The 122,827-nt window shown below is 55.7% G+C and overlaps 3 protein-coding genes across 6 annotated transcripts; 1 reads left to right on the top strand and 2 right to left on the bottom strand.

Annotated features, from left to right (window-relative positions):
- The first annotated feature begins 7,465 nt into the window (after positions 1–7,465).
- MDFI (MyoD family inhibitor) lies at positions 7,466–21,148 on the top strand. Of its 2 annotated transcripts, XM_069488525.1 has the most exons (5): positions 7,466–7,651; positions 7,755–7,841; positions 14,719–14,892; positions 18,278–18,502; positions 20,892–21,148. In XM_069488525.1, the coding sequence occupies exons 2-5, from the start codon at positions 7,766–7,768 to the stop codon at positions 21,146–21,148; spliced, it is 732 nt and encodes a 243-aa protein (XP_069344626.1). In that variant the 5' UTR covers positions 7,466–7,651; positions 7,755–7,765. The 2 variants fall into 2 exon arrangements, with proteins under 2 accessions (XP_069344626.1, XP_069344628.1); XM_069488527.1 differs by lacking the exon at positions 14,719–14,892.
- A 26,726-nt stretch (positions 21,149–47,874) lies between these two features.
- TFEB (transcription factor EB) lies at positions 47,875–98,885 on the bottom strand. Of its 2 annotated transcripts, XM_069489135.1 has the most exons (9): positions 98,628–98,885; positions 55,798–56,026; positions 55,467–55,721; positions 54,357–54,437; positions 52,282–52,402; positions 52,135–52,191; positions 51,131–51,206; positions 50,391–50,538; positions 47,875–49,027 (listed from the first exon to the last, which is right to left on the bottom strand). In XM_069489135.1, exons 2-9 carry the CDS (start codon positions 56,002–56,004, stop codon positions 48,548–48,550), a joined length of 1,425 nt encoding a protein of 474 aa, XP_069345236.1. In that variant the 5' UTR covers positions 56,005–56,026; positions 98,628–98,885; the 3' UTR covers positions 47,875–48,547. The 2 variants fall into 2 exon arrangements, with proteins under 2 accessions (XP_069345236.1, XP_069345237.1); XM_069489136.1 differs by lacking the exon at positions 55,467–55,721.
- A 1,544-nt stretch (positions 98,886–100,429) lies between these two features.
- On the bottom strand, positions 100,430–108,006 carry PGC (progastricsin). Of its 2 annotated transcripts, XM_069488332.1 has the most exons (10): positions 107,948–108,006; positions 106,460–106,613; positions 106,071–106,188; positions 105,004–105,122; positions 104,327–104,526; positions 103,321–103,336; positions 103,053–103,159; positions 102,329–102,476; positions 101,431–101,529; positions 100,430–100,690 (listed from the first exon to the last, which is right to left on the bottom strand). In XM_069488332.1, exons 1-10 carry the CDS (start codon positions 108,004–108,006, stop codon positions 100,538–100,540), a joined length of 1,173 nt encoding a protein of 390 aa, XP_069344433.1. In that variant the 3' UTR covers positions 100,430–100,537. The 2 variants fall into 2 exon arrangements, with proteins under 2 accessions (XP_069344433.1, XP_069344434.1); XM_069488333.1 differs by lacking the exons at positions 103,321–103,336; positions 107,948–108,006 and adding an exon at positions 107,046–107,221 and having other exon boundaries at positions 103,053–103,175.
- Positions 108,007–122,827: the final 14,821 nt, after the last annotated feature.

Raw genomic sequence — 122,827 nt, forward strand, 5'->3', positions numbered from 1 at the left:
TAAAGGGGTGAATTATATGGTAAGTGAATTATATTTCAATAAAACTATTAAAAATAGTTTGTATATGAAGAGGTAAAAGACCCAAAATAACCAACACATTATTGAAAGAGATGAACAGAGTTGGAGAACGGACAGACACTACCCAATTTCAAGACTTACTGTAAAGCTACAGTAATCAAGGCAGTGTGGTATCAGCCAAAATAATACACAGATCAATGGAACAGAGTAGACAGCCCAGAAATAGAGCCACATAAATACAGTCAACTGATCTTTGACAAAAAAGCAAAGGCAATACAATGGAGCAAAGATAGTCTTTTCAACAAATGGTGCTAGAACAACTGGACATCCACATGCATAAAAATGAAACTAGACACAGATCTTACAAATGACACAAAAATTAACTCAAAATGGATCACAGACCTAAATGTAAAATACAAAACTATAAAACTCCCAGAAGATAGCACAGGGGAAAATCTAGAGTTTGGCAATGACTTTTTAGATACACCACCACCAAAGGCGTGGTCCATAAAAGAAATAATTGATAAACTGGATTTCATTAAAGTTAAAAACTTCTGCTCTGTAAAAGACACTGTAAAGAGAAAGAGAAGACTAAGCCACAGACTGGAAGAAAATATTCGCAAAAGACATATCTGATAAAGCACTGCTATCTATTTAATAAAATATACAAAGATCTCTTAAAATTCAACTATAAAAAAATGAACCACCTGATTTTAAAATGGTCAAAATACCTGAACAGATGCCTCACCAAAGAAGATATATAGATGGTAAATAAGCATATGTAAAGATGCTCAACATCATATGTCATTAGAAAAATACAAATTAAAACAATGAGACATACCTATTAAAATTCAGAACACTGACAATACCAAATTCTGGCAAGGATGTGGAGCAACAGGAACTCTCATTTATTGCTGGTGAGAATGCAAAATGGTACAGCCACTTTGGAGGATAGATTGGTGGTTTCTTACAAAACTAAGCATAGTTTACCATATGATCGAGCACTTGTACTGGATTGAAAATGTATGCCCACAGAAAAATCTGCACACAAATGGTGATAGCAGCTTTACCATAATTGCCAAAACTTAGAAACAATCAAAACGTCCTTCAATAGCTGAATGGGTAAATAAACTATGGTACATCCAGACAATGGGATATTATGCAGGGCTAAAAAGAAATGAGCTATCAAGCCATGAAAGACATGGAGGAACCTTAAGTGGATACTACTAAGTGAAAGAGTAGTCTGAAAAGGCTATATGCTGTATAATTCCAACTATATGACATTCTGGAAAAGGCAAAATTATGGAGACAGTAAAAAGATCAGTCATTGTCAGGGATTAGGAAGAGGGAAGAATAAAGAAGAAGACCACAGAGGATTTTTAGGGCAGTGTAACCACTCTGCATGACACTAAAATGGTGGATACATGTCATTATACATTTGTCCAAACCCATAGAATGTACAACACCAAGAGTGAACCCTAATGTAAGCTATGGACTTCGGGTGATAATGACATATCCATGTAGGTTCACTGATAGTAACAAATGTACTGCTCTGGCTGGGGACGTTGACAGCGGGGAAGGCTGTGACAGGGAGGGGAGCGGGGGGGTGTGAGGGAACTCTCTGTACTTTCCACTCCATTTTGCTGTGAATGTAAAATTGCTCTAAAGAACAAAATCTATTGAAAAACAAAAGTCAAATAAATGCTGGCACAGTCCAGAAATTTTAACAACCTAATTTGTAACTGTTATAAAGTTGAATTGCTAAAAACAAATAATAAAGTGTGGAGGCCATTGCATGAGGGTATTCTCCATGATTAACACCTCAAGAGTTAATGGACTGAGCCCAATATGGGAGTGCAGGAGCAGGGACGACCTCAGCCACCGGGAAGACGGTGCTGGAGGGGAGTGTGTGGAGGGCAGGGAGGGGGTGAGGGACTGAGGAGCTTAAAGCAAGTTGCTTAACCTCTCTGTGCTTCAGTTTCCTCATCTGTGAAATGGGGGGGGTGTTGATATTTAATATTAATTGATATTAATATTGAGACTATTAAATTGGTTAATTCTTGTAAAGTGCTGGGAACTGTGCCTGCTGCATGCTGGGTTAGGATTTGTAAACAGAACTCAGTACAACAGAAATGCTGCCCTCTGAGCGCTGCCCTCACTGGCTGCTGGTGAGCACTGGGGAGGGAAGCAGCGGGCAAGAGAGTGCACAGCTGCTGAGAGCCAACGACGCGGCCTCCTTTACACCAGAGAACAGAAGGCTCTGCGAGTTCAAGGGATTTGCCCAAAACCACATAAGGGGGTAGAAGTGACTGAGCCAGGGTACAAATTTCATCTCTGTGACACCACACCAAGCCCCACTCTGTACCCTGCCAAGTTCCTGGTATCCCAGTACCAATGAGGCAGAGGAGGGGAGCAGAGGGCCATGTCTCTGTCCCCAGCATCTTCATCCTCCAGTGTGGGCAGGGGGCACATCAAAGGTGTCACAGTCCTCTCCATGTGCTAAAGGCCATGCCTGGGATTAGCATGAGCACTGCATGTGGCTTGAGAAAACACAGTACAAGTCCTAGCTCTACCCAATACCAGTGGGCAAGTCACTTCACCTCACCTCACTGTGCCTCAGTTTCCTCATCTGTACAATGGGGATAATAACTATCCTAACTGTTGTAGGCATTAAAGGAAATGACAAATCTAGAAGTACCTAGCAAGGGCCTGGCGTATAGCACATGTCCAACTCATGACTGCTGAAGATGACACAGCACCATTATCCCCCATCACCACGGGTAGAAGGGCCAGCTAGAATCAGGCCTGGGGCCTAAAGGGCCCTTCACCCCATCACATGCCCTTTTCTTCAGGAAGAGGGAGGGTTAGAGCACCATTCCCTGCTCAGTGCCCATCTGGGAGGGGCTGGGGAGAAAGTGCTGGGGGTTCGCAATCCTTACCCAGCAGCTTGCCCCCGCCCACATAAATACACCTCTTTTACATACCCTTCTGGGAGAATCCTGTCCTCCCAGGCACGGCGCCCTGTCCCCATTCTCCAGGACACTGAGACCACAGCTGTGGTCCAGCTGCAGAACCCAGCCCAGCCACCGGGCTGGCCCTCTGCCAGAGACAGGAAGTGGGGGGAGGGCTGTGCTGCTGAATACGGAACAGGGGTGGGCTTTGGGGACTGGAGCTGGGCCTGGCCTTGTGAGCACATTGTGTAAAGCTGGGACCTAGTAAGGTTTTGCCACTAACTCACTACATGACTTGCATTACTCCCCTTTCCTCTCTGGCCTCTGCTTTCCCACCTGTGGAACTATGTATTGAGCCCTCCGTGTCAGACACAATTCTAGGGACACACTAGTACTGCAGTCCCCAACCCCCTGGGCCACAGACTGGTACCTGTGGTAGTCTGTTAGGAACTGGGCCGCACAGCAGCAGGTGAGTGGGGGGGGCACAGCCGCTCCCCATCCTGTGCATCACCACCTTAGTTCCGCCTCCTGTCAGATCAGCAGTGGCATTAGATTCTCATAGGAGCATGAACCCCACTGTAAACTGCGCATGCGAGGGATCTAGGTTGCGCTCCTCATGAGAATCTAATACCTGATGATCTGAAGTGGAGCCGAGGCGGTGATGCTAGTGCTGGGGAGTGGCCATAAAAATAGATTATCATTAGCAGAGAGGTTTGACCATAATACGTCAATTGCTTGCAGACTTCTATCAAAACCCTATCAGTGAGTGGCAAGTGACAATGTATTAATAATAATAGAAATAAAGTGCACAATAAATGTAATGCACTTGAATCATCCTCCCCGCCTGCACCCCTGTCTGTGGAAAAAATGTCTTCCATGAAACCTGTCCCTGGTGCCAAATAGGCTGGGGATGGCTGCAAACAAGGCTGCAAACAAGCAAACAAGGCAAAGTCCTTGCCCTCGGGGAGCTTCGCCTGACCAATACATAATAGGTCAAGTGGTGAGAAAGTCTGTGAAGAACAATAAAGTGGTGTGAGGGGGCAGAGAGTGAGGGGTCTGGGATGGCTTCTCTTAGAAGGTGACATGAGCAGAGAAAATGAAGAAAGAAACCATATGGATATCTAGGGGAAGCATATTCTGGGCAGAGGGAAGAGCAAGTGCAAAGGCCCTGGGGCAAGAACATACCTGGCAAATTTTAAAAAATGAGGAAGCAGCATGGCTGGCAGGGAATAAGTGAGGGGAGACGAAGACCAAGGCAGGGAGCTCCCAGCTTATGGAGGCTAACGGCCATTGTAAGGACTTTGCATTTTACTCTGATCAGTGGGCCACAGGAAAGCCAGGCCTGGTGTGGGTGCAGAGCCCACCTGGTGCTGCGTGTGTGTGTTTGTGTTCATCAGCATTGAGGGGGAGCTATCTGACCTCTGCCTACTTACCCTGGTGTCCTGGACATGTCCTTCAGGAAGAGACAGCAACAGGGCAGGGATTAGAGCGAGACGTGTGAAGCCTGGAGTGAGACACTTGGCGCACATATAAAACTTAAGGGCACATCAAAAAATTTAGTAATTAAGGTAAAATAATATTTTCCTGCAACATGTTTAAAAATCAAAATTAATGCCAAAAATTCCACGAGGAACAAAATGCCAGCATTTTAAATAAAGACAGGATCTGACCCTGAACTTGCATGATCCTCTCTCACTGACTTCACCCTAATCTCAGCCCTGTTTCCAATAAAACTTTATTTACAAAACTAGGCAGCTGGCCCACAGAGCTGTAGTTTGCCCATTTGGTTTTTTAAAATACTGCCTGGAAGCATTACTTATATTGGCACTACCTAAATTTTTCACCCTAGGCCATTGCCTCACTTACCTCACCCTAACCCTGGCCGTGGATAACAATGAAGCCTTTGGGTTACACGTTGAGGGCCCCAGTGCTCACCTCTCTTGAGGCTCAGAGAGGCAAAGGGACTTCTCCAAAGACACACGGGGGGTGATGGGGCTGGAATCTGAACTCTAGTCCCTTGCCAAGGCCCATTGCCTGGCTGTCACACTCTATCATGCTCCATCCCAGAATGCTGATTTTAATGAGTATTGATTTTTTAAAACTTCTTATTCAAGTATAATAGTCATACAGAAAAGTGCATGCACCATAATTGTTCAGCTTGCTACATCCTTACAATTGAGCACACTTGTGTAACCAGCAAATTTAAAGCACATTTTACCTTTCCCACAAAGCAGACATTAGTACTGGTCCAGCTGCAGAGGGTCTTCAAGATCAAGCAGACTTGGAACAGTAAGGCTCCAGCATTGGTCTGATCCAGAGCTTAGGGGCCCTAGATTGAGACTAAGAAACTAGGGGAGTGAGATCGGTGGACATTAACTACCAATCTGAGCCTTGCGCCAAGCTTAAGTCTGCTTACAATACTGAAAAGGTTTCAAAATAACAGCTTCAATAAAAGGTAATTCTGCTTTCTTTAACAGGACATGGCAACTCCCAGTCAAAGCCAGCACAAACTGGTTGCAGCCAAGATAAAGCCCAAATGTGACCACTCATAGACCTTTTCCCTCATTTTAATACTAACGATCGCATCCAAGGGTGGAGATTTAACATGCTAATGAGACACGCGATGCATGGAGACGCATTATGGCCAGATGGGCAGCTGCCAACAAAACTCCGCCTCTCCATGCTATGATTCCAATGTTGGTGCTAAACTTTCTCTCTCTCTCCCCTTTAAAAGTTTCCCAGCCCTCTCAGCCAGTCTGATTGCTTCTTAACCAGCACTGTCTCCCTTATGTCCGAACATGAGCCCCATTAAAGCCTCGCCTGTGACTCTCATTTGACCTCGGGCTAATTTCTATTGCACAGAGAGTCCAAGGGCCTGCGCGGGTAGCAGGAGGGGTGTAGCACTGAAGTCGAGGAAGAGGGCCCTATGCGGGAGAGGGCAGAGACGGTGAGGGCCGCCCGCGGAGGCGGGTGAGGCCCAGCCCGCCCGCCCAGGTAAGCCGGATAGAATGCAGCAGCCGCCAAGCCCAGGCGCGGGCGCGTCCCGGTGACTCAACCGGTGCCAGGAAGGGGGAGTTCCTTCTGCTCTCCAGAGCTCCCAGACAGCAGGCTGATCCAGGCCGGCTCCTGGGGCGCCAGGCCCCCACAGCTAGCAGCCCTGCCCTGGGGTGGGACCCCCTACTCCCGGCCTGGCCCGCCTCCCGCCGGGCTTCAGCCACTGGGGCCCATTGCGGGGACGAGGGAGGCCGCGGGTAGCGAGAGCTGTGTCGGCGCCGTGGGGGCCCCCTGGTTCCTGGCCCCGACGGCGCCCCGAGGACCTGCGAGCGCCGTAAGTAGCGACTGCGGGGTCTGGGGGGTTGGGGGGCGGAGAAGAAGCCCTGAGCCCCTTGCCCGGCCCCCTGCGTCGTAGCTCACCCCTTCCAGTGCCAGCTGACGCGGGACTCGGAGAGGTGGCCTGGCGACGCCGCTGCCTCCCTCACTGCTCACTGGCCCTCGTGGTGAGGAGCCCAGACGCGGCTCCTGGGCGGCCCGAGTCAATGACAGCGACTCTTGTCACCCCAGCTGACGGCCCCACCTGAGGACCATCCCACCGGCACACCCAGCCTCACCTGGCGGGCATCAGGCTCCATGCTCTTTCCCATTCTCGGGGACCGGGTCCCGAGGTCAAGCTGAGCGTCCCTGAACCCGCTCAGACCGCCTGGCAGCGGCTCCTTCCTACAACCACCGTTCAGAATTCCAGATGTGCCCCCCCTACACACACACCGGCTGGTCCCGCTGGGAGAGGCCTCCCCCTCCCCTTTCTCCAGCACCCTCATTTTAGAAGGCCTCAGAGCCTGAACAAGGGCTGAATTCAGAGAATCTCTCTTTGCCTCCAAAGTCGGTTTTCTGACACGAATTCCCACGCAGGGGCAGGGGGACTAGGGATGCTCAGATCTGCTATAGGACAGGGAAGGCCGGATAGTCACTAACCGGATTTCCCAGAGGGACAATGTCTGGCGGCATGGGCCGAAGGCGGAGACCGAGGGGGGTGGGCAAAGGGTGCCTGAGGAACTTGATCCCTTCCATCTTTGGGGCAACGACATTGGAGGGGGGCGCAATGATTTAAACAGTTGGCCGGAGGTAGTTGTGGTTTCTCCCGTTCTGTCTCCTGATTTTCCGCAAACTTTTGCAGAGTTTAGGGCAGGCGAAGGAAAACACGCAGCCCCTCGTGCAGCCCGCGGGGCTCTGGGCCTCGGGGGCGGAGATGTGGGGAGACTGAGGCCCCACTCTGGGAGCGCAGAGGAAGCGCGCCGAGCCGGCTTCCTGTGGGGGCTCGGGCCTCAGGCGCCCCGCGGACAGACGTGTCCGGCCAAGGCAGGGCCGAGCCCGGCGCGGAGGAGGGGACCGGGACGGGGGCGACTGGGAAGGCGAGGAGGGGCGGGGAGAGGGTGGGCCAGGGGAGAGGGGAGGGGAGAGGCGAGCGGGGGAGGAGCGAGGGGGCTGGAGGGAGAGAAGGAAGAAGGAAGGGGGCGAGCGGCGGGAGCTGGCGCCGAAATGGGAGAAAAGAGCGAGTGAGAGGGCGGGCCCGCCGGGCGAGCACCGAGGAGCCGAGTGGCCCCTCGGCGGGGGCGCCCGCGGCAGGCGCATGGCGGGCCCCGCGCGGTGACCGGGCTGGGCGACAGAGTAGCGCGCGGCTTGCACAAGTAAGTGGACGGGGGAGGCGCGCGTCCGCGGCTGGATCGCCCCCTGCCCGCTCGCGGCCCCTGAGGAAGGTCGGCCCCGCCCGCTGAGCCCTGTTTTCCGCAGGTCCCGGGCCGATGTACCAGGTGAGCAGCCAGCGTCCCCCTCGCTGCGACGCGCCCCATGGAGCCCCCAGCGCAGCCCCGGGCCCAGGTAGGACCCGGAATGGAGAGCAAGGCTGGACCTGAGCGCGGTGGGCGGCTGCGGGCGCCAGTTACTAGTTCTCCCCACTCCTGCCTCAGACTCGGGGAGACGGCTCCAGAGAGCTTGGTGGGGGTGGGGACGAGAAGTCTGGGTATCGGGGACCTGGTCCAAGCGGAGTAGAGGGCTGGGGCGAGGGGGGCAGGGCCCGGAACAGAAGCTGCGGCTGCGCCAAGTTGGCTCCGACCTCCCCCAACCCCAACACCAGACACACACGCACACACACACTCACACACTGCAGTGTCTGTCTGTCCGTCTGGGATTTGCGTCCCAGCCGTTTCTGCCCAGTGTGTAAATATTTATGGGGGCCTTGAAGGGGGAGTTGTCTCGGTCTTTCTCTTTTTACCTTCCCCCAGCTCAACCAGAGCTCAGAGCTTCCCGAAAACTTTTGTCTGCCACAAGCGGCTGCGGGACCGGCCCCTCCCCTCTTTCTTGCTGTCTCCTCTCCCTCGCCTTCCTTTCCTCACTGCCGCACAGCCCCTGCCGCTCTACCCTGCAGGCTGCGCCTCTTTCTCTCTCCTCGCCCCAACCCAAGTGTGGACCAAGGGACAGTTTGCGACTCCTAAGGGGGTCTGGGGTAGGGGCCCTGCTGGCTGTGGCTCTCAGCGCCTTCCCCTCACTGTACAGAGGCCTCAGCTGAGGCGCACAATGAAAGTCCTGGTCAGGGAGAAGCCAGGAACATCTGGGATGTGTTTGGGGGCAGGGCATGGGGTGCGGGAGTGTAGGCCCAGAGCTCCTGACTTGAATCCTTCCTCTAGGTTATTGTAATTCTTTGCCTTCCTCCTGCCAGCCCCCTTCTCCCCTCTTTGGTTCTCCAAACACTGAAGGTGTGCTCCTGGACCTCTGACGCTCACTCCCTGCATGGCCTTGGACGAGTTCCTTCCCCTGTCTGGCCTCAGTCTCCACACCCACCAAGCGCTGTCTGCCTGTTTGGAGGGGCCCATCTCAGCCCCGTCTGTTTGGTGTGGATGCCCGGCTGTGGAGCTGGGGGGTCTCCTAAACCAGAATGAGAACAAGTAGGAGATATCTGGCCAGTGGCCAGCACATAGATGAGACCAATATGTCTGCAGCCCATCTTGGCCAACCCTCAGATTTCCTCCTCTTTCTGTGGGGCCCCTGCAGCAGGGACTTCTGGGGAATAAATTCCTCCAAGAACTGGGCTACTCCAGGCTGGAGGCTCCGAAGGGTCTTTCTCTGTGTCTGGGAACCTTCCTCTCTCTCCCCTCCCCTTTTCCTCAGCCTCCCGCTCTGTCCCATCCTCCCGCCTTCCCCTTATCATTTTTCTCTGCTCTCTCCTCCACTACCTCCTTCCAAGATCCCTCCCTTGTTTGACCCATTCTCAGCCCCAGAAGCAAGAGGAGGGGGCTAAGTGTGCTCAGAGCAGGGCCCAGGCCAGGGTGGGCACCTGGGAGGTTTAAGATCTGGGCTGTAACTTGAGGCCCCTCAGCGCCCCAGCAAGCCCCCTCCCCAGCCTGGGCTGGCCCAGACAATGTGGCTTTCATAACTTAAGGCCTTGCTTTGCCACCGCTTTGGGAGAATGAGCTTGCTGCCCAGGAAGCCCAAACCGCAGAAGACCCAGCCAAAACCCCACAGACGCCTGAATCCGAGACCAGAATCCCCCACGCTCTGCTCCCTGAGCGCTGACAGAACAGCAAGGCCACAGCGCTGCCCCCAGGGGCCCTTCTGGCAGGACAGCCAGGGAGCAAGTCGGCCCCCTCCCTCAGCCGCCGCAGATGCAGACAGGGCACAAGGGGACTCAGGACAAATCTGGTTGGGGCAGGTGGCCAAGCCCCCACACCCTTGGCTCCCCCAGTGGCCTCCTCCCCACCACCCTGAGAGCCCCAGGAGCCTGGCTTCCTAACCCACAAGCAGATTTCTGCCCAGCACTGGGGCGTCACATTCCTGCTCATGGTTCTAAATTGAATTTCCTGGGGAATTAGAGTCTTCAGACCTAAAATAAAACCAACTCAGCCCAGTCTAACTGACCAGCTCAGGCCCTCTCCAGTTCTCAGTTTGGTGGCCCGGGACTGTGACCAGTGGATTCACATTAGCCATGGGTTCATCAAGGGAATCCACATTCTCTGTCCTTTTTGGAGTTCAGGGCCAGAGGCCACCCCTAGTCCTCAGCCCTCTCTCTCTCTCCTTCCCTGACTGGCATTCCAAACCCCAGAGCTCAGTACTCACCGACAGACATTGCCCGGGTGCCCATGGGGACTGCAGACATGAATACTGACACCATCCCATGGGGGCGAGTTGGGGAGGGCTATAATCTGGTTGAGGAGCCAGGACTTCACTACCAGTTATAATTAACAAGAGGTGACACTAAATTCTCAGCAACTGGGCCACTTGGAGGAGGGACTGTTGGCTCAGGGGTCAGAGAAGCTTTCTGGAGGAAGAGGTGAAGCTTGAGGTGTGTCAGGAAGGATGGGTTGGATTTGGAGAGTGGGAGAAGGGAGGGGTAGGACATTCTGGTCAAGAGGAACAGTGTGAGCATGGGTGGGGTGGCCAGAAGGCCCAGTGATGGCCCGGGGCCATGGAGAGGCCAGTCTGTCTGAAACACTGGATCCTTGTACATTGAAGATTGAAGGTGAGGACTGAGGCCTTGAATGCCAGACAAAGGAGAGATTGAAGTGTGGGGTTCCGGCCACCACTCTCCAACCAGATGAGGTCGTGGCCCTCTCTCTCCAGAGATGGTCACAGCTCCAAGGGGGAAACGCAGATCCACTGTCCACAAAGACAGTGACAAGGGCTGGGCTTGAGAGACCAGGCTTTGGAGCTCTGGAACATGAGCTTCTCTCCACACCAGCCAGGGACCTTGTGGCTGGAACCCCCATGGGCACTGTCCAGGCTTGAACCTATCCACCCCCCAGCTTGGTGGACAGCAGGCAGAGGGAGCCCACAGAGTCGCTGCTGACACTGGGAGTCTCTCAGCTTCCCTCTTGGGCTTATGGATTGACACATGGCTCTTCCACTCCCTTCTGTGGCCAGGTGTCTTCCCAGAACTCCAGGCATGGACCTGAACCTTGTCCCATGCTAGGAATGAGAATGTGTCGAAACAAAGCGGCTGTTTCCTTTCTGCATTTCTTCCCTGTGGATTGGGACCCTTGAGAGGAGAGGTGCAGGTCTGGGGGCTTCTGCTCAGAGATGCCACCAGCATGTATGGCACCCCTGTGCAAATTAGGAAAAGATGCCCTGTGGGCAGATGGAGCACGTGTGCGGCTGGGTGGGCAGATGGCACCTACTAGGAGGACAAGGCTCCAACCAGGGACTTCAGCCCCACCCACGCACGCCCTCAGCAGGACATGCCTTTATGCAGGACGTCAATTGCAGTCCACACTGTGGGCCTCCTCAGCCTTCGCTGGCCACCCCTTCCCTGCAGCCCACTCCACACCTCCACCCTCCAGGAGTTCCTTCTCTGGCATCTCTTGGTCACAGAAAGGAAAACTGGGCTCTTTGAGCCTCCTGCTGTGTGAGCTCTTGGGCCGCGCCTCTGGCCTGCCCTCTCTGCTCCGTCTGCTCCACTCCAGAGCTGCTTCTTGGTCAGCGTCCTGGTATCTGGGCCCCTGGGGCAATGTCTCCTGCGCAGACAGGGTCTTCCTGCCACTGCTTCTTCCTTCTTATTCTCCTTCCCTGTCTCTGGGCACTTGGTGCAGCCCTCTCGTCTGCCCTCAGTGCTGGTCTGCTGGGTCCCCTTTGTGCCCCTCCCAGCTCCAGGAGGTCTCTGTTCCTCTGTGTATCTCCGGTTCAAGATTTGGTTTTCTTTCCTTCCTAGTTTTCCCTCCAAAGTCTGATGCCTGGCAGGCTTCCGGCAGGACGAGCTTCCTATGGTCTGGGCTCTGTAATTTCCTGTCCCCACCAGGTTGAAGGTCGCCAGCCCTGTAGGTGACTGTTAGGAGAGACTGCCCGGGAAGTGGAGACACTGGGTGAGGAGGACAGAGGTGGGGACTCTAGTCTTGTTAAACCCTCTTTCTCACCTTCCTCTCTAACCCTGAGGGCCAAGAGAGCAGAAATCCTGGCTCTCTCTACTGCAGGTCTGACAGTGTCACCCCTGTGCATCCTGCTGACCTCAGGAGGAAGCCTGGGAAGTGACCACAAGGCCTGCCATGCCCCGGCTATCCTTCTAGGCTTCCCAGCCTCAACACCACCAAATGGCACGTGGTTCCCCTCATCCACGCTGCAGCTGCTCACTCTGGGAGCCGGTTCCTGCTGCTTTTCTCAAAATTCCCCTTCTTGGCTGATGCCTGTTCAAGGATCCATGTGGGCGTGGCCTCCAGGAAGCCTCCTAGTGGCACACAGATAACGCGTCTGGGCTGGGAGCCCGTCTTCTGTGCTTCCACAATTCCTACAGATGCCCCTCCTGTAACTTCTGCCCCTCCATGTATGTGACAGTCACCACCCCACCCCAGCCCTACAGGGAACTCCTCAGGCTGTGACCTGGTCTTTCTCTTTCTGGTACACCCAATGCGTTGTAGGTGCTTAATCAATGTGAAATCAAACAGCGCAGAAAGGGAAGGAAGGAAGAAAGGGAGGGAGAGAGGGAGGAGCAGGTGGGTGCGTGGGTGGGAGTGCGCATGAATAAGCCCCTGGATGCCAGGGCGCTGCTGAGCATTTTATTTACTCCCTAAAGCCCTGAGAGGTGAGCATTAGGTGACCCGAATTCTGGTAACTTGCCCAAGCAGGTAACTGGTACAAACCAGGGCTTGGATATTCCGGCTCCTCTCTCGGGCCTTTTTCATTACACCACATGGGAGATTCAAGGCCCCCAGTCAGGGCCTGGGGCCACGGCAGGATGCCCCTGGGGGCCAGGGTCTGGAGCGGGGCAGGGTCCTCCCTTCCTGGAAATTAGGACCCAAGCCCCGAGCCTCCATCTTCCTGCCAGCTTAGCCTCAGCCACGAGGAGCCACGTCTGAGCTGGTGTGGGCCGGGCTCAGGGCCAGGAGAGGCCCCATCTAGCAGGCTGCACTGTTCCTCCTTGGTGTCATCCCCACTTGCCTGCTCCCCCATCCCCGTCCTGCGACCGTTCAAAAGCCTTTTGACTTCGTGAAGGAGGCTCTGGACAGGCCCAAAGAGCAGATGGGGCTGGAGAGAAGCACCCCCTCCCTCCCTGGAGCTGTGGGCGCCATGAAGGGCTCCCAGCAAGCAGCTCCGCTGCCCTCCAGGCGTCCCTGGAGCCCCAGCCCCTCCCTCTCCTGCCCCAGCTCCTGTCTGCAGGCAGGGCCTGTGGTTGGCCCTGGGCAGGTGTGAGCATGCCCACTTGGGCCTGCCAGCCTCTGTGCTACCCACATGGGGCCTCCGGGGCCTCCATCCTCCTGGCCAGGGGGGCCAGGGGCTCTGAAGAACAAGGGTTCCTCAGCGGTCTCAGTGTCAGAGGCCACAGAGGGATGCTCTGGGCCGTGGAGGAAGCCAGGCCACCGGATCTTCCTCTCAGTGTGCGTCCAGCTCCTGCCCCCAGACCTGCAGGCCAAACTTGAACTGATCCCTCTAATTACCTCCCTCCTCTGCTCTCACCTCTCTCTGTCATCTGGAGACAGTTCAGAGAGGGACGCCATGTGCAAGCCCTCTCTGCTCTCTGCGATGGATTCCGTTTTGGGCTCCCTGTCTGTGTGTCTCTCAGTCTCCTTGTGGCGTGTGCACATGGGTGTTCATCTTGTGCTCTCTGGGCTTCACTGCTGCGTTTCTTCATCTTCCTCTGTCCCCTCTGGGTCCCTGCCCCTCTCCATGCCCTTTTGACCTCTGCGTCTCTCCAAGTCTCTTGCTTCTGCGTCTGCCCTGCTCCTTCTCTTTCTCCCAGCATGATACATGGGAGGGGGCAGGTGGGGAGCCACCCTCTTGAGACCCCTGTCGTTCCGGCTGCACAGCTGGGGGTCTGATGAGAGGTTCAGGCTGCACCCTACGCCCTGTCATTGCCCAGGGCTGCAGCCTGGGCCCCGCCTGTGACTCCTGGCTTTACCCTCAGGCCTTCCCACACCCCGTGGCTGGGGCTTTGGGAGCTCAGACCCCTTTATGCCCCCACCCCCTTCTCCTGTGCCCAGGGGCCCTGGCCCTGCCGCCTCAGGGACTGTGGGTTTCAAGGTGGCTCCATTTCTGCCTTCCGCCGCCCCTGCACAGAGCCACTGTAATTACATGTGGCTGCGGTTCGCCTCTTCCCCAGCGCTCCTGGCTGTCTCCTTGCCTCTTCCTGCCTATAGCCCCTCCCTGCTCCTCACCCCCAGGTTCCTCGGGCTCCTTCTCTGCCATCCTCCCTTCTCTGACCCAGTTCCTCCCTGTCTGTGCCCCCACATGCTCCGCATGGCACCCCCTTCTCCCTCTTTCTCTCCACCGCTGACTTTCGTGCTGTTGCTGGCCTTGCTCCTGTCCCGGCTGTCGGTCACTGGGTTTCTGCGGCTCTCTCCTTCCGTGCCAGTCTCCCACGGTCCAGTACTCTCTCTCCCTCCACTTCCACCTTTTGCTGCCCCTCTGGTTCTTTCTCTCCTTGTCACCCTCACTGCCTGTCCCCATCTCTCCTTCACTGGCCCGCTGCCTGTTCTCTCCTGCACTGTTCCTGCCTCCTCTCCCATTGCCTTTATACTGCCGTCTCAGGCCCTGCCCCGACACACATGCACACGCGCACACACACACACGCACACGCACACGCACACGCCCCACCCCTTGCTCGCTCACAGAGTGTGGTTTGGGAGCTTTCTATTTTGGAGTCTGGGACTGTTGTCAGCTAGGGTAAGGGCTGGGAGACTGGTGCACAGAGACCAAGACTGAGGGCGCACTCGGCATGCTGGGCTGGGAAACAGGAGGCCCCGGGAAAACATACCTCAGTCATCTGCTTTTTCCCTAGCCCAGACCCTATCCCTCCTGCCTGGGCTGGAGGTAGTAACAGGACCTGCAGAGGCAGCACCAGAAGAGGGCTCCCTGGAGGAGGCGGCACCCCCCATGCCCCAAGGCAATGGCTCTGGGGCCCCCCAGGCCCTGGACAGCACTGACCTCGATGTCCCCACAGAAGCTGTGACATGTGAGTCCTAGGGAGCTGGGGGCTTGGGGTGGCAACGTGTAGGGGTTGCACTAGGGAATCCAACCCCAAGAGGTTGGCAGAAATGCAGTGGGTGTCCATAGGTGCATCCACTTGGCCAGGCCCTTGACAGTGGCCGCATGGGCAGAGGAAGATGTAGGGCACGTCACTGTGCTTTCTGTCGAGGGAGAAGACCTCCACTACGAAATGGTGAGGACGCAGGGGAGTGTGGGCAGGCTCCAGGCAGGTGGCTCAGGGCAGAGTGTGTGAGGCTACGTGGAAGGAGGCAGCCTGGCCTTGGGAGGAGAGCTGGGGGCCGGGCGGGACAGGGACAGGGAGCTGGAGCCCCGCGCAGCCCCGTCCTCCGGAGATCAAGGGCAAGAGGAAGGAGAGAAGCCCCCCCGCTGGTCTGGGGAGAAAGGAGCAAAACTCAGCTCCATCCCCCAGCCTGGCCCGAGGTCTCCAAGGAGGTCCTGGGAGCAAATTCTCCACCCTCCCCTCAAGAGCAGGGGAAGTGGCACTGAGATTGTTTTATAATAACTGAAGAAGATCCGCCAAATCTATAGACACAGTTTTACTTTCCACCTTTCTCCACCTGAACAAGCTCACGTGCTCTCCAAATCGGTCTGCAGTAAGGCAGCAGGATAGCTACTGCCCAGCCCATTTTACAGATGAGGAAACTGAGGCCCAGAGAACGGCTCACCCTGTCACAAGCAGGGCAACTCGGGTCTCCTGGCCCAGTGCTGTCTCCTGTGCCTGCCTGCCCAGCTGGCATGGCTGAGCAGGAGCCGCCTTCAGCCGGGGCATCTGGGGCTAAGCTGGACTCCCTGGAAGTCAGGGTTACTAAGTCTGCTAGCACACTGCCCTCGGCCTCCTCCAGACACACCCACCAGCAGAATTGAGAGAAAGAGGTCAGTGCTGTGGCCATGGAGAAGGGGGCCTGGATGGGAGTGGGACAGACACTCTGTGTCTATGGGCTCTGAGTGTTTGCTCTGTGACTCAGCCCCCAGCCTGCCCCCAGGGCCACCCCCACGGCCATGGCCACAGGCAAGCTCTGTGTCTGCCCACACCTCCCAGGGCCCTCAGCTCACCACACACTCCCGCCCTCTGGTCACTGTGCCCATGTTTAGGCAGCAGGGCAAGGGGCACCGAAGCTGGCCATGGACTTGGCCCAGTCACCGTCTGTGGGGGACCAGGAGATGGGGGCAAGATGATTCAGGCCAGGCCACTTCCCGTGGCCTTACCCCTGTTTACCCGGATGCAGGCACCAGCCACGCCTCTTGCCAAAGGCTCCCAGCATGGAGGCTCTCCAGGGCCCTGTCTCCCACCCTCCCCGGACTCCCCACCTTGTCCTGGGCTCCTTTCTCCCAATCTCCATGCCGCTCCTCCACTTCCTAGCTATGGGGCCTTGGGCAAGTTTTACCCTCTCTGGGCCTGAGTTTTCTCATCTGTGAAAGAGGGCCAGTAATGGATCTATTGTGATGCTTAGAGAAGTTACTGCATGTAAAGCTCTTAGCACTGTGCCTGGCCCCTAAGAACTGCTGAGAACACAAGCAGCTGTTACAGGAGTGGTGACCGTTGTGACAGTGCAGCTTACCCCCAGTCCCTGTCTCCCAGGCCTGCCCTGTGCCTGCCCCTCTGAGCCCCGGCCCCTAGTCTCCAGGCTGGTCTCATCTCTGATGCTTACTAGCTGTGCGACCGTGGGCAACTTACTGTACCTCTCTGGGACTCAGTTTCCTCATCAGTAAAAGAGCAATAGAGATACGGAGGGGACTTGCTGAGACAGTAATTAGCAAGCGCTTAGAGCAGTGGCTGGCAGGCAGTAAGTGCTCCATCGGTGTTGCATCTTGTGACTGCTACCACTGCTAGGAGCCCCAGCCCCTCATTCAAAGGAAGTACTGAGGCCACCCTCCCCTCTCCTAACCCCCTAGGGCCCCCCAGACACCTCCCTCCTACACAGTCCAAATACACAGGCCAGGCCTGGGTGGAGTTGGGGACCCAGACCCACTCCTGAGGGACTGCAATGCCCAGCACTTACAGAGGGTCCTCAGGCCCGGGGAGCCAACAGGAGTCAGGGGCCTGAGCAGACGAGGGGTCCCAGAGCTCTCAGTGACCCCTTCTCAGTCCCCCCCGCCACACACACACACACACACCTGCCCTCCTCTCTTGAGAACAGAACCGAGCCACCCAGTTCTCATCCAGACTGAGCATCCCTGAGTGAGGTGTGGGAAGGAACTGGGCTTAGGGGGTCTCCAGGGTCAGCTTCCCTGCCCCCCACTGATAAAGCTGAATTTGGTCCCTCAGCCTGGGATGAGGACCCAGGGGTCCTGGCTTCGGGGGCTCCCCGCTGGCTCCCTCTTGCCTTCTCTCCCTTTTCACCCAGACCCCAGAGCCCCTCCCCAGACTCTGCCAGCTGTTCACAGAGGCAGGACGGGCGGGAGGTGTGCAGGCTGAGGCTCGAGTAGACGTGCTCAGGAGGCAGGAGCAGGAGACAGAGGGGCTGCCATGAGGAGCCCCTGGGTTCCAGGCCAGGCGTCCATCTCCGAACAGATGTTTCCAATAAATCACCCAGCACACCCAGGGCAAAAACAGCTGGGGGCTTGGCAGAGGCCGAGGTGAAGGTTAACTGCTTCATTGCTGTCCTCTCCAACCCCAGGCAAACTGTCCCTGTCCCCCCAGCACCACCACTACTACCGCTACCACCACTCTTGTCAAAATCCCAGGATGCCAAGAGCAGCAGAGTAGATTTCATGTGGGGTAAGGAGGGGTCCAGGGCTCTGAGCCCTTCCCCTTGCCTTGCATTTCTTTTTTTTTTTTTTTTTTTTTTTTTTTTTGAGACAGAGTCTCGCTCTGTTGCCCGGGCTAGAGTGAGTGCCGTGGCGTCAGCCTAGCTCACAGCAACCTCAAACTCCTGGGCTCAAGCAATCCTCCTGTCTCAGCCTCCCGAGTAGCTGGGACTACAGGCATGTGCCACCATGCCCGGCTAATTTTTTCTATATATATATTTAGCTGTCTATATAATTTCTTTCTATTTTTAGTAGAGATGGGGTCTCGATCTTGCTCAGGCTGGTCTCGAACTCCTGAGCTCAAACGATCCGCCCACCTCGGCCTCCCAGAGTGCTAGGATTACAGGCGTGAGCCACCGCGCCCGGCCTTGCCTTGCATTTCTGTCTTTTCTGGAATGAACATTAGACTAACTCAATTTCATGGTATGGCTTTAGACTAGTTGTTTCTGCTATTTGGGCCTCAGTTTCCCCCTCTGCAGAATACAGGTGCGGCTGGGTGCCCTGTGGTGTATCCACGAATGAAGCCGGCAGGAATAGAGCAGGGCTCTGTGGGCTGGCCGGCCCCCACCTTTCCCCATCGCCCTTTCTCTTCGTCTCTCCAGGCCAGCCTCAGGGGAACCCCTTGGGCTGCACCCCACTACTGCCAAATGGTTCTGGCCACCCCTCGGAGCTGGGCAGCACCAGGCAGGCGGGGAATGGTGCACTGGGTGGCTCCAAGGCGCACCGGAAATTGCAGACGCACCCGTCTCTCGCCAGCCAGGGCAGCAAGAAGAGCAAGGGCAGCAGCAAATCCTCCGCCTCCCAGATCCCCCTCCAGGCGCAGGAAGGTAAGCGCCCATCCCACCTCTCCCTGGGAGAGCCTCCAAAGCCAGGGTCCTCAACACATGACCCACGCCCAGCACCTGCATCTCGCCAGATTGCTGGTCAGAAGTGCAGAATTTCAGCCTCCTTCCAGGCCTCCTAGGCCTGGATCTATGGGGTGGGGCTTAGCAAGCCCTCCAGGGAGCCTGATGTACCGTCAGATCTGCAAACCTTGCAAAGTGCACCTGCTGGGTAAAGTGAGGCATGCCTGTGTTCTCAAGGCCAATCCTCATCCCTGCTGTCCCAGAGTTGCTGTAACAGGGAATGGAGCCACTGGGCTGACCCAGCTTAAGCCATTCCATTTCTGGAAACAGAAATTTTCCTTGAGGAGTGACACAAAGATCCTCGGCAGGGCCTGGGCAGCCAGCTCCCCTCGCCACCAGGCACGAGTTCAACACGGTTACAGCTGCCTGCAGCTCAGTGGCTGCCTGACCTTCACCCCAGAATTTCTGGCTGATTCTTGTCCATGTTGGGGGACCCTGGCCTGGTCATCTGCAGGATGAATTTACACATTTGCACATAAAGTATTCAGGAACCTTCCCACCCCATAGAGGAGATTCTGCCCAACAATCTTGCCTGTGAAGGAGGCATCCATTCATTTAGAATGTCATAGGCACAGGGAAGCTGTGTGCTGGGTGCCTGGCTCGTGCCCTCAGAAAGCTCTCACGAGAGAGACACACAGGTAAGCGCCATAGGATGTGATAAGTGCGGTGACAGAGGCACGCACAGACGACTATGTGAACACGGGGGCCACCCACACCACCCAGAAAGCTGAGGGAGCAGGGCCAAGGAGAGAAGTCTGGGAGGCTGCAGAGGGGTGTCTGAGCAAGCCTTAGAGGAGGAGGACGCAGCCAGGGGAGAGGAGCAGAGGCAGAAACAGCTGGTGCAGCTGGATGATGGCGTGCAAGGTGAGGAACAGGCCTTCCTCAACCAGCCGGTGGGCGGGCCTAGACTTTATCTGGAGGGTGATGGGAAGCCACCGAAGGGTTTTAAACAACGCAGTGACCTCATCAGATTTGCATTTTTAGAGAGCTACCCTATCTGGTTTGGAGACAGATTGCAAGACCCTGTACAGGCCCCTGACCCCTCCACACAGGAATGCAGGAGGACAGGGTCAGGCCCTCCACAGCTGAGTGACACTCCCAGGGGCCCACCTGGTCAGGGGAACTGGACACTCTGCCCCGCGGCCTGGCCCTGGGAGAGGATTCAGAGCATGGGCCCTGGAGCCAGCCTGCCTGGATTCCATTCCCAGCTCCTACCAGCCGGGCGCCCAAGGGCCGGGCAGGGTCATGCATTCATTCATTAACATTAACTCACTAGCACCTCCATGTGCCAGGCATTGTTCTAGGGACTTGTAGGGAACAAAACAAAGATGCCTGCCCTGGTGGAGCTGACATTTCAATGGGAGGAGATGACAATAGACGTGAGGAAGTTGTGTAGCACAGTGGAAGGTGAAGAGTCCTTGAGTCCTCAGGGGACGACAAAGGTGGCCAGGCAGGGCTGGAGCTGGGGAGGCGGGGGGTGAGGGAAGCAGGTCACAGCCTAGCACTGTCACTGTCGGGGTAGGGGGGTGGAAGGCTTCAGTGAGAGGGCCTTTGGGCACAGGAGAGGGGCAGGGAGGCAGCCGTGAGTATCTTCTGCGGCGAGATTGTCCCGAGCAGAGGGAGGAGGCCATGGGGGCTGGGGGGAGTGATGGGGGCAGTAGTGGGAGAAGGAGACCCAAGGGGGCAGGGACCAGATCACACCAGGCCATAGGGCCACTGTAAGGGCTTCAACTTTTACTCTGAGTGAGGTGGGAGCCATTGGAGGGTTCTAAACTGGGGAGGGGAAGGATCCAACAGATGTTTCTTAAGGCTCCCCCTGGCCGCTGTGCAGGAGTATCTGATGGGAGCGGTGGGCAGGGCAGCGGGGGAGACCAGAGGGGCGGCTGCTGCAGCCCGGATTCTGGGTGTAGACTGAACTTCTCTGTGCCTCAGTCTCTTCATCTGTAGAGTGGGGCTAGTAATAGCCCCTGCCTCATAGAGTTGGAGGTTTAAATGAATTTAATCCATGCACAGCACTTAGAACAGTGCCTGGAACATGCCCTCACTCTGTGTGTTTGTTAAATAAATAAACTACAGGTGGTTAAGAGCAGGGACTGACGATCCCAACTGCCTGCGCTAGAGCCCCCCTCTGGTGTGCTTAACTCTGTGCCTCCGGGTCACCCCCCGAAAATGGGGCTGTGGGGACGGTGCATGAGCTTAATGCATGCTGAGCACGGAGCACAGGCGGCACGCAGTGAGCACGCAGTCACCCTGCCGTTACCGCTGTTGCCGGGCCATACACGCACGCACACGCACACGCTCTCCCCCGCAGACTGCTGCGTCCACTGCATCCTGTCCTGCCTGTTCTGCGAGTTCCTGACGCTGTGCAACATCGTGCTGGACTGCGCCACGTGCGGCTCCTGCAGCTCCGAGGACTCGTGCCTCTGCTGCTGCTGCTGCGGCTCCGGCGAGTGCGCCGACTGCGACCTGCCCTGCGACCTGGACTGCGGCATCCTGGACGCCTGCTGCGAGTCCGCCGACTGCCTGGAGATCTGCATGGAGTGCTGCGGGCTCTGCTTCTCCTCCTGACGCCCAGCCCGGGCTGTCACACAAGGCTGTCACACAAGGCTTGACACACCTTTCCCCCTGGTCCTCTCCCGCCCACCCCGTGCCATCAGAACCCCAGCCCTGGGGACAAAGGGGCGCATGGAGGGGCCGTCTCAGCCATGGGAGGGGGGCCCATGGCAGGGAAGCCTGTCCTCTTCACCGAGGACCTGGGGGCCGTTGGGGACCAGCGCCAGGGCTGGGGAACACTGTGAAAGTTAGGGGAGGGGCAGGAGGGTGGGGAGGGCAGGGCCAGCAGGGCTGTGCGCTCTCTACCTCTCCCTGCCCTGGTGCCCGCCCGCCTGTCCCCTGCGACCCCAGGCTCCGAGGACAGCAAAATGTGAAAAGAGACACCCCACCCCGCCCCCAGCCAGCCCTCCCTGTCTCCTTTCCTGGGCTCTTGTGGGGACCTACGCCTTGCAGTGACCTGAGAGGGCAGGGCTGGGCACAGGCCTGGGGTGGGGCGGGAGAGGGGACATATGGAAAAGACTGGAAGGGAAGAGGGAGGGAATGGAAGGAGGGTCTGTTCTATTTGTTGCTGTAAATAAAGATATTTGTCCATCTCAGATATCCTCAGGACTCGTGACTCATTTCCACAACTCTCCAAAGCAAACAGTCCCTACAACCCCCTGCAAAGCACCCAAGTGGACAAGGCGTCCGTGCCCCTGGGGTCCCTTCCTCTTCTGCTCATCTCACCCCAGAGAGCTGCCCTGCCCTTCCCATCCCCTCCCTGGCTCATGTTCCCCCCTAAGGAAGGAAGGAAGAGAGGCACCGACTCCCACCGTGATTTCCCTCTTCCCGCCAAAGGGAAAGGGAAACCCAGAGAGGGAAGAGTTAACCGTTGGTATAGAATTAATTAACAACAGATGTGTTCGGGTTTTGATTAATTAATCTGCTGACTCCAGTTTCTCGAGCTCCTGCCCGTGAAGTCACTCCAGGGCCTGGGGCGATGTCCATGTCAGTGGCAGAGGGGTGTCCAGTGAGGGGGTCACCCCAGGCCTGGCACAGCCCAAGCTTGCACCTGGCTTCACTGGGAGGTGAGCTGTGGCCCGAGTGGGGCTCACACACCCAGCCTCAGTCGTGCCCCAAACTGCCAGGGGTCCTGCAAAGGAAGGAAACCGTGCCAGGACTGCAGGGGCCCTAGAGCGTCTGCCCGGCACCCTTGGTGTGCAGAGGGAGGGGCAGGTCTGAGGAAGACAGAGCCGCACTGGGGGAGCGCAGACCCTGATGTGGGGGTCCCAGCTGGGCGAGCACCCCCTACACGCATCTGGACCTGGAGGAAGCCAGAAGACGTCCAGGGGCCGTGAGAGGCCGCCCCATGATCAGGGAGACTTGGATTGCCCTAGAAGACTTGGCTGAAGAAGGCTTTGAAAAGCAGGACCGGCCGGGCGCAGTGGCTCACGCCTGTAATCCTAGCACTCTGGGAGGCCGAGGTAGGCGGATCGTTTGAGCTCAGGAGTTCGAGACCAGCCTGAGCAAGAGCGAGACCCCATCTCTACTAAAAATAGAAAGAAATTATATGGACAGCTAAAAATATATATAGAAAAAATTAGCCAGGCATGGTGGCGCATGCCTGTAGTCCCAGCTACTCGGGAGGCTGAGGCAGGAGGATTGCTTGAGCCCAGGAGTCTGAGGTTGCTGTGAGCTAGGCTGACGCCACGGCACTCTAGCCTGGGCAACAGAGTGAGACTCTGTCTCAAAAAAAAAAAAAAAAAAGAAAGAAAAAAGAAAAGAAAAGCAAAGCAAAGCAAAGCAGGACCACAAGGGATATTAGTGGGCGCTGCTTCCAGAACAAGGAATTCTGGAAGGAAGAAGGGGGGACTGGGGAAAAGGGCCAAATGAAATCCAAACTCTCTTAAGGAATGTCATGGGAGGGGCCTTGGGAGTGGGTTTTAGCTGTAGCAGCAGGAGGAGGTTATGACAGGCAGTGAGAGGGACTGCCACCCTTCCTTCGCCACCTGCAGGTACGCAGGCCTCGTTTGGCCAACTTCGGGGTTGTCTGAGCTCTGGGAGCGCACAAGAAACTCCGGACACAGAGAGGAAGGGACCTGCCCAGAGTCACACAGTCAAGCCAGGAGAGAAACCCCTAGGCCCCCTGGTATTCATGTATTTATGTGTTTGTGTTGGTTTGTTTAGAATTTTTTGTTCAGTTATCGCATGCCCCAGGTACAAAGGTTCAAGTCTAACCTGTGCACACTCAAGCATTTACACCTACATGTTTTGTCTTGTTACCATAACGTGAGGATCCTGTACACACTGTCCCGCACCCTGTTTCTGTCACTTGGCCGCACGTCTCAGGGAGCTTCCTCAGCAGCACTTGGAGAGCCGCCTGGACTGTCACTGGGTGGCTGAGCCACATTCCAGTGACCCAGCTCTGCTCGTAGCCCTTTCCCAAGCTCTCTGTTAGAATCCAGGCTGCGTGAACATAGCCTTTTGCATGAATGAGCTGTACCGGTAGAATGTTCCCGAACGTGGGGTTGCTGGGCTAACACTAACGGCACTGCCCAGGCACCCTGTGAGAGGGTACCAGCCTCCACTCACGTGGCCTGGGGCATCCGTGGCTCCCACGGGAAGAGACAACAGTGGGGGCATGTCCCATTCAGCCCCTGAGGCTGGGGTCCGAGGGACGTTAGGGAGGCCAAGAGGATCAGGGGGTGGGGGGCTCCTGACCTACTGATATCTGGTCCAGGTGGGCAGGAAGGCCCCCTCCCGGCCCTCCCTGCTCAGCAGGGCTGTGGCAGGAAGAGGCGCCTCTGCAATCCAAACAGCGATTTCCTGCTGCAGGCTCTGGGGCTGTTTTCTTTAGGACAGTGGCTGAAACCCGAGAGGCTGAGCTGGGTGGGGGTAGGACAGGGGAATAATTTAGCCAGCCCCCAACACACACACACTCCAAGCGCACACCCACTTCACTCCTACACACACACACACACACACACACACACTATCTCCATACAGTCACATGCTCACGTACATTCCACACGGTCACATGGACACCACCCCACACCGCTCACACATATGCACACAGACGTACACACACACGTATTTCACATTTCAGAGCCTGCAGCCGCCACCACCCCCAGCCAGCCTGGGGCTGGGCTGCAGGGACCCATGTCCATTCCCCTTCAGCCCATGCCTGCCCTGCCTTCCTCGTCCCTGTCTCTTTGCCCAGGTGGCCCTCATCCTCTCGGGGAAGCAGATGGCATTCATCTAGAGGCCACCCACCCACTCGCCCCTGCCCAGATACCCCTGCCAGGGCAAGCCCTAGTTCTGGACCCTTCCCCTCTCCCCATGGTGGTTCACCATTGGCTCCAATCTCTGCTTTCCAACTGGCTGGTCTGAGCCAGGTGACAGTGGTAGGCCTGGCTGTGCTGTGGGCCCCGGAGAAGAGGCCCTTTGCTCTCTGGCCCTTGGTTTGCTTGTGTGTCCAGTGGAGCAGCAGGGACACTCTGGAATCCAGTGCTTGCCACACCTTCCAGGGACTGCCTCTCTGGTTTTCTTTCGTCTTTGGAGCAGCAGACTGGCCCACCCAGGAGACTTCCTGAGGGGCTGCCCTCCTCCCCTGGGTTGTCTAAACAGGCCAGCACTGCCACACTTGGAGAGAAAGTCGTGAGGCCAGGTTAAGCTATCCTTGGCCAGGACCGCCCATGACCACTCAGTGACCGTGTGCACCAAACCCAGGAGAGGTTGCCCCATGACATGGTTGAGCCAGGGGCTGGACTGGGAGGGGCAGCGTGATCAGCCCACCCTCTGCCTCTATGGTTGCCATCAGCGTCTCCCTGTATTTGGAACATTTAACCGGCATTCCCCGTTCTGTACCCAGAGCTGGGCAAACTGAGCTTCAAGCCCCACCCCCCTGCCTGGCTCCAGAGCTGCTAGGGCGGGACAGCTTTAAGCAGCCCTGATGCCGCACCGAGCAGGTCCACCCCGGCTCGAAGCCAGTCACGCCCAGGGGAGATGACCCAGGAGTGGGGGCCTGGGGGCTGGTCCCCGAGCCTCTCAGGACAGCTGCTGCACACTGCCTGTCCCTGAGCAGTGGGCAGCGGGACTCCACAACGGCTTGGAAAGCAGTAGCTCGGTCGCCCTCGGGACTGGCCCTGGGAGAAGCAGGGACAGGAGCCTCAGGCCACAAGTGGGGGCAGCAGGGGGAATGGAGAGCCCAGACCTGGCCCCTTGTCATCTCCCTGCTGATGCTCCCGTCTGCGTTCTGTCTTTCCCAGGATGGAGAGGACACACGGTGTGGGGTGGCACCGGCAGCCACAGCCCTCCTGTCAGCCCAGCCGTCCCCTCACCATCCACATCCTCCAGAGAAAAGCCCCTCCCAGCCTTTCCTTGCCCCTCACCTGGCTGGTGTCGCTACCTTTCCCCAGCCCTGTAGCCGCCTCTCTACCGCGATTCCTGCCATCTCTAGGCCTGCTTCTTTCTGGGCACCGGCCTCATTCCCTCCTACCGCAGACAGATGGGGGCAGGGAGATGTGCCACACGCTGTGGCCACCTGTCTCAGTTTTACTACCTCAGGGGCCACACAGTAGAGGCCAGGGAAGGTCTCGGGCTGGCCTGGCCGTGTGAGGCTACAGCTTCCTCCCTGGGCCAATCACCGCGCCAGGGGACGGAGGGCTGTGATTGGCCAGGCCACAGCCGCCTCTGTGGCCAGGGAGGGTGGGTCACTCTGCTGCCCCTGCAGAACCATGTAGAGTTGGGGGAGGGAAGCTCCCCAAAGAGGCAGGGGCGCTATAGCAAAAAGGGGGTGGGGAAGGCTAGCAGATCAAAGCGAGAGAAGTCACTGTGGGTCAGACCACCGTGGCGGGGTACAGAACAGGTGCCTGCGTAGGGGGACCCGGCTGGAAACCTGGCATTGTCAGATGCGGTTCAGTTCGGCATTTGCTGAGAAGTCAAGAGCCACCTTTGACTACCTGGAGCCGGGGGAGGGGAGTGAGGCTGTCTCAGGCCCCAGCGGTAGAGGGAAGAGCAAGAGGCAGACGTCACAGGGAAAGAGGGAGCGCTCTGACAGTGAGAAGCGCCCGGGTGGAAGGGACTGCCACAGCGCGGGGAGGGCCCGCCCTTTTCCAAGGACTGTTCTGGGGGAGGGGGACGTAGATGGGGTCCCTGCTCAGGTACTGGCTGGGTGGCAGGGAGCACAGATGGTGGAGGGCTCTTACAGGTGGCTCCCACAGTTCCTCTGATTCAGGCCTTCCGTGGCTCAGCTTCTCTGACAGTGGCATCTGACAAGAGAGGAACACAGGACTGGGGTGACGGGGGAGACGGAGTGAGATGAAGAAAGGAGACAGAGACAGTGAGGAAGGCAGGACGGTGCTGACAGAGTAAGGAGCCGGGGGACAGACAGACGAAGCAGGTGGCTGCAGGCACGCATCCCTCCCAAGGTCGCCCGAGTGGGCTGCGGGGGCAGTGGGGCCCCTCGGCCCGAGTCCCTCCCAGGAATGGAGCCTCCACAGAGCTGGGCAGCTCAGCATTAATTAGGGACCTGGCTAATGGCTCGGAAGATTGGCCAGTTCCAGGGACGCTGATGAATAGAGACCTTGGTGAGATTTATTCCTAATTATCTCATTTGTCTCCCCCCATTACTCTTTATGGCCGGGATTTATGGGACCATTAGGGGGCCCAGCCAGGCCAGAAAGAGTGTGAGCCCTGAGATGCTTCATAATAATAACAATAACAGCGCTCGCCCTGGCCCAGACTGACGGCGATTCGCCTTCCTGCCCTCCCAGTCCCCTGTCCTTGGGACCTCAGGTACCTGCTGCCCCCAGAGACCAAGTACCCAGGACCCCTGGTCCTCAGCCACCTGTAGATTTCAAGCCTGTGGCCCCCTCTGCCTCCTACCCCACCTCCTTGCCTTTCTCTGGTGCCACCAGCTGGGAGTTCAAGGTAGCAGTGGAAGGACCTGATTTCAAAAGTAATACCTCCAGGACAAGGCCTGCATCAATGTGTTAGGCAGCAAGCAACAGAAAACCCAAATAAATGTGGTTTAGTCCACAAGGACATATAAGAACATTTATTGTCTCCTTAACTAGAAGTGCAGAAGCAGGTGAACCCCAAGCCGAGTAGGAAACTCAAAGACGCTGTCAAAGATCCTGGCTTCTCTCCCGCCCTGGCATGCCCAGAGTGGTCCACGACTCCCCTCCCGGCCGCACGATGGCTACTGCAGGACGGCTACTGCAGCGCCAGCATTGTGTCCCTGCACACAGCATCCCATGGGGACAAAAAGGGCAGGTGGGAAAGGGGGACTTCTCCTCCCTCACCTTTTACCAGACGAGGGAGAGAACCGTTTCCAGAAGCCCCTAGCAGGCTCCTACTCGCACCTTTGCCCAGACACGGTCATATTCTGCCTTACGTTGAGCTCCTCCGGGAGCAGGTTCCAGACAAGAACTCAAGTGCAAGCAGGAGGGTTCAGAAAACATCAGTAGGGGTGCGGGGAGTGAGACTGACAGGAAAGAGAGGCACTCAAGGGTGTGTTATCAAACTGGTCACCCACGAGGGCCACTGGAGCCCCATCCCACAGGACGTGGGCCTCCCAAGGGGCCAAGGTATCTCTACACCAGACCCACAGTCACAGGCCAGGACTGTCCCCAGGGAGTGGGGTCTCTGGCACTTCTAGCCTGCTTGGACTGCTGCAGAAGGCCCTCGGGGGCAGGAGGAGGCTAGAGTGCCCCCCACTGGGAAGGACTGAAGGGATAGGCGGCAAGGACGGTCTGCCCTGTCACCTGCCAAGGGGAACAGTGATTGACAGCCAGGCCAACAGGATGCAATGCTGGGCGGGGAGCCAGCCACATGTCCGCCACAGAGTCTTTCCCCATCTTCCCTCCAGGGGACCCTTTTGGACTCTGCCACCACGGGCCGGCCACAGGGGGGGAGCAATTGCTACTTTAGTGAGGAAAACGTAGGGACAAATTCCACAAGAGAAGACAAGTTTCAGCCCCAGCCCTGTTAGAGTCACCTTAGCACGGGGCAGTCACCTCAGCCTCCTCTACCCGCCTAGCTCAAGAGGGAAGCAAGGGATGGATGCTTCCAGATTCTTCCACGGTCACCCTCCCTGACTCCACCTGCAGCTCTCCCACTGACTCCAGCCCTGGGAGTCAGTGCCCTGCTTTCCCTGCTCCTACCCACTCGAAGGTGGAGACGCCTGGGGCCCAGCTGTCACCCTTTTGCTTTAGGTAACTGCCTACCTCATGAGGGTGTCGAGCACCTGGCACCCACGCACACCACCACTGGGAGCGTAACTTACTGCATCTGCTTCAGCAAAATCTAATACAATAGACATACGCATACCTATGACCCAGCAATTCCCTGCTAGGTGTATGCAAAACAGGTTGTTCACGCATGAACCAAAAGGCACGATGAGAACGGTCACAGCAAAACTGTTCATAAGAGCCCCCAAATGGAAAACCCAACTGTCCCGTAATGATAGAATAGATAAACAAGCATAGTACACTCTCATCATGGGATCTACACAGCAGCGAGGATGAATGACCTAGGACTACCTGCAGCAACGTGGATGAATCTCACAATGTGGCGTGGAGTGACAGAAGCCAGACACAAGAGCAAGCACCCTGTACTGTTCTTTCCACGTCAGGTGCAAGGACTCACAAAACCAGTCCTCGGTGTTATCATAGAAGGCAATATCACTGCCACTCGGTGCTGCCTGGGCTGGGGTGGGGCTGGGAGGGGGTGTGCAGGACTTCCGGGAAGTTGGAAAACTTCTGTTTCTTAATCTGGGTGCTGGTTGGATGAATGTGTTATGTGTGTGAAAATTTATCGAGCTGTAAAGTTATGATGTATGTAATTTTACATGTAAGTGCACTTCAAGAAAAAGTTATATATATATATATATTTATATTTATCCCTGATACGCCCTGACTGCTGCATGAGAGTGGGAAGGAAGCAAAAGTGTTGTCCGGTCCTGTCCCCTTGTTTTACATAAGAAGAAACTGAGGCCCAGAGTGGACAGTGACTTAGCCAAGATCACAGGTCCGGTGAGTGCCCTGGCTGGGTGAGAACCCAGCTCTCCCAGTGCCTGGCTTATCTTGTCTTCTTGTACATCACACCTGTGTGGCAACCTGTGATCTGAAGAGGGCATGGGATTTTGATGTCTCCAAAGACTAACCTCATCTCTGAATTCTTCCCTGGGATCACACAGAGCCTCGTGACACAAGGCAGATACGCTATATGCACCCTGAGGTCTCATGGGCAGTGCCACTGGGAAGTGAGATGCACATGGCGGCAGGGATAGTGCAGAAGAGAAGGGTCTTGCCTGGAAGAAGAAGAGGGAGCTCATATTTAGTGAATAAAGACTGTATTCCTTCTCTATTGCTGTGTAATAAATAAAGCCAAACCTAACAGCTTAAAACAATGAGCATTTATCCCTTCACACAGTTTCTGTGGGTCAGGAATTTGGACACAGCTGGGTGTGGTTCAAGGCTGGGTCTGGTTCAAGGTCTCTCACGAGAATGCCCTGAAGACGTCAGCCAGCACTGTGGTCATCTGCCACTATGACGGGACTGTAGTATCTTCTTCCAAGGTGGCTCACTCACACGGCCGGCAAGTCTGTGCTGGCTGTTAGCTGCAGGTCTCGGTCCTCGACGCATGCACCTCACCAGGGGGTGTTGTAGTGGCCTTACTACATTGCAGCTGACTTCCCCCAGAATGAGTGACCCAAGAGAGCCAGGCAGGAGCCACAATGTCCGCTGTGACCTAGTCTCATAGTCCCAACCATTATTTCTGCAATAGCCTCTTGGGTACCCCACTCAGCCCTATTCAGTGTGGAAGGCACAACAGGGTGTGGACACCTGGAGACAGGAAGCCAGACCATCAAAGGCCACTCAGAAAGCTGGCCACCATATTTATTATGAACCAGGCTCCATGGCCTATGTCATCGCCACTCATTTGTTGTTACAAACTCGTATCAAGTCCCCATAACGCTCCAGGTGCACTCAAGTGCTCAGCACCCTGTGTGGTAGGGATCAATATTCCCAGTTTTCAGATGAGGAAATCGACCTGGAGAAGTTAACTAACTTTCTCTAGACGACATCTCCAGTGAGGTCGGGTGCCGAGCCGGGACCCCAGGTCCTCTGGCTTTGACGCTTGAGCGTATTTCACTTCGTCACACGGTTTCCTTGTAAAAAGCAGAATGTGCCCTGCGCTGGGAGTCACAGGTCCTGGGTTCTGGCTTAGGCTCCCCTGACTTGCTGTGACATCCTGGACAGTCCCTTCCTCTGACAGACTACCTTGACAGCCTGCCCCATCCATTAGCCCCGTGTCTGCTCTGGTCTCGTTCTGTCACCTGCGTCGTGGAGGTGGCGGTGCAGAGCTGCAACAGGGCTCTGCTCCTTGAGGTCTCACAGCCCAGGCTCCTTCCAGCTCACTCCTCTGCTGTGGGCCTTGTTCTCCCGCTCCGCGGTGGTGGCAGCCACATTCCAGGCAGCGACTGGAGCAAACGGCTCATGCCACATGTCTCTTTAAGAAGATTCCTGAAAGCCCCTGTGTAAAACTTCTGCTAACTTCCCAAGGCCCAGAACTTAGTCACACGGTCACATTCAGCTGCACAGGAGGTTGGGAAATGTAATCTTTATGCTGAGTGGCCATAAGCCCAGCTAACATTTCTATTATAACGGAAGAAATGGAAAATAGGTATTAGGGGACAGCCAGCTGTCTCAACTACCCTACCCAGCAGCCATTCGCCTCTTTTTGTTGTTGTTGTTCAACAGACCCCAATTAATTAATAGTTTACTCTCCTCCACGCAGCTGTGAGCTTTGAGGAGAGCAACTCCGGGGATGAATCATGACTTCTCTAAGCCAGTCCTGGTGGTCTCCTTCCCCTTGGTGGTGACTGTTTTAGGAACAGGCATGTGACGCTGTCCTGCAGGGTTAGTCTGCAGAGGCTTCTAGGACATAAGACAGGAACAGGAACGTGCCCATTTCTGCCCAGCCTGGCTGTTGTCTGCATGTGACCTGGACAGAACCGGCCACCTTGGGCCTATGAGGGGAGCCATTGTAGGAGGTCAAGACAATCCCTCAAGGATTCCAGAGCCAAAAGAAAAAAATATCTACTCCTTATGACATCTTTACCACCGGAATAGCCAACCCTGGAACCTCTGAACTTCTGTTATGTGATAATTCTTAAGCCACTTCAATTGGGTTTTCATGATTTGTAGCTAAGCACATACTGACTGACGTGCTCCCCCTCTCTTGGCATTAGTGTCTCTGCGAGAGGAGTGGAAGGCCTGCCCCAAAGTCTCCCTTTCCTGGCGAGGAACCCAGAGAGCTCCATGTCTGCCATGTTAGTGACAGAAATCCTGTGCAAACCAACTTAAGCAAAAAAGGAATTTATTGGCTCTCATAGCTGGAAGGAACACTCTGGTATTTGTAAAATTAAAGCAAGAGCTTCAGGAATCAGGGTGGGAGCTGGGGACCCAATGCCACCAGGATTCTCTCTCTTTCTCCTTCCTTCTGTCTCAACTCTGAGACTACTTGCTGGCCTCAGTGTCCCCCACTGAAGACAAATCTTCTCGACCTTGGTGAATGGGGAAAAAAACAAGGTGCCCAGAAACCAGAGGTACTGGCAAACCCAGTGAGGAGAAGGATCCTTTGCATAGCTGATCAATCCAGGACAGGGCGCTGGAGGCTCTCTTGGAGCACATGCCTGTCCTGGGATGAATCACTGCTGCCAGGACATCGGACACCTTGATTGGTCGAGCCTGGGTCATCAGTTTAGCCCTGTTGGAGAAGGAGCTGTGGTCATTGAGAGCTTCATCAGAGCCACGTGGAGGGGAGGAAGGGCAGCCCACCACAGTGCAGGGAGTACTGTCTCAGAAGCTGCGGGGAAACACTGCTGGGAAGGCAAAACAAAAGCAGATGCTTAAGGCACACCTCATTCCCCCCAAAACAGAGGCCCCAAGTGATTCTTTCCACTAAAAGTTGCCATGCATCTTGCCAGTATATTGGGTGAAACCAACCCTGCTACCCATTGAAAACCTCCAGGGGCCACCACGCACATGGATTCAATGTGAATGGCGCCCCTTGAAGTTGGACAATGTGGCATCCCTGAACTTGACCATGTCCCGAGCTTGGACCAGGGACAGGTGACTGAGCCATAAAGGAAGCAGGCTGCCTCTCGGAGGCGTTGTCCTAAAACTCTAGCCAAAGGGCACACCCCGTTTGGGATGGTAGCTGTGTCAGTCAAGGCCAGTTAGGGCAATTCAGAGTATTCCAATTTATGTGTGTGTGCTGGGAGGAGGGTGTTAACACAGGGAATGGTTACGTCGGGGATGGAAGAACCGAGAAGCCAATGGGGCGGTGAGGCACCCCAGAGATCAGCAACACTGGGAGGGGACAGAGGGAACACAGGAGGAGGTGTGTTACCAGAGCCCAGAAGCCAGAACCATGTGGAAGGTTCTGGACACACAGCAAGGACTGCATGGCAGAAGCTGCAACTGTGGCGGGCTGCCTGGGGGAGCTGGAGCCACAGAAGAGACACAGCTGCTTCTGGAGAGGCCACCCAAGGCAGAGAGAGGGAGACAAACACCCCGGCTCTCCCTTCCCTGTAGCCTATGAACTCCCTCCAGTGGCTCCCACCAGCCGAACTCAGATGGACGCCAGCTAATACACGGGCCCAAGAAATGCAGGCTGCAAGGGCCATCGTCCCTGTGATTCAGAGCAGAGGAAGGGCAAGGAATGTCTCTGAGGACAAATTGGCAAATGACAGACACAATGGCCAATTGGTCTTCTATGGACTACATGTTTTTGTAGCCCCAAATTTGTATGTTGAAACCCTAACCCACAATTGGGTTAGGTATTAGACGTGGCACTTTGGGGAGGTAATTAGGTCACAAGAGTGGAGCCCCTATGATGAGATTAGCGTCCTTATAAGAAAAGGTTCGTGCCAGTAATCCCAGAACTTTGAAAGGCCAAGATTTAGGGTCTCTTGAGGCCAGGAGTTCAAGACCAGTCTGGGCAACATAGTGAGGCTGGCCCATCTCTACAAAATAATTAAAAAATTAGCCGAGTATGGTAGCGCATGCCTGTAGTCCTAGTTACTCAGGAGGCTGAAGCAGAAGGTCACTTGAACCCATGCCACTGCACTCCAGCCTGGGTGACAGAGTGAGACCTTGTCTCTATTTTAAAAAAAAGAAAAGGAAAGGAAAAAAGCTAGTTCTCTCTGTTTCTACCACATGAGGCTACATTGAGAGATGACCGTATGCAACCCAGAAGAGGGCCCTCACCAGACACAGAATCTGCTAGCACCTTGATCTTGGGCTTCCCAGCCCCCAGCAGTGTGAGAAATAAATTTCTGTTGTTTGTAAGCTGCCCAGTCTACGGTACTTGTTATGGCAGCCTGAATGGACTAAGGCATGGCCCCGTCAGATCCTCTGCCTTGGGGAAGAGCGAAGACCCCAGAGCCATTTTCATGCAGCCTGCTGACAATCCCAGTTCTGGATGCTTGAAGCCCCGAGTGACTACTTCTCTGCATCTGCATATTTGAAAGGTCCTCAACACACAGGTGAGGCTCAGCCTCCTGCTAACTCTTTAATTATGGGCGTCTGCGCTGCTGCTCCCTCCAGATCCCGCCTAGGCCAAGGGGTTGCGGCCAAAGGCGGAGCATCCAGCCTCATGGATGGGAAGGAGAAAGCTCAGAGGCCTGCAGAGAAGGGGACAAGCCAGGGGGACCCCGCGCAGGGTCAGGTAGGCTTCTGCCTTCTCTCTCTGGCTCCCTCTCTCTCCATGTGACATGCCTGCTCCCCTTCACCTTCCGCCATGAGTAGAAGGTTCCTGAAGCCCTCCCCAGAGGCACATGCTGGTGCCATGCTTCTTGCACACCCTGCAGAATCATGAGCCAAATAAACCTCTTTTCTTTACAAAGTACCCAGCATTGGGTGTTTCTTTATAGCAGCACAAAATGGGCTAAGACAGATGGATACATACATCAAACTTTATCAGACTGTACACTTTAAAGATGTGCAATAAATGTCAGTTATACCTTAAGAAAGCCATTTTAACCAGTGGAGAAGGAATGATTTCACAGAGGAAAACTGAGGCAGAGCAACTTGGTGGTAAGTTACAATATGGGGTAGCGCTGAGCACATGGTGTCCTGCCCTGGCTCCCCGCTTACCAGTCGTGTTGGACGTTATAAATAACACTGTGATGGACATCCTCGAACGTAAAACCTTCGAGCACATCTCGGATGACTTCTTTAGGGTAAATTCCTACATTTTACTTAACCTCTTAGTATCTCAGTTTTCTCATCTGCAAAATGGAGATAACAATGATGTCCATATCACCGGGTTGCGGAATTAAATAAGTGTGTGTGTGTGTGTGTGTGTGCACACATGCGCGTGTGCGTGACCTAGAATCGTTTCCCAACACATAGTAATTCTTTGTTACCAGAAGCTGGATGGCTGCTAGGGAGGCAAAACCGCAGATGTCCCCATATCCGTGTGGCATTGGCCACCGATCTCCAGCTAGATTATCGGCTCCGGTAGCTGCGAGACCAGGAAGGGGGCAGCGCGGTGGGAGAATGAGGAGGAGCAGGCGAGAGCGCTGGGAAGGCCGTCTGAGTGCAGAGGCGAAAGATCGCTCAGAGCACCTGGCTTGTTTTCTGGTCAATGCCCCTGGAACAGAGAAAAATCTAAATATTGTGATAACATATTTCCTCCCCAAATTTCATGCTGATAGAATTACTGGCCAGTAATTACCTAGTAAATTAGATAATCTACCAGGACCCCAATTAAGTACCCGAGGATTTAATTGGTCCCTAATTAGAAAAAGTTGCCAAACGGGAACAATTATCTCTGCTCTCCATTTCATTTCCTCCCCCCTCAAGCCAAATCGCCCTGCGTCCCCTCCCCCATTGGACCTCCCGCCATCCCTGCTGACAGCAGGAGGGGAAGGAGGCAGAGGCTCAGTCAGGTACCGCCACTGGTGCCCACCCACGGGGGTGACCCTGGGGTCCTCTCCTCTGCATTCCCAGGAGCCCCGGGCACTCACCACGTTGTTCTCTAAGGGCAAGGTGTCTTCTCGCTCATCTCCGTCTCTGGGTCTAGGCCAGGATCTGGCACCCAGACAGTGCTCAGACGTGATTGCTGAACTGCAAGGGCGACTCTGGGCCCCAGTGACAGTGCCTCCACCCATGTGCAGAGCAGGAGCTTACTGCATGACACTTGCTCACCACACCCTGTCGCAGCCCAGAAACGCCAACCTCCCTGCACTCAGCCAGAGGAGGACAGCAGGAGGCACAATCTCTACCAGCCTCCTGCATTCTGTGTTGCTCTGGACTTGGAGATATCACTTTGTTGTTGCTGCTGTTTTTGTTTTGAAACAAGGTCTCACTCTGTATCCCAGGTAGAGTGAAGCGGTGTCGTCATAGCTCACTGCAACCCCCAACTCCTGGGCTCGAGTGATCCTCTTGCCTCAGCCTCCCGAGTAGCTGAGATTACAGGCATGCGCCACCATGCCTGGCTAATTTTTCTATGTTTTGTAGAGATGGAGTCCTGCTCTTGCTCAGGCTGGTCTCAAACTCCTGATCTCAAGCAATCCTCCCTCCTTGGCCTCCCAGAGTGCTAGGATACAGGCGTGAGCCACCGTGGCCAGCCTGGAGACATCGCTTCTGAATTGAGGGATCAGGAAAAGCTGCACGGAGCAGCTGGTATTTGGTTTGGGGAATTTGGAATTAAGAGGAAAAGCAGAAGCAGTTGCAGACAGACAGAGGTGGGCAGCTCAGGGCAGGTGAGGGCCTGGTCTGGCTGAATCACTGGGGGTACGTAGGGACGCAGCTGAAGATGAGGCTGGGGGATGTGATAAAGACGGAAGGACCACTGAGGAGTGTCAGCTTCACCTCTAAGCATTGGGGAATCGTCTGACTCAGAGGTTCCCGGAAGGTGACGTCAGTGCTCATGACAGCATCAAGAGGACAGAGAGAAGGGCCGGGCGCGGTGGCTCACGCCTGTAAGCCTAGCACTCTGGGAGGCTGAGGCGGGTGGATCGCTCGAGGTCAGGAGTTCGAGGCCAGCCTGAGCAAGAGTGAGACCCCCATCTCTACTAAAAATAGAAAGAAATGATTTGGACAGCTAAAAATATATATAGAAAAAAATTAGCCAGGCATGGTGGCGCATGCCTGTAGTCCCAGCTGCTCGGGAGGCTGAGACAGGAGGATCGCTTGAGCCCAGGAGTTTGAGGTTGCTGTGAGCTAGGCTGATGCCACGGCACTCACTCTAGCCTGGGCAACAGAGTGAGACTCTGTCTCAAAAAAATAAATAAATAAATAAAATTAAAAAAAAAAAAAAGAGGACAGAGATGAGGGACGGAGGAAGGAGACAGCCGGTGGCTGCGGGGCAGGTGGAAAAGGTGTTAGAGAGGAGAGGACATCAGGGCGGAGATGACCCAAATTGCTCTCATTAGAAGGTGAGGGCAGACGGAGTTTAGGAGAAGACCAAACCAAATGCCTCATCTTTTATCTGCATCACATCCTAAAGAAATTGTCCAAGATGTGCTTGAAAGTCTTCTGTTCAAAGACGTCCACCGTGGAGGAAGTGAGTTGTGTGCGAGCAGGGAAAACATTACGTAGATGGAAGACGCCAGCCAGAAAAGATCACATATTGTAGGATCCCACGCACACGAATTATCTAGATGATAGGCAGCTGTTCAGAGACGGAAGGCAGATTAGTGGTTGCCTAGGGCAGGGGTAGGCGTGGGGTGGAGGAGGGAGTGACTGCTAATGGGTCCGGGGTTCTGCTTTGGGGTGATGAAATCTTCTATAGTTAGGTGACGGTGGTGGTCACACAACTCTGTAAATATACTAAAAACCATTGCATCATACACTTGAATTGGGTGAACTTTATGGTTTATAAATTATATGAATTATATCTCAATAAAGCTATAAAAATTTTAAAACAGGATAGGGGAATTCTGTGCACTATGAGGAAAGTGGTTTCTGCCAGAGACTAAGGACAGCCCTGGACCCTAACAGAGAATGACGCTGCCCCCTGCAAGGGGAAGAGCCCCACGTGAAGAGAGGGGAACAAGGTGGCAGGGCAGGGAAACAGCTGCCAGGAGCTGGAGGGTAAGAGGAAGACCCACCGAGTGTGACATTGTTGTCCCAAGTGCCTTCCTTGTTGGCGTCCAAGCAGGTGGGGCGCCCCTGGCCAACACGGCACGGAGGCTGCCCTATGTGCTGCCTGCTGACTGCAGGAGGGTAACCGAGGTTGCTCTGTGCCCAGCCACCGGGCCAGGTCGCAGCTGAGTAACGGAGGAGGGGGCGGGCACACAGAAGGGAGCAGAGGAGAGAGAAACAAGAAGAAAGAAGCAGCGATATCCCGCCTGTCTTCTGCAAAGCCGAGGGCCGGGACTCCAAGCCGAAACAGAGCTTGGCCCAGCTCCCCCCAGCCTTAGATTCTTACACCCAAGGGAAGCCCCACTTGGGTGGGAGGGGAGGAGGAAAGGGAAAGGAAAAAACACTTACCCATCACCACCTTTGTGCCTACCGCCCTAAGTGCCTTGTCTTGTTTAAGCCTCACTGCAAGTCTGTTCATTCATTCATTCAATAGATACTTATTGAGCACCTACTAAGTGCCAGGCACTGGGGACAGGGCAGCGAAGTTCCTACCTGCATGGGGATTTCATTCTCAGGGTGGGAGTCAGGCCACAAGCAAAGAAGTAGACAAACACCGTATGTCAGACAAAGATCATCGCGATGAGGGAACATGCAACAGGGAATGTGGGGGGTGCTGTTTTATACAGGGCGATCACGGATGGCCTCTCGGATGAGAGGCGACGTTTGGGCAGACACCCCAGTGAATAAGGGAGGGAGCCTGCCCAGTTTGGGGAGGGGAGCATTCTGAGCACAGGGAAGAGCAAGGGTGGAGGCCTGAGGGTCACACCTGGTCCGTCGCATGAGGTCTGTTTGTTCTCCCCGCTTTGATTTCCATGGTGGGGCTTGGAGTTGGACACTCTGAATCCAGATCTGCCACTTACTGGCTGTGTGACCTTGAGAGCATTACTTGACCTCCCTGGGTCCCAGTTTCTCCACCTTCCACAAGGGGAGCAACCGAAAGTCACTCGAAGGCAGGTGTAGAGCATAGGGTGCAAGGACTTAGGGCACCCTTCCGTGGGAGCTGTGCAAGGTGGTAGAAGAGCCTTACAGAGCCCCAAAAGCTCCCTGACCAGGGCAGTGGGGTGGGGCTGGGGGGCAGCAAGTCACTGATCCCCCAACGGGGGGGGTGCAAGAGAAAGTGGGGCTCCCCCAACACCCTTTGTCTCCTCTTGCATCTGCCTTCCCACTCTCCTACCTTCCATTCCAGAAGTTTCCACCATGAGGGTCTGTCAGGCTTGTCTGAAGGAGGGACTAATTAAACCTTAATTGACACAGCACTAATTAACTTCTTAATTACATGGAACCACATGATTAGCCACACAGCAGACACTAATTGTTCATTAGGAAGCAGCCCCTTCTGTCCCCCTCCCCTTTCCTAGGACCTGCAAGCTAAGGCACCGAGGGGCTGTCAGGAGGCAGCGGCCCCACCCCCAGCCCAGCCCTGAGCCATCCTGCTCCCAGGCAACGGGCTGGAATGGTTCCCCCTGCCCTGGCCTGAAGCGAGGTGCCCTTCCATGGCAGCATGGACGATAACAACTTCTACCATCCTGAGCACCTTAGATCTGGCCTCTGCAGCCTTCCTCCCTCAGAGCCTCTGGCCCACATCAGGACTGGAGAACGTGCTCTGGAGCCCCGAGTTTCTGGGGTGCCCAGGGCAGGCCCGGCTTGGAGAGTGAGAGGAAACTGGCCTTCGCCAAAGGCTCACTTTGCGCCAGTCACCTCTCGTTGCTTAGGTTGCACCTCCCGACACAACAGAACAGGCCTTTCCCCCGGTGAGGAGACGGGGGCTCCACAGAATTTGAGAAACGCACCCAGGAGGTTCTCACCGCCAGTGGCCAGTAAGTGATGGAGCCGGGTCCAAACGTGGCTCCGTCTCCAAAGCCAAGCCGGTCTCCACTGGCCCTGCTGCCTCCCGCAGAATCCCACAGACCCCACGATGTTTGAAACAGAGACCTGGCTGGGAGGGGGCCTTGCCCCCTGCCATGGAGCCACTGGCCCTTAGCAACACGACTTAGGGTGCTGTCTATGTAGAGCCAGGAGCCTGGCCCCCAGCCTGGGTTCAAGTCTCAGCTCTGGCCTTCCTGGCAGTGTGACGCTGGGCAAGTTACTCAAACCTCCCGGTGCCTCAATTTCCTTTGCAAAGTGGGGACATAATAGTGCCCTCCTCATAGGCTTGCCGTGGGGCTCAGACGAGCTAATGCATGAAAAGCCAGTGCTCCCAAGGCTGCCGTCACCATGACCTGCAGTGGAGGCTGTTCACACCTCCCAAACACTGTCCCCCCACTTCTCTCCCACCCCTCAGGTTCCTCTCCTCCATCTAGCCTTGGGGCCATTCCCAGCAGCTCCACCTTCCTTGTCTCTAGAATGTCACCTCCCCCTGCTGAGGTGATGCCCCCAGGTGTGACCCTCTCTTCGTACCTCCCCACCCAGCCTGTTCTGGTCCCCCTAGGTGGCCAAGCCCCACCTGGCTGAAGGGGGCACACAGACGCCCCAGCTCATCCTACCGCAGGTGTGAGCAGGAAGGGGACTGACGCTGTATGGTGACCACACGTCTTGCTTCTCCCTAGGCAGTCCCTGTTGTCACCTGCTGCCCTGGTGTAATTATTAATAGTGTCCCCTTCCACTTTCAAAGACAACAAATGATATGATCTCTCGCTGGGTTACTCCCCTGCCCACCCTGGGCCGGCTGCTGTGACGACTGCAATACACACCAATCCGGGAGCAACCTCCGCCTGGGAGGTCGTGCGGTCACCTCCATATGATGGAAGAGGAAAAAACAAAGGCGTGGGGGCATGGCTATGGGTGGAGGACTTCCCCAAGCCCCCACGACGAGGAAGGGGAGGAGCTGGGATGCTAACCCACATCCAGAGGCCTGGGAAGCCCACACCCCTTGTCCTCCGGCCCTGCCATGCCCCTTCTCTGTGCTGGCATGGAAAGGGCTGTGTGGGTGACAACGGCTAGAGGTTGTGGGGTGGGGGAGACAGGAGGCTAATTGTGGGGAGCATTTACGTTTGCTGAGCGTGGAAAAATGCACTGCATTCCGGAGAGCCAGGCCTGGTCTCCAGGGCCGAGGTGCCCGAGCAGGGTGACCCACCTCCTCCCTAACTGGGTCAGGCCCGGCTCTGGCTGGGGGAGGGGACAAGAGAGGCGAAGATGCCCAGCTCTGGCCCCGCCCTGCGCGTGCTGTGGGCAGCGCCAGCCACTCCCAGCCCCCACCAGGTCCCTGGTGTCGCTGCAAGAGACACAGCAATTAGGTCAGCACCCCTCCAGATGCTAACCCCCTCTCATTAACTGGAAACTGTGACAGTGTCGCAAGGAAAGCCCTCTGGGTGTGTTTTCCCATCTGTTGCTCTATTTCTGACATATGCTCGTCCCACCTGGAATTCCCGAGCCCGCCTCTCCCTCGCTTATCTAGGCCCTTCCTGTCCTTGGACAAGTTAGTTACCAACTCTTTCTGCGCCCTTTTGTCCTCATCCACAACATGAGTGGACGTCTGTGGATGTGGCAGTCCTCACCTCCTGGGTCCGCAGAGGACTCTGGGATCAGTCACACAAACCTCTTAGCACAGGGCCTGGTACACAGTCGGTACTCAAATTGTGGCTACAGGGCTTCCTCAAGGCCCAGCCCAAATCCCTCTTCCTCCAGGAGGCCCTCCCTGACCACCCCAGCCCCAGGTGGGCACGCACTACCCTGCCTTCCGTTGCCCACTCCTTGGTGCTCATCATACCCTGAGGCGCATCCTTTGTCACAGATACACACCTTGCCCCTGCACTTACTGGGGCTAACTATGTGCCAGGCACTAAGTGCTTTATGTCTGGTGGGTTCTTCTTTCTTTTTTTTTTTTTTTTTTTAATTTTGTTTTATTTTGTTTGAGACAGGGTCTCACTGTGTTACTCAGGCTGGAGTGCAGGGACATGATCACAGCTCACTGAAGCCCCAGACTCCTGGGCTCAAGTGATTCTCCTGAGTAGATAGGGCTATAGGTGCATGACACGGTGCCCAGATAATTTTTTAATTTTATTTTTGTAGAGACAGCATCTTGCTATGTTGCCCCCCTATGTGGTCCCAAACTTCTGGTTTCAAGCAGTCCTCCTGCCTTGGCCTCCCAAAGTGCTGGGATTACAGGCGTGAGCCATTGCACCCGACTACATCTATTAACTCATTTAACTTTACAGTATCCCTATGAGATAGGTACACTTTTATTATCTCCATTTTACAGAGGAGGGAAATGAGGCAGAGAGAGGTTAAGTATCTTGCCCAAGGTCACACAGCAATTAACATGATGGACTCAGGCCAAGAGCCCAGGCAAACTCCAAAGTCCGTGCTTTTAACCTCTACTGTAACTATAGGATTGATAAACATTTGGGGTGGGGAGGATGTACACATGACAAGTACCCATTAGCTCTGTGGAGTTTCCATTTTCCCTTGGGGTTCTACACCAGTGCTGCGGTTATGTTCACAGCATGTGTGCAGTGTGTGTGCAGAGATGTGCCTGAAGACTGCATGTTGTATGTGCAGAAACCTTAGACACCACAGGGACAGCACGTGCACACACGTACAATGTATGTGCACCTAGTGTGTGACTCTGTAGGGCGTTTGCAGAAGGGCATGTCACACTCTTTTGTGTGGCTGTCATTCTGCCTTAGCAACAGCTAAGTGCTGGGGAGGGAGGTGGAATTGAGATGCCAAAGCCTGGAGCGGCTCGATGACGGGTTCCCCATGCTATCCAGGCTTCTTTCTCGGTGACATACGGAGCACTGTGTGTGCATGGACTGCGAACATCGCATAAGCCAAGCATGTGCACACGCATACACATCTATGTGTGCATGCCAAGCACCCCTTGCATGTGTGTGTCAACAGCGCATAGGTGAATATTTGCACAGTGACTTTGTATTTGTGTTTTGGTGCACACAGGATGCATGTGACCTGTGTGATAAATGTGTGCGTGTGCATGCGTGTGTGTTTGCACAGTGACAGGTATATACGCACGCATACATAAGAGCTAGAAAAGTAACACAGAGCCGAGTTCCAGCCCTGCCTCTGTCACTGCCTAGCTGTGAGATCTTGGACAAGTTACTGAATCCCCCAAGGCTCAGTTTCTGTGTCATGAAATAAGAATAACAATAGCTATCTCCGAAGAGAGTGGAGAGGATCAGAGCTCCTGGACAGGAAGCACAGTAGGTGCTCCACACATGTGTACTATGTGAGAATGTATTTGTGTGCACATGCGTGTGTGCGTGCTGTGCAGGGTGTGTACATGGAGCTGTGTATTTACAGAGTGCGGAGGTGTCGGGGGCGCAATGGGTGAGCACGCGTGTGCGTGTGTGTCGCTGCATGTGCTGTGTGCACACGGGTGCTGTGCCCAGGTTGTGGAGGTGAATATATGGGGGGAGGGGTGCACAATGGTGTGATCGTGGCATGTGTGACCATGTGTGTCACACTCCCTGTGTGCATGGGGTGGGGGCCCTCTGCCCAGGCCTCTCATGCTAGATGAGGCTGGAGTTGAGGGGCCTGGCTGGGCCGAGGGGGTATCTCTGCCTGTCAGTCCCGCGGTGGGTGGGGGGCACCCTCTCCGGTGGTGATTGAGCCCACGCTCTCCCACCAGGCCTGCCAAAATACAGCGAGACAGGGTGTAATTACCGGCACTTACCGTGGCCATTACCCCCCTCGCCGCTGTGCGTGACACACGACCCGTCAGCTCAGCGTTCGCACCATTAAGGGGCCTCATTAGCATCCCGGCTCAGAAGCAAAATTACCCTCACTGCTCATTTCAAGATGTCATCAATTTTAATTTAGGGCCCAAAGATAGTACAATGGGAAGGCCCTCCCCGGCCCGCCGCACACGGAGCGAGGAGAGGGTGGGGGAGGGGCTGTTACAGGGAGTGGGGGGGCGGTTAGGGAGAGGAGGGACGAGGCAGGGAGGGTGAAAGATGGGGCTGAGCGAGGAGGGGAGGAAAATGTTGATCCCCCCCAAGAGAGGTGCCCAGGCTAGGGCCTCTGCTGGCACCCCCTTGGGAGGGAAAAGGAATTGAGGGCACAGCGAGGACAGGGCCCTGACCCACCCACCCGTCTCGGGCCATCTAGAGGCTGAGCTGCCTAGAGCCAGAGCGTGAGTGAAATGCAGTGTCTGGCCTCCCTTCAGTTATGCCTCGAATGCTCACACCAACCTTAGGAGGTATATATTGCAATTTCCCATTACAGATGGGGAAACTGAGGCACAGAGAGGCTCCATTACACATCGAGCCATGGCAGAGCCCACATTTAAATGCAGGTCTGTTTGGCTTTGCTGCTCCCTGCCTTCCTGGACCCAGATGACCTGCAGCCTCGTGGAATCGTCTTCCAGTGAACACGCCCGGGAGCGTGGGCGGGGCAGAGGTGGCTGCCCACTTGGCCTCATCCACTGCCAGTCCCACCATGCCCTCTCATCTGCAGGTGGCCCCATGCCCCAGGCCTTTGCACAGGCTGTGTCCCGTGCCTGGAATGGCCCTCCCTCTCCGTCCACGTGCCTTCCCTCTGCCCTTGTCAGCCTGCTCCCTCATGACCCAGCTTACCATCACCTCCGCCCCTTTCTCTGAACCCACACCGAGTCACTAGTGCAGCCTCCCACGTCTGGCTCCCCGCACCCCCATCCCCCAGGGACTAGCTCATAGAGAACTAGGCTGGCCATCCATGTGTCCCCAGCACCCAGCACAGGGCCAGCTCAAAGTGGGTGCTCAGGGTCTGCTGAGTGAACGAGTGCCCACTTTGCTCTTCGAGTCCACTACATCCCAGCGGTCTTCCTGCCCTCAGGTGGAGTTAAGGACTTATCTGGGCAGAAAGGAACCATGGAGGTCTCCCCATCTCCTCATGGAGGTCTCAGATGAGCAGCGGGGGCTCAAGATGAGGTGGGTGGGGCTCAAGAAGGGCTATTTCAGTCTGTCTCCTATGGCACAAGAGCAAGCGTGCCACAAATGTTTGTTGAATGACAGTTTGAATGTATGAATCAATGAATAAATGTGTGAAAAGCACCTCTCCCTGGATACTTTTAGGTCCGTTCAGGGACAGAAAGCTTGGCCATTCCCTCACCAGGTCTTGCAGTAACTTGAAGTATCAACACGCCTGAGGCGTTTTCATTTTACGAGCAGAGCCTGGGCACACTCCACACCCTGAAAGAGCCTCTTTTGGAAAGAGGACAACTTCACAGGCAGCTCCATAGACCTCTGGCCAGTGGAGATTTTCCAGAAGGCCTGGTTAGGGAGGTATGGGAGAGGTCCTCCTCATCTTCTCGGTGTCTCCAGCCAGCTGCCACCCCAGTCTGTCATAACTCACAGTGGGCCTCAGTTTCCCAAAGTATAAAGGAGGAGGCCATAACCCATGTCCCAGCTCTTCAGGCCACTGTGTCGTGAGGCTTGGTGACATGGTAGCAGGAGGAGGGCTGGGCCTGGGGCCCAACAGGCTGTGGGGAAAGGCCACTGTCTGCACCTGCCCTCAGCCCCGGCCAGGTCCTGCCTGCCTGTCCTCCTGCCTGGCAACCCCCCAAGCCCCGTGGCCGCTGCAGGCGTGAGAGGAGAGGGAAGGGCCCCCATCCTGAGCCCCGTGACAGGGTCCTCGCTGGCGGCAAGCACCGTCCCCGGCCTCACAGAAGACGGATCGCTCCCTTAATCACTCTGGAAAAGAACCCCAAGCCGATATAATATTATAATTAATTAATTCACTAAAAAGGTATTAAATTTCTCTCCCCCCTGTGGATATTATCTGAATTCATTGACCTTTAGAAAAATCACCCTCTAATTGTAACCAGGTCCAAAAGCATTTGCAGCCCGTCCCTTTTACATTAATAATATCTTCCCGGACTCGGCTCTGGCTGCTTAAATATTGTATAAATTCCACTGCCCCCCTCGGAAAGAAGAGAGCGAAGAAAAAAGATGAGGCTGGAGGAGTCTGAGAGGGGGATGGGGGCTGGACGCCGAGAGGTGAGGGTCCTGGGGGAGGGGCAGGAGGTGCATGGGGAGGGGTCTGGCTCCCCCCCTCCCCCCGCCAGGTGGCTCCTAGGGTGGGGAGGGGCGTGGGCTTTGTAGGCCGAGGGGGCACGGGGCAGGAACGATAGACCTGGGGTTACTTTTTAGGAAGCTCTGTGTGTGTGTGTGTGCGTGTGTGTGTGTGTGTAAAAGAGCCATAGTGTGTATCATCCAAGTCAATGGCCCCAACTAGTAAAGGAAGATTCTCTGATTTTAGAGGGCCGTGGGTAATGGAAACGTGTGGAATCCCAAGCAGCACATCCTGAGGACCTGCTCCCCACTGGGGCTCTGGTCCCCCAGACAACAGATGCAGCTGACACCTGGAACTTCCTGCGGCTGAGGAGGTGGGTACTCAGGCGGAGAGCGCAGCTAGCAGGACAGACACAGGAACGGGAGCTGAGGACAGTGGGGGCAGGGGCAGGGGTGCTCTGAGTCCCCTGCCAGCACCACCTCTGCTCCCCCATCGCCCTGGGTGGGAGCTACAGTTGCTTGTCCCCACACCACCCCCACCGGCTTGGGCCTCTCCCCCTGCCTCTCCCATTGTGCACTCTGTTTGTTCTCGGGCCCCAGGGGGCTTTCTCACAGAAATGAAGGGGCTGGACAGGTCCACCCTGCTTTCACACCAGCCAGCCTCCCCACTCTGCCTTTTTAAAAAGAATTTTCCCCCATGGACCTGTCACCCGGAAAGGTGGTGTCCACCAAACAAAGAACATGGCGGAAGAACACATTCCCCTCTTGTTTCATCAGAGACGCTCACAACCACCCGTCCGAAGCGAAGCTGACAGAGCTGATGGCCTGACTCCATTCCGGCCACGAGATGAGGGTGGTGCAGGCGGGTCTCAGGTACAGAACACTTCCTGGTGGCTTACTGAAAAACTGGCAGTAGCACCAGGGCCATCCTTAACCAAGCAGGCAGGACTGCAGGAGCGCCAGGCTGGGTGGAAGCCACCCAGGCAGACAGCTGGGAACGTACAATGACACTGAGACTCCCTCACCCCCACCAGCCAGGGCAGGCAGCTGCCTGGTCCCGACCCGGGGGCACCCTCTTGTGGACAGAACCCCACTCACACCCTCAGTCCTGTCTCTCCAATGTGCCATCGCCACTGAAGGAGCCCAGGGGGCAGGAAGCCAGCAGGCAGGTGGCCGGGGTGCCAGCCATCTTGCAGGGCTGCTCTCCACTCCTGCGGGAATCCTCAGGGTGCAGTGTAAGACCAAGTGGCTGGGACAGAGATTTCTCCCAGGCCCCCAGCCCCTCCAGTGCCAAGGCAGCCCAAGCCTGAATCATCAGGTGTCTCCCTGCCGGAGTCCGGCGCTTGCCCCAGAATGGGCTTAGCGAGAGTTCCCAGGGCATGCGCAAACCCCAGGCAGTGGGGTGGGACCTGGAACTGGACAGAGGCACCAGCGCCCCGGCTGGCACAGGCTCCACAAGGTCATCTGCAGCTCCATCTGACCTTGAGATTAATCCTGCAGCCCCTGCCAGCCAGGCCGCCAGCAGTGCCCACGCCGCCCGGCCACCTTTCCTTCTCTCCCCTCGCACATTAATTGCTCCAACGTTGATTTGATCTCCCGTTCTGCACGGACGAAATTGCCCTCTTTGCCACTTTCATCCTGGGATTTTTTTTTTTTTTTAATTAGGCCCCTTCAGCCTCGCCGGGGCTGGGGAGGGGAAGCCGTGTTGGCCTCTGCCTGAAGACACTGGAAAGTCAAGGGGGCACCGCACAGCACCCAGAGCCCAAGACCCTCTCCTCCCTCCCTCAGACACCTGGGGCTCAAGCAGACACCACTCGGCTTCTCACTGCCCTGAGCCCACCTACCCATCCCGGCTGAGATCAGAAAATCCCAGAATCTCGGCGCAGAGGCCCACAGGGACCATCGTGTCTGGGGGATCGCGGCCTAGAGAAGGAAATGTCAGCCTGGACGCAGACAGCGCCGGAGTGGAGCAGGAGTAAAGCCCGTGTCTCTGACACCCACCAGCGTCCTGTGCGCCTGTCTCCTTCCAAAGTTCCATAGTTCACATGGGTCCCTTTCCCCGAACCCATTGGATGCCCTCGGTTACTAGGAAGCCTGTCCTGCTAGGGACACTGAGGAGAGAGAGGGGCTGGCCTGGCCTCCAGAGCAGCAGCTAGAGCTGCTCAAGCTGCGTGTCAGCAGCCTGGGAGGGGAAGACATCTGGAGGTCACCACTAGAACTGGGGGTTGGGGAGAGAAGCATGCTCCCCACCCTGGGCAGGGGTAACCTGGACCAAGGGTTCCCAAAATCAGCAGCTAAGGCCGGTGGGTTGGGTTTAGGAGCACCCGTCCCCCACATCGTCACCTGCTCAGTCTTGGGCCACAGCTGGAGGTGCAGGACCAGCGTGGCGGCAGCGCCATCTTGTGGCTGTGATGGGGGACAATGCCCCCATCAGCACCAGACCCAGAAGTAAGGCTGGTCTCCGGCTTCCTGGGGCAGGGCTGAGGGGCTGGGGGCAACCAGGCGACGGGCTTATTCCCTCTTCTCTGTACCCCCCACCCCAACCCCCCTCAAGGAGCATCCGAACTCTGAGTCCAGAAGGGGCCCTGGGTTGAATCATCCCTGGTTTTTGTCGGCCCTAGACCCACTGCAAAGAGACAGGACACGCAGGTACAAAGCACAGTGTTTACTAAAGGCACAAAGTGGGGAGTCTGGAGGGGGCTGCTCTTCCGGCAGTGACCCCACACTCTAACTCGAACCCAGCTGCTCCCTCTCTTCCGGCTACCCCCACCCGCACACCACCTGGTGGAGAGCTGTTAGCACCGAAGGGGGTGGGACCCCACCCGTGGGAGGGGGGAGGACCAGGCTGGGGGATGGGCTTGTTGCCATCTGAGTCCTAGAAAGGCAGGCCTGGGCACCCCCGGACCAGTCGCTGTCTCAGAGAAGGAGCTTCTGGAATCCTCTGCTCCAACGTGTCCTTCGTTGGTGGTGAGGGAGATCAGGCTGGGAAGATAGGACCCCCCCACTAGGAGTCCTCTTCTTACCTCTAGTACACCTGCCCCTCCCTTCCCCTCTTGATTTCACCTCCTGGAGCCAAGTTGGAGGCCTACTCCCTCCCAGCCCCATCAGGAGGGCTGCCCTGGGGGGGCACGGAGGTGGGGGGGCTTCTCCTGACCCCACAGGCTGCCAGGCAGGCACGAAGTCCAAACAGGGGGTCAGTGGGGAGTAGTGAGGCAGGGCAGGTGGCTAATTCACACACAAGTGCAGCCTGAGGGAGGGAGGGGGTGACCAGCCCTCCCAGCCCCCAGGCCGGCCCCTGTTCCCTGGCACAGGGGCAGCCAGGGTCACAGCACATCGCCCTCCTCCATGCTGAAGCTGCTCCGGCGGCTGCTGGCCTTGGAGGCCTCGGGGGACATGGTGGATAAGAGGGGATCGGAGGCCAGTGGTAGCAGTGAGTCATCCAGGAGCATGAGGTCCAGATCCTTCTTGGACAGGTTGGGGAACGGGGAGCCATGCTCCGGCCCCAGGGCTTCGGGGTAGCCCGGGGGCCCCTCGTCATCCCCGCCCCCAAAGCCCAGGCCGTGGCTGAAGTCCAGGTGATGGAATGGGGACGGTGGCTGAGCAGGCGGGCCCAGTGGGGCCTGGGGAGGCAAAGCCGGCAGCGGCTCGGGGTCAGGGACCTCGGCCCCCAGCATCAGGGTCTCCCCTGGGGCCTCTTCGCCAGGCAGCTCCTGCTTCACCACCTGCTGGGCCAGCTCGGCCATGTTCATGCCCGACGGGGAGGTGGTGGGGAGGCCGTGCACTCGAGCCTGCATCTCCAGCTCCTGCAGGGGGGCAGACAGAGGGCTGGGGGCACACAACCACAGACACCAGCTGCCAGGCCCCCCTCCCAGACCTCCAGCCCAGCACTTGGTCCTGCCCTCATGGCACCCAAGACCATGAAACGTCTCCGCTGGGAGAAAGCATAGGGTAGCTCTGGAGTCTAGACCAGTGTTTTTCAAACTGCAAGTCGTAACTCATTAGTGGGTTGTGAAACCGCTGTACTGAGTCTTGACCAGCTCTTTCTCTATTTTTTCCCTAGGTGAAGTAGACTTGTCTAGACTAGACTGGAATAGAAATTATCAGAACACGCTGCATCTATTAAGAATGAGTGTTCCTTCATGAAATTTTGATTTTTCACTTTGAGTGAGTCTGTGTTAGATTTTGATGTAAATTGTATTATCTGCCATGAGAAACAGGAAAGTGTAAAAGTGGCAGTCCAATCACCCTTTGTGGAGAGGACCAAGCCTCACGTCCAGAGAGGACAAGAGGCCCTCAACACAGAGCCAGGACTAGAACTGTCTGTCCCAGCTGGTAGAGCTGACTCTCCCAAGCCCCTGTTCTTTGGTTTGCCATGTGGTGACTGCTAGCACCAGCCACCAAATGATTCCGGCTCTGCCTCCCAGGCACTTGGGGTCCTGCACTTTCCTGCTCCCTGGAGGTTGGGTGTGGGGTGTACTTGCATTGATCAAGCACATGTAAGTAGAAGCCACATGTGGCACCTTAAGAGTGACACATGGGCCGGGCGCGGTGGCTCACGCCTGTAATCCTAGCACTCTGAGAGGCCGAGGCGGGTGGATCGCTCGAGGTCAGGAGTTCGAGACCGGCCTGAGCAAGAGTGAGACCCCGTCTCTACTAAAAATAGAAAGAAATTATATGGACAACTAAAATATATATATACAAAAAAATTAGCCGGGCATGGTGGCTCATGCCTGTAGTCCCAGCTACTTGGGAGGCTGAGGCAGTAGGATCGCTTAAGCCCAGGAGTTTGAGGTTGCTGTGAGCTAGGCTGACGCCACGGCACTCAATCTAGCCCGGGCAACAGAGTGAGACTCTGTCTCAAAAAAAAAAAAAAAAAAAAAGAGTGACACATGGCTTTCAGAGCCAGCTCTAGATGTGCCTGTCTATCAGCTTGGGTTCCAGAATGAGGGTTTCATAGAACAGAACCTCAGCTGGTATTTCTTGCTTTAAAGGTGCTAGGGATTGTTTGTCACCAAAGCATAACACCCTGACTGAGACATCCTCCTTCCTCATGGGCATCATTCCTGTGTCTCCAGCTTCAGGAGTGTAAGGACTGTCCCTGGGGTCAGGAGCCAGGTCAGGGTCAGGGGTCAGAGCTACCAAAGAAGTCCAAGTTCAGGACCAGACCTGGATACGGAGCCAGAGCTGCTTGTTGGTCATCTCCAGGCGCCGGGAGTGGTTCTCAAGCTCCCTGGACTTCTGCAGGTCCTTCTGCATCCTCCGGATGTAATCAACAGACGCCTTGAGGATGGTGCCCTTGTTCCAGCGCACGTCCCTGCGGCAGCAGGCCAGGCGGGGTCAGAGATCCGTGCTCAGAGGAGTGGCCAAGTCTTTGCCTTTGATTTGGCGTCAGAGCCTATGTCTCCTGTCCCAGCCTTGCCCACCAAGCCCAGACCTGGCCACCCGCTATCTGTGGAGGAGGCTGATCTCAGTTTGCACAGAATAGGCCCTCCCGGGTGACTTCTGTTGCCATCACACACCTCTCTAACCGCATGGAACCAAGCGATTTGGTGCAGCCTCCTTCCCAAGACCACCCAAACCCAAGCCTACCCTGGGCGCTCAGTATTCCTGCCCCTCGACCACCTCTCTCCTTTCTACCAGTCCAGTGCCCTTGAGGAAACTTTCCCAGTGTGACTCTTCCTCCGGGAAGCTCCCCTCGACCCCAGCCCCACTTCCAGGATAGAAGCTCATCTGTCTCGAGCTTCCTGATTTGGGAGAGCGAGGGATCTTCTTTTCTCAAATAGATGACGAGCTCTAGGAGGGATTCTCTTCCCAGCCTAGCAGCTAGCATGGGGCTGGGGGCAGATAGTATTTGTCAGCTCCTGCCCACCCCCGGCCCCTACCCTCCCGCCCAGAAATCTGCTCACAGGTCATTGGCCTTGGGGATCAGCATTCCCAACTCCTTGATGCGGTCATTGATGTTGAATCTCCGTCTCCTTTCGACTAAAGGTAACAGGGAGCAATTAGAGGCATGGGGATCCCACCTAGGAGAAGCATCTAGCCCAGGGAGGGGCACCTCAGGGGCAACCTGCAGCTCAGATTTAGCCCTTCTAAGAAGTAAAGGGTAGGCCGGGCGCGGTGGCTCACGCCTATAATCCTAGCACTCTGGGACCAAGGCGGGAGGATCATTTGAGCTCAGGAGTTCAAGACCAGCCTGAGCAAGAGTGAGACACTGTCTCTACTAAAAAAAAAATTAGAAAGAAATTAGTTGGACAACTAAAAATATATATATAGAAAATATTAGCCAGGCATGGTGGCACACGCCTGTAGTCCCAGCTCTCGAGAGGCTGAGGCAGGAGGATGGCTTGAGCCTGAGAGTTTGAGGTTGCTGTGAGCTAGGCTGACGCCACGTCACTCTAGCCAGGGCAACAGAGTGAGACTCTGTCTCAAGAACAAAAAAAAAAAATAAGAAGTAAAGGATAACCAAAAGATTGGGATTTCTACAGAGGTGAGGGGGGCCAGGGCAAAGGCCAGACGCCATTTAGGGCACTGCGAGGCAGAATCAGCCCTGGTTAGGCTGTTAGCACGGCGGAGCTGCCTGGGGTGGGACTCTTCCCCACTGCACAGAACTCCTCTGTGGCCCAGGTTCCACACCTGAACCCAGAAAACAATCTGATAAACTGGGGTTTCATGAATATCCCACCCCAGGAGACCCTCTCCCACCCCCTCCTAAAGAGGACTAGTGGGGGAGGGGGACGGGGGAGAACAAAAACAAACCCAGCCAACATTGTTACACCAGTGGGAGGGGTTAAGGCAGTTGGCCTTGGGTGGGGAAGCCTTCCTAGAACTGCTGCAGGTCAGGCAATGGCTGTCTGGCCGCCCAGGTGAGAGCAGGGGAGGGGGGCAGGGAGAGGGGCTGGGCAGGACTCACTTAGGTTGTGATTGTCTTTCTTCTGCCGCTCCTTGGCCAGGGCCCGGCTCTCAGCATCTGGAGGCCGGGGAGAAGGAGAGGAGCTGGGCGCGGGGTGGGGATGAAGGAGGAAGGGACCCAGGGCACAGGGAGGGACGGGGGCAGTACCTGTGAGCTCTCGCTTCTGGGTCAGGTCCGCAGGGCAGGAGCTACTGGTGACGCCCACCAGGGAGGCTGTGACCTGGGGGTCGCTGCTATACACGTTCAGGTGGCTGCTAGACAGGGGCAGCTGTGGGGTGAGAAGGGGAGGAGTACCCATCATCCCAAGAATGGCGGTTCCCTGGGACTCCAGAGGCATCAGATTCACCCTGGGCCCCTCACCCAGCCATGCAAGCTGACGGTCTGCAGAGTGCAGAGCTGCCAGAGATGCAGCCCCTCCCCTTAAGGACGATCAAACGGTGATAAGTGCGGATAGGATTAGGCCCTAGGCATCATGGAAGCCCTAGGGCGGAGGCCGAATCAATTCTGGAGTTTCTGGAAGGTTTCCTGGAGGGCGTGGAGCTCAATGGAGTCCTGAGCAGAGACGTGAGGAAAAGCACTACAGGCTGGGGGGCGAGCACAGAAGGGGCGGCTGGCAGAGCGTGGACTGCTGGGTGTGCTGTGGGCAGGGGCGGGAGATCCGGCTGGATCTTGGGCTGCCCTGTTTGACTTGCAAAGACACTGGGGTTTTGGAAGGGACAGTCAGTGGAGGGTTAAGCAGAGGCCTGGCAGGAAAAGATTTGAGTTCTGGAAAGATCTCCCCAGCTCCTGCCACAGAAAGAGACAGAACAAATCACAGGCCCAGACCCCACTGTGAACTACTGAAGCCACCAGGCACTTGCACCCTCCCCTCCTCCCTCCCTCCCTCCCTCCCTCCTCAGCCCTTGCTGGCCCTGCCAGCTGCAGGTTTGGGCCCAACTGGTCCCAGCCAGCTCCTGCTAAGCCATCCAGCAATGTCACCAGAGCAGCGGAGACTGAGAATCAACTCCTTGACTCCCCACCGCAGGAATTGGGGACTTTCCCTTGGTGGCACGGGCTGGGGCCAGGATCTGGGTAAAGGAGCAGGAGTAAGCAGAGGAGGCCTAGGACCTCCAGAGGAGCGTGGGGCAGGGCACCAGCGATTCTACCTGCCCGGCGGAAACACGTGTCAGCCTTGTTGTGCACAGCTTGCCCTCAATTTCTTGCCTCACTCAATATTCCCACAATCCTGTGGGTAGATAGCATCACCCCCATTTTCCAGTTGAGAAAACGGGCTCAGAATGTTTGAGGGACTTCCCAAGGTCATAGCAAAAGCCAGAAGCCAGGCCTCTCGATTTCAAGCCCAGCTCTGCCCTCCCACTCGCCACCTCACCTCTGCCCAGGAGACCCAGAGAATTGGTCACACTGCCAGGCAGAGGAAGGGGTCTTGTGGCTGGACAAGGCCAGCCCCAATCACTTGCCCCATGGAGTGAGGGACACAGGCCTTTGCCTGCGGGGGCCCTGGGCTTGGTAGGGGAGAGAGGCCAGATCCCCAGAGGAGCTCATCAGCTCCAGGCCTCCCTGTGGACACACTGCCCACGCCCACCCCCACAATCCGCCCCCCCACCGCCCCGTCTTCCCTCAGCTCCCACCCCATGCAGAAGGCCGCCCTGACTGTCCCAGTTCCTCTCTCCCTTCTGAAGGCCCATGATGCACACAGGCTGAGGCACAGCCTTCTTGATCCAGAATTCTGCTGGGCCCTGGGCCCTTATCACCTACAGAAAGATGCTGGCTCCAGGCCGGGCATGGTGGCTCACGCCTGTAATCCTAGCACTCTGGGAGGCCGAGGCGGGAGGATCGCTCAAGGTCAGGAGTTCGAGAGCAGCCTGAGCAAGAGCGAGACCTCGTCTCTACTAAAAATAGAAAGAAATTAGCTGGACAACTAAAAATATATGTAGAAAAAATTAGCTGGGCATGGTGGCGCATGCCTGTAGTCCCAGCTACTCGGGAGGCTGAGGTAGGATGATTGCTTGAGCCTAGGAGTTTGAGGTTGCTGTGAGCTAGGCTGATGCCACGGCACTCTAGCCTGGGCAACAGAGCAAGACCCTGTCTTAAAAAAAAAAAAAAAGATGCCGGCTCTGCCTGGTGAGGATCTGTCTCTAGCTCTCTCAGGCTCAGAGCCACTCTGGTCCTCTGGCCCCCCACCCCCACCCCACACACACCCACCCCAGCCTGGCCAGGAGTACCGTGTTGGGCATCTGCATTTCAGGATTGATGTAACCCAGGACATCGTCCAGTCGCATGATGTTGTCGATGACATCATCAAACTGGAAGAAAGAAAAGTCCACCTGGGGAGGGCCCACCAGGAGATGGGCAGGGGGAAGGGGCATTGAAACAGCCACTGACCTGGAGGGACCTTGGAGCCCACCCGACCCAACCTGCTCCTCTGGGGGAGGAGGAAACAGACTGAGTGAGGGAGGAGCTGTCCCCATCTCACTGGCCCCAAGGCCAGGCCAGGGCTCTTCCCAAGGAGCCTACCTGCCCAGGGAGCTTCCTTGACATACCTTCTGCCTAGGGCTTTGTGGGTGTGCTGGGCTGTCCTGCATGAGCCTCCTGCTTCTCCCTATCAGAGCTCTCGAAAGTAGGGATGGTGTTTCCCCTGTGAGGCTGGGGCTCCCCAAAGACAGGGCTGTGTCCCCCCTCACAGTGGGGCTCTCTGAGGACAGGGCTGTGTCTCCCCTGAGACTGGGGCTCCCCGAGGACAGGGCCGTGTCCCCCCTGAGACTGGGGATCCCCGGGGACAGGGCCGTGTCTCCCCTCAGACTGGGGCTCCCCGAGGATGGGGCCGTGTCTCCCCTCAGACTGGGGCTCCCCAAGGACGGGGTCATGTCTCCCCTCAGACTGGGGCTCCCCGAGGACGGGGCCGTGTCTCCCCTCAGACTGGGCTCTCTGAGGACAGGGCCGTGTGCCCCCTGAGACTGGGGCTCCCTGAGGATGGGCTGTGTCTCCCCTCAGACTGGGGCTCCCCAAGGATGGGCTGTGTCCCCCCTCAGACTGGGCTCCCCAAGGGCAGGGCCATGTCTCCCCTCAGACTGGGGCTCCCCGAGGACGGGGCCATGTCTCCCCTCAGACTGGGACTCCCCGAGGACAGAGCCGTGTCCCCCCTCAGACTGGGGCTCCCCAAGGACGGGCTGTGTCTCCCCCAGACTGGGCTCTCTGAGGACAGGGCTGTGTCCCCCCTGAGCCTGGGGCTCCCTGAGGACAGCACCTCTGCCATTAGACGAGGCACCTCAGGACCACAGCAGCTGGCACCAGCCCCGCCAGCAGCAGCAGCCACTGGCCAACTCCTCACTCACCTCCCGCTCGGGGTTGGAGCCGATGTGCAGCATGGCCATGGGGCTGTTGGGAGCACTGTTTCCTGCTGAGGATGACAGCACATGTCCAGCCCGCACCCCCGGGGAGGCAGCTGGCGGGGGCTTCGGGGAGCCCTGGGCAGGGCTGATATGGGCGGCAAACTTGTTCCCGTAGGTCTCGGACAGGTACTCCCGCACCTTCTGGTGCTGGGACTGCTGCAGATGGTAGGACGTGGGATTCTCCAGGTAGGACTGCACCTGGGAGGGGGAGAAGGTGAGGGCTCTAGGGAGGGCTGGCACCAGCAGGGTGGGGACAGGCGGGAGCGGGCCCTACCTTCAGCACCTCCCCGGGCACAGGCGGTGGTGACTGGAAGTGGACGGGGGTGTTGATGGCCGGGGTGGGCGGCCCCGCCAGCTGCTGCTGCTGCTGCTGCTGCTGCATGTAATGCATGACGGCCTGCTGCTGCATGCGCTCCCGCTGCTCCTCCTGCTGCGCCTGCTCCCGCATGAGCTGCATGCGCAGCCCGATGCGTGACGCCATGGCGGCCGCCGGCGCTGGCTCCCTGTGGGTGGGGGCACAGGTCTGTGAGGCACCTGTCCTCCCCAGAGCACCAGGGCGTGGGGAGGGGCCGTGACAGGTGGGATCACACCCATCGTAGGGGGGAAGACGCTGAGCCCTGAGAGGGGAGGGGGTTTGCCCAAGGTCCCTGAGCAGGCCGGGGACAGGGCTGAGACGTGAATCCAAGCTTCTGGCTCCTGGAACAGAGCTGCAGATTCTGTCATCTTCATGTATTGCAGCTGGTCAGCTTCAAACTCTTGGAGTCAACCTGGACTCCTCGCTCTGTCTCACTGCATCTGCTGACCCCGTTAGGTCAGACACATCCTCCTCTGTGGCCTCCTCCGCTGCCACCACTGTGGGCCCAGCCCATACTATGTCTTAACTGGATTCCTGAAGGAGCCTCCTAATGCTCGCACTCCCACCTTCTGTCTTGCCCACACCATTCTGCTCGCAACTCAGTAATCAGACGGATCCTGTTAAAACCTAAGCCAGATCCTGTCCCTCCTGCTCAGAACTCTCCATGGCTCCCCCTTTACTCAGAGGAAAAGCCAAAGTCCTCACCATGCCAGAAAGGCCCTGTATGACCTGCCCTCACCTCATGCTCCCCTCTGACCCCATTTTCCCCTTTTCTCCCTCTTGTTCCATCTGTTCCAGCCACGCCTACCAGCCTCTTTGCAATCTCTCCAACACCCCAGGCATGCTCCCACCTCAGGGCCTTTGCACCTGCTGTTCCCTCTGCCTGGAATGCTCTTCCCCAGATGCCATCATAGCTTACTCCTTCACCTCCCCCAAGGCTCAAATGTTACCTTCCATGACCACCCTGTCAAAACTGCGAAACCCTTAACCCCCACGCCCCCACTCCCTATGCCCCTTCCCTCTTATTCTCCTCCATATCACTCAGCGTCATCTTAAATACTATGCATGTTTGCTTGGTTATTTCATTGTCTGTCTCTTTCTTCCTAGGAATGCAAACTCCCCTGAGGACAGACATGCAGTCTGTCCTATTCACTGCTATACCCTGGGCCTCTAGCCCAGGGCCTGGGACGTGGTATGTGCTGAATGCACAGGTGAGGAATGAATATTATGTGTGAGCCAGGCACTGGGAATACCACTGCAGTCCCTGGGTTCACGGACCTACAGTCAGTAAACAAGAAAGGCAAGTCCACAGGCAACTATAACCTTGTCAGGGAGGGCCACCTCAGGGCCCCTGGTGCCGCCAAGGCCCAGAGAGGACTTCCTGTCACCCAGCACATCAGCCCTGATCTTTTATGGGTCTCAGTGAGACAGGTGTGACTTAGGCTCCCAAGCCTAGCCCGGAAGGTGGGAGGACAGGGCAGAATAAGTCCCGCAGCTGAGCCCACTCCATCTCTAGCTCACTGAGTGACCCTGGGCAAACCCCTTCCCCTCTCTGAGCCTCCATCTCCCCGTGCACAGAATGAAAGGGTTGGGCCCTGTGATTTCTAAGGTTCCTTCTAGCTGGGATGGGCTGAGATTCTCTGGGAGGTGCGGTGCTCCTGGGGGTGCCCCAAACTCCATGAGGGTCCTGCAGGGGCGGGAGGGTCCTATATTGGGGTTATTACAAGAGGTAGTTTGACTTCCTGGTTGAGCAACGGCTTTCAAACAGGGTAGACCTGGGCTGAATTCCAGTTCTGCCACTTCTTTGCTGTGTGACCTTGGGCAAGTCACTTAACCTCTCACTTTCCTCATCTGTAAACCGTTTCTACTTCAGAAGCTTGGTGGGAGGGTTAAATGAAAATATGTCCTGCACAGTGCGCACCGCCCGGTAGGCTGAGTGCGTGGGACACAGATGAGCACGCGACAGGCAGGGTGAGCGGACCAGCATGGACCAGGGGCCGGAGCTGTGTCCCAAGCTCCTGAGAGTGAGCCCCAGCCCTCTGGGGGTGGCGAAGGAAAGCAGCACAGGCTGAAACGTTCCGGCCAATGCTAGATATTGGACTTAGCACTGGAGAAAAGTACTGGGAATATTCCGCGAAAATCACCAGATCATAGAAATAACAATAACTTACATGTATCTGAGCATCTACTGTGCGTCAGGCAACGCTCCAAACACTTTCACCTCAGACAGCCCTATGAGGTGGTTTTGATTATTATTCTCCTTTTATAGATAAAGAAAACACAGAGACACGGGGAGATTAAGTGTCTCGCAGCGAGGACAGAGCTGGGACCCAGTCCCAGGCAGGCTGGTCCCTGAGCCCACGATGGGGAGGAGAGGGTCTCCATGCAGAGCTGGGAAGGAGCTGGTCCCAGGTTGCACGGCTGGTTGATCCCGGGCCAGGAATGGAGCCCAAGCCACCTGGCTTCCAACCTGGGCTCCTGCCACGGGTGGCTTCCCTACAAGGTGGGGAAGCATGCGGCAGCCCTCACCTCACCTCCCGTCCTTCTCTGCACCCCTAGGCCGCGAATCAGTGAAGGGGCTGCTGCAGCCCCCTGGGTCTCTCTGCCCAGCTCCCAACAGGGCTGTCCCCAGGGAGAAAGGAGCAGACACCCTCCCCACCTCCTCCTTCCTGCAGCAGGGACACAGCTGCAGCCTGCGCCCATGCCTGCGCCCACCCCCTTCCCTGTGCTCCTGCAGGGGGTACTCCTGTCTTTGGACACTGCCCACCATACACACTAGCCCCACAGACCTCACGGGCTCTGACCCCAGCCCAGCCCACCCCCTCGCAGCTGCACCCCCTACACCCCCTACGGCGCTGGGCAGCCCCTCCCCCTCAGGGACAATCTGACTTCAGTTGGCTGGCGGGGAGCAGGGGGGCCGGCACCGGGCCTGGCAGTGCCAGCCGGCACAGGGAGGGCTGGGGGAGAACGAGCCCCTTGTTTCTCTGACAAAGGGCCGGGTGCCTGGCCTGTCCGGGCTAGAGCTGGCTTTGCTGTGAGGAGACATTGCTAGGCCTGCTCAGCCTCTTGCCGTCTGGGCCAGCCTCAGCTCCTCCATCTGTCAAATGGACTGAGGAACTCCTGCCCCACCACCTGCCCGGAATCTGTGGGAGCCTCCCCCCAGGACAGGATGTCAGATGACTGTGAACAGCGAGGTGTCTGCATCTGAGAGTGTCGGCAGCCTCGGCCTGTCCCGCGTGTTCTGACAGGTGGCGTGGCAGGCAGGGCAGAGTGAGGCTTTCCCACTCTCTAGCCAGTCATCGTCAGGGCTGTCACACCCCACAGAGCTGCCTCTGCCAGCAGAGTTCGGCCTTCTCCCCTTGCCTGGGTCCCCAGGCTGGGTCGCTACGAGTGTGGTCTGGGTGGGATGGGCGTGGAGTTAAGGGAGAGACTTGTGGGGATCCGAGGGCGATGGGGTGGTCCAGGACACGCTAATCCCGCACCCTCGGCCCCCAAGCGCACCTGCTCACTCTGAGCCTGAGGAGCCGCTCACAGCCTCCCCTGGCGCCCAGTGTAGCCAGGAAGAACTGAGGGGAGGGACACGGGAGAACGAAAATGCCCCAGGCCCCTCTCCACCACCCAGACATGCAGACTCACCACGCCTGGAAAGGGGCCACCATTCGAACAATCAGTCACGCCGGGGCCTGGAGGGCCTACTGCGTGCAGACACCGGGGACGGGGTGTGTCCCTGGAGAACTTCTCCCCACCCCAGCCCCTGGGGAGGGGTCTGACGCCCCAGAGAATTCCCGCCCCTCCCAAGGTGCACGGGCAGCCCCATCCATGCTCTCCGGACCCTCCAGCTGCCCCCCACTGCTGCCCACCCAGAGCCTCTCAGCTAACTCTGCCTCAGCCCTCAGCTCCGTCTGGCTTCCAGCTTAGTCATGACCAAAATGAGCTTTGTAGTCTAACAGACTCACTGTCTATACTGGCTGGGTGACTTCGGAAAGCCACTTAACCTCTCTGTGCTTGGCTTTCTTCCTCTGTAAAGTGCAGCCAATAACAGCACCTGCCTCATGAGGCCATTGTGAAGATTCAGGGTGACACAGTGAGCATGTGGAAGTCACCTCACAGGCCCTTGGGCATTTGATAACAGGGGGATCCTGGTCTCCTCTGAGCAAGGCTGGAACTGGCTTCATCTAGCCTCCCCCATCAGTCATTTACATCTTAGTATGAATCAGCTGGTCAGAACTTTTCCTGAGGGAAGATGTGGACAGAGGGAGAGGAGAGACACAGGGAGAAATCACCTGCCTCCATGAGGGAGAGGTAAGGAGAAAGAGGACTCCAGAACAAGAAAAGCCTCAGATATAGGAAGGAAGATGTCAAAGATACAGCATTGAATGGAAAAGGCAAACTGCAGAATAAAAAGTACAGCCTGAGCCCATTTAGGCAGAAAATGGGTACGTGTACAGAAAAGACAAGAAGGATCCTGGCACCGGTAGCTGAGTGCTTATGGAATGCTTGCCATGGATCAGGGCTGGCTGACATGCTTTTCAAATATTAATTCATTTTTTTCCTTCACAATGGCCCATTGAGGTGAGTACTATTTACTGTCCCCATTTTTCAGCGAGGAAACTGAGGCACAGAAAGGTGAAGGAACTTGCCCAAGGTTACACAGCTGATAAGTAGCAGAATGGAGATTTGATCCAGGCAGGCTGGTCCACAGCCGCCATCCTTAACTACTATGCTGGCCTTCCCCCGTACCCTAAACTGTTCAGAGTGGTTAGTGCAGGGGAGGAGAGTGGGGAGGGGCAGTGGAGCGGGGAGGGGTAAAGAGGGGTTTCTGTAGTGTCTCATTCCACCGATGAAGCACCTAACTCTTACGATGTGACTCCGTGCTACACGTGTGATTCTGCTACTACAGGGGAAGGGAAGTGGGGCAGCTTGTAGGTTTTGTGAGGGGCCCAACTTGCTTCCAATCATGCCCAAAGGTGGGTCTCCAAGGGGAAGGCGCCCCCCAGCTCCACCCAGTCTGGCCCAAGCGCTGCCCTGCTCGGTGCCATGGTGGTTAGGCCAGCCAAGGACCCTGGGTGAGGATGCTGAGTGGCCAGCAGAGGCACAGAACCAGCCAGCAGCCACATGCCAGTTGGAGCTGGAGGGCTCCAGCCCCCCCTCCTGCCCCAGGCATGAGCCCTCAGCGGGGACAGTCTTCATGCAGTGCCCCTCAAACTGCTCTTAGCTGAGGCAGGTCCCTCCGGTTGTCTGTGGGGCCTGAACTGCCCTCTAGATGATCCTTTAAAAACTGGAGCAGGAAGCTGAAAACGCATCTACCCCATGACGTACCGACCCCACTCCTATGGATGTGCCCAACAGAAAAGCATCCATGTGTTCACCAAAGCACATGTACTAGAATGTTCACAGCAGCACCATGTACAGGAGCCCAAACTGGAAACCACCCAAATGTCCAGGAGAGAGGAATGGATAAAGAAGTTGTGGTACATCCACACAACGGAACGCTACTCAGCAACGACAGCAAACGCACTATCGTAGCACGCAACGCAGATGACTCTCGCAGACATACGCTGAACAAAAGAAGCCAGCAAAATGCATACAGCATGCTCCACGTGTATACAGTTCAAAAACAGGCAAAACCAATCTACTGTGTTAGAAGTCAGGATTCTAGTTCCCTTGGGGGAGATGCCTGGGAGAGACAGGAGGATGGCTTGGTAGGTGGGGGAATAGGAATGTTCTGTAATTTGACGCGGATGTTGGTGTCATGAGAGTGTCTTGTTTATAATCATCTGTGTAGCTCGTCTCTTACAATTTGTAATTTTCTGTATGTGTTATACTCTCATTAAAAAAAATCACATAAGAAGGAGGGCAGACCTCAAATAGTTTAAAAGAAGAGTTAAGCAAATTACCTTCACCAACGCTCCCTCTCCCCCAAGTATGTCTACAGTTTTAAAATGCCTTTGGTACCTTCAACACAACTGCCAGAGCACACCTTGGTACAACCTCTATGGAAAAGCAATTTGACAGTATGTGTCAAAGCCTTAAAAAAAATTATTCACTAGCCTGAGGAAGTAATCCTAGTTGCAGAAAAGGCTTTTATGCATAAAGATGCACTTCGCATTATATAGAGAAAAATCGAAAATAATCTCAATGTCAAGTTATAGGATAGTTAAATAAATTATGGCCTGTCCCTGCTGATGGAATGTTACATTTACAATAAATAACACGGGGGTATGTCAAGGGACAAAAAGTAGGATACAAAATGATACCTAAAATAGGATCATCACCCTGTAAAATTATGTGTAGAAATGTCTCTTGGAGCCTAGGCAACATAGCAAGACCCTGTCTCTACAAAAAAATTTAAAAATAAAAAATTAGCCAGGCATGGGTGGCATATAACCTGTAGTCCCAACTACTCAGGAGGCTGAGGCAAGAGGATCACTTGAGCCCAGGAGTTTGAGGTTACAGTGAGCTATGATCAGGCCACTGCACTCCAGCCTGGGCAATACAGATGGACCCTGTTTCCAAAAAAAGAAAGAAAGAAATGCCTCTTGGGAGGAAATATACAAAAATTTTACTGACTTCTTTGGACAATGCAATCCTAAGTATTTTGTGTGGTTCTTAAAAATCTGTTGGAATGTTATTCTTTTTCTATAATGAACATATATATCTTTCTAATCAGGAAAAAATATTTTGTGCTAACAGCTAATGTTTATGGAGTGCTTACTATGTGCTAGATACTGTTTGAAGCACCTTGTTTAATTATCATAATTATTTCATGACGTGAGTACCATCAGTGTCCCCACTTTCGGGATGAGGAAACACAGGCCCAGAGAGGTTGTCACTTGCTAACGGTCACAGAGGCTGGACCCTGACAGTCCTGCACTTGGGGTGAGGGTCGTCATATTTTGTTTTAGAGATTCCCACTGAAGGAGTCCTCCTGTGAGCAAAGGCTTTCGGCAGCTGATCTCTTTCATCCAGCCAGAGGGTGTCCAGGACGATGGAATGGTCTGGAATCTCCAAACACAGGCAGAAAAAAACTCTACCCTTCCTCAAAGGGCAGAGATAATTTCCTGTATTCCTAGAAAAACACATGTCTGGCAGCTGAAACAACACAGTGTGCAAGCCCAGAGGCCGGGACGCCTGTTTAAGCCATTTATGACGCTTTATGCCTCTGTGGTCGGAAGAAGTTTTCTTCTGATCCAGTCTGTTACAAACTACCAATTGTGTGGGAGCTGCCCAGTCAGTCCTGGGGAAATGCACTGACCACGAAAGGAAGGCCTCCTGAACAGGTGCCGAGGCTCCCAAAGGCAGGAGGAAGGACTTCGTGACCTCCTAGGAACCTTTCGGCCTTGGGAAGGGAAGAGAGGGAAAGATTCCAGGTTTGGGGTTTGTTTTGTTTTTCTGAGCCCCTCCTGGCAGGGGAGGTGGCAGAGGAAGGCCTGATGAACTAGGAAACAGAAAAGAATGGCCACATAACCCGCCTGAAAAAGGCCATTCCAAATTACCAAGATGGTCGTGGGTCCCTGCAGGGCCTGGGGAGGGGGCATCCGTCAGCCCAGACCCAAACATAGCTAGGCGTGGGGAGGTGTCACATGGCTCCCGGAGCCAGCAGGCCTGCCCACAAGATGCTCTGGGGAAGGCTGAGGGCATGGCATCAGATGCTTGCGTTCCAGTCCCAGCCTTGGGCCTGACTCAGTGTCTGGGCCGAGCCTCAGTCTTCCCATCGTCAAGTGGTGCTTGCCAGCTGGGGCCACCTCTCCTGCAGAGCTGTGTCCTAAGTGAGGAAGCTGGGTGTGGAGGCCTGTGCAAGGGTGCAAATGTGGGCAGAAGGGAGGTGCCACCATTCCAGCCACTGTTCACTGTCGCTGCATCCAGGCCCACTGCGGGTGTCCCTGCACGAGTCCCCATTCTGCTCCTTGTAAGTTCCTTTTGGGGAAAGGGTCCCCTCCATTGGCCCACGGATTCACACACCACAGCACCAAAAGGCCCGAGGCTGGGGCAGAGCAGCGCAGCCTGGCAGTTACCCCAGCCGCCGTCTCCTCACTGGAGGGGGCACAGAGGCCCCGGGCCTGCTTTTCCCATTTCCAGGCACTCTCTTCACTTCCTCTCCAAAAGCCTTGAGTTTTTAAGATTTTCTTTTCCAAATCGTGCATATCCTGTAATTCACAGCAGTGGATCTGAGAGAGGCAGGTGATCAAGAATAACACCCACCTCTCTGGGTTCTGCAGAGATGATGAACCCACCTGTGAAGCAGGCAGGGTACCTGGCACAGTGCCCGGCACACTGGAGAGGACACCTAATGATGCAGGTTATTAATACAGGATCCGGCCCAGTGGCTCCCTAGAGGTTATGAAGGGTAGCAACTTCCGATACCGAAAAATAGCAAACTAAAGTCACCTGGTACATGATTGGAGTGGTACCGGAAGCAGAAATAAGGTCAACGGTACAGGTACATGCTTTTAATATTTTTAATTCATTTTTTAAATCTTTTTCCTTTTTGTTGAGTTATGATTTATCCAGCAAAATGCACAGATTTGTAGTATATAGCCTCAGAAATTTGTACAGGTTTGTACTTGTAAAAATCACCATTTAGGTCAAGATGGAGAAGGTCTCCCTCACCCCGGAGGGTTCCCTCCGGGACCCTGCCCCGGAGAGAACCCCAGCGTGGCCTCCATCACCACGGCCGAGTGTGCTGGTCTCCAACAGCACATAACGGCTGTCACGCAGGATGTGGCCTTCTGTGTCTTTCATGCAACATAATCGCTCTGCCAAGTGGGAACACTTAGTGCAGACTCACCAAAGCCCTGTTTGTGATGAATAAAGATCAGGAAACCAACAGTGAATTACAGGAAGAAGCCAGGGCTTCAAAAGGGGACCTGCACAGTGCGCATCAGTGGCAGCTGTACGAGGCTCCAACCCAGGACCACTGTGTGACCGCCTCTCCCAGATCCACCGCACGGGGCTGCAGGGGGCTGCAGGGCTGGGGGCAGAGGCTTGTTTTTAAGTCTCTGAGCACAAGTAGGAGGTGAGAAGGAGGGAAAGGAAGGAGAGGGGAGGAGACAGGAGTCACAAGAGCTCCCGGCCCACTCAGTGGCCTCCAGTTCCCACAGCTCAGGCCCATCCACCCCAAGACCCCGGTCACATCCCGCAGGAAAGGGCGGGAGCTGGCGCCTCCCGGCCAGCCGGCCTGTTAACCCAGGGCAACAGGGGGCGCAGCTTCAAAGGCAACTGCAACCAGAAAGGTGTCCTGTCCTGTCCCACAGGGACCAGCTGGACCCTGGCGTGAGGCCTGCCCAGGAGCACTGCCACTGGGCTCGGCAGGACGGGGCTGGGGAAAGGAGAAACCAGAAAGGTCCTGGGGGTGCTCCACCCTGGAGATAAGCACAGATCCAGCCCAGGCACCCAGGCAGACCCTCTGTCTCTCTGTGTCTCTGTCTGTGTCACACACACACACACACACACACACACGTGTGTGGGTGCGTTGCCGAGTCCCCTGCTGGCCCTGGCAGTCAGAGGCTCCCTTGAGCACGCGGCTGCCTTTCTTTCTCCTGGGTGGGGCGAGTGAGGAGCCTGAAGCCCGCTCTCCCTTGCTCCCTGCGCCCCCCTGAGCGTCCCGTCCACTGGAACGCCCTGCCTGCGTCCACTCTGCCTGTTCGCTAGGTGTTTCCTGGCCCAACCAGGCTCCTCAGCTATAAGGAAGCTTCCAGAGAAATCACGTTCTCAGAGCCTCCACGCCGTCCCTCCATCGGGCTTCCCAGGGGGAGACACAGGGCCCTGGGGGCTGCTTGTGCAGTGGCCCGACACACGCTCCACTGCCACCCGGCAGCACACGCTCCCCGAGTCCCTGTCACGTGCCAGGCACGGCACTTAACACGTGGCCTGCGTCAGACCCCACTTGTCCCCCACAAACACCTCACAGGACAACAGCAACGCTGGCAGATGAGGAAACAGAGACTCAAAAAGGTTAAGTGACTTGTCCAAGGTCATGCTACGAGGACATAGTGAGGCGGAGATTTGAGCCGAGGACTCTCTCAGGTGTGTGGCCACCACCAGCTCCAGCACAGGTGAGGAAATCTGGGGCCCACAGCCACGACCTCCCCGACGGAGATGGGTGATGGTCCCCTAGCTCCCAGCCCTGCCTCACTCCCCCCATGCCATGTCGCCCTCAGCGAATCCTACAGAGGGTCCCCTCCCTGCACAGCCCTCAGCCTTCCCAGACCCCACATGCAGACATTCTTGCTAAATAGCCAAGCCGGCCATGCCCAGGAGCCTCAGGGACAACGTACCTGAATCCCACTGAGGTGGTCACCATGGCCCACGAGAGGGCCGGGGGCAGGGGCTACAGCAGGTTGGTCAGACAGAAAGGTGACACAGGGATCAGAGAGCTGCACTGGACCATGGCGCAGTGAGTGTGGTGGGGGCGGGGAGGAGGGGGGTCCAGCCCATAGATGGCTCCTGGGACAGGAAAGGGGCCTGAGGACAAGGGAGGGGGTGCAGAGAGGACTCCAAGTGCCCCAAGTCCCGTCTGACTCACCCCAATGGACCTGTTCCCTTCCCCTGCAGGGGAAGGTCAGCTGTGCTCATGGATGACAGGCCGGCCCATGTGGCCACGGAGGCCCCTCCCCAGGGAGGATGAAGCCCAAAACTCTGTCTGATTGGTCATTCCATGCCACAGTGGATTTGGGGCCCACAAGCATTGACCCTCTGGAATGAGTTTATTTCAGAAGGGCTCCTTCAAGCCCACAGGCCCAGCACAAAAGCCTGCCCAGGGCCAAAGTGGGGTTGGAGACCTGCATTTGGCTACACATGCTACCACACAGCTGTGTGACCTTGGGCAAGTCCTATTCCCTCTCTGGCCCTGGGCCCTCCACTAATAACGTGCAGGGGCTGGATGGGACCTCTCACAGGGTCCTTCTGGTCTGGGGTGCTGAGGGTTCCGGCAGCAGGGATGTGTGCGAGGCTGGGTCCCCGTGGAGTCAGCCTGCAGAGCTGGGAGGGGAGAACCCCCTCTCCAGAGCTATGGCAGCCTTGGAGACCCAGTCTTTGCTTTTCCATTTCCTCAGGAGACGGGAATCCACATGCCAGCCTCTTCTGCCAGCCGGCTGCTTAGGGCAGGGAAGCCCACTGACTCCAGGTGTGAGAAGATGAGGCCACAAAGGACACAGAGGAGCTCGCAGCCAGCCACACAGCGGTTTCTGGCTCCAGGTCCCAAACCCAGCCCCAGGCCAGGCCTCCCTGTGTCTGTCCTCCTGAGTTGACTAATAATGGCCCTTAGGGCCCTAGTACCTAAGCCACCCACGCCCCAGCCTCCCTGCCCCAGGCCCAAGGTCCACAGAGCACTCAGATCCCACCAGCGCCTGGCTCCTGGCCCTGCTCCTGGGCCTCCCTCTCCTTCCACCCCAGCCCAGCCTCTTCAGTCTCCTGTGGCTTGTCCACTGCACAGAACTATTCCCTGGCTTTGTTTTTACAAATCTAATCTGCCTCTGAGTACTTTGGAAATAACCACCTTATAACTGAAATAGCCAGGCTTTGCTAAATAAAAGACTGGAGAAGGTGGGGGAAAGAAAGGAAGGAAACATCTATGAGCATGAGCATGGACAATTGCATTAGGTTCACAGAAGGTGGCCTATTGTCTCCCAGGTACAAACCAATAGGCATTGTTACCCGTATTACTGAGTTACTGAGCGCTTACTATGCACCAGGCATTGTTCCGAGTTGATACGTATTACTGACTTAATTCTCAAAACAACCCCACCCATCCGCCCATGAGAGAGGTATTAACATATCCCCCATTTTACAGACGGGCAACTGAGGCACAGAGGGGCAAATGAAGCACAGAGAGGCTGAACACTTGCCCAAGGTCACACAGCTGGTAGGGAGTGGAAGTGGGGTGCCTGGTGTCCGGGTGTGCACACCCAACCCCTTCCTGCGCATACTCCTGAGTGCAAGGAGCACCCCTATTCAGTCCCTCCTTCCCTCAAGACGCCACTCCCATCCAAGAACCACCCAGCCTACCCCTGCAGTGCCCTGACAGCCGCATGTGACTCCCACCAAAGGAACAAAGCTGCGTTGCCTCTTCCAAGTCTGCCCTCTGGAAGACAGTTGGGTTTAGTGGAACACGAACAAGCTCCGGACCCTGATGGACCAGAGTTTGAATCTGGCTTTGCCATTTATCAGCTGTGTGACTGGGGGCAGGCGCTTAACCTCTCAGAGCCTCAGTTTCCCCATCTGTCAAACAGGATGGCAGTAATGCCACCTTCCTCAGTAAGGGGGTAGGAGGTAAAAGGAGCTGAAGTGTGCCATGTGCCTGGCACCTGAGGGGTGGTCCGCGAGTGTTAGCTCCCTGCCTAGCCGGCCACAGCCCGTCTGGTGGCACAGCGAGGGCCTTAGACAGGAGAGGGCCTTGGGAGCATCACATCTCCCGGCTGCAGGGTAGAAACACAGAGGCTCAGGCCCCAGCCTGCACCTACCGAGTCAGAATCTGCCTTTTAACAAATCACCCCAGGAGATTTGTGGGCACCTTAGAGAAACTTTCCTTGTTGCCTCTAGGGACATGGTCACCTGGTTCCCAGCATGAAAACTGGTGACAGGTGGGAGGAGACAGCAGGGAGGTGCAGGTCCCTGGTACAGAGAGAGATTTTAAAGAACAGGCAGGGCCCTTTTGAGCTCCACAGTGAACTTGAGCAAACAGCCTGAGTCTCAGGCCTGGAGCCAAGGGGGAGGCCGGCATGCAGGGCTCTGGCCCGTGCGGGAGAGGGCAACAGCCGTGTCTGCGGGAAAACAGCCGTGTCTGCGGGGAAACAGCCTAGAAGCTGATACGGTTACCAGTAGAAAACCAACCCAGTCGGACCATGTGAGACACGCCCACTCACACACACACACCATCTCTTGCACACGAGCCATCGTACCCACAGACACACGCGCCATCACATACCCACTGCCCCGGGACTTGCCTGCCCAAAGAACAGCTCCAGCAGAGAGCAGGCAACCTTGGGGACAGCGTGTGCCTGGGCCCGTGTGCCATGTGGTCCACAGGAAGCCTGGGGGCGCTGAACCCCTGCAGCTGGCCTAGAGGCCCACTCTTTCCTCCACACCGGTTTCCCCTCCCTCTCACCTGCCTAAACCCCACCTCCATCTGGGCGATGAGAAACCCAAGTCCTGCTCAGCTGGTTAGCAAGGACCCAAATTTTAATTGGTTATCTGCCTGCTGACCCCTGTCCCCCAGCGCACAAACGCCCACCTCATGGGCTGCTGGGTGGTAAACAGGAGAGCGGAGCTCTGGCCTGAGGGGCCCCTGAGAGGCAGCCACACAGCACAGAGCCTGAGCCGTCTCCCCTGCACACACACAGGACAATGGCAAAGCCCACCCTCCCCCTGACCGCTCAGCTTCCGGAGGGGCAGGGACCCTTGTCCACCCTGTCCCTGGACCGGAGACAGCTCTCACCTCGCACCCCATCTCCAGCTCAGAAACACACGCCCCACTGACCTCTTTCACCACCAAAGGCTGGACTGCCAGGGCCCCCGGGCTCACATGGGCTGCAAAGAAACCCTAAAATGTGGGGCCAGAGCCCCAAGCAGGCCCAGAATGCCCAAGAAAGAACCATCAACTAGGAGAGTCAGTCAGGGCCACAGCAGGGTGTGTGATTTCACAGGTTCTGGAAAGGCCCTCGGCCCCAAAATATCTCCCTCCGGGTCCGGAAATCCCTCCCAACCCTCCGAGATTCACGGCTGGGAGCGGCTCCCACCTGAAGCCTCGTCAGCTCATGCCCCTGGGAGAGGCAGCTGACAGCTGACCGCTGACCTGAGAGTGGCCAAAGATGGGCAGGGGGAGGGTGGGTGCCAGGCCCAGAAGGGCAGTGCTAGAAGCCAGGGCCGCCCCGCCGGCCAGCTCCCAGCAGGAGGGGGCGCTCTGCCCTCCCGACACCCCAGAGGACTGGTCCCCAGAAGCCAGCACCTCTTGGCCAGGGTGGGGGGCCAGCAAGGGGCGGAGCCTTTTGGCACACCCCTCCACACACATGCCAGGGGAAATCAAGCCGTGTCCCAACTGTCCCCTTGAGGAAGCCAAAGTACCGAGACCGGGAGGCGGTGGGAGCCCTGAGAGAAGGGGGTGGGGCAGAAGGGGGAATTAACCAGGTTCCAAAATAGCACAGTTGGTTCTGCCTCACTTCACCCTGCGCAATGTCTGGCAGCTTCTGCTTTCGATCTGACTCACGCGTGGTGGGGGCAGGACGGGGCAGCCAGCACGGGCAGAAGCCCCTGGACAGCCACAGGCAGTGGCCCAGCAACTCGAAGCCGAGGAGCTCTTCTCCCCTTGAGCCACACGCCTGCCCCCCTAGCCCTCCCCCCCTGCCCCACCTAAGAGCTGGGCTACCAGGAAGAGTTAATGGGGCACAGAGTCCAGGGGGCTCCTTGCCTGGGTCCTATCCCAGCCCTGGCCCACCCCAGGACGCCCCAGTGATGTCAGCTGCTCCAGACCCAGAGCCCGGCTTTGCTCCTGCCCTGCCCACGGACACTCCAGCTGGCATCTCCACCCCATCTCTTCCCTGAAAGCCAGGCTCCCCCAACAGAGCAGAAACACCCATAGAGCAGCACTCCACGCCCCACACCTGCCCCTGCCTCACCGGGCCCCCCACGCCCAGGGACGAGAGGAACACGAGGGCCTTATTCACAGAATTCACAGACACTTCCAACTTTGTATTCTGTCCTTAAACACCACAAGATGGACTCTGCCCTAACCCGGACAGAGAGAGGAACCCAGTGCCGTGAATTCTGTGCGCGCTGGGGGTGCGGGGCGTCAGGAGGTCTGCCCTCCGCTCTTTCTGCCACGCATCCTTTCTCCACACCCGCTGCCTCCCCAGCCCCAGGGCAAGCAGCTGCTCCACTTCCCCGCAGGGCTGGGACTCCTCCTCCCTGGGGCATGGACACTGAAGCACAGCCCTGACCATGGACCCCGCTTTCCGACTCCTGTACAAGTCCTCCCCATTCTGCTCCTAGCTCTCGCACCGACACGCCTGCCGGAATAAGTATGGCCACCTTTCCATCCTCCTGAGAGGTCCGCACTGCCAAGGCCAGCCCTGCCCACCGGCTGGGGGACGGATGTTCCTAGTAAGTGGGGGGACGTCAGAGGGAATGAGACGGCAGACACACTCCTGCCCCCACCTCTGGGCATGTACACCTGGACCAAACCCGGTCTGGAAGTGAAACATGAAGGGGAAAGGCAGGGGCCAGTGGCTGGAGGGAGGAGTCAAAGGGACTGTGATTTGGCGTGCCTGCCGTGGCCCAATACAGCGTCTCCAGTGGGACACACAGGCCGGGCCCAGCCCCTGCCACATGGCTGTCTCTGCCCTCCCCCTCGGCCCACCCCAGAGGGCCTTACCTACACGCCACTTCCCTCTTTCCATTCTTCCCATTCCCTGGGCCCTGCAAGGCATGAGACCTGGGGCAGGAGGCTGGGAGTTCTGGGGGTGGGCGCAGGTGGAGCCCAGAGGGAGGAAGCCCCCCTCCAGGAAGCAGGCACTGACAAGAGCATTCACCAGGGACAAAGTGGGTGCCCTTGCATAAAATGAACCCCCCTTGCCCGTGAATTGCACCCTGCTCCTGACTCAGGGAGGGCACCAGCAGGGTCCGTTCCCGACTGACTACAAGGCAGCCACGTGGCAGCCACGGGCTAGGGGAAGAGACAGGGGCAGTGACAGAAAGGAAAAGGAAGTCAGAAAACCGCTACAATCACAGTCTCAGGATGTGAGTGTTGGGAGGGGACTCAAAGATGGCTCCAGGCTGTGTGCCACCCAGCATGTCTGTACCTCCTTCTAGGACAGGGTGCAGCACAGAGGCATCACTAGCCAGTGTCTGGCATATGGTAAGCACCTCATTCATGCAAGGTCACTTCTCCTCTGTCGTGAGTGCCATGGGGGACCCTGACAGCTCCCTCTTTCTGCCCATGGCACCTGGTAGTTGCTCCTTAAGTGTCTGCTGAACACAACGAATGTGGTACTGGTGACTGGTGCCTGTGGGAAGGGTCTGCCTGGGGAAGCCTCTTGGACACAGAAAGGGGGCTGTGAGAGGGGGGCTTGGCAGACCACCAGGACTTGGTGAGTATAGCAGAAGCTGTCAGGGCCCCAGCCATGTCCCCTGGGCACTCACAGTCTAAAGCCTGCCCACTGGGCACTTCCAGCTGCCAGCATCCTCATTGGTGCCAATGAAGTTAACCACCTGTCCTCTCCCTGCATCCCCTAACCTAAGACCCCAATCCCTCCATCAGGTGACTCTAAAGCATGTTCTACAGAGGGCCTCAGTGGGATCAAGCCTCGGATGCCCACAGCAGTCACTTGCTCCTTAACACACATTTTATCAGCCTCCTTCCCTTCCCTGTCTCACAAATCCAACTCTACTACTGGTGCACCCTGGGATAACTTCCCAAATAAACTATGTGCACTCACATCTTTGTCTCAGCCAATGGAGCCTGAGGAGCCCATTTTGACCTGATATTGAGCAGCTAACTCTAGAAGCTTAGAAAGAAAGACCAATAAAGTGGCCAGAGCAATGGGTGCTGGCCCATTTATGGGGATGCAGGTGTGTAAAGCCCAATCACTGGGGACACAGGTTGAGCTGGATGTAATGGCCAAATGTGTACCTAGAACTTTCCTACCTGTGGGAAGGTAAGACTGCCCTCAGAAGCAGAGTTGGGAAGGTGGAGAGAAGAAAAAAGGACTTGCCAAGATTGCAAATTGTATGGAGAAGAAACCTCCACATCTGGGCTGGTGATGGCCACATTAAGTTACTAGTGGCAAATGTCAACATTTCAACAGGATTAGAAACCCAGCATTGCCTTTCACCCCCTAGGATAGAACTGTAGAGTTCCAGCATTCCAGAACCTTAGCACGCCCATTCATTCAATAACACAACTGTTGTGTTCCACGCTCAGAACTAGGCACTGGCAACACCAAAGGAGGTCATTTGACTCACCACTAAGAGTATGCATTTTGAAGCAGCTAGAGCTGAATCCCAGATCTGTGGCTTACTAGCTGTGTGACCTTCATCGACTTACTTCACTTCACAGGGCCTCAGGTTCCTCATGTGTAAAATGAGGATAAACGTCCATCTTAGAGGGTTTCTGTAAGGATTAAATATGAAGTAGCTAATGTAGTGCCTCTTATAGGCTAGGTATTCGATAAGTATTTGATGGATGCATAGATGCATGTATATAATGAATGGATGAATAGATATAATAGATGGATGGATGGATGGATGGATATAATGGATAGAGGGATGGATGGATATAATGGACGGATAAATGGATCCAACGGATGGATATAATGGATAGGTGAATAGATATAATGGATGCATGCATAGATGGATGAATGGATAAATATAATGGATGAATGAATGGATATAATGGATGGATATAATGGATAGATGAATAGATAGAATGGATGCATGCATAGATGGATGAATGCATAAATATAATGGATGGATGGATGGATGGATATAATTCATGCATAGAAGGATGGATGGATTGATGGATAGATGGATATCGTGGACATAAGCATAGATGGATGGATGAATATGATGGATGACTGGATGGATATAATAGATGGATACATGCATGGATAGATGGATGGATGTTTGAAAGGAGACAGAACAGACACGATAATTGTGTACATAGTTTCCATCTGGTTCAATATCCCTTTTTGCTAAATTTACAAACAAGAGAATAAGATCCCATCATTCCCTAATTTATCTGTTTTGGAAATCTGTGTTTTCATTTAATAGGATGACAAATGCAAAGAAAGATCCTTCTTATGAGCCTTAGACACATTATTGGAGGAGGATTATTCCCTGAAGGATATACAGGGCTATGTCAGAATAGAGGATATCCTCCCAGCTTAGTCACCTCTGTACCAGTTCCCACCATGTGGTGACACAATGCCAGTATCCCTCTCCCCTCAAGTCCAACTCCACCTAACACCTACTCCAGGCAAGAGGGGTCAGGGGTCGGGGGAGGAAGGGGAAGCCAGACAAAAGCAGAACAGGAAGAATGGATGGATGGAAATAATGGATGCATGGATGGGTGGATAGATGGATGGATGAATATAATGCATGAATGGATGGACGTAATGGAGTAGTGAGTGGCTGGATATCTATCCAGGCCAAGACGGCCAAGGAGAAGCGAAATACAGAGTGTGGGTGTTTGAGATGGAGGTCAGTAGGGATCAGAGAGAAGAGGCTGAGGAGCAGAGAGAAGGATTTAACATCTGGAAACATGGAGAATGAAAATAGCTCTCAGAGAACAAGGGAGCAGAAACAACATGGACTAAGCAACAGAGAAAGGTCATTCCCCTGTTCCATCGCCCCAATGGCTCTTTATCACCCACCACACCAGACAAAGTCCGCACTCTCTAGTTGGGAGTTTGCCTTCAAGGCATGCAGAATCCCCCTCCCTAAACAAGCCCTAGGTACGGCCAAGGGGGCCTCCTTACTCTCTCACCCCAACCCAATATGGGCCTCCAGATGCTCCCCCAGGTCCTCTCTCACAGATTATCCAACCCTCCTAATTTCTGGAAGCCCTGCTCCAGGGCCTCCTCCTTGTCCAGGCAGGCTACCCTGACTTCACCCTTCTCTGTACCATTTGAGAACAATTACTTAGTCGGTTCCAAGCCAGGCTCCGTGCCTGATACAGGAATACAGGGATGAATTAGGCAGCTCCTGTCCGGTGATACTCACAATTCCGTTCGGAAAAAATATCATTACCTGATATCATATATTGTCATTCTTCTACCACGTTGCTACTAAGAACAAAATCTGCATTGAGCACTTAACCATCTGTCAGGAATGGTTTCTAAGGGCTTTATCATGTATTAATTCATTTGACCTTCCCAACAATACCAGGAAGGAGGAACTATTAGTGTACCCATTTTTGCAAATGAGAGACTGAAACAGAGAGAAGGTACTCTATCTGGTTTTCTGACTAGAATGTGAGCTTCCTGAGGGGTGTCCCCAGATTTTCTCTTTCTCACCAACTCCCACGTGGCCTCCAGGTAGAGGACACTCAGCATTGACCCTCTGGGCTCTGCCATGTTTCACACACTCTGGGCTCAACATGCCCTTTCTGTGGCCTGGGATGAAGACGTGCTGCCTGGCTGGTGGGAACATATGAACAGAGGGAGAAGAGCCCACGCAGAGTGCAGAAGGGCACAGGGCTCCAGGGTGGGGTGGGAAGGGAGATGGCTTCGGTGTTTCCCTCCAGCTTCTCTCTTCCCCACCTGTCCCCAAGGCCCAGCTCTGGCATTTCACAATCTTGTGGTCACTTCAGAATGCCCTGTCCCTTTGCTAAGAGACTGAGGTGGCACTGAAGGAAGGAGTCAGACTTCATGCCTGGGACAGAGAGTGGAACGGGGTCGGGGAGAGTGGAGAAGAAAGGGCCCTTCAGCCCTACCCAGCCCAGGGGTCCAGAGCTCTTGGAGTGAGTAAGTTGAGCCTGGAAAGTAAAAAACAAGGCAGGCTGAGCGGTGGTGAGTGTCTGTGGTCCCAGCTACCAGGAGGCTGAGCCAGGAGGATCACTTGAGCCTAGGAGTTCGAGACCAGCCTTGTTAACATAGGGAGACGCCCTGCCATTTCAAAACAAAAATGAGCAGACTCTACAAGGGTCATGTCTGGGTACCCTCACCTTGGCCTGGGAGGCATGGGCACCCCAAAGCAAAGGCAGGATCCTCACAGCTTAGAGCTGGGCTGCCGCCCTGGCAGCCTCACCTGGCGTCAGAGGCTCCTTCAGGCTGGGAAACCTGAGGAGGTGGGTGGCTCAGGCCAAACCCTCAGAATAGAAGCATTGAGAGGCCTCGCATGGGGGTCTAGGTTGGTAAAGGAGGCTTCCTAGCCAGCCCATGGAGCTCAGGAGCAGGGGGACAGGCCCCAGCCCTGGCCACATCTCACCTCTACATTCCTATCCCTTTCCAGAAGGCACAGGGACTATATAGTGCAGGCAGAGCAGGGAAACTGAGGCACAGAGCCTGCCCTCCTGCTCTGGAGACCTGTTCTGCCTGCCCAGCCACCAGCACCATCCTTGCAAGTCAACCGCCATGCTTCTTGAAAACACACAGGGACCCCAGACCCTATCGTTGCAGGGTCCTCTTCTACCCTGGGGACACATATTTTCCAGAAAGAGGCCTGCCTTGCTCCCCAAAGTTGGGCTGTAGAAAGAAGGCACCCCACCCTTTCCTGAGCCCTGGCCCAGGCCTGAGCGAGCAGCGGCAAGTGGCTCAGGCCTGGTTCTGGGCACCAGCCCCAGCTCTGCCACTTGCTAGCTGGCAGGCCTTAGGCAAGTTAATGAAGCCTCCCAGTGCCTCAGTTTCCTCCTCGGTGTGTAGGGCAGGCCTCCCTGCTCTGTGTCTCTCACAGTGGATGGCTTCTTGACTATCCAAATGGTCCTGGCCCCTTACCTAGGACTCTCACCTCTAATCACTGGTCCTCCCTCTTCCTCCTCACCAGGGGCCCAAGGGCTCAGGTCCTGGCAGGGGGTGCTGAGGAGTTGACGAAGCCACTGCTGTTGATAGAGCCAGTGCCAGGCCCTCAGCGGGCACGGGGCCCAGGCACACAATGGGGCTGTGTGCACCCAGTGTTACCCTGGAGCGGAGCTGGGCAGGCCGGCATCTGGGGTCAGGCCAAGAATTCATGTCCCTGGAGAAAGCCTCCCCACCCCCTCCGAAGCAGCACAGCCCTGTCCAGAGGTGGGTGAGCACCACCCACTCCCCCCACTGAGCCCGGGGAGGGGAATGGCAATGTGTCCTGGTGGCAGGCACTGGGGAATGGGGACTCCGAGTCTAGCCGATGGCTGGACGGCTCACTTGTGAAGCATCTGGGATCCATTACGTAATCTGGGGTTGCAGCTTCCCCTGTGGCCAGAGGAAGGGAGATGTGTGCAGGGGCCAGGAGAAGGAGCAAGAGAAGTCTGGCTGCGACCCCCACCCCACACAGAGGGCCTCACCCCTCCCTCCCCAGCCTGCTAGGGGCCTGGGCTCACCACAGGTTTTCTGAGGCACCCAGGACGTCTGGCCACCCGGCCTGTACCAGGGCAGCGGGTGCTGGGGAGAGGAGCCGGCTCACTCCCCAGTCACCAGCTGGCTGCAGCCAGGATGGCGGGCCAGACAGTGGACAGGTGGGGCTTGTCCCCTCCCCTCCCTCGCAGGTCTTCTCAAGCTGGAAAACCACTTGGCTGGTACCGGTGCTGACCACAGCGTCCCAGCCCTGGCCTCGGCAGGCCACTTCCTCTGGCGCGGGGATTGCCTGGCTCCAGGATTCAGGAGGCTTGCTGGCCTCCCGCTCCCCACACGGACTCCTACAGCTGCAGGCGAGGGCAGCCCACCCCTCTGAAATGCCCCTGAGAGGGGTGCCAGACTGCAGCTGAAGGCAGCCACTTACCCCAAGCAAGAAACAGCATCTGAGGCAAGGAAGGAGGGAGAACTTGGCACCTGGTGGGTAGTGGGGACAGGGAGGAAGCCAGGCCACCTTATACCTGAGGTTGGGGCCAAAACAGGGACGGCTCCTTTGCAAGAATCACTTTCCATTCTCCTCAGAGCCAGGAAGCACCCGGCAACAGGCGCTAACTGCCCTTGCCCCTCGCCGGCTAGCCGCGCTCACACTCCTTCACACAGTCATAACGACACAAGTATGTGCTTCTACGGCTGCCACCCACACTCCCCGAAGGTCACACACAAAAGTCGCGGTGGCAGCCCAGCCCAGCAGACACAGCTGGATGGCTGCCCATCCCCTGACACCCACAGGCACCCCCAGCCCGAGCAGCAGCGGCCACACCACATCCTGTAGGCCCCAACAGTGCCGTGTCTCGGAGCACTGGGCCCTGAGGGGCCCTGCCTGGTCGGAGGAGAGGACCTTTCCCGGCTAGGACCCCTTCCCCGAGTCCTTCCTGCGCACGCACACGCACACACGTATGGGGGGAGCTTCTACCACCCTCACCCCACCCTGAGAAGTCATCCCCAGGCCCTGGGAACAGAGGCTGCGGGACTCAGAAGGACCTTCTGAAGCCGAGCCCATCCCCTCAGTATACAGGTGGACAAACAGACTCAGACTGGGGAAGAGTCTCTGCTCAAGATTAGGAACGAGGCTGAGCCTGGTATCCAGGCCTGGGGTAGCTCAAGGTGAGTCCGACAGAACAGGGCCGGGGAAGAGGGGCGGCCAGAAGGAAGAGCAGGGCAGTGGGGGAAGAGCTGCCACCACGTCAGGGGTACCACTTGGCTGGCACCATTTCATTCATGCATTTCAAGCATTTCTCGAGCCCCTGCTACATGTCGGCACTGTGGCAGGGGCCTTTCTGCCCAACACCACCGCTCCCTCCTGTGAGCCCCACCGATAGGACCGACTACTGTCTTCTGGGCTCCCCCATCCCGGGGTGCGTCGGGGCCGAGGTGGCGCTGAAAGCTCTAGGCCAGAGCAGCAGTCCACGAAGCAGCCCCCTCTGTGTCTCCACGCACTCGGGGTGTCCAGTGCCCACGGCACCCCAGAGCCCCGGCACAGTTCAGCACCCCTCCCAGAGTCCAGGCCGGCCACAGGGCACAGAATGTCAGATGACACGGGGCCTGGGAAGTCACCCACCAGAGAGTCTCAGGCTGATTTTAGCAGAAGAAACCTGTTTTCAGAAAAAATTTGGCTGGAACCTTGATATGGAAAACATGAGAATGAAGCAGCTCCCATGAGGCACGAGGAGTCAGTGTGAGGACCACGAAGGCATCTGTGGGGAGCGGGGAGGGCCAGACGACCTGCTCCCAACTGGAGGCCTCTGCCACACTCCCAGACAGTCCCCAGGCACCGTCTGGGCCATGAGGAAGAGTCTGAAAACCACAGTTTTCTCTGGCCTCTTCACCTTACAGAAGCCCCAAGGAAGCAGGTAGGGGGTACGGGATCACTTAGCTCAGGGAGAGCCAGTGTCACAGTCCCTGCCCCTCCAAACTTTGGGCCAAGCTGTTCCCCATGACTCCCAAAGCAATGGGACCCCATCACTCACATGGCAAAGGGACACAGCAAACTCCTCTCTCAAAAAAAATCTCATGGATTCAGATCCCATCATGCACCCTGCACTGGGCAAATGCTGCACGTACATCACGCCCTTTGGCCCAGGTCAGGGGTGGGGAACCTGCGGACTTAAGGCCACATGTGCCTTCTAGGTCCTTAAGTGTGGCCTTTTGACTGAATCCAAATCTTACAGAACAAATCTTTTTATTTTATTAATACATTTTTGTTCGTCCTCTATATTTTTAATACTTTATTTTTAAAATGAACATATTTAAAATACCAAATTATAAAATAATTTTCCCAGATTGACTGGCACAATTAGAACATTAGTAAGCCATAAGGACTAAATTGATGGCTGCTACGCTCATGATTTAGTTCTAACTTCGCCCGCCTGGCTGGCGCCACTGCTGCACCAGGCTGGTTGGCGAGAGTTTACGGGGATCGAGCACACCAGGCTGTTATCAGCTTTTGACGACGGTGCACTGTGCTTCTGTTTGAAGTGGAATTTGTGCATAGTTGCACAGCTCAACGATATTTTTAATTCTGTCCGCTTAACAGCCCATGATGTCAAAGAAGACCAAGAGAACGCTGAAGGAAGAAAACAGATTTTTTTTTTTTTAATGAAGATTGAGAATTGCAATATTATCTTGTTTCTGCTAAAGATAAGATGATTTGTTTGCTTTGTGATACTGCAATATCAACATTACAGAAATTCAATGCTCATCAGCATTATGTAATAACACTCATAAGGACCACAAATATTTTAAATTAGAAGGAGAGGTGCAAAAGGTTGTATTGCAGAAATTAAAAGATGAAAAGCAATGGCAATTCTTTCAAGCAGCAGTAAGACCTGGAAATAATGCCACTGAGGCAACTTATAAAGTAGCTTATATACTCAGGAAAAAAGAGAAGCCATTCAGTGATGTGGAAATTGTGAAAGAATGCACTGTCAAAGTTGTAGGATGCTTAGACCCCAGTATATTTCAAAGTACAAACAACTGCCTCTTTCAAGGAGAACCATAACTGATCGGCAACACGAATTAGCCTTCAACTTATCAGAACAGCTTCATACAATACTTCAAAAGGAAAATATATATCATTCAATCACTTTGAATGAATCAGCTGATACTACTGACTTGGCACAGGTTTTATATACTTCATTCGGGTCATAACAAGATTTTCTTTGCTACGAAGAGTTACTTGCTTTGGGCACTCTTGTGAACAGAACACAGGGAATAGATATCTTCAACAGCTTTCAAGATAAATGTCGTGAAGTTGGACTGAATTTGGTAAATTTAGTAAGTGTATGTACAGACGGTGTACCTTCTATGACAGGAAAACATGAAGGGTTTATTGGACAGATTAAAAAAAAGTATTAACAGATCCAGATGCTCTCATTTCTTTTCATTGTATCTCGTATCAGCTAACTCTATGTGCCAAAGCTACTATTTTAAGGGACACTTTGCAACAAGTTATAAGTATTGTTAAGTGTATTCATGCAAATGCAACACAGTACCGTCAGTTTTGTAACATGCTAAAATTGAACAATGAGGTATTCAGTGTGGATTTGCTGCATCATTCTAAAGTGTGTTGGCTATTGCAGGGACAGGTATTAGCCAAAATTTTATCTCTGCAAGAACAGATAGTTAAACTCTATGAAGAGCAGAATCAGCAATGTGAATTATTGAAAGAAGATTTCTATAGGAACATAGCATTTCTGTGTGATATCACGTCAAAACAATTTAAATATTTCTTTGCAAGGTAAAACTAAGTCTACATATGATATGTGCCAAAAATTCTAACCATTTCAAAAAAAAGCTATCTTTTTTCAAAATATTTCTTCAAAAGGAAATTTTGGATGAACATTTCCCCCAGTTAGCAAAGGTCATTGACAAGCAAGATGATATATGTGAATCATTTGAAGTGTACCCAGCTGTTATAGGCCTATTAATTGGAGAAGACAATGAAAGGTTCACTGACTTTGGGAATCATGACATCACACTCAGATTAGCATTTCAGCCTCACCTATCTGATATCACCAAGACACCTAAAGAACTACAGATGGAATTGATTGAGCTCTCAGTAGATGACATTTTAAAGTCATTGTTTGATGCTAAGAAAGATCCAATTGAAATATGGAAAAATGCAGTAGAATACCCATGCCTTTGGCAACATGTCCGAAAAATGGTTTTTTGCTTTTCAATCACGTAATTGCTACAAATGAATCTATATTCTCCTGCCTAACCCAAATCAAGACGCCCTTAAGTTTACAAATGACTGTTACCCATCTAGAGCAGCAGTCCCCAACCTTTTTGGCACCAGGGACCAGTTTCACAGTTTTTCCACGGACAGGGGGCAGGGGTGGAGGGTAAGGCTCAGGCGGTGATGTGCTACCCAGTTCCCAACAGGCCATGGCCCAGGGACTGGGGACCACTGATCTAGAGGATCAACTGAAACTGCCGACCTCCAAGCTGCAACCAAATATTCAAATACCTTCCAACAAAAAGCAGGCACAACAAAGTCATAAAAAGTTTACTTAACTTTAAAATTAACAAACAGTTTTCATTTTTGAAATTATTAAGTACATAGTAGTTAGATTTTTACAAAATAATGTACAGTTTTAAGTACATCTAATTGAAGTTTCTTGAAGGCAGCCTTATTTGATTACAGCTAAATTAATGTGGCCTTCCAGCATGAAATGGTTCCCCACCCCTGGCGTAGGTATTACAATCTCTGTCTTGTACATACAGAAATGGATGTTCAGAAAGGCTAAGTGACTCACCCAAGGTCACCCAACCTGTGAGTGCCAAAGCCCAGATTCCAACCCACCTGTGCACTACTGACCCCCTGCTGTAGCCTTGCAGATATTGCCACCATCGTGATGATGTCTGGGTATAACTGCCCCCTCTGAGCCCCACTGCAAGCTTCATCTCACCCAGGGAAAAGCTGAGAAGCCTCTTACCCAACTCACTCCAACAGGATGTCACGTACAGAGCTGCTCATTAATAATAACAATACAACTATACTGACACCAACATCCCTCTATCATATAGCACTTTCTATTTAGGCACTTCATACATTGTTTCCTTACTTAACCCCCACAACACTACACTCCCATCCCCATCTCACAGACGAGGAAACTGAGGCCCAGAGAGGTTGATGAGTTGCCCAAGTTCACACAGCTAGGAGGTAGCAAAGCCAGGACTCAACCCCAGGCAGTCTGGCTGCAGAGCCTGAACATCTAACCACTGTGCTACACTCCGTCCCTATAATATCTGTAGGCTCCTCCTTTGGTGGTGGCTGTCACAAGTGCCCATCTTGGGGCTTGCCTCCTGCCCCTGGAGCCCCTCTCTGCAGGGGTCAGAGGTCAACTGGACCCCAAGGGCTGGACGCAAGAAAGCCTATGTGATAAACACCTTCAGCCCCTGCTCTCCAGCAATGCGCTAACACCATCCCACACAGGAGCTAGAGCCGGAAGGATGAGGAGGGCAACTGATGCATAAGCACGAATAGGACACCTACTGCGTGCCCATCTTCAAGTTTCCTAGGTGCAGGAAACAGAATACTCTGTCCTTGCTCTCCTGCCAGAGGCTCCAGTCCTCAGAAATGCCCAAAGGGGTCGCCCCTGCCAACCCCCCTCCTTCAGTACTGGCTGCACCAGATGTTGGCAACACTTAGAAACAGGGCTAAAAATAGACACTATAATGAGTCAGTGCTAAGAATAACTTGGGCAAACAGACCTCTGGGAGAGGAGACTCTATCAGGGAGACAGAGACAGCCCTGGCCTGTCACTTGGAGCCCCCCACAGTCAGCAGGGGGCCTGCAGTATTTCTACCCTATCTGCTGTGTCTTTCGGCATGCCCACCCGCACTCCCACCACAAGCCAGGTGGGCAGCCTCCCTCCATGAAGGGAGGCAGGTATCAGAGGGGTGGGCAGAGCTGGTGGGGACTCCCTGCTCAAGGCAGAGTGAACTGAGGCACCAAGATGCTTTGACTTTCTTTCCCAACTCTAACACCAACTTCCAGCAGGACACTAGGAAAATTGGGTCCCCAACTCGAAAATCATACCTCATCTCATGTCTCACCTGTGAAATGGGTCCCTAGAGTCAGCCAGACCGGCCCACCTCAGGGGTGGACAGGGGAACTGAGACAAGAGAGGGGTGGCAATATACTATAGGGTGACATCAAATGTCGGGGGATCATAACTTAGGAGTCCTAACGATGCTAGGTCCCCTGCTAGATTTCCATGTCCTTGTTGCCCCCAGAAATGATAAAAACTGTTAGACTCATGGAAATCTGTACATGGATTGAAAATTAATACAGCACATTCACATATGATAGCAGAGCTAAACTTCTCAGCAACTCCAAAGACAGACAAGATGATGAGTTTCATTACACAGTTGTGGAGATTAAGACTCAGAAAAAGGAACTGACTTGCTAGGGGCCCTGCAGCTGGGACGAAGTCTCATCGCCATCCAGCGCCTGGGGAGACTCTCCCAGGAGCCATACGCCGGGCACAGCTCCGCCTCAGCCATGCCCAGCGGGAACGGGACACCCTGGGATGCTGGGAGCCAGACGGAGGGGGCCAGAGGAAGGCAAGGAGCACTCAGGAAGGGAGCAGCACTGCACACGGCATTCCTCCGAGAAGAACAAAACAAGGAGGAAAAGGAGGAGGTGTCCAGGCAGAGCACTGGTTATGGAGTCAGGAGCGCTGAGGTCTAGGCCCTGCTCTGTCACAGAGAACTGTATGACCTCGGAAATCCTTTCCAAGGCTTCACTCTAGTTCTCAGTTTCTCCCTCTGGAAAATGAGGCCTTAACCATCAGGTCTTTGAGATACCCTGGGGTAGCGGTCCCCAACCTTTTTGGCACCAGGGACAGGTTTCATGAAGATAATTTTTCCATCAATGGGGTGGGAGGGACGGGGTCAGGGGAGGTGGAGCTCAGACAGTGATGCCCTGTTTTCCTAACAGGCCATAGACCCATACCAGGCCACAGCCTGAGGGCTGGGGACCACAGCCCTGGAGTATATCTTTTTTTTTTTTTTTTTTTTTTTTTGAGACAGAGTCTCACTCTGTTGCCCAGGCTAGAGTGCCATGGCGTCAGCCTAGCTCACAGCAACCTCAGGACCCGCCCGGGGCCCTCCCCAACCCTACTGAAAGGGGCAAAGGAAGGATCGGCACCCTATGTCACACAACTGAGGACACGGGGATCCCTGAGACCAGAAAACTGGCCAAGGGTCACACAGCAGGCTACTGCTATGGGCAAGAGAGATCACAAAGCGGGTCCCCTTTACTGGGCCCTGATTGCGTGCTAAGCACTTTACAGTCACCACGTCACAGCAACAGAGGAAGAAACTAATGGTCAGAGAGATTTAGTCGCTGTCCAAGAGCCCTCTGCTAGTGGGAGGTACTGGATTTGAACCCTGGCAGCCTGAATCCAGAACTCATGCCCTTGGCCCAGCGCTGCCACCCACTAGCTAGGTAACCCTGGGTGAAGGACTTAGCCTCAGTTTCCTCATTTGTAAAATGGGATCACCTATATTAGGTTATTGTGAGATTAAATTTACAAATATACAAAAGTGCTTAGCACGGTGCCCAGCACACAGTAGGTACTTAATGTATGTGACCGATCATTAAACACCACATTCTACTGTGGGAGCTCATGCCCAAGCCCCTGGGCTCTGTGTTCAACAGGCTGGGAGCCACCCAGAGCTCCCTCGAAATCGCCCCTGCCTATCAGTCCCAGGTTACCGCCCTCCACCAGGCACCACGGCCCCCAAGCCGGGGCTCCTGCACTGCGGAACGCAGGCTGGGGCTCTGCAGGGTGGGGGTTCCCAGACCCGGGCCCGGCCTGGGTCTCATCCTCTGAGTCTCCTGCCAGGCCGCCTCTGCTCAGAGCCGGGGATATCCCCAGCCATGGGTCACAGGCGTCTCCCTACCACTCCTCCCACTGCCCTAGGTCACGGGGTGTGGGGGCAGGGGGATCTCCAGTCAGGCGGCTGGCGTCCTCATGACCTTCCCCGGCCCTCCCAGCCTTAGAGACGACAATCATAACCCCCTGGAGCACTCCACACTTCCCACAGACACTTTGTCCGCATCAGGTCACGAGACGGGCATCACCACTCAGGAGGCTGGCTGCTCATGGCTTAGTATGCCCCCTTTACAGATGGAGAAACTGAGGCTCTAACTGGGCTATGCACTTGCCAGGGCAGGGATCTAAATAGTAGAAAGGCTTGTGGCTTCTGGACCAGGGTCAGAGGTGAGAGCCAGGTCTCAGGCAGGCCCACCAGAGCCAGCAGGGGCTGCAGAGGGGAAGGAGTAAGCTCAGGAGCTTCCAGAAACCAAGGTAAGAGGAGGAAATGGCTGAGCCATAGGCCCTGGGTCCCACCCATCGCTGCTGCAGACCCTGCAAGTTGCAGGGGCAGGCAGCGGGAAGCCTGAGTCCTCCGCTACCCTTCCCCACCCCAGCCAGGGCAGGCAGGCACGGCCCTCACCCAGGGCCCTCAGACAACCCCTACCCGACCCTCTGCTCTAGCTAGCATGGGCAGCTCCCGTCTTCCTCGGTGGCTCTCTGGCCTCCAGACGCTAAGCCAGCCGTGCGCTCAGGCATCGTCTCCTCCCACCCCTCCTACCCGGCACATGGTCATCACCCAGGAAGCCCTCCCTGACCACCCCCAGGCCCTGCCTCTGCTGACCCACAGACATGTCAGCCACCTTGCTAAGGACTGGCCTGACCCCCCAGCCAGAATGTCAGGTTTGCAGAGGACAGACACTCTGGCTCCAGCACTGGTGCTGGGTGTTGTACTCAGTAGGTGCTCCGTAAACACTGCCCAGGAGGGAGAGAATCTCTAAAGCAGCGGTCCCAAAGTTTTTGACCATGACTCACAGAAAAATATATTTTGTTTGACCCTGGAAACAAACACACACACATACACACACACACACACACACACACACTCACACACACAACAGTGTTCTACAAAACAATACTTAAAGACGTTGTTCGATACAGTTGAGTATTTTTTATTTTATTCTTTTTCGTTAAAAAAATGCTCCTGGAGATCCACTACACTGGTTTCATGACAATACTGTGGCCCTGATCCACAGTTCGAAAACATCCCTCCAAAGATGTCTGTGTAGCCCAACTCACAGCCTGGTGCGTGACCATCTCTGAAACAGGTGCCTAGTAACGGCACCCGTCCGTCGGACGCCACGGGCCAGGCCTTGCTAAGCACAGCATCTCATTTCATCCTCACTGTCACCCTAGGAGGCGGGAACTGCTATTACCCCCGTTTTAAATGTGGCCGCACAGTCAGTGGCTCAGCCAGAGCTCAGAGCCAGAGCTGTCTGAGTCTGAAGCCACAGTCATGACCACCGCACCACACTGCCCACCAGGTGAGTGGTCTTCAGACCCTCTCTTTTTTTTTTTTTTTTGAGACAGAATCTCACTGTGTCACCCAGACTAGAGTGCAGTGCCATGATCACAGCTCACTGGGGCCTCAAACTCCTGGGCTCAAGTGATCCTCCTGCCACAGCCTCCTGAGTAGCTGGGACTATATAGGCACACACCACTACACCTGGCTAATGTCTTTTTTAATATTTTTTGTAGAGATAGGGGTCTCACTATGTTGCCCAGGCTTGTCTGGAACTCCAGGCCTCAAGCAATACTCCCCACCTCGGCCTCCCAAAGTATGAGCCATCGCACCTGGCCAAGCCCGTCTCTTAAGACTACACTGGCAGGAAGCCTCCGAGGAAGTCCACTCCAAATCTAACTACTAAAAAACCATTCCCTGTATTAACTTAACTCTTTGTATCTGTTGATTACTTAATTGGAGATGGGACAGAGAGAAGACAGGTCTCCCTGGCCAGAGCCCATGGGCTGCAAGGCCGACCTTCACACCCTTCACAGCCGGCCCTGCTATCTCCTCCTCACCCACCCATCTCTAGCCAAACCCAGGGAAGGGGCAGGGTGTGGGGGGGGGGGGCACAGCTGACGGCTGCAGGAACAATTCTGCATCCGTCCTTCAGTGACATCACTGCCCTGGGGCAGGTCCCCCTCGGCATCCCCCTCTGTAAAATGGGGATGATAACAGCATCTTCCCCACAGGGTGACTGTGAGGGTCAGTAAAGCATTCGGCACAGCACCTGACATGGCCCGAGGCCAAGCCAGCATGAGCTCTCACTGTGATTCCCAGTTCCAACTCAAACCTCCACCGTCAGCAATAATCACCAGGAGCCCTCCCGGGGTGGGTTTTTGCTGTCTGCACACAAAATACCACGTACAGGTAAAATGTTAACCTGTGCAGAGTGCTTACTTAGTGGGTGCCAGGCTCTGTGCTGAGCATTTCGCATGAGGAAAGTCTTTTAATTCTCAGAATGAACCCATGAGGTGGGTTCTGTAATTGTCATCTCTATTTCACAGACGAGGAAACTGAGGCACCCAGAGGGTAACTTGCCAGGATCACGTAGCTGCAAAGCAGGTAGACACAGAGTACTTGCCCCCAGCCCCTGACATGAATGGCTATTCGCTGTGGTGCTGCCCTAGGCACACCATGCCCGTGACCTTCTCACCAGAACCTCGCAACACGCTTTCCGCCACCCCGCGCTCCTCCCTGAGCCCGGGCAGGAGCCTCTCCCTGGCCACCTGCTTCCCCTTCCTCCTCCAACCTGCTCCCAGCCCCGGCCCTGCTCAGAGCCACCCCTACCCCTCCTCAAAAGACATCCGACACCAATGCAGCCTGAGGGCCACGTCCCCACTTACCCACCTCCCCAAAGACACCACAAATGCACACAAATGCACACACACGCTCGCCCTCATACCTGGCAGAGGGCAGCCCCCTGGAAGGAGGCCCCCTGGAAGGCTCAGCTCCTCCGGGGGCCGGAGCCCAGGGCTGCGCCCCCACCCCAGCACTGGGCCCAGTTTCCTCATTTCCCCGGCACTGTTTCTCGCCCAGCCCCCTGCACCTCAGCCTCAGAGGAAGTTGCACAATCCCCTGGGAGCTGCAAATGTGGCCGAGGATTACTCACAGCACAGGGGAACCACAGCCCCGGAAGGCCTCTCGCACACACCGCAGCCTGCTCCAATCTCACCCACCGGGCCTCCAGGCCACCTATGGTGCCTTTCGGTCCTCCCCCCCACAAAAGGAGCCTCTCACAGCACCCCACGCCCAGCCTGGCCTCGGACCGCCCCAGGCACCCAAGCTGCAGAGACTCCGAGAGGCAAGAATTTCACTGGAGTCAGAGCCCCCCAGATCCAGCGTGGGCCTAACCCCAACCCAGGCCTCCTGCCAGCCCCTCCCTGAGACATGTGTCCTTTTCGCCAGAAGCCCCACAGTTCGCCACCTTTCTGACTGACCACATACTTGCCACCTTGGCCTTGGGCCTTCCCAGGGCCTCCAGACACCCAGTTTGAAGTCTTACCATAGCGCACCTTGAGGCGGCCCCGGAGACCAAGCGTAAGCCCAGGGAGCCCTGGGAAGGGCCGAGCCCCCCCAGTGTTCACTTGTGAGCAATGCGCCTGCGCACATGCGGTTTTAGCGGTTCTGCAGCCCCCAAGTACTTTCCTAACCGCCTGTCAAGGAGATTTGACAGAGATTTTAACTGAGTGCTTTCTTCTGGTGGCTGAGGGATTCTTATCTTTGATAGGTAAATACCCCTTGTCAAGAAAGGTAGGTCATCCGCATCCCAGGGTGGGCGGTTTGCAGGCAGGCGTGCCGTGAGAGCGCCACAGGAAGGAAGAGTGCAGCACGGCGAGGGGAGGCAGGCCACGGCTCCTGGAAAAGGCAGGATGCCAACGAGGTGAAGCAAACCCAGACAAGCAAGGTCAGAGAGGCTCGGGGAGGACCGACCTAGACTCTGACCCTAAACTGGGCCTCCCTGGGATAGCAAACTCCAGAAGGACCCAAAGGATGAGTAGGAGCCTGGCCTGGGAGTACGGAGCCCCCAGAGATGACCTCTGGCTCCCACCCTTCACTGCCCTGGACCTCAGTGGGGCCTCAGATAAGGAACATGATAAACACCTCTTATCACCCCCACAACCTTGGACTCCCGTCCAGCTAAGGACAGAGTCGGAGATGGTTTTGTCTGGGCCCCAGGGCTCCCAGAGAGCCCCTCATTTCTGCAGCCCTCATCAAAAGGCTGGGGCCCTCAGGGCTATGGGGGAACCACATGAACGAGGACCCAGGCTCATGGCTGGTCACCTGACGCCTCCAGCTCAGTGCACAGAGAACACAGTCAAGGAGGAAGGGCCAGTGCCGGAAAGCCCTGCCTCCACTGGAACTCGACCCTTTGCAGGGCCACCTTCCCACAAGCCTGTGTGTCTCCCATCTCCCCCGTCCTGAAGACAGCCCCGTGAAGGCGAGGGACAGCAACCCCTGTTAGCCCATTGTTCAGAAGATGAGGCTGAGGTTCAGCACACTTAAGTGACTTCCCTGAGGCCATGCAGCGAGTTTGCGGCAAATCTCGGTTTCCTGGCTCTTTTCTTGGCTCGGAGTTTCCTGCCCTGGACAACACTGACACCCAGGGCCAGGTAATTATCTGTTGTGGGGGCTGTCCTGTGCATTTTAGGATGTTTAGTAGTATCCCTGGCCAATGTCATTAGACAGTGGCAAATGTCCCCTGGGGGGGACAAAATCATCCCCAGTTAAGAACCACTTAACTAGCCACTGCCCTAAAAGCACCTAATAAAGGCAGGCACCCACCAATTCTAAATTGAAGGGCACAGCTGCTGGGGGCTTAGCCCTGGTGTCTCCCCTTCTCCTGCCAGATGTGTCAGGCAGGAGGGCCTGAAGGGTGGCGGGTACTCTGGGGGCTCACTCCCCTCTGAGAAAAGGGGGAGGCACTGCCACTGGGGGGGCGTCTCCTCTCAAGATCGGATATTACCCTCCCACTCCCAAGCTACACACCAGTCCCCTTCCTAGCATTCAATGTTACAATGGTCTGTCAACTATCATATTTTGATCAGACACTCCTATCAATAAAAAATTTTGAGTACCCTCAAGATGTGCTTCTTTCCTCATAAAGCCCTTATATGGACACCAATGCATGAATATATTATGCACGTTAGCAAACATACACCAAAATATCAGTAGATCTATGAAAAAAAGAGAATGAAAATGTAATTTACATCATGATGAGATACGGTTACATGCTCACCAGCACGGTAGAAATCACACAGTTTAACAAAACCGAATGTTGACAAAGATATGGAGCAACAGGAACTCTACGTGTCACTAGCAAGGGGTAAATTGGTATAACCACTTAACAAAATATTTACTAAAGCTAAAATACGCATTGTACGCCCTGTGCTCTAGCAATTCCACGCCAGGTTATATACACTCTGAAGAAGTTTATGCACCAGTGCACCAGGGAGCTCATGCAAGGGTGTTCTTACGGCATTGTTGCTAGTAGCCAAAAAAGGCAAGCAGCCCACAGGTCCACGAGTAGCAGATGGATGCTCTACAGCCATGAAGATGAACATACTACAGCTACACACATGAATGACTCTCACAAATATGCTGGATGGGAAAAACATGACAAAAAACATGGCCAGTGTCATTCCATCTGTGTTAAATTCAAAGCCAGGCAAAACTAAACTCTATTACTAAGCGGTACAGACACCCCTTGGGCTACAGGATAAAAAGCAGCAAGGAGCTGATTATCATCAAAGTCAGGATAGTGGTTACCTCTGCGGCCGGGGTCGGGGCGGGGGGACACACAAGTTGATTTTGGAGTACAAGTCATATATTTATTCATCTGGGTGGTGGTGACCTAGGGGTTCACTTTTATAATAATTTACGACACTGTACATGTATGTTCATGGTCTTTTCAGCAACGGTGCTGTATTTTGCAATATAAAAGAGTGAAAAAGATGAGATACAAATGAATAGAAATAAAAGTTCTAATATTTTCTTTGCACACCTGGCTTTGAAAAATACTATAATTAGGTCTAAAGAACTGGGTGACCCTATAGTTAGTCACAGGTCTGGAGTACCTGATGTTGCTCAGGGCTGTCTAGGGAGGGCCCCCTGCCCCCAGCTGGCCAGGCAGCTGGCTGTCCCTCAGCCCACAGCCTCTTTCACCTCCCACCCTGCCCGGCCACGGATGGGGGCCGCATCAGGCGGAGGAGCTTCACATCCACCTCACCCTCCCCTGGGCCGCTCCTCCGGGTCCCTGACAGCAGGACTTGGAGGCTCACTCTGGGGAGGGCACTGGGGGGTGGGCCTCAGCACCCTCTGAACACATCAAGAGAAGGAGGGGGGCAGGAAAGGACATAAAGAGGATGGAGAGAAGGGGAGACAAGACAGGACAAGGAGACACCCACACCGTGAGGGCCAGTGTTCCAGACACTACAGAACTCGATGGGCTGCGGGGAGAGGAACAAGGGGGAAGAAAGAAGGTGCTAGAGGTGGGGGAGCAGAGGCACTGGCCCCAGCTTTGAGGCCCAAGTCTGGGGGCTCAGCAGCAGACAGGTCCAAAGAGGCCTGCGTTGGGCCCGATTTGGCACCACATCCCCCACGGCCCCAGGGCTTCCATGCGGCAGGTGGGTGGCCCAGGGCTTCCTTTGCACTCAGCAGCCTCTAGTCCTCCAGGAAGGAAAGACTTGTCCAGAAAGGAAGCCTCCTGGGCCTGCAGAGGTGACCCCCAGGTGGGAGGGCCCAGGGAATAGTAGAGCTGCCCTTTCTGGGGCCCGGATGGTGGGAGGGTTGAGGACCTAAACTGAGTCACGGTCTCCATGCTAGCGAGAGGCTCAAGGAAGCAAAGGACCAAATGCTGCCACGTTTATGTTCATCTGGTACGTTATTCCGTGCGATCTCCTATCGCTCTGCCTTCCTCTGTCCTCTGCCGTCACCGAGACTCCCTGGCTAGGCCATCAGCTCCCTGAGGGAGAAGCGATGTTCTTGTTCTCACCCACCCGACCTGGCCAGCATAGTACATGCCATTGACTCAGACGGCACTGAAGGCCATGGGTTGCTGAGTCCCTGGGCCTGCGTCCCCACCTCTCAACAACATAGGGCCCCCAGCTCAACAGCTCCAATCAGCCAGAGCCAGCCAGCACCGCCCGGGCAGGGCAGCTGAGTGCACCTGGCTAGAGCCGGGAGGGGACAAGAGGCGGCGGGGGATAGACAGTATAGTGTGTCACCTCCTGGCCACCCCACACCCCTCAGGACTGCAAGGGGCTGGGGCAGGTGCTGTCCCCAAACCAATTATAAACAAGGCAAAAGGACAGGCTGTGACTTCCCTTGGCAAACAGGAGAAAACAAACCACAGCCCCACCCACAGCCCCACTGGTAGAACTGGGGGGGGGGGCACAAAGCAGAGAGCTCAGGGCCTTGTCAGGCTGTGTGCGATGTCCCCGGGCATTAGATGGTGAAGCACCTGCACAGTAGAGACTGTGGGTAAAGCATCTTTCTGTGTCTTCATTGCTGGGCACATGATGGGGGCTCAATTCACATTCTCTCATTCATTCCACAAAGATATGCTGTATCCACTGTACATGAGGCTCTCTTCTAGGTACTGGGGATATGGCATGGAACAAAACAGACCAAATCCCCGTCCTTGGGGCATGTGCCATTTACCTGTTGATTGATGGGCTCAGACTCCAAGCCCCTGCCCCCCAGGGCTGAAGGGCCTGCCACCATCTCACCTCGCCTCCACCGGGCTCCAGCCCAACTCCCTCCGGTTTCCAAGGACAACTCCACCCCACACCCCCAGGGGCGAGCCCCCAAGCTCTCACGACTATCTGCTGCCTCAAGGCCCAGGACCTCCTAGAAGATGATGAAGACATCACCACCTCCAGCAGGGACCCTCCACCCGTCCTCCCAACATCTCTGGTCTGACCAAGGAAAGGAAAAGGGAACGCCTTCTTTTTGTGTGTGTTTTATCATTTTTACCATTAAGAAATATGATTCAGATCATGATCAAATACATGTCTACCATGGGGTGGGAAGGGAAAATAACACTATGGGCCTTTCAACAGCCTCACATCAACAAAGTGTGGGTCCACTTTGGACACAGCCCCCCTAATTCCAACAATGCTACTTTAGCTCCGAGTACCTCCGAGGCAGCTTCAGCCCCTGCCCCGTGTTCCGACTGACACAAGACAGTATGGACTCTCAGCTAGCGCTACCCTCGTTTGTCCACCTCACCTTGCCTCAACTGACCAGCACGCATTTCTTAAGCACTTGTCCCAGGGAGTGAGACCAAGAACCACAAAGCTGATCAGAGGTCGGTTTAATGGAAGCTGGGGCAGAGGGTGGAGGGAGGGGAGAGGACTGACTGGGGGGACACCAGATGGTCTCAGAAGTGGTTCCTGCCCTCGGGGACCTGCCTTCAAAAAAGAGACAGGCCTAAAAGACCCAAAGCCGTCAGGGTAGCTGCAAAGCAGTGGGCCTCTAAGACAGTGGTCCTCAAAGTGTGTGTGCTCTGGGGACAGGCGGCGTTAGCATCACTTGATAACTTGTCGGGAACATAAATTCCAGACCTCATGGAATTTACAGACCTATTGAATCTGCAATCTGTGTTTTAACAATTCCTCCAGGGGATTCTGATGCATGCTCAAATTTGAGAACCACTGCTCCAGAGAAAAGGCATCAGAATCATCTGGGGAATTTAAAGTAATGATGCCTAGGCCCCTCCCCCAGAGATTCAGATATGACAGTATATTTTGAGCTCCCCAGGTGACCATAACATCCAGCCAGGCTGCGGTAAGATGGAACAGTGCCCCTGGTATCCTGGAAAGGTGCGCCTTGACAGAGAGGAAGATTTGGGTTAGAGGGAAGGAGTAAGGGAGGGCTAGGAGGAGGGAACAGACCCTGGGTTTCTGGATGGAGAGTCTGGTGGAGTTCCCGGACAAATCCCCATGGCATCACATCTTACTTTGGGACCTCTGCTGTATGCATAAGAGCCAACGAGGTGGTCTTCCCTAAAGAAAGCTGGTTAGGAGATGGGGGTGGCCACATCTCATTTCTTCTCCTCCTTACGCCCACACTTAAAAGCCAGGAAAGAAACCCAGTGATGTACCTGCCTGTTGCCTCTGCCCCTCTCGGCTACCCTCTGCTCTCACTGCCCCACCACTCCCCAGCAAACCACTTCCTGCGTGCATGGTAAGTCCTAGACCCTACCTTATCACTAGGATTTCATCTCAGCCCTCAGTGACATCACAGCCAAGGGGATCCGTACCTCTGGTGCGGAGTGGAGGAGGGGCAGGAAGCAGGACGGCAGGGGAGAGCCACAGCTAGGCGTGGGGGGTCAGGGGCCAGGCTAGATGCTACCCATGGAAACCCAAGGGGCAAGGCAGGGGTGGTAGAGATGCCGCAGGCATTGCCAAGTGCACTCCGCTGTCTTGTTAAGTGAGGAGACCAGGCTGGGTGTGGTACAGCAGGGAGTGGTAGGGATTGGGGCCACTGAGTCCGCAAAGCCCCACACGAAGCGTTACATTAGAGGACATTAGACACACAGGGAGGCCTACTTGCAACCCACAGGTCTTTATTCCTTTCCTGAAGCCCTCTATGCCTCTATTTCCTCACTTGAACATGAGAAATAAAGAAATAAATGAGTTATGAGTTAATTACACTCATCATTCTAAGTGCTGCGTGTGCATCAAGCATCAACATACTTAGCCCTCGCTGCAGCACTATTTGGTAAGGTGCTACAATAAGCCTCACTTTTTAGGTGTGGAAACTGAGGCAGACAGGGGTTAAGCAGCTGGCCCAGGCTCATGCGGTATTGAGTGGCAGAGCTGGGATTCTAAGCCAGGTGGCCTGGCCCCAGAGCCCATGGTGTCAACAACCCCCTGACGAGGTTGCCCTGGCCCAGTGCTAAATACGCGGTGGCTATGGCTATATCCCAAGAAAAATTGCTCCACCAGGGCCAGCCTTTAGCTAAAGCTCGATTCTGTGGACTCCAGACACCCCCACACCCCCAAACACCCCCACAACCCACATCCCTCCCTCCTGAAGCCCTTCCAGCCCTGGTGCCTTTGGCAAAGATCTGTAGAAGGTTTGCATTAGAGGGGACCTCACAGATGATCTAGGCTCACAGACCTGGAAACTGAGGCTGAGCAAAGCAGGGACCTGCCCCAGCCACACAACCAGTCAAAGAACAGGGTCTCTCGACCCCTGACCCAGTGCTCTTACGACCTTCAGTGCCATCCCTTTCTCACCCAACAGTCCCCACAGACTTTTCTCCACGTGTGATTGAACAAGCACTACCCAAGGCTTCAGTGGAAGCTAAGGGTCATGGAGTCCGTGCACAGAGCCAGGCACCCAGAAGGCTGTCGGTAGGGTGCTCCCTTCTCTTCCCTTCCCGAGCACCTGAGGTCTCCAAAGAGGCTCAGGAAGCCTTGTCTGAACCCATCTCCTCCCCTGGCCAGTCAAGACAGGTTCGAGTCAGGGTTCCTTTGGTCACTTATGCTGGCAGCTCAGAACAGAGGCCAGGAGACAGGTGTGGTCCTGGGGCAGGAGTTTCAGCAAGTTCCTACACTACTTAGGGCAGGAAAGCCTGAATAGGGAAAAGAAGGTCCCCAGGCCACCATACCTCCACCTTTTAAGAGAGAGCTCCTGGGAAACCCTGAAGTGGTCTTTAAGGATGGAGAACACAGATTTTGGAGTCAAGTGGTCCTGGGTTAGAATCCCAGTCCTGACACCTCCAGGCTGGGTGACTTTAAGCAACTTGCTTAACTTCTCTGAATCAGCATGATGAAAACAATTCCTACCTCACTCTAAAGAGTAAACACACAATAAATATTGGCAACTAGTGTATGACAAATTTTATCATAACATTGTTCTAGTATAGCATAAGGAGAAGAGATAACATATTCTATTAATATATTAGTATTATTGTTATACTCTTATAGACACACACATACACAAGTCATCTATACACATGGACCTAGATACCTGTAATCTCATAACCACACACACAAACTCACATCCCTTACACAAACCCCACACTGACCCAAAGAGCCACATCGCATACTCACCATGCACCAGGCAGTGCTCCTCCCTTAATCCTCACAGCAGCCTGGGAGGTGAGTGTGTTTCTATCTCCCTCCTTTCAGAGGACATACGCAGTACAGTGTGCATATACACTCACTGCATCTTGGGATCTGGACATTTCTGGCAGCTCTGGGTACCCTGAACTCCCTCCCTCCATCCGAGGAGGCCAACCCAGTTTCCACAGTCATCTCCAGGGCAGCCCCGGCTGGGCCCCAAGGGCTGACTGCCCTCCATCCCCAGGACAAAGGCCCAACCTGGCTTTAATGACAGCTGTGGTTGGGGAAACCCCTGCTGCAGGCAGAAACCAAGTTGACTTTGAAAAGGAAGAGACAGAAGCCAGGGGGTGTCTGAGCCACTCCCTGTGGGGGCAGGTGCTAAGTAACTCTATAAACTCTGGCTAATGATGCAATTACAGCCATAAACAGGGCCCCAGGAGGGACCAGGGCCAGAAGCCAGACCCTCAAAGGGCAGCTAGGCCTGAGGGGTGGGAGTCCCCTCCCACCTACTGGTCAGCTTTCAGAAGCAGGCTGAGGAGGCCCCATGCAGTGCATGCGGGCACTGGGCACTGCCACCATCCTGGAACCCTGGATGGGCTCCTGCCTGCCCTAGTCAACCCCTGCCCACCTCTGACTGTGAGTCACAGGGCCATTACCCCTCAAAAGCCCAGCTGGCTCTTTCTGGATTCAGTGCTCACCTGAGATGACCCCTGCCTCATCCCCTGTGCTCCCTTCCATGGGACCCAGAACCAAGACACCTGGGTCCCCACTTGGCTCCACCTCACAGAGCTGAGGACAACATAACACTGCAGCTGGAACAGGCCTTCTAACGTAAGCCACGCTGGCTCCCCTCCGGGAGAAGCGGAGCATGGAGTCACCCCAAACAGCCCTGCCCTTCACTTACACCCTCAGATTCCCACCTCTCCCTGTCCCAGCAACCAGGCGGCTGGCAGAAACAAGGGGACCAAGCGAGCTGCTAATTTTTCTGGGGCTGGGGAAACTGAGGCATGGTAAACGCATACTGTCAGACTACCAGGCAGGGCTTCCAAGACAACGGGACCCTTCCCCGACCGATCCTTCCCCTCCCGCTGCCTCTCCAGGCCCTCCAGTAACTATTGCTGGCTGTCTCTCCCCAGACTGTGAGCTCCCCAAAGGGAGGGACTGGGGGCTGTCTCCCGGGCAGGGCACCAAGAACTGCGTTCCGAACTCAGCACATTCGCTTCTGGCCCCTAAAGGAAACCAGAGACCAGCCCTCCACCTCACCCCCAATTGCCCAAGAGTGCCAGGTCTGGGCCAGTGGAATCTTGGCCAGGGAGGGTGCAGGGGCCTGAGGCCACGCCCCAGAGGTGTCTGGGGCCTGCATCTGCCCTGTCCCCTTCCCTGCTCGATTAAGCACCCTCTCACTTGGGTGAGGGGTGGGAGCAGGGCAGTAATTAACCCGCACTTCCCCACCGAGCGCCAAGCCCAAGAACTGCGCTCAAGTTTAATCGAGAAACCGCGCGCGGAACCGTCCCCAGAACAGACAGCCGAGAGAACGAGAGAACGATGGCTGGAGTTGTCGGGGTTCAGGGAGGACGGAGGGCCGGGCCGGCAGAGCAGGCGCTGGCGCGGACGGGCCCCGCCCCGGGCGCCCTCCCTTCCTCCCCCGGGGCGCGGGGCTGGGGCGCGCCAGGCGGCTGCGGTGCGAACCTGCTCGCGCAGCCCGGAGCAGCTCGGGGCAGCCGTGCGTGAAGCCAGAACCCCGCGGGGAGGGGGCCGAGGGCGGGGGCCGAGCCGGCATCTGCCCGTTCCCCTCCAGGCGAGCGTACGCGCCGGGCCCAGTAGCTGGTGGGGTACGGGGAGGGGGGACCGAGGGGCAATGACGGGGGGGGCGGGACAGCCCGGGGGTGGCGGCGCGGACACGGGCTTAGGGGGAAGGGGGCGTGTTTTCCGGGATTCGGGACCGAGACCGGGGAAGGGGGAAACTCGGGGGTCTGGCGACGGCAGGGAGCTCTGGGGGAAGCAGAAAGCCGGGCGTGCGGAGGGCGCTCTCCGGAGTTGGTGTTCCCTGGGTTCGTGGAATAGTGCAAGGGTAGAAAAAGACCACCCAGGGACACCAGAGGGACACGGGCAGGGACGGCTTCTGCAGACCGAGCTAGAGGAAGGGACGGGAAGGGGGGGAGAGATGGTACTTCCACCCGCCCCGCCAGGAGCCCAGCCCCCGGGGCGTGGCGACGCTCCGGCCCTCCCACTCCCGGGGACCATCCAGGCTGGGCCCGGCCCGGCCGGACTCGGCCCCCGCACACCTCCCCTGCCTCCGACCCCCTCCCCTGCATCACCGCCTCCGCCGCTTCCGGTGGAGAGGGAGTGGGCGCAGAGCTCACGCGTCCCTCAAACTTCTTGCAAGTTCACTCCCACGTCTCCCGCCCCTTCGACTCCAGCTCCCGGGCCGGGAAGGCCCGTGCCCGCCCCAGCCCCTCCCGCCCGGTTACATAAGGTCGCAGAGAAGCCGCCCCCGGCCCCGGCCTGGAGGGAGGGGTCGCAGGGGCTCCGGGGCTGGGCTCGCGGCGCCGCTGCGGCCACGCGCTGGGCGCTGGACTGGATGGACCGCGGGGCGGGCGGCGCGCGAGGTCCTGCTCCCTCTCCTGCCGGCATCCCCCACCCGCCCGCCCACCTGTCTCCGGGACCCACGGGACAGCGCCGGGGGACCCGGGGCGGACGTCCCGGGCCCTCCGCGCCCCCCTTGCCCCTCGGCCCCGCTCACCTCGCTCTGAAGGTCAATCCGTCCGCCGCTCACGCCCCGCGGCTCCGGCAACTTGTCCCAAGTTTGGGTGCCCGGCCTGGGAGCTGCGCCCGCCACCCGTTCCCGGGCTCCTCCGGCTCCACACCACCAGGGAGGCCCGCCCCGTCCGCCCTTCCCGCTGCTGTCGGCGCCGCCGCCGCTCCCTGCGTCCCGCCCGCGGCCTCCGCCTCCGCTGTCACCGAGCCCCGCGCCCGGCGCCCAGGCTCCGGCTGTCACTCCGCGCCCACTTCCCTCCGCGCCCGGCAGAGGGCAGCACCCGCCCCGTGGCCCGCCCTGCCCCGCCCCCCGCCGGTCTGCCGCGGCGCCCGCTGGGAAGCGTAGTCCTCGCTGTAGCCCCCGCTAGGCACACCGGGAGTTGTAGTCCCGCTCTGCAGGCCAAGGCCTATGGGGACTTGGCGTTTGACCTGGAACATTTGTCCCACTCCTTCCCCTTGGCAAGTTTCCTTTTTCTTCAGCTAGTAAGGTCCTGAACTAGGGTTCACTACGATACATCCAGTGGCTTGCCTGACCCTCAAGGAGAGACCTGCAGCAGGCTGTATTTCTGGCAGTCTAGGAAAGATGTAGGGTCCCAGATGGCTGCCATTACCATAGCAACTCCTCTGGTGGCAAACTCCAGCTTCCCTCCTGATTTGCAGCGGGGTGCAGGACCTGGATCTTGCACTTTTACGCCTCCCCCTGAGCCTAAGGGGCAAGGCTGGGGTCAGCCTAGTGAAGGACAGGGTACAATATGACTAGAGTGGAGCCTGTCCCCTGCCTTATGGGTTTTCCACTTACATCCCCTTATGAGCCCGAGCCTGCTGGCACCCCACCACCACCGTGTTGCTGGACATGATCTCCTTTCATGTTACCTTCCCCTGTTGGAAGTTAACAGGGTGCTGAGCCATCGTTCTCTGCCTTCTCCCCCTCCCCCCGCCCCCACAAGCCTTGTTGCCCCAGGTTTCTGGATATATGGCCAGGAGGATCCTAAGAAAGACAACGATGAAGTCTAGAGGGACAAGACCTCTTGCTGAGTTGGTTAGAGCAAGTGGGCTTGATTTCTGTGTGACTCAAGTAGCTAACCGTCTTGTCCACAGCTGAGGGCCAGCCCTCCTTCAGATAGAGGTCCTGGGACATAAGGGTCTGGGTAAATATACAGTCAGCCTAACTTAGCCCCAGCCTTCTGAAGCCCTTCCGGAAATAGCTTCTGGAAGTGTTACCCTCCCCACTAAGGATCCCATGACTTTTGCAAGTACATATAGGCACCCAACATTCCTCAGAAACTTCTAGTCCAAACTAGATCAACAGGTGAGGGGACAGATGCCTAGATGTGAGGTGTGTCAGACCACTAATCATACTGCTAGTGGACATGTATGTGGGTCCTGATGTCCCTGGGCTGGTTCTGGTGGTAGTATGGTAGATGGGTCAGCAGAGCATTTCAGATTATTAGAGTAGGGCCCCTTTGTCTATCACAAAGGAAAAGGAATACCCCCACGATGCCACTACCACTGTCTTCCCTCTGGGGGGCGGAGGTGTGAACAACTCTAAGCTCTGAGGAGTACAGAGCTCATCCCCAAGCCGTGCCTTAGGCCCATTTCTCTTAGAATCTCAGTGACCCACCAGGAAACCTAGCCGCTCAGGGAGAGCATGGTCCATCAAAGTGAAATTTGCCCCAACTCTCATTCTCCCAATTCCCTGAGACTAGAAACACCTTACAGGTCACAACTCCCCTCCAAAAACAACAGACTGGCCAACATAGGGAAGAACTATTTATTGTTAGAGAAAGTCCAGAGTCCGGAAAAGGAAAGCTGAATCCAGAGGGGAGCCACAGAGGGAGGACCCCCCTGCAGGGGCAGGGCCAAGAAGAAGGGAGCCCATGTGTCCAGGCAGCAAGTCTAGATGGCAGTGGCAAAACCCACCCTGTTGAAGTCCATGTCGAAGATGGAATAGTAGAACTTGAGGAAGATATCCCCGAAGATCCACAGGGGCTGGCCGTCGTCATAGGGCAGGTAGGTGATCTCGACTCCCACGTCGCAGAAGACACCGTTCTGCTCAACACAGAAAGGCAGCGTTCATTCATTTGCTCACACGTGAGCTGGGCACTGCTCAGCCCTGAGGCTGGGCTAGAGGTATAAATGCAGAAATAAGTGAGCCAAGGTCTCCGCCCTTGAGGGTTCATAGGCCAGCTGAACCACCAGAGCAGAGGCTGGTGGGAGGGATTTCTGGAATAGGTAAATTCAGGCTCTAGTGGTCCTCCACAGGGTCTCCTCTCCCCGTGGAAAGAAACTCCTCTTCCCACAGGCCTCCGTCCTGCTACCAGTTTGGAGCAGATCAGCATGGTGGTTACACCTAGGAGCCAGATGAACTTGGATTCAAATCTTAGCTTTACCCTGACTAGCTGTGTAGCCTTAAGTCAGTTACTTAACCTCCCCGAACCTCCAAGTTTTCATTTGTAAAACAGAAATGAGTATCTTCCTAATCAAAGGTGACAATTAAGTGGGATAGTGTAGGCAAAGGGCCGCCTACAGTGGCTGGCCCCAGTAAGTGCTCAACACAGAGCCCAGTGCCTCTCCCCATTAATTAATATTAATTGATAATAGATGACACTTTCCTGTTTCATAGCCTTGTTCCAAAGAAGGGGGTTTAGGATCAATGAATGGATACGATAAATCAGTGTTGCAAAGAGTTGGGAAACGGTGCAAGGCAAGGAAGCCGAGCATTTCTGGCTCCCCACCCCTTCCTCCCACCCCCAGTCATGGTGGCCCAGCCTGCAGGGACCAGGACTTACGGTGAGGACGTAGGCGGAGGGTGGCAGAGGAAGCTGTGCGCCGTTGATGACGAAGGTGAAGTCGGGCAGGCTCTCGACCTTGTCACAGTTCACAAGATACTGCCAATAGAAACAGGTTCCCAGGTGCCATATCTCCCACCTGAGAGACCCCACGAACCCCATCACCCTGTCCCTGGGATCCCAGGCCTGAGCCCCCGGCCAAGCCCCAAGCCTGCTTTTGGACTAGAGGATGCGACTCCAAGGAAAAGTCCTGTGTCTATAGGGCCAGCATTACACATATGAACTCCTATAGAATAGGTATAATTTGGGGAGACCTGAGAATCTCCCGCACCCCAAAAACATTTCTCTTGCCTGAATTTTCCCTGTGAAAGATTGAATCTCTTCCCTTCTCTACAAGTGTCCTTTTAAAACACACAAATCTGCAGAAAGAGCACCCCAGTGGTCCCCCACAGTCAGTGGGGATGGGTTAATTAGGCAAACTCTTTGCTGGGCTCAGGACTGGGGGCGGGGGGTGGTGCATGGCCCTGTGGAGGTGGGGGAGGCGTGGATTAAAGGTTAGCCCTTGTCACTCACTTGCTTGGCCCCACATTCCAGTTATTTTGCTCTTACCCCAAAGCCCAGCAAGTGTTTAATCTGTTTCCTCTGAATGACTGCAGCTCAGAGAAATTCTTGCCTAATGGTAACCTCCCATCCCCCCTCAGCACAAGCCTGTGGCCCACCTGAACCTCCAGGCCCCCAACCAGCCCCCAGCCTCAGTTGGCCAAGGTCCCTCCACCTCCAGTTCCCTGGGCAGCTGGAGACATGGGGGCCAGGTCAGGCTATTCTAGTGTCCCAGGAGAAACCATGAGTGCCATGGGCTGGTCTCCCCAGGGGAGGGGGACACCCCCACTAGATGCACCTGTCCTTGCTCGTTCTCCAGGGCCCCTGTGGCCTGCAGAAGTTCGCCCAGGTACTCCTCGGGCACAGTGAGCAGAGCGGTGCCTGTGTCCACGATGGCCTGGCAGCCCTGGGAGCACCAGCTGGTGGCCTTCTGGCCAATGAGGAACCTGAATGGGAGAGATGGGCGGCCTCAGCACCCCACCAGCTCAGGGCGGCTGGGGTGGGCTCTCCCTGCCGCCGAGGGCCAGGCAGCTAGCCGCAGAATCAAGCTGTACTTAGGAAAGTAAGGACCCTGCAGAGGGCAATCTAGCTATTGCCCTAATCACACCACACCAGAATCTGCCCAAGGTCGCCTCACCGGCCATGCTATCTATTCCTAGAAAGTTTCAAGGAAGGTTCTAAAAACACTGAAAGCCAGGGCCACTGATTCATTGCAAGGATTTTGAGCATATTACTCACCACACCCCCCACCCCATTTCTAATCTATAAACCACCTATAATGTTTATAGATGGGGTTGGACCACAGGGTCTCTAATGTTTGGAATTCTAGGTCCTGCCCCTCCCTCTGTTGTCCTCACGCCACCCCTCTTCTCCAGGGCTTGACACTCCTGCAGAGGGCAGCTGTGGCTTTGTGGGGCAAGCCTCTGCACCCCCTCACCAGCAGCGCCTGGTTGTGTGTGACGTGGGGTGCCCTGAAGCCCACTCCAAGGGAGTGCTGCATCCCAGGGTCCCACCAGACTCACCCCTCAATGGCGATCTGCCAGTAGAGCTTCTGGGTGACAGGGGCCCAGTGGATCTCCCCTGTGTACACGCTGTTGTCCACACCCCCAAAGATGATCACTCCCCCGAACTCAGTGACCGTCCGCCTACAGAGACAAAAGCCAGGATAAGTCAGGGAGAGCTGTGGGAAAGGACTTTCCTGCTAAGCAGTCGCCTTAGGAGGGAAACAGAGCTCCTTCCCCGGCTTCAGACTGCGGCTCCCCGAGGACAGGGCAGTGTCTCCCCTCACACTAGGGCTCCCCTCTGGCTGGGCCCCTCAGAATTCCCAGTGTCTCAGCCTCCGGAATGATGCCTGCCTCCAGGGGAGTCCCTCGTTGTTGGGACCCCCACCCCACCCCACACTCCCTCTCCTCTGCCTTCCACTTCATGCCACTAGTGGAACATGTCACCAGGAGCCCCACCCAGCCCCACCCAGCTTGTTAATTTTCTGCTGGGACTGGAGAGAGATAGGGCCTTGGTGGATGGGAGGGAAGGACATTCGGTGTTTGTTCCAGAGGCCTCCCCTGGCAGCTGGAGTGTGGGACTGGGTGGAGCTCCGAAAGATCACATGCAGACAGATTGTAAACAGAGGCAGAGAGTAAGTTAGCAACATCGGTAACAGGGTGATGTTGTTCAAAGTCATATTCAAGTGATTAAGCCTTAGACAGTAGATGCTAACTGTGCCTTAGAGAGTAGACGCTGTCTGGAGAAGGTGGTTGGCTGGAGAAGGTGGTTGGCTGATTCGGAAGAGGAAAAGAGAAGTCAGTCCCAGGCTGCTCTCTAAATGACTGCCTTTGCTTGTGTTTGCTGGTGAGGATAACAGCTTGTTAGAAGTCAATGGTGGACCTAGACCAGAAGACTCCAGGACCAGGCTAGAACAATAGATCAAAGAAGATGAAGCAATAGATTACTATACAAAAGAGGTATACAGGTAGAAAACATTTAGTCAGAAGGAAGTGAGCTAACTGGGGCCCAGGCGGGAGGCAAATCCGAGAGGTGCCAAGAACCAGAGCAAAGTTCAGCTGGAAGTGGGAGAGATTCTGTCCAGGCCAAGGCCAAGGAATGCAAAGAAAAGTCGGAGTGGGCTGTGGATAGACACAGGGGTGAGGTTGGGGAGGACTCAGGCGCCCAGGAGGGAAGGCCCTGGAACAGGAGTGGCTGGAGCCAGGTGCCTGCTGGGAGACCTCCAGACCCCAAAGCACTGAGCCTCAGTGGTCCAGCGCTGCAGGGGAGGGGCTGGGAGGTGGCGGTTCCTCACTTGTAGAGGTAGAAGCTGAAGATGGCGTTGCTGATAATTTTCTCATTCACCATTCCCTGAAAGACTGTGGTGGCCCCATTCGTGGCCAGGTCAGGGTAGGCCATGCCCAGGATGCCATCGAACTTTGCGTAGAAGAAAGCCATACCACGCTCATACTCGCTCAGGCCAAACTGCTGGTTGGGGAGCGTCATGGACGGGAACTGGGGGGTGGGGAGTACACACAAAGGAGGGAAGGTGACAAGTCTGACTTATCTCCCCCAGGGTGCCCCAAAGCTCCCCTCTTCATCCCTTCCTCATTTCTTCCCCTTCCCTTTTGGACAGGTCTCGCAGGAGATACCTCTTCCAGGCAGCCTTCCCTGACTGCTGCAGCACGCCTCCCCACCCCCTCTCCCTCTTCTTTGAACTACCCAGGCTTTAAGCTCCTTAAGAAAAGGGACAATGTATGTCTCCGTCTAGCATGGTGCTCCCGTGCCTGGCACATTGTGGCTGACAGTGAGCGTCCAAGGAGTCACTGAATGAGCCCCTCTTGTCTTGCCTTCCTGTCCTGCACAGCCTAGCACTAGCATTCCACCATGCTTCAGGGGCTCCGTATAAGTGTCCCTGCCAGCTCGCAGCTCACAGCCCTGGCCTCCATTCCCGTACCCCAGAGTGGGGAGCGATAGGTGGCACCCACTCACAGCCACAGTGTCGTAGGCAAAGAAGCCGCTGAGGGCGCCGCTGCCGTACTCCAGGGAGAAGGGCTGCCACTTGGTGGAGAAAGTGGAAGACTTGGCGGGGTCGAAGCGAGAATGGTTGGCTGCAGGCAGAGGGAGAGGATGGAGAGTCGGGCGGGCAAATGAACGCAGGGCTGCCGGCTCTCAGGCCCGCAGGGCTCCCACCTCTGCCTCTCACCCAGCCTGGGCCTTAGCAGCCCTGCTCACCAAGTCAGGGGAGCCGGCCAAGGCTCCTGGTGTTGGAAGGCCATGAGAGCTGGCCAGCCTTGGCCCCAAAGCCCCCTGTGACTTACAGAACCTTGGGATGCCCCAGGACTGTGGCCTCCCTGTGGGCAGGGTTGCATAGAACCCATCTCTGTGTCCCCGGCCCTGGCAGAGCACCTGGCACACAGCGGGGGCTGAGTAATTAATCGCTCAGCAGATGAAGCAGTGATTCCCTCAACCCTCCAGGGCATCCCCAAGTGCCCCAACCTTCACTGTCGAGGGACCCATTGGGCCAGAGGTGTCAGGACCAAAACCCCAAGGCTTTGGCAGGGGCCAGGACAAAGTGAACACTGCCTGTCTCCCAAAGCTACGACAGTCCAGGGACCTCACCCTATATTCTGTCATGTCTCTCATAGACACTCAGTGGGACCTTAATAGTAGAGTGGAGTGGAATAGAATGTTGTAGAATCGAGTGGGATGGAATGGAGGAGAAATTTTGCATGTGACATGGCGTGGCATTGCCCAGACTTAACAGAATGTGGTCAGAGTGGGATAAATGCAGTGGGGTGAGGTGGCGTGGCATAAACGCAGGGATACACCTTGGTCAGCAGGGAAGCTAAGGGGTCACCCAGCCTCTTCCCTCTGCCATGGGCGTGCTGTGTGACCCTGCACAATTCCCTGTGACGTCCTCTCCAGGGCTGAGCTCCCCCCCGCAGCTATCCCTCATGCAGTGTGGCTCTCCCTGGAGGGTGTCCATGACCTGCCCTGCCCTGCCCACCACCCTCTCTGCCCAGCCCACCACCCTCCCTGCCCAGCCGGGCACTCACTGCAGGCCACGGTCTGGCAGTAGACAGAGGGCACCCAGAAGTCCGAGGAGCCAGTGTCAAAAAGGATCTTGAATTTCTGGGGTGGAGTTCCAATGCTGATCTCACCAAAGTAGGAAGCCTGTGGGGCCATGGGCAGGCTCTCAGCTCCAGGGGGATCCCGTGGGCAGAGCAGTGACGACACCAGCCCCTGCCCTCCAGCCCGCATCACAAGCAGGGCTCCGAGTCTCCCCCTGACGCCTGCCCAGAACCCAGGGACCCTCAGTCTGTGCCTGCCCAGGGCAGCCGCAAAGGTGTGTGTGGGGTTGGGGAGCAGACCACAGGGACAGGGAGAAGGGGTGCAGCTTGCTGCCCCACCTGGCTCTCAGCCTTTGGGGAGGGTCAGGACTCACGTCCTTGTAGTATATGGGCTCGTAGCCCACCACGACGACTTGGTTGAAGCGGTACTTCTGAACGGGGTCGTACTTGTGGGTCCTCATGAACTCCTCCAGCAAGCCCTCCTCCTTCATGGTCTCGCGGATGGACTTAACTTTCTTCACGGGAATTCTGCAGAAGGGCCGTGCATCAGGGCAGGGCCCTTCCTCTCTTCCTAGTCTCCCCTCTCTCACTCTACCCGGGCGCCTCACTCTCCCGCCACCCTGTCCCTGAGTCTGTTGCTTGTGTGTCTCTTTCTCTGTCTCTCCCTGTCTCAGTCTCTGTTTCTCTGTCTCTGCATGTGTCTCTCTGCCTCCCTCGGCCTCCCTCTTTCTTCCCCTCCTCTTCTCTTTCTTTCAAAACTCTTCGCAGCACTTGCTCCAAGATTCAGAAAGCCATCAACTCCATCCGTGCGTGCCCTCACCCTATCTCAAGGGGCCACCCTGTCCCTCCACTCAAATATCCCATTCATTCCTTCCCAGGAAGGGGAGAGGGACTTCAGACATCAGGCTTTCCAGGATATGTGCATTTATAAAGGAAAGTTTTAGAGATGGCAAAGCTCACCCCAGAGTCCCTTTCTATGGTGATCCTCAGGCACCCGTCACCGGCTGGATGTGACCGAGCATGGAGGGACAGGAACAGAATTAGCTGGGACTCAGGAGACAGGGTCCTAGTTCCACCCTTGCTGCTAACGGTATGGCCTAGGGCTCGTCACTGTTCTTCTCAGGACAGCAGTGCCACCGGGAAGTCTGTCTGGGTGGCCTGGAGCCCAGATCAGCTCTGGAGTTGGAACTTTGGAATCATCGTATCTGCCGCTCTTCCCACGGGCACAGTCCGCCCGTTGGCCCTCCTCCTCCCGGGCCTGCTTGCTGCCATTGCCTGAGTCTCTGGGGTCCACCCAGGCCTTCCTCCAGCTCCAGAATTCCTCCTTCTTTCATGTCTTTCGCCTTCTTAGTCCTTACTCCCTCAGGCCCCTGGATTCTCCAGAAATTTCCTGCTAAACCCCTTCTTGCTGAGCCTTTGAAGACTGGTAGTTGCTCCATGCCAACCACCCCTTTTGCACTTTAAATGACGTTTCTGAGAGGAGCCAGCTCTTCACCGGGCAGGAGTCCTCCCCTCCCGCCAGCTGTGAGCCATGCCATCCTACTGCTCCTCGGTTTTTCTCCTGACCCCTCAGGGTATAGAGATTTACATTTATGACGTTTCTGCTTAGATGATTTTGGCCTTAAGAACATTTTCAGAAAGGATTATCTTATCCCTTATCCAGAAAGGATTGTTTCCTGAAGGCAGGGACTGTGTCTCCTCCCACCTCTGAGTCCTGTCCAACACCAGCAGAAATGTCCCTTCCCTAGCAGAAATTTCAGAGCAGAGATAGGCAGAGCGGCCCCTGGGCGAGAGGCTTTAGGCTTCGGGGGCTTTAGGCTCCCACCCAGGCTCCCTGCACCAGCAGCCAGGCCCAGACTCACCTGATCACTGCCGCCTCCAAGAGCTGGAGACAGACCAAGGCCACCGCCATCCACTTCATCATGCTGATTCCCAACTGGCCGCAGAGGAAAAGCCACTCCGAGTTCTGCAGTTGCAGAAGAGGGAAGGCTTGAGTGCTCCTTCCTCTTTTATACCCGCAGGGTCTAGCCCAGTCCCTGCCTCCCTGCCCTGGGCAAGCATGACCCCAATCTAGGGTGTACCCTGTGTTTCACGTATCCATCGTTTCTGCATGTTTTTCCCTCTCGAGGGTGGCCACAACAGACTTTGCATCTTACTGACTTTTTAATACAAGCAGTGGAGGCCAGGAGGTACAAGCGATAACAGAGAACAAAGTTGCCAAAAGATGGAGTGGCAAAGATTACTTCTTGTCCAGAAACCAGAGGTATGATGTGGGCATTTGGGGACCAGGGCCAGAATAAGGTAAAGCCAGAGTGAGGGGCAGAGGACCTGTAGGCAGAGTTTCTCAACCTCAGTGCTATTGACATTTTGGGACAAAGGATTCTTTGTTGTGGGCCCTGTCCTGTGCGCTGTGAAATGTTTAGCGGCATCCCTGGCCTCTACCCACTCAATGCCAGGAGAAGTCCCTCAGTTGTGACAACCAAAAATGTCTCCAGGCATTGCCACATGTTCCCTGAGAGGCAAAATTGCTGGCAACTGCTGGTCCATAGGTGATGAGCTTGCAGACTCTCCCAAGTTCTGACTCCCAGCACCCTCCAAGCTGGCTGGTGCAGGGCTCAGTGGCGAGGGTGCGGGCTGTGAAAACGGGGGTCGGCGGGAGGCTGTGCTGATGGCGGTAGTAACAGCAGTGTCGGCAGTGGCGGTGGGGCTGGGAACCGGAGCGGTCTGGGTGGCTTCGGAGGCTTCCAAGGTCGAACGGGACATTCAGAGAAGTTGTCGTCCTAATTCAGCAAGTGCTCAGGACACACTCAGAGTAAGCCACACCGGCCTCTGGTTGTGCCTCTCATCCCGGCCTGGAACAGAGGCTGGAGCAGGGGCCTGGGAAGAGGGGACAGGCCTGTCCCTTGCTTCTGTCCTTCGTTGCCTTTTCTCCCACCCCATTGTGCCTCTGCCCCATCTTTAGTTCTCCTAAAAAGCCTACGTCCTCCTATTATCCTCTCCCAAGCGTTTTCTGGCCCCCAAGTCTGACTTACCCTGTTGCTCTAGCCCTCATCTCCAGCTCCCACCCCCACCCCCCTTCTCCTCCCCATCCCCCGTCTGCCCCAGGGCCCCCACCCCACTTCCCATCTCCAAGCTTCCCATTGCCTAAACACTGGAGCTGGCCCAGCGTTTGCCCCCTGACCCAGGGAAGCTCTCCATTTTGGGGTGAGTGGAAAAAATCCCCATGCCAACCCCCTCTCTGCCTCCTCCTACCCTGCACTCAGGGCTCCAAGCAGATGTTTCAAGTCCTCGGGCCCCAGGCAGAAGGCCAGGACCAGACCTGCCAAACGCTGATGTCATCCAGCCAGGGGGGGATTTTCCACCCTGGCCACTGCCACCCGCTGCTCAGCCAGAGCCCTGGAGCCTCCCCTATGATAGGGGAGGGGGAGGAGGAGCCAGAAGTCTGCCGGCCTGATTGTGTCTCTAGGCCAGCTCAGCTCCCATCCCTCCACACGAGTCCCCAGAGAGACACTGGACCCTGGGGTAGAAGGCACGGTAGAGAGTGGCTTCCCCGGGATGGTGATTCCAGATTTGGAAGAGCAGGCAAAAGAAAGTTATTGGATCCTTGGACTCTTGCCAAATCCTGTGAATGCAGCAGAATCCATGGGATCTCCGAAGTCTCTTGGGGCCCACCCAACTTGCCAGCGTGGGCCTCCAGGGACCTTTCCTTAGGTGTTAGGACCCCAGGAGTCTGGAGGCTGCCAGGCTAACCTTCCCAAGCCCCAGTCCCACCACAGCCCTTCTGAGCATCTGGCTGGCTACATCGAGCCGGGGCATCCTTGCTTGTCTGCCAGGCCCTGGGGGGCCACAGCCCCTGCCTACCCAACCTGATCTTCCGACAGCCCAGTCAGTCTCATCAGAGTCTCCGGCATCCCAAGCCCTCTCCTGCCCCTGGCCTGCTCCTCCCACCCCCGTGTCTGGAAAGCCCACTTTTCTCCCTTCTCTCTGTCAAATTCTGGCCTCCTTCCAGGCCTCTCCCCCTAGAGCCAGGGATCTGCAGAGCCTGAGGACACTGTAGAAACCGTCCAGGGCCACCTTCTGCAGAGTACAGGGTCCCCAGGACACCTGCCCTGCTGGCTCCCACCCCAGTTCCTCTTCCACCCCCAAGTGCTTCCCACCCAGCTGGTGTCGTCCCCGTGGTACTGGGTCTCACACTGTCTGGGGTTGGTCTCTAGTTGCTTCCTGTGGGCATATTTCTTTTCTCCGTGGTTTAGAAGTTCCTGGAGAGCAGAGATTGAGGCCTGTGCATCTCTGTGCCTGGCCTGGAGCTCAGGAGCCCCTGAGCAGCAGATGGAGCCATGGGACTGTTCTCAGTGGGATTTAGCTGTGTCTCCCACACCCCATCATCCCAGTGCTCAGATTCCCACCCCGCACCCCAAAGGGCTCTTGTCAAAAATCAGGCCTCAGGTCCCTCATGGTAGTGGTCTCCAGGAAGGGGGAATTTTCTCACCACTTTCTAGTCTCATCCTTCTGTGGTTAACTAAATAAAATCCAAACTTGTCACCCTAGCGTCCAGGACACTCTCAATTTGGTCCCTTCCTACGTTTCCAACTTATCTTCCACTAGGAACCTGTGCACACTCTTTGCTTTTTCCCAAGGAGGCCTGTTATTTTCCAGCCTCCGTGGCTGTGCATGCCATGCCCCCCATCGGAAATACCCTTCCCAGGCACATCCACCTGCAAAGCCTCCTCACCCTGAAGAGCCAGTACAAATGCCACAAGTCTTCCTGTTGTGCCCACCTACTCGCAGACTGACCCCTATTGCAGAGGATTTTGCTATTCTGTTCCTTCCGGTATTTATTTCATACTGCTTTATAGCCCAGTGACTTGGCCCAGATCCCACAGCTTGTAACTCAAAGAAGAGGCCTTTTCCTGCACATGGCTCCTTAATCAGCACGAACCTGCCTTTTAGAGGTCTACAAAAGTGAAACCGGGAGCTGGGAGTGTCACTAGAAGAGTGACAACTATGTAGCATGCGCGCTGTCACTGTTCATTCTTCACCCATGGCAGACAGCATGTCACTCTTTCCCACAGTGCTCAGACGTGGCCTTAGACTCCTTCCCAGTCTAGTGCTCCATGCAGCCATTCTCAATCATGAAGTGACAATCCCTGAGTCCTTTAATGGAGGATATTTTTTAAAATTCTGGGTACTAAATTCCATTGAAAACTCTATACATATATCACTTTTTAAAAAATCGAGGCAACTTAAAACAATGATTTGCACCCTTCTGAATTATCTTCCAGCTCTTACTGTACACGCTTAGATTTCAACATAGCTGTGATCAATGTGTAAACACAACTGCTGCTCTTGTCACTTTGGATTACTCACATGTTCATGCCTTAAGATTGCCACACTCTTCTCACCTTCAGTGGCCGTACAGAGCTCCTCACCTTGGTAGCTAGGATAACTTGGCCAGACTCATTCGGGGTGTTTCCAATTTCTCATCCTCTCAGTAGCACTTGGGCTCACAAACTAAAAATCATCCAAAAGAGTAGAGTAATGATCTTCCCATTATCAGAGTCATTCAAGTAGAGGCTAAAGAGCACCTTGTGAGGAAGGCTGGTAGGAGGGTCTCTTGCAATGGGTGTGAGATTGGGCCAGGTGGTTGAGGTTTCCCTGTGTGCTCTCACCCTTGAGCTTGTTGCCTTAGCTCTGGGAACAGGTACTCTACAAACCTTAGGTCTTCGGCAGCTGTCTGCAAGAATTTTTAGTTACAGTTTCAGTTATTGTCTTGGCCTTACAGTTTTTTCCTTCAATGTTGTATGTGTGTTTTATACTTAGGCTATTAGTTCAACCAAACCTCCTGGGGACATACTAGACCTGAAATTTATGCTTTTTAAATTTTATTTATTTATTTACTTATTTAGAGATGAAGTCTCACTGTGTCGCCCAGGCTAGGGTGCAGTGGCTATTCACAGGCCCAATCATAGCACGCTGCAGCCTCAAATCCTGGGCTCAAGCAATCCTCCCGCCTCAGCCTCACGGGTAGCTGGGGCCACAGGTGTGCACTGCCACTCCCAGCTAGACTTTTTATTTTTGTTTTTGTTTTGACATAATTCTAGGCTTACAGAAAAGTTTCGAACGTAGTACAGAGAGTTCCCACATACCTTTCATCCAACACCTCCTAATGTCAGCATCTCACGTAATAGCCATGGTACAACTATCAAACCCGGGAAATTAACCCTGATATACTACTGTTAATATTCTACAGACTTTATTTAAAGTTCCCCGGGTTTCCCACTACTGTCCTTTTTCTGGTCCAGGATCCAGTCTAGGTTCCCACATTGCATTTAGTTTTCATGTCTTTTTAGTCTCTTCCACTATGTGACACTTCCTCAGTTTTTCTTTGTCTTTTGTGACCTTTCTGCTTTTAAAGAGTACCGATCAGTAATTTTGTAAAATGCCCCTCGATTGCAATTATTCTGATGTTTTCTCACATTCAACCGAGGGCACGCGTTTTGGGGAAGGATGCCACAGAGGGGACTTCTCAGTGCACCATGTCAGAATGTCTACGATGTTGATGTGTCTTGTCACTGCTAATGTCCCCTTGATCGCTTGGTTAAGGTGAGGTCTAACAGGTTTCTCTACTGAAAAGTTAGTATCTTTGCCTTGTAATCAATAAGTATCTTCTGGAGAGATACTTTGAAACTATGCCAGTATCCTGAATCTTTTTCTTTAAATTGGGCCCTGGGCTGGAGGCAGGGAATGCACAGGAAAAAGCACCTTTGCGGAATGCTGATGGTATTTTGTTTCCTGATGCGTGCACCGGTTACATCGGTATTTTCAGTTTCTAATAGGTGCGCATTTCCATGTGTGCTTGTGCTTCAGTAAAAAGTTATATAAAATCACATTTTAAAAAGAAGAATAAGAAGGAAGAGGAGGAGAAGGGAGAGAAGAAAGAAGACAGAACACCTGTCCTCAGAGGAGCCCAAAGTCAAAGTGGGGAGGCAGTCCCTGCTCTTGGGTCCCAGGCTACTGGGGAGACCCACAGTCCCCCGTAATAGTGTGGCCACAACGGCAGAGAAGCAGAGGAGAGATTAGGTGAAATAAAGATGAACGTTCTTCTTTGCATAGCCATGTATTTATTATAGTGCATGTTGGCACAAATACGTAACAGGTGCATCACACCCAGGATTTCACAGACACGGTGGGTTAGGACAAGCCGACTGCCAGTAACTCTGGGCAACCGCAGGGCTCCAGCAGACCTCACCTGTGTACAGCTGGCTGTTCAGGCCCCAAAGGTGACTTTTCCCCTGGTTGTGGCATCCTGTTGGCCGTGAAACCACAGTCAGACTCAGGAGAAGGCAGCTGCAGCGTGACCAGACCCCCATTTCTGGAGCCCATTCTCTGTGTCCACCCAGCAGGCCTGTCCCCCTTGTCACCCACTACTTCTCGCATACCCCTACAGTGCCAGGCTCAGGACAAGACTTCTGGCCAGAGATGGACTGACCATTTAATGAGTAGAGGAGGAAGCTCCTGGGCACGGGGTATTCCCACCTGCTGAGATAGAAGCTGGCCACCGGCTCTGGGATCCGGTTCCACTCAGCAAGGCCATTTCTGACTGCGGTGGCCCCAGCTGCGGAGATGGAAGGGTAGGAGAGGCGCTTTATCCCACCAGAGTGAACTCTTTCATAGGTAGCGCCCCGCTCCGTCTGGCTTAGGCCACACTCCTGGGTGGTGATGGCCCAGCCTTGGTGCCATCCCCCTGACAGGAGGGGAGTGTGCCTCGGGTGGCCCTCAGGAGAACCAGGGCTCAGCAGCCTCCCTCAGCAGGAAGGAAGCTCGATTCCGGCTCACTCCTGCCCTGGCTGGACACCACTGCCTACCGTGTGTGTCAAAGCCCAGAACTCCGCTGAGGCTGCCGCAGTGAGAGGGGACGGCCCTCCGAGCAGCAGTGGGGCGCTCCTTGGGCTGGAAGTGCACATCCTTGACTGTCAGGAGTGAGGCATGGACATCAGGATCCCCTCTTCCCTCTCGCCTCACTCTCATGTGAGCCACCTGGTCCCTGCAGTGACCCGAACCCCACCTGGACCCTGTGCTTCTCCTAAATGGGGAGGTGGAGGCCACACTTGCTCCTGCAGCTTCTCCTGCCTGGTGCCCTCTGCTTCCGCCTCTGCCTCTTCCAATTCTGATGATTCCTTCCATCTCACCTCCTCCATGGAGCCCTCCCTGAATACCCACCCCTCTGAGAGGCCCTCTCTCAGATTCCACATCGGGCACCCTGCAAACGCACAGGCTGCAATGCTTCCTGCCGACCCTCACCTGTGCACCTTGCCTTTCTGGAGAGACTGGAAGCTTCAGGGGAGCGAGAATGCTGCCTTTTGCCTTTCTGGGGCTTATTGCTGTAGCTCACGTTAGGAGGGACTGTTTCTCTCCCAACCCCTAGCACCCACCCATGGCTGGGCCACCCCTCCTGTGGGCTCCAGGTGGGCACTCACCACAGGCCAGGCATTCACAGGAGACAGCACCCCCAGGTCAGCCACGCCTGTCTCAGAGAGGATCATGAAGTTCTGAGGGGGTCCCCACGCTTATCTCTCCATAGCAATACATTTGGGGAGGGAGATTCAGCCACTGAGGGGATCCAGGCCCACAGGGACCCCTAGCCTCTTGTCCCCACCCTTCAGCAGCTCCCGGAGGGTATAGCTCTGCCCCTTACAGATGACCTCCCCACTGTCTTAAGTCGTTAGGGTATATCCCCTCAGACTGCGGCTCCCCAAGGACAGGACTCAGCTTCAGCTTTGGTGACACAGTAACAAATGAGTCCCCCCTTTGAGAAGGTGGACGGCAGGAAGGTGGGCAGAGCCTGCCCCACTCAGGTCTATATACAGTGATGTGTCACTTAAGGAGGGGGCTATGTTCTGAGAAATGCATCACTAGGTAATGTCATCGTCCTGCAAACACCAGGGTGTGCCTGCAGAAACCCAGACGGCACAGCCCACGACACACCTAGGCTGCGTGGGACAGCCTGTTGTTCCTGGGCCACCAGCCTACACAGCGTGTTACTGTACCGAATACTGTAGGCAACTGTGACACAGGGGTGTTTGTGTATCCAACCATGTCTGAACACAGAAAAGGTACAGTAAAAACACGCTGTTGTAACCTTATGCGCCCACCGTCATGTATGGTTGTCTATGTGGTCCGTCATGGACCGAAACGTCGTTATGCAGCAGGTGACTGCCGTTGGCCAGAAGCCCACGGCCAGAATGCTTGAGCTAGTTGCTGGTGGGATCAGGCTGAGGTTTCTTCTGGAAGTCTGAGAGCAGCGGCTTTTGCCACAGTGACTGCTGCACGGTCTTGCATTGGTTAGAGGGATTCTGGGAGGTGTTCAGCTGGTCTTACTCATAGCCCAATTTCTCTAAGGGACTTGATAGGATTTTGGGGGGACAGAGGGCCAGGGACCTGCCTGAGGCCCACCTGGAGATGAGTGTAACTTCAGAGCCTCCCACCTGGTCCAGTCCCCCTGCCCCCCGCATTCCCCACGTCCAATCACAGGGGAGCCCTGTGCCTGCTCCCTGCGTGCACTGAACCCCTCACACACGGGCCTTTCAAACCCACTAGTGGGCTGCGCAGTTGCCCGGTGAATCCTGATGAGAATTTCTTTTTTTTAATGCAAGTGCCAGAACAGAATCGAGTAAAGTTCATATAATGGGGCTGTGTGGTGCTTTATGTGTGTCTGTGTGCACATGTGTGTCTTGGTTCATGATGCTGAAAGGGCCCCGAGCTCGCACAGTCAGGACGTACACGCACAGACGTGCGCCTGCAGGTGTGGCTGCATGGATATGCTCACACCTCGCCTCGGGCTGCGTGCAAGCTCCTGCGCCCCCAGGGAGGCAGGTGCGTGCGTTTCCGTGGCACAGCCATACCTTCCCGCAAGCAGGGTGGAAAGGGAGGCCTCCCATCTTCCTCTTTCTTCCTCTCTTCCACCTCCTGCTTCCTCTGTTCCTTGCCCCTCCGTCCCCTCTTCCTCCTCCCCATTGGAAAGGGCCAGCAGGCTTGCTCAGGCCTTAGCTACCTCTGTTCTCCCTAAGCCCTCACTGAGTGACAGCCCAGGACCTCCTCTCGTTGCCATGGCTGGACCAGGGAAAGCAGTTATTTCCCAAAGCAGAGATGAGGACACGGGGTGCGACCTCAGCATGAGATGTCTGACCTCGGGCCAGTCCCAGGCTGCCCTGTTCATGCCATCACCTGGGGGTCTGCACAGCCTCCCTCCTGACCCCCAGGAGAGAGCGGCCGGCTTGGCAGTGGGAGCTGAGAACTTCCAGGGTCTCTCCCATTCTTGACCACTCTCCGCGTTGAGCTCCAGGCCTGTTCCAGAGGGGCCAGGAAGCCGTGCTCCTGTGCCCTGTGTCCCCCGGAGAGCCTGCAGGCTTGGTGGGGGCAGCAGGAGGCAGTGCCAGTAGGAGTGGCCATGGCGTGGGGTTGTTGGATCGAGCTGGATGTAGCCCCAGACTTAGTCTCTTTGGGTGGGGGAGTGGGAAGTGCTGGGATTTGGGGACTGGGTGTCGGAGAGGAGAGAGTCCTGTGTCCAGGCTCACGCACATCAAAGGCCAGAGAATCTAATCACCAGGGCCTGGATAAGGAGCAGGAACGAGGCCAGGTCGGATCCAAAAGTCCCAAACCAAACACTGATAATGGGCTCAGGGGGCCCCATGGCCCCTACTCACACCTCAGATGGAGATGGATGTGGTTACAGTCGCAGGCCCCAGAGGCAGGGCTGGCCCCAGCCCAGATCCCAGCCACCCCAGTTGGGGCTCTGGAGAAGTGTGCCTGTGAGTGGCAGTGTGCAGCCTGCCAGGGCTCCCCCTATGCTCAGGGATCCTTGTGTGGGACACCCAGGTCGAGGTGTGGCCCCGGGCCCAGGACAGGGAGCTGGGGAGCCCCTTGGCAGGTGTGGGTAGCCACAGCACCTCTTCCCGACATCCTAACATGGGGAGGGCCTGGCTCCGCATGCACGTGGTACAGTGTGGGAAACCTAGTGCAGGGAGGGGGACCCACAGCCTCAGGGGGTCCTCATGCACCTGCAGTGATGGGGAAGGGGAAGGATCAGAGGCCTGGGATGATCCCCAAAGCCGCCCCCAGTGATTCCTGTCTGCAGGTTCCCTTTTGCGGATTCTGAGGCCATCTGGGAGCGTCTGGCTCACTGTGGCTGTTTCCTGCCCATTCCAGCGACCCTCCCCTGGCCCTTCCCAGATGCCAGCAAGCTGAGGCTGTGATCCTGAGGCCCCAGCAAGATCTCCAAGGGTCTCACCTTTGTCCCTTTGAAGGAGAATGTGTCACCGTTGCCCAGTGCTGGGCCCGAGGCGCCAATGGCTCCTCCTCCAAGGAGTCTCACACCAGCGGGTGCTCTCTGAGCTGACTCCCCCAGGCCTGCTCTGGACAGGAATACGCCCTTCCACCCACAGCCTTCTGCCTCCTGTCCCAAAGCCCCAGGGTGAGATGAGGGCTCAGTATCCAGGCAATCCGTGGTCACAGGTCCAGCAGAGAGCAGAGACCATATGACAGGCACAGGAGAGACAGGCACACGTAGGCCTGGCCTGGCCCCCAGGAGTGTGAAACTGGTGGAGCCTCAGCCTGAGTCACTGGTGCCCGGAGGACCCTGCTCTGCAGCCTCTGGCTCCAGGGATGGGTCATGGTGTCAAGCAGCCTGTCACCCTGGGTTCTAGCTCAAACCTGTCCCTCCTCCCCCGCATTCCTTTCTCATTTCAGTAAAACTTGGTCTCTTCCTCCAGCTGTGGGGCCCACACCCCAGAGCCCTCCCTCACCTCTCTGTTCCCTTTGCCCATAATTTCCTTTGCCAATGCCCTGATGGGTCCACCTCCAGAATGCATCCCAAATCTGTTCACCTCTCTCCTTTTCCACGGCCACCACCCAGCTCCCAACCACCATCATCTACATTATAGCAGTGGCCTCCTGTCCTAGTCAATCTGGGCTGCTATAACCAATTATAATATGAAGGCCTGGGGAACTTAAACAATAAACATTTACTTCTCACAGCTCTGGAGACTGGGAAGTCTGAGATCAAGGTGCTGGCAGATCCTGTGTCTGATGAGGGCCCTCTCCTCCTTGTGGCCTCAGATGGCGGAGAGCGGAGAGCATCTCTCGCGAATCTCTTCTTCATAAGGGCACAAATCCCATTCAGCAGGGCCCCACCCTTGTGACCTAATCACCCACCACAGGCCCCACCTCCCAATACCATCACATTGGGGGTTAGGATTCCAACATATGAATTTGGGGGGACACAAACATTCAGTTCATAACACCTCCCAACATGTCTCCCCACTCCTGCCTCCCTTTCTCCTTTGTCCCCATGCAGCAGCCAGAGCCATCCTGTTAAACCTGAGTCCGGGTCAGGCGCAGTGGCTCACACCTATAGTCTTAGCACTCTAGGAGGCCGAGGCAGGAGGTTTGCTTGAGCTCAGGAGTTCAAGACCAGCCTGAGCAAGAACAAGACCCTGTCTCTACAAAAAATAGAAAAATTAGCCGGGCATGGTGGTGCACATCTGTAGTCCCAGCTGCTCCAGAGGCTGAGGCAGGAGGATCGCTTGAGCCCAGGAGTTTCAGGTTGTTGTGAGCTATGATGTTGCCACTGCACTCTAGTCCGGGTGAGAGAGTGAAACTCTGTCTCAAAAACAACAACAAAGAAGCAAAACCTAAGTTAGATCTCATCAGCTTACAACCCTCCAATAGCTCCCTATTACCCTTAAAAGCAAATCTGCTTGCCTCCCCTGGCCCACAGGTCCGGCGAGTCTTGGAACCTCCCCATGCCCCATGCCCAGCCCTCTGCGCGAGCCCTCTCCTTCAGCCCTTGACTGCCACACCGGCTTTTTTGATGCTTTGCTTTTCCTAGAACCCATCCAGTACATTCCCCCTACGGGGCCTTTGCATTCGCTGTTGCTCTGCTCGGAATTTCCTTCCCTCAGCTGTTCACTTGGCCTTTGTCTTGCAACTCAAATCTCTGCTTCAATGCCAGCTCCCCAGAGAGGTCTCCCCTGACCGCCCGTCCCTGCCACTCAGTCTTGTTACTCCTTTTGCATTTTCTTCAACGTTATTTCTTCCCGGAACTTCACTTGTTAATATTTGCTGATTAATCATCTCACCCTCCGTAGAATGTAAGTTCATGAGGGCAGGGGCTTTATCTGTCCCCCTCACTGCTGTGTCCCCAGCACCGGCACAGTGCCTGGTGCATTAGCAAGTGCTCCGTAACCATTTGCTGAGTGAGCGGGTGGGCCCACGCCTCCCCGCAGTCCACACGCAGGCGCACAGCCCGGAAAGTGGAGTCGCCTCCACCCTCCTGACCACCTAATCTACCTCTTCCCACCCCACACCCCATCGGCTGCTCTGCCCCCAGCCCAGGTCTTTCCCTGCCACCCGCCCTCCTGCCAGACTGATTGCTGGGCCCACACTCCCCTCTCCTTCCCCAAATCCTCCTCACCTTCCTGGTCCGCCCCGTTGCCTCCTCTCCTGTCCTGGCTCCTGCTGTGACAGCCATAACAAAGCTAGGCTTAGGCTCTGCGCCAGACACCCACTGGGCGCTTCATATGCACTTTCTTGTTTAACTCATAACAACATTATGAGGTAAGGGTCATTAGTTGCCTTAATAGACAAGGAAACAGATTCAGAGAGGTTGAGTGATCTGCCTGACGCCACCCAGCTATCAAATGGCAGAGGAACGTGTACCATAATCCTGTGTTGTGTGAGCTTCATTTTCCCAACTAGACCCTAAGCTTTGGGGAGTGTCCAGATTTTGTGTCCTGGACCCACCGCGTCCAACATTTGTTTGTGAAATCAAAGCCGCGACACTTGTGTGACTGTACAGGTGTCCCACCCCCACTGCCAGCACGCCGTGACACACGATATGTTCCTCAGGCCGTCACATCCCAGGCACACAGGAGCTCCCTAGGGAGAGTGGCCGGCACCAGCCCCCTGGACCAGACAGACACAGAGCGCCAAAGAACACCTGGTAACTCCTCCCTCGCCCCCAGCCGACGCCCTGTACCCCTCTGCCATGCCGCCCCCGTCTCCTTCCCAGCACTCCCAGACACGCTGTCCGGGCGCACACAGGTCAAGGGTCAAGATGAGCGAGGTGATTGCATGTACTTTCCTTTTCCCCAGGGACTCAGAGCCCCCAGCTCCCGTCTCTTCCCTCGCAGACTCTCTATGGGACGGGACGGCTACCCAGAGGGAGCCAGCCAGCCTGAAGGGGCAGGTGGAGGGAGGCAACACGAAGGGCCCCCCAAGGGCTCACAGCTGCCCAGTTAGCAGGTAGAGCAGAGGGAGGAGACAGCCGAGGAAACCCCCCTTCAATCAGCAGGCACGACCCCCACCCTCATTAACTCAGCCATTATACTAATGATCCCTTAAGAATGAGCGTAAGGACAAGCTACACCTGGAGTACAGGTGACGCTCTCACTCACCTGACCACCCAGCTCCTCCACAGGCAGCTCTGCCAGGAATGACCATCTCCAGAGAAACCGGGGCCCAGAGAGGCCCAGAGGGGGGCCCACCTGGTGAGCAAAACGAATGGCTGACAAGATACCACAGTTATCAGGGAAGCTTCCTACCAACCACAGCATACAGATGGAAGCTTCTGGAAGCACTAGGCCAAGGGCCCCAGGTACCACAGCCAAACTATCATGATCCACCCCCCCCCCATGGAGACCCTCCTCCCAGACCCTCCTCTCTGACACCCGCAGCCCCATCTCCATTCTCCCACCACCTCCACGTCCCCGGCAAGAGTGGGGGGCCTCTAAATTCCAGGACGGACCTAGACTACCAGGCAGAAAGGTCACCTGGATGAACGGACAGTTCGGGTTTTGATTTGACAAGCCGAGGACTCCAACGTAAAAGCGGGTTGAGGCAAGGAACGCTGCAGTTGTCCGTGTGGAGGAGACCGGGTGGTTTGGGGTCAGCGTTAAGTGCCAGGAGCAGGCAGGGCCGGTGAGGTGAGTGCTGACTGCGGCTGCACTAGCTTAAGTGTCATGTCTAGGACGAGGAAGATTCGGGGCTGAAGAAAGGAGAGGGGCAGGTCTGGGAACTGCACTCAGTTCTGGGTCAAGTTAGAGCACAGAGTGGACACCTAGTCCTGCTGGAAGTAACATCTGCCACGTACCGGGCACCTGTGACGGGCCAGGTGCCGTGGTTCATGGGTGGCTGTTCTCTTGTTTGGTTCCCACCACAATCCGTGACGGAGGGACCGTTGATATCCCTGCGCCAGATGAGGAAGCTGAAGCACGATGGGTCCAGTGGTTAATGAGTGGTGACGCCAAGGTTCAAAGTTCAGCACCCTTGGCAGAGAGACTAGACTTAGCCGTGTGTGGGTCCAGAAGCAAAATTAGGACCCAGTGGGAAGCACTGTAGGGACTTCAGAAGACCAGAGTGGAGGGAGGGCTTGTGAGCTAGTGAGCTCCCCGTCGCTGGAAGTGTGTGAGCAAAGACAGGATAAACATCCCCAGGAATCCTGCTGAAGGAATCCCTGGATGGGTCCCCGCTCAGCGGCCACACGGACTCTGAGATTCTTTCCTGGACTGTGTGATACTGTAACTACCGAGCCCTGAAGGGCCCGCACTGGCCCCCACCGCGCTGCCTCAGCTCTCCCTATACCTCCCGCATCCGTGGCCTTTCTGAAACTCCCCTCCGCCTCCGAGTAGGATTCCCCTTTAAGGTATTGGTCAGAGAGCACCCCAGAGCCCAGGGAGGACCCCACCTCCCCTGACCGAGGAGAGCCTCCCATGGGCGGGCGGCTGCAATGTGCAGTGCGTTCTGATGCGTTGGGCGAGGCAAGCAGAGGCAGGTGAGGTCAGGGCCCTGCCCGTCCACAGAACTGGGAGCCATTTCTGGGCATTCAACAGTAGGGGGGATGTGGCTGGTACATGGGCATAGGGCAGGCCCTGGGGCATAGGGCAGGTTCACCCTGTGGTGAACGAGAGGCCCTGGCTTGGAATTCAAAAGGATTCCTGAGGGGGACCGCTGGAATGTGACCCCCTGCTGAGACTTGACTTGTAGGGGAGCAACCCAACGCGCTCCTGCAGCCAACATGAGGGAACCGGGCTCCTTCAGGCCAGGCAGGGAGCAGGGGATGGGGGACGCACGACTAGCACGCAGCCCCAGCTCAAGCCACTAATTAACTTCATGGCCTGAGGCAAGTCACTTCACCTCTTGGCCTGTTTCCTCCTCTGTGCGGTGGTGATAACATCCCACCCAGTGGCCTGACACAGGCCTGGTGGAAAGCCGGCTGTGTTTGTCCCCTTGTAAAGTGCTATTATTACCCAGGGGTGGGCCTGGGGAGGGCCCCTCCTGGTCTGACCTGAAATGTCACTCCCAGACAGGATGCTGGATCCTGTCCTTTCCTGAGGGCAGCCCAGGGGTGGGGAGGGCCTGTTTCTACAGAAGAGAACCGAGGGCGCTCAGCAAACATTCGCCGCGGTTAGTGATGGTGGCGATGGAAACTGATCGCATCTGTGCGCCACACCCTGGCGGCAGGGCAGGCTCAGACGCGGGGCAGCAGTTGCTCTCCTGGGCATCGCTCCCACGGCCCCTTCCCACCAGGAAAGCTGTCCACCTGCACCCCACCCTCCCTGTGAGAGGAAAATTCCTGCAGTAGACCTCGTGGGTCACAGGCAGTGACCAGGGGAGGGGACAGGGAAGGTTGGGGGCCGCTCTGGGCTGGAAGCCAGCTCCTGGGACACATCTCTTAGACTCCCCCA

Source organism: Eulemur rufifrons, chromosome 15 (genome assembly GCF_041146395.1).
Source record: "Eulemur rufifrons isolate Redbay chromosome 15, OSU_ERuf_1, whole genome shotgun sequence".
Lineage (NCBI taxonomy): Eukaryota > Metazoa > Chordata > Mammalia > Primates > Lemuridae > Eulemur > Eulemur rufifrons.

Excerpts from the sequence above, each read along its gene's own strand:
- PGC (XM_069488332.1), bottom strand. The coding sequence starts at position 108,006 with ATGAAGTGGATGGCGGTGGCCTTGGTCTGTCTCCAGCTCTTGGAGGCG. Across the intron at positions 105,123-106,070 it reads CTGCCAGACCGTGGCCTGCA|CCAACCATTCTCGCTTCGAC; the intron begins GTGAGTGCCCGG and ends CTCTGCCTGCAG. Across the intron at positions 100,691-101,430 it reads CCTCCGCCTACGTCCTCACC|AACGGTGTCTTCTGCGACGT; the intron begins GTAAGTCCTGGT and ends TGTGTTGAGCAG.
- TFEB (XM_069489135.1), bottom strand. The coding sequence starts at position 56,004 with ATGGCGTCACGCATCGGGCTGCGCATGCAGCTCATGCGGGAGCAGGCG. Across the intron at positions 51,207-52,134 it reads GAAAGACAATCACAACCTAA|TCGAAAGGAGACGGAGATTC; the intron begins GTGAGTCCTGCC and ends TGTTACCTTTAG. Across the intron at positions 50,539-51,130 it reads ATCCCCAAGGCCAATGACCT|GGACGTGCGCTGGAACAAGG; the intron begins GTGAGCAGATTT and ends CTGCTGCCGCAG.
- MDFI (XM_069488525.1), top strand. The coding sequence starts at position 7,766 with ATGTACCAGGTGAGCAGCCAGCGTCCCCCTCGCTGCGACGCGCCCCAT. Across the intron at positions 7,842-14,718 it reads CAGCGCAGCCCCGGGCCCAG|CCCAGACCCTATCCCTCCTG; the intron begins GTAGGACCCGGA and ends CTTTTTCCCTAG. Across the intron at positions 14,893-18,277 it reads CCCCACAGAAGCTGTGACAT|GCCAGCCTCAGGGGAACCCC; the intron begins GTGAGTCCTAGG and ends TCGTCTCTCCAG.